This window comes from Vanessa atalanta, chromosome 5 (genome assembly GCF_905147765.1).
Source record: "Vanessa atalanta chromosome 5, ilVanAtal1.2, whole genome shotgun sequence".
NCBI classification, from domain to species: domain Eukaryota; kingdom Metazoa; phylum Arthropoda; class Insecta; order Lepidoptera; family Nymphalidae; genus Vanessa; species Vanessa atalanta.
The window spans coordinates 4,748,669-4,855,666 of record NC_061875.1 but is presented as its reverse complement, the minus strand read 5'-3'; the positions used below and the strand labels follow the sequence as shown (position 1 = coordinate 4,855,666).

Below are 106,998 nucleotides of genomic sequence, written 5' to 3'. Positions count from 1 at the left end.
GCCACAGTAACATTTCAAATGCTTCCACGTCCACTGTACGGAAGTTCCTTCAAACCATGGGCTTAAACTAGCGTGAAGGAAAAGTTGTTGTCTCAATACTTTCTCCTAATGTTTTAAATCAACATTTTTCCTCAATCACGCCTTTGTGCTCAGCTATTAAATTAACGACTATTTCTGAAATCAGGTCCATGTCCGTTGCTTCAAGTGATAACTTTGTCTTTTCTCCGATAACTGATGATGAAATTCGTAAAATTTTATTTACAATTAAGTCAAATTCAACTGGTTTTGATGGTATCAATCGTCTGATGATTACATCTATTGTGAATAAAGTCCTGCCCGCTATCACTCACATTGTTAACTTTTCCATGTCATCCGGGATGTTCCCTATAATGGGTAAATTGGTGATATGGAGAATAGAATGGTCACCATTTTAGTCTTAATCGACTTCTCTAATGTTTTTAACATGGTTGACTATGATATTGTCCTTGCTATACTCGAGCATCTCAAGTTTTCGCCATTAGTTTTGGAGTGGTTCTCATCATATCTTCGCGGCCACCAGCAAGCAGTTAGATTGGATCAATCGCTCTCCGATTGGTTTGACCTTCATACTGGCATAACACAAGGTGGCATTTTATCTCTTCTTATTTTCTCTCTGTTTATAAATCTCCTCACAACTTACATCAACTGTTCTTATCATTTTTACGCCGATGACTTGCAGCTCTACTGTCAAACCAAGTTGGACATAAATGATGCTGTTGCAACTATTAATAGTAACCTAGCTAGTGTAAATACTTGGTCTCAAAAATTCGGTATAAAGGTTAATCCATCAAAATGTCAGGCGATCGTTATTGGAAGCTCTTTCCTTATCACCAATCTGAACCTATCATCTTTACCGCCCGTTTTGTTCAATGACATCAATATTCCTTACCGCAATCATGTAAAAGAGCTTGGTCTACATATTGATTCCACATTCAGTTGGTCTGTACATATCTCTGATATTAGTCGCTCAGTTACAGCCACGTTAAGATGTCTGAATCGACTTCGAAGTTTCCTTCCCATCAAGACTAAGATTATACTTGTGCACGCTTTGGTATTTCCCATAATTGATTATGCAGACGTATGTTGTAACGATCTCAACGAAAATCAACTGGATAAACTTGATCGTCTCTTAAATAACTCTTTGCGTTTCATTTTCTGTCTTCGTAAGTTCGACCATATCTCTCAGTATCGTGATAAACTAAAATGGTTTACAATTCGACAACGTAGAGACTTCCGATTACTTTCATCTCTTTTCTCTATTCTCTTTGATCCTCTCTCTCCCGATTCAGAGGCAAATTCAAATTTCTTTGTGATAACCACAATCGTCAACTACGTTCTAAGGATTCTTACCTTCTTTCTGTCCCTACTCACACTTCCGGTTTCGTCTCTACTTCCTACTCCGTTCAAGGTGTTCCTTTTGTGGAACAAAGTACCCGAACATATTAGAAAAGCTACCTCAAAATAAACTTTTAAAACTCATCTACGTGAGCACATATTGTCAGAAAGCCCCTAGCTCCTTTGATTTCTGTTATGCACTATAGACAGTATATATCAATATTTATTTTGTAGATACTATATGGATATGTATGTATATGCTTTTTTATGTAGTTTTATATAAGTATGTGCATATATTGTTATACATTGTTAATTAATTTTTAATTACCGCCTTCATGGTTTTTCTGTTTACCCCAAAGGTTGACTGGCAGAGAATGCCTTCAGGCAATAAGTCCGCCTTTTGTCCCATTAGCTTTATGTTGGTCAATAAAGCATTTAAATAAATAAATAAAGATTACAAATAAGTAAGTTCAGAACCAGATGTTAAAAACGTGCTTGTTTACAGTAGGACCTTTTAAGATATTTCTTTAAGATGGTAATCAAGCAAATGAGCCATTTCAAGTAAAATGGTAAGTTTCACCCATAAACAATAGTATTGTACAAAAAACATTACTTCACTCCGAATGGTGTAAAGATTCTAACGATGCCCTGATCCTTAAGTAACAAAACTTGCTTAGTTTTAATTACATTTTTTTTTCTTTCTTCAATCCATTTTCTTTCTTAAATTGACATCAAATTATAGTAATAAAAATGTTTGAAATTTCATAATTTACTGTTTACCCTGATTTTTTTTTACAAGTTAAAGATATAAAAACCTATGCCGCCATTATATCATTATCTAGCGGGTCTGCTAGTGGCATTGATTCACATACACCACAATATCTCAAATATCTTGTAAGTGTCAGCCGGTGACACTGACAGGGCCCTATTGAGTGATATATTTATTTATTTATTTTTTATTTATTTAAAAACTTTATTGACCAACAACAAAAGTTGGAACAAAAGGCGGACTTAATGCCTGAAGGCATTCTCTACCAGTCAACCTTTAGGCCAAACAGAAAGTCATGAAGGCGGTAACAATAAATTTTACAATAAATACTATAATAATAATAATAATAACCCCCCCAGGGGATCACCTTGGCGCGGTGGGGGGGCTTACGGGTACATGGCACTAGTTATTTGGTTTTAACATCTTACCAACAAATTATTTACACCTACCTAAACTAACGATCCCAAACCCATCTTATGGAGAAAATAATGGAAAGTCGAAATAAGATATATAGTTTACGGCCGCTGCCCGGGGGTCGCCGGGGCACATCTGGAGCTAACGCTGGATGTCACAGCATGCGAACCGTTGGCGACGGGGGACTGAGCAGGCGGGTTCCCCTCGAAAAATTGACTACAGCCGAACGATCATCCTCACCATCATCTAATTCATCCTCAGAGCACTCACTCTTCTCTAACATACCATCTCCTTCTTCCACTCATAGCCTTTTCCGTTCACTGAATTCATCACCATCATCCTTATATTCATTAAGGTCAACAAGGTCAACAGCTGTTGTGCAGAAGGCACTCGCCATCAACCCTGTACCCACTGCTGACCTCCCACGTGTGCGAAAAAAATGGACTGATGATATGAACCGATTCATATGGCGCACATACCTTATAATAACTAAGTGTGAGACAACACATATGAATTCATATTTAGAGTCGCTACATAAAGAGTTCGATTGCAAATTCCCCGAAATGCAGGCCAGTCGACAACGATTAGGAGATCAAAGAAGGGCAATCTTAAGAAGAAAACTTCTATCACAAAGTACACTTGATGATATACGCGATGAAGTAAAACAACAAATACAGACAGATTCACATATCATTCACAATCATTCAGAAGCCCATCAAACAAACAGTCTTATGCATCTGACACCGACTTTAACGCAAAATAAACCCACAAATAGTAGAATGAAATGGTCAGACGCAATTAACGATGAAATTATTAGATGTTATTTTATAGTAACTGAGTTAGAAACAAATAAAACTGCATACCGGAAAAAATTGCATGAGCTATTTATAGAAAAACATCCACATTTGTCACATATTACAGAACAGAGAATTGCTGATCAAAGAAGACTATTATTCAATAATAAAATAAACATAAATAAGTTACATAGATTAAAAAGAGAAGTAGAACAAAAATTATCTGAATTAAATATACACCCTCAACTTCAGACTCCGGGAAAAGATATAACAATAGAAAATTTTGATAATAACAAGCCAAAAATTGCCACGGATACCTCAAACTCGCTTACACAAATACGACCACAAACACAAATTCAAACATTGATTACAGATATAGATCCCGAAAACCATCTACTACAGAAAATTGAAATAGAGTTTAGTAATGCGATAGCACAGTTTAGTGACACAAACCCAGAGACAAGACCATACATACCAAAACAAAAATCATCTCGTAAATTTTCTCAAATTGTCTATTACCTAAATAACACAGTAGTACCGAAACATTTAAATCACGACCAAAATTTCAACACACTCCATACAATAATCTATTCAGCAGCGTATACAGCAGCTGCCTGTAATGGCACTAGATTTTTTGCAGCAGAGTATGCGGTAAGAAATAGTCGCAATAGGAAACCTACATGGCAAAAGAGGATTGAGAATAAAATAGAAAAATATAGGCTAGAAATAGGTAGGCTTACACAATACATTGCAGGAAATAGAAGTCACAAAATACTAAAAACTGTTGATGAAATAAAAATAAAATACAAAACTCATTCACGGCATGAAGAACCTAATACAGAGCCCCAACACTTTCTTGACACACTGAAACAGAAGTTGAATGCAGCTTCGAATAGATTAAAAAGATATTTAAATTGCACAAAACGTAAACAACAGAATTTAACCTTTATAAATAACGAAAAACAGTTTTACAGAACTATGAATACTAACCATGAAGACAATACTACTCAGAACTCCAACACTCCATCACCTCAAGACCTACAGCAATTTTGGGCAAGTATATGGGAAAACCCAGTACAACATAACACTAATGCCGACTGGCTCCTAAAATCAGCAGACACAGGACACATTACCGCAATGGATTTTGAAAATATTTCCATAGACATCTTCATTCAAATTATAAAACGCACACACAATTGGAAAGCACCTGGGACTGATAACATTCACAATTATTGGTACAAAAAACTCACATGCGTACATCCATTCATTCACAGCCACATAAATCAATTTATTCATTCACCACACACTATGCCAAAATTCATATCTCACGGAATCACTTACATGCTCTCGAAAGGTGCAGATTCCAAAAATCCAGCTAATTACCGACCTATTACATGTCTTCAAACTATATACAAAATTATAACAGGATGTATCAGCCACTTAATTTATACACACATTGATCACCATAACATACTAGCAGAGCAACAAAAAGGATGCAGGAAAAATAGTCAAGGATGTAAGGAACAGTTAACAATAGACGCAATAGTAATGAAACAAGCACTCACAAAAAAATTAAACATTCACACTATGTACATAGATTACAAAAAAGCTTTCGATTCAGTCCCTCACAGTTGGTTACTTTACATACTGCAACGCTACAAAATTCACCCTAATTTAATAACATTTTTACGTGTTACCATGCTTCATTGGCAGACAAAGCTAAAATTAATACAAAATAATACATCACTTACTACTGAAACAATTAAAATCCAACGAGGTATCTTCCAGGGAGACTCGCTCAGTCCGTTATGGTTTTGTATTGCACTGAATCCTTTGTCAGAGTTACTTAATAAAACTGAAATGGGACTTCAACTAAAACATAACGACTCGCATCATACCCTTTCACATCTACTTTATATGGACGATATTAAAATATATGCAAAAAACAATGCCGAACTTACAAAACTAGCTGACATCACACAATCATTCTCGACAGACATCCAAATGCAGTTTGGGGTAAACAAATGCAAAATACACTCAATTATTAAGGGGAAATCACAAACAAATTCTTACGTACTTGACACTGGTGAACAAATAGAACACATGAATGAACACAACACTTATAAATATTTAGGATTTCACCAGTCAAAACAAATAGAGCAGAAACAAACTAAGTTAGATTTGATCAAGACATTTAAAATTCGGCTTAACCAGATTTTAAGGACCCAACTCAACTCACGTAATACTGTGAAAGCTATAAATACCTACGCAATCCCGGTCCTCACATACTCTTTTGGGATCATAACCTGGTCTCAAACAGATTTACTAAAACTACAGCGTATGATAAACACACACATGTCTAGTCATAGAAAACGTCATCCCAGGTCATGCATACAACGCTTAACACTACCTCGTCAGGATGGAGGACAGGGTTTAATTGATATAAAAAATCTACATAATACATTAACGAACAAACTGCGTAATTATTTCTATTCTAAGGCTGATCACTCACAACTCCACAAGCACGCAATCGAAATTGACAAAAAATTAACGCCTCTTAATCTAAGCAATAGAAGTATTCAAGCAAAATTAATTACTAGACAACAAAAAATAGATTTGTGGTCCCAAAAGTCTCTACACGGTAGGCATTTAGCCGATCTTGGCCAGTCACACGTCGACAAAGATGCGTCGAACGAATGGTTACGGAGAGGTGAGCTCTTTCCAGAAACAGAGGCTTTCATGATCGCCATTCAGGATCAAGTAATAGACACTCGCAATTACCAAAAGCACATCATCCGCTTACCTAACTTACCAACTGATTTATGTAGACGATGCCATAGTAGTTCTGAAACCATTCAACACATCACCGGGGCTTGCAAATCCATAGTCCAAACTGATTACAAACATAGACACGATCAAGTTGCAGCAATTATCCACCAGAACCTAGCTCATGCTTATTCATTACTAACCAAAAAGGTGGCCTATTACAAATATACACCTGACACAGTATTAGAAAACAGCACATTTAAATTATATTGGGACCGAACTATAATAACAGATAAGACAATACATTATAATAGACCGGACATTACAGTAATAGATAAAAATAAAAATATAGTATTTATTATAGACATAGCAGTATGCAACACACATAATCTTCTTAATACATGCACTGAAAAGATTTCAAAATACGTAGAACTGGCAACCGAAATAAAAAGGCAATGGCAAGTAGATAATGTAAAAATCTTGCCCATTGTAATATCTACAACGGGTGTTATCCCAAAAACCCTTTCGACTAACCTAAACGCACTGCAAATGCCCGCATCCACCATTACACTTATTCAGAAAGCAGTTATTCTCAACACTTGCCGTCTCACACGTAAATTCCTGTCATCATCATAGGCTTAACCCTACAAAGACTGATACACTTGGCTTAGGCTCGTGTATCTGTTTTATTACCTCTTCAAAAGGGAGAAAAAAAAAAGAGAAAGAAAAATATAATAATAATAATGAAACAGAAACATAGATAAAATATTATATATATGCATGAGAATACACATTTATAATTAACAGAGACATAATAGAAATTTTAAAAACAGAGCGTAGTGAGAGAAAGAAGGAGAAACTTAAGAGAGGTTTTTAATAAGATGATCCTGTAAACGACGCTTGAACAATGCCTTAGTGGAAGCCTTTCTAATTTCTACCGGAAGTTTATTCCATAATCTGACAGCTTGGACGGAGAAAGCGTTAGTTAGGAAACCAGAGAAGTGACTGGGAAAAGAGAGAAGGAGAGAATCAATAGAGCGTAGCTGTCGATCGTGATTGTCAGAAAGAAATTTGAATTTATCCTTTAAGTAATCAGGGGAAAGCGGGTCAAAAAGAATAGAAAAAAGAGAACACAGTAGCCGTAAATCTCTGCGTTGGCGGATAGGGAGCCATTTGAGTTCGGCTCGACAGTGGGAAATGTGGTCGAATTTTCGAAGGCAGAAGATGAAACGCAGGGAATTATTTATGAGGCGATCGAGTTTGTTTAAAAAAAATTCATTGAGATCGACATAACACACATCAGCGTAATCGATGATCGGATATATAAGGGCTTGCACTAGCAAAACTTTGGTTTTAATAGGGAGAAAATTTCTTAATCTATTGAGACACCTTAAGGTGGCGGTAACCGAGCGACTAACTTCATTAATATGCACCTTCCAGCTCAAAGTTGAATCAATGTGCAGTCCGAGATCTTTAACATTTTGAGAGTAAGGTATGATATTGTTATTAAACACGATATTTGGCAAAGAAGAAATATCGCACTTGGAAATGATACGCGAACTACCAACTATGATCGCCTGACACTTAGCTGGATTTACCATGATACCATATTTATTAGACCAGTTATATATGTAAGTAAGGTTTTGATTAATTTTATTTACAGCTGAATCGATATCCTCCAACTTAGTATGAATATAGAGTTGCAGATCATCGGCGTAGAAATGGTAAGAACAGTCGATGTTATAAGTAAGAAAATTTATAAAAATAGAAAAAATAATAGGAGAAAGGATGCCACCCTGCGGCACGCCAGCAGATAGGTCAAGCCACCCGGAAAGACATTGATCCAGCCTGACCGCTTGCTGGCGGCCGCGAAGATATGAGGAGAACCACTCCAGAGCTGATGAAGAAAAGTTTAAATGCTTAAAAATGGCAAGAACAATATCATGATCTACTAAGTTAAACGCGTTGGAAAAATCAATAAGGACCAGTATGGTGATCAATCTATTCTCCATACCAATCCGAATATCCTCAGTTACTTTGAGAAGAGCAGTAGCTGTACTATGGCCTGGTCGGAAACCTGACTGATATGAGCTGAGAATATTATTTTTATAAACAAAGGAAGAGACTTGTTGGTAAATACTTAATTCTAAGACTTTTGACAAGAAAGGAAGAATGGAAATGGGTCTGTAGTGATTTAACTGGGAGGGGTTGGAAACTTTAGGAAGAGGAATAACATAAGCTCTACGCCATAGTACAGGGAACTCTCCTGATGAAATAGAAAAATTTACAATGTGAGTTATAGCTGGCAGTAAATAGTCTAGAATAGATGTTATCATATATCGATTAATGCCATCAACACCAGTAGCATTCGATGTGATTGACAGTATAATTTTACGAATTTCTTCATCAGACACTGGAGAAAGAACGAAGTCGTTAAAAGAAGGAGAGGCCATGGATTCAATTTCTGAAATAGTACGTAATTTAATATTAGGACATAATAGAGTAGAAGAAGAAAAATGTGAGTTTAAACTATCAGGAGACAATGAAGGCACAGAAAATTTATTGTTACGCTTATTTATGCCTAATGTTTGTAGAAACTTCCATATTGAGGCCACAGACGAGTTACTTACGTTAATATGACAATAGTGGCGTTTGGCTGTTCTTACCATCAAGTTACACCGGTTGCGAGCAGCCTTATATAATTCCCAATTTTCTTTGCACCTGTCATGTTTATATTTGCGGAAAGCACGATCACGACGAGACATAGCCATACGCACCCCTTTAGTAATCCAAGGAGCGGGCGGTCTTCTTATCTTGACAGGACACATTGGTGCATGTTTATCAAAAAGTGATGAAATGGATGTATTGAAGTGAGAAACTTTATCATTAATTGTTGATGAATTATACACTAAAGACATGTCAAGCGATTCTGCATCATTTTTTAAGTTTTCTAAGTTAATTTTAGCAAGATTGCGCATCCACACTGTAGGAGGTTTAATTTTAGGAGGCTTAAGCTTGTAGGACACATATAAAAGATCGTGACGAGAGAATCCGGGAGCTGATAATTGACCATATTTAATGACATTATTTGTTGAGGAGACAATAATAACATCCAACCAAGTATCAGGCGAGTCAAAGTTATGATGTGTAGCTCCAGAAGGGAGAATGTTGAAATTAATAGAATTTAAGAGGCTAGAAAGTTTTAAAGAACGTGGAGTCATTTTTAACATATCTGTATTCAGATCGCCCATGATTACATGATGTGTGTAATCCGATGAAAGGGACTCAAGGACAGGTTCAAGTGAAGAGAAATAGTCAACAGCAGGAGGGCAGTAAATAACTCCAAGGACCACTTTCACACCCCTGAGACGGATTTCAATGAATAAAAATTCAGCAGAGAACGAGAATGAAGAAGGAGATGAAAAAATAATATTATAGGGAATCTCAGAGCGTAGGTAAATAGCCACACCTCCGCCACCTTTGCCTATACGGTCGTTCCGAATTAGCACAAAACCAGGAAGACTGTATAAGCAAGAACTAAGAGAAGGTTTTAACCAACTTTCGGATATTAAAATGGCGTCTGCAGGGGCATTGGAAAAGGCTTCAAGAAAATCAGGAAAATGAGAAGGTAAGCTTTGAGCGTTAATATGACATACATTAAAAAAGTGAGGAGAATTGAGAAAAGAACTACTAAGCAAGGACCCAAGCGTTTCAGGAACATGGAAAGAATCATCGTCTACGTCAGAGGAACAACTACTACTACATGCTGATAAAAATATATCATCTGTAGTGGACATAATTTTACAATTTTAATTGTACGGTTCGATAAATTGAATACAATATATAAAATATATATTTATATTATGAATAAAATAATCTGAATGATTTAATAAAAATAAGATAAATATGTATATACTCTTTCAATAAATATTAATACTATATCTATTAATCATAATTTCTGCACGTCCCGCCGGTTGACGGTTACATTAACACAATAACAAAATAATAAACACTAAATAAAAACAGGAAAAAAAAAAAAAAAAACAAGCAATGTGGATAAGAAAATACAAAAATTTAGAAAAATTTAAAAGGCCAAGGCAATAGGAACAAAGACATAGTAACATTAATTAATAACAACAAGTACAAGGGTATTCTTATTTTGTTATCAAAAACATCGTGTGAAAAAAGCAAAAATATTTAATGTTTATGCTGTTAGGCTGTACGGTATAATACCTTTGCTTTCCGACATGACCAAAGTCAACAAGTTGTTGTGTCAAATGTCAACGTCAACTCAATTATTGAAATACCGGAGTTCTTATTTGTAAACTACAAATTGAAAATTTGTCACCAAATAATAATTGAATTGAATTAAATTACAACATATTATCACGGAAAGCAACAATATAACTAGTCTATGCAATTTTATGCTATCTGGTAAGTTGATTTCATCCTTTTTACCACATCATTATTTTGCAAGACTCTGTACCTTTAATAAAAAAGACGGAAGTATCCGTCCAATCAGCAATCCAAGTTCAAATAGTCCAATCGGGACAACTTTTCGCCGTTTGGCATCAAAATTAGCCTGTAGGCACCTAGTTTCCACCCTAAAAACCGGATTTCAACAAATTCAACTCGGTTTTGAAAGTAGAGGTGGCTGGCCGCTGTGCTTTTGAAAGTTAATGTAAAGAATGCTTTTAAATTATAAAAAAGGCGTCCAGAAATCGCTATTCATACTCCTGAATATTAAATTGACGCAGTTTAGTGGTATCAGAAAGTGATATTATTGCATGATTCAGTGGTATTGAAATTAAATTACTTTACTGGAAACCTTAATCATGGAAAAAATATTCTTCAATGGAAGCGAGACCATACAGCACAGCTATTATCGAAAGAGTAGGTACCAATTCTTAAAATTGCTATTTAAGGGTCATTAACCCTAAAATCATCAAAAATTACTTTAGAACTTGACGTATGCAACCATGGAACCCTGACGTAGATAATATCTATTTTCTAGGATATCCAAGGAAAACAGACGTAGTCTTCAAATTCTTTCGGGAATATGCATACACAATCAAAAGCTAATGACTATACATGATTTTGATGACAACTTTCCCATAAAACAGCAAGCTAAATTTAGTACCAGATAATCTTAAGATCCGGCGCCGCTTCGGACTAAATGTTAATAATTCTTAAGTATATAGTCTTATTGACATTATTGCTCTTCCTAAGACGTCAAAACGAAACCTTAACTTCAAAACAAAGGCGACAAATAACTACGGAAAAGAAAATGGCAAAGGAACTTTAAGAAGAAGGTATCAAAAAGAGAAAATTAGAACAAACAAAACCAGAATATGCAGAAAAACAAAATATAGGAAATGGTAAAGGGGAAAGAAAAAGGAAGGCAGAAGACAGTTCATAAATTAAAAAGAAAATATTGTCAAAATGTTTAGGATTCAGCAGAATCTGAAATAAATAACAATTTTATACATGGAAACTATTATATGGTCTAAGTATTGTTAAGATTAACAAGTAAGGCGGGAAACAAAACAAAGTTAAACAGCAGCTAAATTTACAAAATTCTGGCAGACTCCGATTAGGATATTCTCAATTAGTTAAGGTAAACTCTGCTTTATATAAGTAGTACTATACTATACTAGTATTTTGGTCTAAAAGACCAGCTAATCAAAAAAGTTTTATAGAAATATATGTTAGAAAATTATTATTTTTATATTCTACACCTGTTTTATTACGAATGAATGAATTTGAAAAAAAAAATCATGAATTTGTAGACAAAGAGCTGTCAATATAATTAGTATAGCTCGTGGCAAACGGTACCAGTGGGAAAAATTATATTCTCTTTCTTTATTTAAGTAGTATTTACTTTATAATTGTAGTATTTTGTAGTGATTTTAGATATTTTATTTATAATAAGTAGTATAATTAAGATCGATACCATTTTTCAGGTTGATATGCATTATTGTAAGCTTACCAGTATTTTAACCAGATCATAGTGGTTTAATGGCATTGGCGAGATAGCTTTAAAATTCTTCTTTTTTCTTCTTCTTTCGGACATATAAAAACCCTCCCAGAGTACTTATATCATGGTGATTGAATTCCTGTCCACGCCATCTTTAAAAATTACTTTCAGAAAATATGTGCCTATTTTATTATTCTGATTTGCATTATTGTATGCAATATTCTAAATCATTTTATCGAAATATTTAAATCGTATTATGTAAGTTTTATGCACATAATTATACTAGTGTTTAATTACATTTAGCGGGTTACGGGTTAAGTCAATGCGTTCTGTTATAAAACAAAATAATATTAAATGTTATATGTGTATAGTGATAATTTTATTATTTTCTTTCAATATAATCTGTAATGTAAAAAGGAACACATTTGCTATTGAGGTATTTTATTTATATTGTTCCTTTTTCATTTTAACCTACTTTATCTTCGATGTCTGTATGATGGGATTGGGCGAAAATAACGTAAGATTAAATTGGTATAGTGACATTTATTTGTAATCCAGTTAGCATAGTACAGTAAGTTGATACAATTTAGAGTTAATATAATACGACCGAACAGAATGACAATATCGCGGCATAGACAGTTGCTCCAACTAGTGAGCTATTTAGACAACTACGACAATTTACATTGTTTGGTTTATACAAATTCTAACAGTGTACTACAGTTACTATATTGTCAGTTACTTTTTTTTTATGTTATAAGAGGTAAAGTAGCAGGAGGCTCACCTGATGGAAAGTGATTACCACCGCCTGTGGACATCTGCAACACCAGGAGGGTTGGAGGTGCGTTGCCGGCCTTTAAAAAAAATAATCGCGTTGTTGTACATTTTCGGACATCTAGGTGGTGCGGGTGAAATTTAGAATTTTGACTATATTTATAATCTTAGTCTTGCTTTGCTGAGCACACCGAGCTTTTTTGATGCCAATTTGGCTTTGCCTTCCAATTGACCGCGGAACTGAACGAGGCTATAAACATCGACGCCAAGTATTCCGATACTAGCATTGGCGGCTAACGGAATGTTCTCGAATCGTGGAGATACGATAAATGATGTTTTTTTAGCAGTTAACGCGCAAACTTGCGTCTTTTTGGGAAAGAAATGGACTAAGTAAGCCGGCCTCAGTTCGAGACTTTGTTTAACGAAGACTCGTTTTCAGACACAAGTTTGTTTCGGTTTTCTTCGACGTTTTCGCGAGAAATATTAGCACGGCCGGTGTATGAGGTGTCTACGGTACTGTCGTCTGCATAGCAGTGAATGTTACTGATTTGCAATAAGTCATTGATATGCAGAAGAAACAGAGTGGGTGATAGAACGCAGCCTTGTGGAACACCAGAATTGACGAATCTTTGGAGCATGCACCGTTGACAACGACCTTGCTCCGATCTCCCAAAAAGCATCCATTTGCATAATTTCCCGGGAATCCCATAGGAAGGAAGCTTCGAAAGAAGCGCTTTGTGCCACACGCAATCGAAGGCCGAAGCCAGACTGGCTGCAAATGCCTCCCCATTGCTCTCAACTGCTTTCGCCCATTTATGAGTAAGATAAACTAGAAGATCACCGGCTGAGCGACTCCGACGGAAACCGTACTGGCGGTCACTAATCAGCTGGTACTCCTCTAGATACCGCGGGAGCTGGCAGTTTACAATGGACTCCATTACGTAGGAGAACAAGGTGGTGATGACTATAGGCTTATAATTGGACGGGTCTGAGTGGTTATCCTTTTTAGGAATCGGATGCACCAAAGCAGTCTTCCAGGAGATCGGGACGACGCCTAATGCGTAGGATTGCCAGAAAAGACGCGTTAAGACCGGTGCCAACTCTGGAGCACATGTCCGTAGCACGATTGGAGGGCTGCCATCGGGTCCACTCGACTTATGAATGTCCAAGGAAAGAAGTGCTTTACGAACTTCACTTTGCCGGAATTTAATCTCGTGGTTAGCTTAGCATCGTGGTATCACATGGCGGGATTGTTGGTGGTGACTTTTCTTGGTCATCCAGAGCCGAAGTCGACGCGAAGAGAGAGCCTAAAAGATCAGCTTTCTGTTTCGCGGTATGGGCCAATGACTCATCGTCCTTGTACAGAGATGGAAAGGAAGGCTGACAGAAATAGAACAACCTTAGCGAGAGTCCAGAACGCACATGTGTGTTGAAGGGAGACGCACCAGTGTCTCGCCAATTCTGCAAATGTACTCCGTCTTCGCCTTAGCAATCACATTTTTGAGGGACCTAGAGGCAGAGTTATATTCCTTTCTGAATGCGCTGGTCTTTACATCACGAGACGCCGATGCGTTAGCCCAGTCATGGTAACGTTCCCATTACTTGAAAAAATTATAAACTTTCTATATGCAGACAGATTATATAAACAGTGGAATGATTTTTATTATTACAAGACTAGTGAATTAATCATGTAGACAAATGTATATAATAAATGAAACAGAAAATTACTATACAAATAGTTTCACATAATAAATATTCGAAGGAAATAAATATTTGATTTTTGAAAATCATAACGTTTGACTACTAGACATTCCACAACAACGATAGGTACGTATAAATATGCATATGCTTTAAATATTAATTAAACATTAATACATTATTGACTCAGCAATTTAAATATAATATATATACATTGTTTGAAGTCTTCACCGTCTACCGCATTTTACAGTAAAAAGTAAAATAACAAAGTATTTATTAACTTATCAAAAAACACGACAGTACATACTAATTGTCTTTAAAAAATAATTATGATTAATTAAAAAAATCACATTGAAATATATAATAGGCGCGAATCAATTTTAATGTTTTTAATGGCTCAAAAGCCTGATACATATTTTTGAGATAAACCACCAAAATAAATGGTAATTTATTAATCAAAATTTACACCTATAGCTTTGTATTAAGAATAACAATAATGTTTGATTCATATATGTATCAAAACTAAGTATGATAGTAAAGATATCTTTGCTTAGTTTTGATTGAAAAATCATTGAGTCAGTGTAACTATAAACACAAGTGCAAGTCATGTTCATGAACCCTATATAGACCGTGGCACTTGCTCTACTCATACACGAAACATTTACATAACCAAAAGATCAATAAAACTAAAACATGCAAATTTCAGAATTACATTTATTTGATTTATACGTTAACAAATTTTAAACAAATATGTATGCATGAATATGTATGATCTGCTTGCGTATTGTATTTGTATGATTCGTTCATAAATTTCGTTTTGGTTTCGTATGTTATATAAATATTCGCATATAATTATGTATACTCTGAGCTAATTCCAAACCACACATAATAAAAATCTGATTATTTTTTCATGCAATTTATTTTAAAACGGGCATCTACACCATGAATAGTGTAAGAAGGCATCAAATAAAAACTAAAAAGAACCTATGGAATTATTGATGTCACTTTTTATTTCAAAGACTTCATATTTTTTAATATTACCTTGATTGATTCCGTTGTCTCTTTGCCTAGTGAGACATATTTGAACTATTTTTATAGTTATATACCTTTTAGAAGCGGAAAGCTTTATTTTAAAATAAAAAATATAACTTATCCAATTAGGCTCTCACAAGCATTTTTGAATAGTCATTTTACAAGCTTAATTTTAATATCAAGCTACCACAGATTCCGAATGTTGATTTTACCGAAAAGACCAAGATTAAAACGCAGAACTATTTTTTCAATCAAAAATAATTTACATGAAATAATATTATAATTATAGTGTATGTATGTTTAACCATCGACAAATATTAATTGCAACCATTCAATTCTGTATAGTTCTGTATAGCTTATTTGTTATCTTTTGTTTTAAACTATCTGATGCCCACGACTTCGACCGCGTCAATTCCTGTTATTATGAATAAAATAATATAATAAGTAGAAGTTTTTAAAATAATATAATATTTTAAAGTATTTCTGCGTAAATTATATTTTTAGTTTTATTTTCTTGTTGCAGAAGAACATACTGATTTTCTCAGCAACCCGATCTCGACAACGCGACAAATGAAAAATAGTCGGCCGTGTGAACGTAAATCGATTCCTATATGTTTAAATGTTTGCCCCTGTGATTTATTAATTGTTACGGCAAAAGATAACTAAACAGGAAATTGAATTCTTTTGAAATTAAAAGGTAAATCATTTGGAATTATTGGGATGAAAGGTTTAAGCACTGTTTGACCAATCGCTGGACCAGTCAAAACTATTGCAACGATCACGTTATTGTGAAGAAATTTGACTTGTAGTCGGGTCCAGTTACATAAATTTGGTGGTTTGATATTTCTAAGTAACTTTTTTTAACTTGAGGGAATGTGGGGGGAGGCCACTCGGGCTTAAACAATTAAGAAACTTCTGTAGTGGGTAGTGGACCGCAACTTCTTGATCCATTAGATTATTTCTCCTGGAAGTTTAGTTAAAATTAAGTTGTTAATTTCGTCAACGCTACTATTTCTCACCGCCAATATTGCTCTGTGACACATCGATTGATAATAATCTTTATTTTCTATTTCGACGATATCGGGGTAAACTTTTGATATTAAATCCTCAATGCTAGTTACTCTTTCTTCTAAATCACGATCAATTTCAAATTTATTTTTAAAATGAGCTACTTTCTTGTCTCCTATTAAAAGTAACTTTGAAGAAAAATACCTCCCCCTAAATGTGCTCTCATATTCGTAGAGTTTTAAGGTATGAACAAACTTTTACAATGAGGAACTTTTAAGGCAAGACTTAATAATGTCTGCTCTAGTTCCCCTAACTATTACCGGTAAAGTTTGTTATTACCGAAAATCCCCAGCAAACATAACAGTAATAGTAACGTAATCCCATCCCACCCATGACTTTATTACAGTTTGATTTTCTTCTTCTCAGCATTTCGTTGACAATACTCGGCAGCGAGATGTGTCTGCAACACATTAACTCAGGGTGTGGTACGCCGTGGCCAATGGCACAACACACTCGGTTTCTAAAAGATCCATTATTGTTCTGGAATTATACAAAATCAAAAAAAGGTTCCAGAGGTACGCAAACAATTGTACTGAATGGAGTGTCGTTAACTTCACAATAATACGCTTTAGAATTTGCTAGCTGCTTTCATTCGGTCTATAACACCGAGCGAGCTAAGCTTAATGTAAACTTGGCGGTAGAAGCTGCAAGTAGAGAGAATGGAGCGGCACGAGTACACTTAGACTGACTAACATTGGACAAAGTCAGGTACGCTCTAAAACAGCTTAATCCGAAAAAAACTGTAGGGCCGGATGGTATACCACCCTATATATTTAGGGATTGTCGGTCAGCGTTACCAGAGCCTTTGCATTATGTTTATAATCTATGTCTCGAAACAGCTGGGTTTCCCGAGATGTGGAAACTAACTCAGATAGTCCCAGTACCAAAGGGGGGAGTGGGGACCCAATTAAATAATTATAGACCTATTCCAGTACTATCTTTGCCTGTAAAAATATTAGAGTCGATTATTTACAAAAGCATATATACTCAGGTGAGAGCTCAACTATCGGACGCTCAGCACGGGTTTTGGCCGGCGAGAAGCAATACCAGTAATCTATTGAATCATATGTCTCACATTCTGCCAGTGGGGGTGGACAAACTGATTGTGACTATTCCCTGCCTAGCTTAGATAAAATATAATTTTACGTTTAAATTTCTTATATTTAAATATCGGTTTGGCTCGTGATTTCGTCTAGTTAGTTAGGATCCATATAACGTTGACTTTGTGTAATAACCGTGTTCTTTTAGAGCGTCAGAGATTATAAATTCAATCGACTATAGAGGAGTCAAATAAAACCAGGTTTATCTTTTAAATGCGTTTTTAATATAAATATTTTGTTTAATTAATTTGAATAATAATAATCGAATGTATGAGATACCGGTCCCATTTCCTTTAACACCTCTTACGAGTAGCTGAAGGATGTCGCTCCTACCCATCTTTATATATTTAACTCTTTTGAAAAATATAAAAGGGGGAGGAGGTTGAAATGGCCCCGCGCCCGCCATCAACTGTAGATTCCAACCATAGATCGGTGAACCTTCCTCGAACATGGGGAGTGCGATTTTATAGTGTGCAAACACTTTGTTAAATAATATATGAACTAGAACTAAAGTCCAGCAGGTATCACAGCCGTAGCTGAGGTGTATAAAAGACTAATAGTCTTATAAATAAATCAAGACCGTAGTCTAGCGGATAGCATAGTAATAACTATGTTATTCAAATCGACGATTAGACTTAAAAATAAATCAACAAACTAGACCGTGGTCCAGTGGGTTTCACAGTCGTAACTGCGGTGTTTATAAAGTATCCAATGCTACAACAATAATAATAAAAATAAGGATCAAAGTCCCATAAATAGTCAATCAGTCATAGCTGAGGAAATATGTAGTCAATGGGTTTAACCCTGGATTATCATTGCATTAAATCACTGTTTCTCATACCAGTTCAAGTGCACGACCATCAGGCGGCCTAATGCAAGCACAACGTTATTCGTTGCTATATCCACTGTCGCAGAGTGTCGTTTTATCGTAAGATAATACGTATTAATTCCAAACATAGTGGAATAATATTCAATTAAACTCATAGATAACCGCGTAGGAATCATTTAAGTGGATTTAGCATAATTTGCTAAATTTTCTACCGTAGTAGGTTATAAAGTATGAATATATATATCATGTATCATAAACGTATAATCGTATTCTTTCTTATAACTAAGACTTATATCTAAGACTTATAACTAAGACTTAAAACTAAATCGAACGTTTTTTTAACTAGCTTATAAACCTTATAAACGCTTCGCGTATCACGTTTTACTTAAATCTATAACTATACAGTGGATATACTTAACTCTACAACAGGCACACACCCGACAATCGATTACTTAAACCAGCTTTGAACTCAGATCATTATTTGCATGTGATAATCAACTTCAAAGAGATATACGCAGTCTTATTACTAAACTAGGTGTCCTACTACAATATTTCTTATAATATCCTTAACACTGGGCTAAGGAGGCGTCCCTAAAAGGACGAACATTTTGCTACAAACGACACTTCTCGTATAAAGCGATTAGTGCGCCATATATGTATAGTGATGCCAGCCTGGATGAAATCCATTATTTGGGTCCTTCACTGCATGAACGTATCACTTCAGCATTATTACAGCCTCCGCAACGCCCTGCAACATTCGGTCGTGATTCTGGTACTACCGATTGATGAGAGACATCAATAACGACATCGTAACGTCAACCAGCCATAGCTCAGTACCACATAGCACATACACTACTCTAGTAACCCGGTAAGACAGAGTGAGGGACATTACCGTATCGCCAAAGATGTTATACAGTAACCTCAAACCCCGAAACTATCTCACGTAGGCAGCCTCATTGGTAACAGAAGGAGGGACACTACCGTATCGCCGAAGACGTTATACAGTAACATCACACCTCGCAACTGCATCACCTAAGCAAATTCAAGACGACATCGCCACGAGGGACACTAATGCAGCGACTCTCGGTCGAGCCACACAGCCTCAGACCACGCGTCGAATCATCAAGAATCCACCAGAGTATATTCAGTACAGTACTCGTGCGCGATCATTTTGCATGTGCATAGTACAAATATATTATAAAGGTTTTGTTATTTAACAATAAAAATCTTAAAACATCAACATCATTAGATCGTTGTCGTCGTGATCGTATCAAACAGTTATACCAAACTTGGATCTGTTTACTGATAATAATTGTGGAGTTTTAGAACGACCGGTTTACGAACTTACGTCCGTCGATCGACACAGTTTTACATGAAGAGTATTTATTTCGACCGCTATACGAACTTACATCCGTCGATCGTCACAGTTTTACATGAAGATTATTGATTTCGACCGCTATACGAACTTACATCCGTCGATCGTCACAGTTTTACAATATAATATCGCTACAACTTGCTCCGCTTACGGTTTACAAGAATCTGCAACATGGAAGACAAAGTTGACAAGCAATATGTTTAGTTATTTTACAAATTAATTATTATTGAAAGAAGTTCAATCATTATTTATAGCCTTATTGCTATTTGTTAATATACTTGATTTAAATTTCATAATTAATAGTCACCGAGGTAGCCCTCTACTATCAGTATGCATCGCCCAGTACATACTTTTTGTCAATTATTCCATGTATATGTATACATTTACTATGCAATCTCATGAATTTATTTGTATGTATGTTTTTATGTTTCTATATATGACATATAATTCTATATATGTATGTATGTATGCATGTATGTAAACTCTTCAAAACAATTTGACCAATTTTGATTAAATTTTAATATGTGCTTAACTGAGTCTACGGACGGCTTATATTGGACCCGGTAGGTGGAGCTGCGACCGATGTTATGTTTTATATAAAAAAAATGTATTAAAATAACAATAATTCATTCTCACGTATTTATGTAAATAGTATAGTACAGTCCGTTACATGATGTAGCATACTTTGATTTTAAGAAAGCGTTTGATTGTACATAAGTTGCATATTTTATACATTCTGCCAATATCAATATCATTTAGCTCAGCATAGTCAAGGGTACAATCATAAGAAAACGCAGAAATCAATAAATTACGTTGCCTGCGAGTTCTATTCCTTGCTGATCGTGAATTTTGCTGTGCTAATCGATGGGAATGTTCAGCGCTTGATTCTCGTTCGCAGTTTGTCAAATTCTGAGAGGCCAAACGTTTAGAACGTTCAGTGCTTGATTACTGTTTGTGGTTTGCCAAAGTTCGGGAAATTTGTGAGGCCAAGCATTGAAAACGTTCAGCACTTGATTCCTGTATTCGGTACACCGAACAAAAGCTTGTTAGGGATACATAGCACGCTTTTGTTCACTGATCGCTCGTTGAATAGCCTACTTATGGATATTTTCATCGACTGTTTCATTGCTGCGCAAAAATCGCAGCCGCTTTGCAATAGCAGTTTGCCGAGAAAGCTGAGTTCTTATTCTAGGCTTTATAGTGACGAATAAGATAAAAGAAAGAATGCAGGAAATTAAAACTTAACCAAACCGTATCTCGTAATTAAGAAAAAAAAATGTAAGGTGAATAAATAGGTACCTAATAATTTATACCTGCTTCTGATACGTGAATTGGATAAAATATATGTCAAAGGTATTACTTTAGAATGCCTTCAGAAAACGCAAAAAATACAAAATATTAAATAGATATATATAAAACATGTGAATAATTTCTATTAAAAAAAAAAAAAAAATTTAATCATTTCGATATTTAAACATAAAAAGGTAAAGTAACCGTATGTTTTAGTAAACAAAAACCTAACCTAATAAGAATAATTATGTAGGTGACACCCACTTATATAATCCAGCGGTCAGCAAACACCGCCTCCCCCTCTCCCGCCGGCAAGCGCAACGTCTTTTCTTGCGCATCATGTGCTCGTGTGAATTTTCTTGCGCAGTTTTTTTAAAATAGTTTTTCCCCGTTTTTTCCAAATTTTCAAAGTTCAAAGTAAATTTAAAATGTTCAGTGGATTTTTTTTGTATAATCGAATATCCTGTCCAAGAAGGAAGTACTAACTTTTTAAGGTCGAAAGCTCGGTCTTGCAAGATTATCTTTACTGCTCGTGTTTATACAATATTTGTCACTATTTATACCAAAACTATCTACATTGTTATGGGTATACATGGGTCTGTTGTAAATATATTGTAACGCTACCGTAAGTATTCCTATTTTATCCTAAACATCCCGAAGGTCCCTCAAACCATACGTCTTTGCAGAGTGACTATTATTTTTAAGTTAGAAGCATAACCCCAAAATAATACCATAAGACATGATTCTATGAAGACAACTGAAATGTACCAAATGAGCAGTATTAATGTCAGTAAGTTGTCTTACTTCCTCGAATATATCTTAATTCGTATGCTCCCGGCTCGCCTGCTTGGGTTTGTCTATAACAGATGATAAATGAGAATTCCATTGAAGCTATGAATCTCAAATGACGAAACAAATTATTAGTTGTGAACCAATTCTATTTTAGTGATAATAATTTTTTTACATTATCATAATAAGTGTTTTTTTCTGTCAAATTTAAAGAGTAATAATCGGCAAACAATACAAAGTCACAAATAATATCAACATAGAATGGGAGATCATTAATAATAAATAATAAATATTGGACAACATCACATACATTACTCTGATCCCAATGTAAGTAGCTAAAGCACTTGTGTTATGGAAAATCAGAAGAAGAGTTTAACATCATCTAGACACGCGGTAGCGTGTCAGCCAAGTACAAGTAACAGAACTGGCGAGCAGCACCGTGTCTAGACACGCGGTAGCGTGTCAGCCAAGTACAAATAACAGAACTGGCGAGCAGCACCGTGTGTAATTACACGAACTATTTGGAGCCACTTTTGACCTCCTCATAACTCAAAAACTATTTGACATAAACGTGTCAAATTCAGGCTCATATATTGAGACTCGTGAGATACATTTGTGTTCCAAATTTCATAAACGCATCTTAAATGGTTATTTAGATATTAACGTCTAAAAATCGACATTTTTATCATAACTGACCTATAGATCAAAACTATAACCTACTTCCAGGTGACCTAGAAACTATGGCATGCAGGTAGATAATTAGGCCAATACAAAGGAAAAAATCTGAAACTGATTTTTTTTTATCATTTTATTATAATTTTTCATTTTATTGGGTCTATTAAGAACACTTATATACTTAGTTCCTGTAATGTAATAGTAACTTTAAAAAAATATTTAAAAACCAGCAATTAAAACTTGTGACAGCCAATCTTAATGTGGATTTTTAAGGTCTTCACGTGAATATACAACGAGTTGAATATCATCCTTAATTTTTTTACATCCAAATATTTCCGTTTTAGTACTTACGAGAATAGTCGACTTTCGTATTTATTACGTTATTAACTGGCATTTCGCGCACATCAATGGTGCAAAATCATTATAGGTACATACTTTAAAAAAGAATAATAATAGGCATTTTGGTACACGGCGCGCGACGCGACGCCGGAACAGCGGGATAGGAGCGTTGCGATAAAACCGTGATGCAGACGTGTCCGAGCGAGTGACAACCGCGCTCAAAACAATTATTCCAATGCCTTCTGATGGAAGCTGCCTAGTCTATTTGATTGCATATTCTTTGTTTGAGTATACTAGTATACAACAAAAAATAGGTTTTGGTGAGACTGTAGTAGAGTATGTATATCGTAACTGGGATGATTTAAGTATGTACTCTAGCGCTCCATACGGAGATCCTTATTGCTTGGAGGAATAGTATCGAGCAAGCATGCTGATGTCAGCAAAGGACTGGTGAATGGGTCCAATGGAAAAATAGAGAAGGTACATTGGGACGTCGACAACAGCAATAGCGCACGTAAAATAACAATTCAATTTAAACATAATTTAATCTGCGAACTAGAAGTCAAAACCAAGTTTCAGAGATTAAGTAATGAATTTGCTCAAAGGAAACAATTCTCTGTTTGCCTAGCATATTCTACTACTATCCCCAAATGACAATGCTTTCGCCTTGATAGTGTTCTTCTCGACATAGGCTCCTCTATATTTAGTAAAGAGCAGGGTTACGTTGGCCTCTTCAGAGTTAAAACCTTAGATGGAGTACATCTTATCAATTTAGGTCCAAGTCAAATCAAGGCACAAGAGAGCTCTATTGTAGAGTACAACCGTCTGCGCACGTTATACGACCCCGACTTGACCAAATTAAGTATAAACAAAAAACGCGTAAAAAAAACCGGACACTGAATGGGCAATTCACTCGAACATTTCAGAGGTATAAGAAAATCTAGAACGTATTACAAAAAAGACCATTATACCCCGTAAACGTAGGAAAATAGAATACTTTAACAAAAACCATTTTGTATTAATTTTGTTATTAATAAGTACCTACTAATAATTTATATACATAAAGTAGTGATATCCCATCAAAAACATAAATGTAAAAATGATAGCCAAGTTCAATATTATGACATATACCTTGGTTGTTGACTTCAACGACAAAATAAGTGAGATCTAAATGGGTGCCAAGTATGGGTCTATCATAGCCTTGCTCAAAATTATGAATACAGATAATGTTGTTATCATCATTGTGTCAGTGTTATACGTACCGTGTTTCGGAAAGAACTGTAAATATGTACGTAAGCAACCTCCACTTTCAGAAACACAAACAGAACTAATACAGAACGTCAGAATTAATACAGAACGCTCAACCTTTTGCTCTATTAGTTGTGTTATGTGATAAAGTCAGATTAATTCATTGAGCAATCAACGTTTCAGAAAGTTGGAGGTAAGTATTGTAGAAATAATAATGTTGAGATATTGAACGCTCATTTTAAAAGCCACGTTTAACATTATCAACTGCTATTATCCAATGACGATTAAAATTCAATTTGTTAACCTGACTTTGATTGGTGTTACAGAAACTGTAGGTGAGGTGGTTTACATCGGAGCGTAAACTAGTTTAAAATTAAAAAAAATCTCTACTGTTGATAAATATTTTAATAAATATCATACATTTATTTAACTAGGTGGTATCAATAGCTTAATTGAACACTAATGCGTTTTATTTACAACTGATTTTTTTATTTTATTTGGTACATTTTTTACATCTTTATCATTTTTACTTTTAACGTAGTTATAATAGTAAAATTTTCCGAACATATTTAGGAATACTACTCCATAGAATATACAAAGTAATTTTAACACAAACGGGAAGGAACAAGGGTAGAATAAACTATTGACATTGTGAACTACAATGATCGTGAACTGTATCTGAAACAAATAAAAAATAATAAATATAGAATAATGTTTATTCTTATGAATAATTAATCAGGACATGCGACTTTACTTAGATATAATTCAATTTATTACGTAACTCCATGGACATTGTGTTATTTTAACGTTTACGTTATTTTGTAATAATAATGCATAAGAAACGTTAGTCTAGTATGGAGACTATTGTAATACAACGAGTAAAATCGATTATAGCACCTACTTCGGCTTTTCCAGCCTTTTTGCCTTAAACCAGTGCTGGCCTAGTGCCGTGGGCTATGGTCTATTTTTTTCAAAACTGCAAGCCTAGTATTGCTGATATATTTAATTTACTAAATATTCTTATAATTGTTTAAAGGTCTGTTATTAAAAATGAAATAAACATCATGTAAATAGGTTGACAAGAAACATAAAATCACGATATGTTATGAAAACTACAGAAAGTACTAACGCCTTTAAGAAATGTATTTTAAAAATATAGGAATGATAATAACTGTATCGATAACATTTCAGCTTATTACTTCGTTACGCATCACTATATTTAGTACATCGGAAGGATAAATCGCCAAAAATAAGTATTTAAATTGTTTAAAATAGATATACCAATTGAATTTCCTATTAACCGGTGCCTAAAATCGATACGATTTGTCCTCAAATTGATAGTGATTCTTGATTTTTGAAATCAAAACTATTTGGAGTTAATAATATTTTGCAATTGTATGTGACGTGAAGTACCCGCCAATCATAAGCTCAGTTTGAGCACATGTGGGGCAACACATTCCACATATTGAAGGCATATCTTCCGATATACATGCATACAACTTATACCAGAAGGTAATCGCGATTTGGAGGTTTTAGTATATAATATTTTTAAATAAGTATTAGCGCTTCGCAGTTTCATCGCTTTAAATTTTAATTATTGACATGATAATAAAATTGATTTACCAATTGCAGCATAGTTAAATATTTCTTCCACCAGAGATATTTCTTGTACTTATCTCCTAGACCGGCGAGTAGATAGTAAGTATACATAATAGCATGCACCAAAGCGTTGATATATCCTATAAGTACGCCTTGACCTCCTGTAAAGTCAAAAAAAAAAATTAAATCTAATTTTTTTTTTTTTTACTAAGTGACAATAGTGACGAAGAACTTTAAGCTATACTATAACTGAATACACACGTAATATCAATATTCTTCAAATACAAGCATAACTAGAATCATCCACAATAATCAGCAAAATTCTTGTCAACACAGTTCGTATCACAGAAATCAGAAATCAACAATTTCAATAAAATTTTCCAAAGACATTAAAGAAAATTCAAAAAATCTACAATAACAAAATCTCTTTGATTGTTTCATGCTATTGTAATAAATAATAAAAAAAAAAACAAAAATAGGAAACGTTGATAAACATAAAGTAGATGTAGGTGGATAAAAATTCCCAGGTATTTGGGAAGTAGAATGGAGTATTTGTTAAAACCTACTTAATTGCGTAGAACGTACAATATACATAAATAAATTAGTATAATATCATTAATATAATATTTTTTTACCTGGAAAGAATGTTAGAGCCACCCATGAAGCAATCGGCATCAATGTGTGATGATGGACGTGAAGTGACGTAATTTGTCTGTCTGATTTTCGAAGCACGAAAAATACCGTGTCCATAAGATCGATTATTTTCACAATGTAATATAACCAAATTGCTTTTGCTACCTGGAAGAATGTAAAACTGTGTTAATATACAATATATACTACAATACAAAAACAAACTCCATTTACGTCGACTATTGCTCAAGTCAATAAACTTTTAAGTAGTATAAAATAACGCATAAGAAAAATAGTCTGCATATACTTAATTCAATTAGGCCTGTACGAGTACATTTGAAAAATATTTTTAAATTTAAAGTTCATTCCTATTATATTGTCGCTATTTTCGTTGGTTTTTACACTTTAGTATAATCTGGATCTATGTATAAATCCAAATATGTAATGGAATGTAATTAAATTAAATTCGTGTATTATTCGTCAAATGTCTTTTAATTATTTTCACATTTTGTATGGATATAATGGAATAAGATTACTGTATCGTCTCATCAGAAAGATAATCCTTATTTATTTTGTGATAAATCGAATAAAATTTAAAAAAAATCACCCTTAATCTTGACGGTGAATCTACACCATCTACACCTTTGCAGTAAAAGTTGAAATCTGTGAAAAATATGTAAATTGTTCCCTGTAACAAGAAAAATAATTTAAAAGTACATTTTTTATGACGGCAAATTATTGTATATATATAAGTAGTAGTAAGTGGTTATGTAAGTTGTATAAATATTATATTATAATTGACTTCAGAAGAAAGAGAAAATGTTCATTAATATTTCTGGCTGAAAAATTCAGTAAACATTTTAAGTTTAAATAATTATTATATCTTTAGCTCAGCTTAGTTTTTTAATAAAATTTCAACACATGAAATAGAGTCTACATATATTTTGTAATTATTGTACTTTTACGTATACTTTTAGAGTATAAGTTGGTGGACGGGTAAATAGACCACATAATGGTTAGTGGTAACCAGCACACATACGCATAATAACCAGCCGTAAGAAATATTAGCCATTCCTTATATAGCCAACGCGCCACCAACCTTGGGATCTAAGATGTTATGGTCCTTGTACCTGTAAAATACGTGGTGATCCGTTGGCCCCAGACGGGTTACCACAAAACCCTAATACCAAATAATAGTACTCCATTTATCATTTAAATATTTATTTTATACTAATAAAAGCTGCCCTTTAGTTTGGAATTTTAGACCAATGACCTATAACGGTTTGCACTTAAATATGAAGTCAAGGTATTAAAATTCCACGATATAATGTCTATTAATTTCAGACAATTTTTGTTAGCAGGGTTGCACTCGTTTCTTTTTTGTTCACGGAACACGGGTAATAATAAAAATTAAAGTATACATCACCAAAAAAATTCTAATACTTTAAAAATCTTTTGCTTGTGAATACTGTTTCCAATGGCATACCTCAGCAGATACACGACTAGTAATAAATATATTTTAATAATATTTAATTGCCATCAACCTTAGTATTATATAAAGCATGTAAGTTCTACATAAATCCTTACCTCATAAAATAAATAGAGACTGACGAGAATTTGAAATATGTTGTATATTTTGATGACGTTCCTTAACTCATATGGTTTCCTATGTTTCATATACCAGGGGCCCAGACGTAAGCAGAAGAGCAGATAGCATGCTAGTAATATGATAACTTTCAACGGGTTACCAGCCATGAACCAATCTTTTGTTTCTGGAACTGAAAATTAAAAAGTATGTCAAATCAAATCAAAGAATGCTCTTTTTTGAGTACTTTTTCACCACCGATCGGAAAGTAGATTCTACCGAGAAACACCGGCAAGAAACTTATAGTTACTCCTTTCCGAAAATTAGTTACGTAGATTATTAAACACAATACTTAAATTATTGCTTATCTCTCATGGAAAACAATGAATATTAACTCCACACTTTTTATCATCTACAATTATAATCCTTTATCGAGTAATTTATACCTATATCGATATTATACATTACACTTTGAAATTAATAATTATCGAAAGATATTATGCAATTTAATGTTGAAACAAAAATATCTTGCAGAAAAATGAACACATTATACCTATAATGAAACAATAGCTCTCAAATATTCGCACAGACTTAGGGATATGCTCAAGTATATAAGGGAGAAAATTGCTGTCATGAATAATAATCAGTCACACACACAGTCAGTATTTGTATCTCCAAAAATGTATAACAATATTATTCGTCACGGAGGATAAAAAAAAAAACATTTTTTACAAAATTTTGTTATGTAATTTTTTGGTTAATGTTTTGGGTGAACTTTTATCACTAAATTCGCAAAAGTATATCCATGTTTTTGAATAGTATTTAGTTATTACATAAGTATATCTATCAGTAATTTATATTATTATATTGTTTATATTCTTCTTCAAAAACATTGAAACAATTAGAAATAAATATTCAAATTGCCCTCCGAATTGGTAATATTTACATACATTTAAATGTTAAGTAAAACTACTGAAAGAACCTTCAACCCTATTCTTGCAAGATATCTTTTTTATAATTTTAAGGATTTTTTTTCGTAATCTTTTCGTGAAAATGGGGATTAAACCTTAATAAATCAATGCCGGCTGTTGACGAAAAAGCGGCTGATTTTTAGATTAAAAGGCTTAGAAAGAAAGCGATTGAAATTCGCCATAAATATGTTGTGCCATCTGATCTACTTATATAACAGTACTCGTATATATTATTAAGCAATTTTGTTTTTCAGTTTTGCCCTCGATATCTCAATCTCAACTATCATGGGCAGGTTAAAAATGTATAGAACCTAAATTGCAGGGCGTAAATAAAGCAACAGCAAACGCACAGCTGAGTTATCGTAAAAAAAGAAAAACAACGCTTTTTTCAAGATGGCGGCGAACGCACATAGGAAATCGAGATCGCCTATTTCAAGTTAAGCTTTTCTTTTCTCTCTACAACATATTGAAAAATTAGCCTTCTCGGTTCATTTGCATTTCTCGGCCTGTTTTTTGTATATAATGACTAGGTAAAACCCGGATAGTTTAATATTCACGTCGGGTTATTATTATCATAAATTAAAAATAATAATTACATATTCACTTTGTTCCTTACCTTGACTGTTTTTGTATAAATTTTGTTAATAAAATGACCCAAAATAATAAATGTCAGAATGTCTATTATAATCAAATAGAATATTAATCAATTTACTTAATAAAATTTTATAATGACTGACTGATACAAGGAGTTAAACTAAGGCTGTGGGTCTATCAAGATGAAATTTGGCACAAGAATCTTTTAGACATAAATAGTCAGTAAGGAAAATTTAAAATTCATCACCATGGGGATGAAACTTTAGATAAAAAAAATAAGAACTATGGAAATCGTTGCTTATGTTTATTATGGGCAGAAGACAGCTGTTACAGCGTTTTGAGTAAAATTTGGGATGCAGATAATGTATGTCTTCGCCCATCACAATAAATGCTGCCGTGTTTGCAAGCGTATTTTCATTAATAGAGATATCAATTTTAAATTAATATGTTTAAACGAACCATGCTATGTCAATTATAAGCTAATTTTTGTCTTGAAGAGATTTCAATCAAATCTTTATACTGGTGTTATAGGCGCGTTGACTCAAACGCTCGCTAATAAAACTTAATAATTGTTAATTTTCTTTTACTTCGTATTAGTGTTATTGTGTTTAGAGACACAATAACATTTATATGGAGATAAATAAAAACTTTCGAAATAAACTCAAAGAAAAAAAACCATTTTTTCCTAATTCTTGAAAAAAATTGAGTTTTTTTCCAATAATTGACAAAATATTTCAAAAATATTAATTGTTTTGAATTTATTTGGACTGTATTCTTAATTTTTTAAGCTACTTACCGGTTGGGTTCTCGATATAATAATTTAGATTTTCGTACAAAAACATTGCCGCACTCGCCATTTTTAGTGTATAAAATATTGATTTATACACCCCGCTATTTTTATAACTATTAAATTAATCCATGCTTGATAGTCAACGGAAATTAGTTTGAATACGCATACTGGACCTTTTCGTTGATATACTTTTTCCTATTAGGAATCCGTCGACGAATGTGAAATCCTATTTTTTTATATATATATGTAATCCGAGAATAAAAATCTATAATTTCGTTAAAAAGAAAAATTATTTCTCATCAATATATCCCAAATTTTAACCCTCGTACCCCAACCACCCATCTTTTATTTTGCTTTTAGTATTTTTGTGTGTAAAATATCCAAATAATTTAACCGTCGTTCGTATTTCAAACAGAACGAGTTTATTTATGCCGTTGACTGATAGAAGGCGCTGCGTCCGCCTCATCGACTATGTATCACAACGCAGTTCCCGCAAAATTGTGTACGATTTATTTCAATTTCTAAGAATACGTGTATAAAAAGGTTGTTTAAATACTAAAATAACAATATATTCCAAAGCAAAACAATTTTGTCTGTTTTTTTATGTGCATTCCAGCAAGACGCGAGCATTGGGATGACGCCACCAACCTTGGGAACTAAGATGTTATCCCTTGTGCCTGTACGCTCAGTTACCCTTCAAAATGGAACACAACAATATTAGGTACTGTTGTTTGGCGGTAGGGCTTTGTGCAAGCCTACTCATTAGATAGTGGGCTTACATAGAGCCCAACCAAGAATAGATGAACATTTTCAATAAGATAATAAAAATGTGCGTGTGACCATGTCCAATGTTGCGTGCACCTCAATTACAAGAGGCACGAACTGAATGAAATATAAAAATATATGAATAACAAATACAATGAAGTTGTCACGGTTCGTATTTAACTGTAATGTGCTGGTGCTATGGACAAAGAATGTCCCCGCTGTCATGCACCTAAATTCAAACATGAGTAAGCCAGGATGTGTTGTACATCAGGGAAAGTGCAACTACAAAAAATTGAGACTTCACCAGAACCAATGAACGGCTTGCTCATCAGCATGGATCACAATTTAAATCTGTTCCTGAAATCACTTTGCACATTCAAATCATGCCTTTAAATGACTTCGTTTGCAGAAACAGAAATAGTTCACAATACTCTGGCTAATTCAACTCAATATTTAAAATCCAAGCGTACCACTAAGTAATCCCCTTGCTGCCAATACCAAACTAACCACATATATTTTTACAAATCTCCTTCACGGGCAGTGAGAACATCACTGCCCGTGAAGTAACTACAATCGTAAAGTATTCATTGTTGTACTATGTAATATTATTTATGTAATAAATTTTGTTTGTTTTTTATTCGGTTTCATTCAAAACTTGCAATTTCTATTGATATGCAACCTTTATAATTTCAAGACTGACATAAGCTATAAGTATAAGTAGCTTAATATTATTTTTAGATATACATAGATAAAATTAAATTACGATATAAAAATGCACCATGATCAGGTGAATGTTTAAATCTCATTGATAAAATATACCGATCATTTAGCCAACCTTTTTTTGTTTTTCTCGCTTGAAAAACGCATTACGCCTTTCCCCCACATGAGGTAGGGGAGTATGAGGGACAGGATCGCTTTCGCATGCTACTATAACGCCCTGACGGTGGGGCCGCCTGTGCGGGCCTCCAATTCCTAGTGTGAACTCCCGGGGTACTCAAAAGCCCCCTATTCCTTGTAGCCCCTATTGAGGCGGGAGGAGAAGGTTGGCATAACGTTGTTTCCTCCTCCGGGGAGGTCTTCTTCAACATGAAAGTTTTCGCAGAAGGAGCGCATTTCCGACCAGCAAGCCTCGCATAGCGTTGATGATGGTCAGCAGCGAGAGGTTTCCACCCCTAGTCGCCGCTAGGGAATGCCCCCATGCAGCACTCTCAGTCAGGGTGTGGTAGACCGTGTCCACTGGCGCACCACACTCGTGGCAGGAGGGTGACACCTCCCGCCGCGCTATCCGTGAGCGTGCCGCGTTTTCTCTTGACCCAGTGTCTCAAGTGGGGAGGTACTGCCTCCACTGTTGACAGGCCCACCGTGGGTGACCCCAGATCTTCCTCCCATTGGATGATATGGCCCAAACTATTCCGACCCTGGACGATGGCGACCGTTCCTCGCATCCACCCGGTACACCTTTGCAAGCACTTTAGCCTGGAGTTCCCAAGTTAGTTCGCCCGCGGGAAGTCTTAATACATTCAATTTTTTTTTTAATGTACGGAATCTATTTCCTCGTATAATTAATTTTATTTATTTAAAATGATGGAAAAAAGAGTCATTGTATGTCATCAAAATACACACAAGTGTAGGACAAAGACTCAATACATTTTAATTGTATAATGAATATGAATATTAAATATATTAAATAATAACTAAAAAGTATGAATGTCGGTGTTGTTGTTGTGAATTTATGTTCGGTAATGACTACTAATTGTTTTAATGAGTGGAATATTTATGTGTGTATATGTACTCAAAACAAAGTGTGTATTTTAAAATCAAAATTATGTAATTTCTAGTGACATGTTCATGCATCATTTATTGTAGAACGCACAAAATCATAAGATATTTTTTAATAATAATTTACTTACATAAATACTAACATAATTATATAAATGCATAATTATATAAATGGAGAAAGCTGCTACTAGCTGTTAGACCGATACCGGACACGGCTGTTCCGGTAAGCACCAGCGTCAGCAGTAATTTAAGCGTACCGCGACTCAAGTGGGGCGGATCGCCTCCACTGTCGCCATGACTGCTGAAAGATGCCTCAGATCCTCCTCATACCTACTTCATCAAAACTTGATGTGATACTGCTCTGACTTGCTCCACCTCCACTGAACTCCACCTGGAGTTCCCAGGGCGGATTAAAGGGTTGTCGTCGTTCCCAATATTGTACGGTAGTCTCATATCGTTTTCACCACATAACAAGGATTGTCTATTGTTCAACCTTTCAATAAGATTGTTGCAATCTTCTATTGACATTCCTTACCTTACTTTCATTGTCCTTCTAAATATACTTTCACCAACTATATTTTAAAGGGCCACATTAATCTATATTAAATTCACAATATATTTAAGGTACTTAATTAGATAAGAATTATTACTGTATTGCTTATAATTACTCGTAAAAAGTAATTATGGGTTATCCAATGCCTAAGAGATAGACATATACTATCATGGACTATTTTGTAGAACATTTTAAGTATGCGAGATAGAGCAAAATAATTTTCGATCTATCTCGTAGGGTTCAGCCAACGTTTGCAACGTAAGCGCAAAAATGTCTTTATCTACGACAAAACTTCAGAAACCTCTAAAATTGTTATTGTTTCTCCACGGTACTGTACATGTATTATACATATAAACCTTCCTCTTGAATCAATCTAACTATTAAAAGACACCGCATCAAAATCCGTTGTGTAATTTTAAAGAACTAAGCATACATAGGGACATATCTGTCACATCACATTGTTTAAGCTTTTTCAAAATTGACGGTAGAGTAGGGGAAAAATTCGTTAAATAACGAATTAAGGTCCAATGTGAAAACAGGTATTAATTAAAAAAAAAATCTACCACAAGCTAAAACCACTGTCAGCGATTTACATCTAGGCCCACTTGCAAAAACTCAGAAGTCCATAAGAAAGAAATTTCGATTAAAGTGCCTTGTGCAAGACCTGAATTGATTGGTTACTTTGGCATCATAGATTGCTTACTATAATAATTAAAAAAAAAAAGATTAATGTTGAATTAGTTAATCTGACTTCGATTAAAGTTTTAGAAACTGGAGGCAAGTGTCGTAGGATTAATATGAAAACGTCTCGCTATTTTGAAATAAAAATGCTCCAAAATATGTATTATTTATATTAAAACCATAGCTTAATTTCTTGTTAATGCGTTATTGTTAGCCTTGCTTATTCCAATTGATACATTTTTTATATCTTTATCGTTCTTGCTCTTTATATAGTTGTTATAGTAAAAATTTCCGAACATATTTAGGAACAGAATTGCATAAAATATAGTGAGTAATTTTAGAATAACGGGGTAGGAGCATGGGTAAAATAAACTATTGACACTGTGAATCCCAACGATTGTGAACTGTACCTGAAATAAATAAAAATGTCGATAAATAATATAATTTTTTCTTATGAATTGGAAAAAGCAATTAAACTCCTTGACATGTAAGCATTTTGTTTTATTGAGGAGTATGTTAAGAAAACTTTCTCCACCAGGTTAATCCATTGCGGTTTAAATAAGTACATAACTACTTTAATGTACTCAAATTGACAAATTAATATTATAATTGATTTACCAATTGTAGCATTGTTAAATATTTCTTCCACCAGAGAAATTTCTTGTACTCATCTCCTAGACCGGCGAGTAGGTAGTAAGTATACATAACAGCATGCACCAGAGAATTGATATATCCTATGATGACACCCTGGCCTCCTGTAAAGATAAAAAAATGAACAATTAATATTAACAATTAGGAATATTAAAAATAAGGAACCAAGACCAATACTAATTAAAATGAATTGGGACTATCTTGCTACAATAATAAGCTTAACTAAAAACATACCAAAAATAAATCATAAGCAACAATACGAGCAAGATAAATTTAAAGCGTTGAGCACAAGAACTAAACGAGTAACTGATGTTTTAAAACCTGCATTTGCATACATTCAATTTAAAAATATAACAAAAAGATACAAAAACGCATTTTAGTGTGCTACAATTTTATAGTACATAACAGGATAACAATCGTGTATAAATTTTTATAATTGTATAAATATATACCACGATTGTCTAGTGGCAAGCTTATATAATGTTTTTATGAGAAAATGTGATTCTCATAACGTTGGTACAAGGAACAAACACAATCTTGTTACTCCTGTTACTCGACTGCATAGAGTCAGTAACTCTTTTGTGGGGCAATGTATACGCTTCTACAACAGGATCCCAGAAAGCGTTCAAAATGCTTCTGTTGCGAAATTAAAAAAAATTGTTAAGGAACGCTTGTGTGCGAAAGGTTACTATACAATTAGTGAGTTTATATTTGGTTTACCTTGGGAATAAAACGATCGCCTCCTGGCTGTTTCTACTCATATACAATTATGTATATAATTAATTTGACGTAAAAAAAAAGTCCCGCTGAGTTTATTTCGCCGGTTCTTCTCAGGTCAGGGTGTTTTCTTTTTCCAAACCGGTGGTAGTGTTAAACTTGACAATCAATAAGAAAGTGTAATACTTCTATATTGAATAAAGGAATTTGAGTTTGAGTTTGAGTATAGTCTGCAGATTCTGAACTATGTGTTTGAGTAAGTTTTTTTTCCAAAGTAGGTATAACATAATTATAATGGTTGAATCGAAGAGGAAAATATAATTTAAAATGTCAAGAATTAATTTAAATATACATGGTACTGGTCCGGTATGATTTTTTGTACCGCCATAGAAGAATTCAATTAATCAGTTTTTCAGCATGTGATTTTAATTAATTAAATAGCATAACTAAACGTATTTGAGGAATTTTATTACCTTGCCCAAAGAAGGATAGATTCACTTTGCTGTGGCGTAAAATTAATGCTACAAGTTTTCCTCTACTTTTATACATCTATCCAATGTTTATCACTCTTTTTGGCAAAATATTATTAAGGATATACATAACATTTTTGTAAATAATATAAAATACAATATCACAAATACCTTTAACGTTAAAATGTAGGCCATTAATATATCATTTAAACAGAAGAGGACTTAAAATCGATCCCTGTGGAATGCATTTATAGATAAAGCAATAGAGCACAAGTTATTAAACATGTAGCTAACTATACAATAATTAAAGTAGTAGTATAATATACAAAATATAATATTTTTTACCTGGAACGAATGTTACACCGATCCAAGTAACAATCGGCATCAGTGTGTGATGATGCACGTGAAGTGACGTAATTTGTCTGTCTGATTTTCGAAGGACGAAAAATACCGTGTCCATGAGATCGATTATTTTCACAATGTAATATAACCACACAGCTTTTGCTATCTGTAATAATGTAATAATAATATATATATGGGTAATTAATATTCTAAATACATTTGAATATCTAATAGTCTATTGGAATATTTAACAGTTCTATTGGAAATTTTCTTAAACAACCGTACCGTAGTACTCTCTAAACGTCCAGTAACGTTTTTCCGAAATTAATGTTCATAAGGTTTTTGTTAATAGTTTTTTTTATGTTCAAATGTATTTAGAATATTAATTTTGGTGAGTGGACTTGCAGTTAACAATGAAATGAAATTAAAACAAAATGTGTCATTGGTTTAAAAATTCCTAAAACAAATTTTGAAGTTTCGCGGGTGACCCTCTAGTCTTATAGTAATTTTTCACCGTAACACTTCAAAGCTAAAATCAATCAATCAATCAAATAAGAAGAACCATATCATTAAAAAGTGTTATAATTATGTCTCTTTTTTGCGGCTATAGATTTCTTGAGCTTGACTCGTCTCTAGACTTAAAGTCTAGAGCCAAATTATTGTCATGGCTTTAGGCATAAAAACTCAGATCCATAAAACACAATCTTAAATCTAACATAAATTATTATAAATCTCATTCACAGTATATGTATCATAATTTTATTTAATATATGTATAATCAATTAAAAATTTTGAATAGTCACCCTTGATGTGGACGGTGAATTCAAATCACCTATACCTTGGCAGGTAAAGTTGAAATCTGTGAAAAATAAGTAAATCGTTCCCTGTAACAATAAAATTTGTATATATTAATGGAGATATATTATTTTAATAGGTAAATAAGACTACTGTTAGATGTAAAATAAAACTAATTTGGAGCGAAGTTTCTTTAAAATATCGCATACAAAATATAAAATTTTTTGCCCAGAAAAAAAATTACAATTTATTTTTTAATGTATTTGTACTTATTTTGAAGTAATTATTGTTATATAATATATTGGACAGTAATTGCAAAGGCTATAAGATAACAATGTTGTCCATAATAATTAAAATTACAGCTTAATGTTACTAAATTACCATTGACCTTAAATTGTTATATAAGTAAGTTCTACATAAATCTTTACCTCATAAAATAAATAGAGACTGACGAGAATTTGAAATATGTTGTATATTTTGATGACGTTCCTTAACTCATATGGTTTCCTTTCTTTCATATACCAGGGGCCCAGACGTAAGCAGAAGAACAGATAGCATGCTAGTAATATGATAAGTTTCTGCGGGCTACCAGTCATGAAATAGTCTTTGATTTCTGGAACTGAAATAAAAAAAAATACATATATTTAATTTTATGCGTACAAATGGACGAGATTGAGAATTGTAGTATTGAGCACAATATAATACAATGATGAAATTGAATCAATTAAAAAGGAAACATATCATTTATTGATAATAAAAAACAAAAACATTATAAAATTATGAAATATTTAAATAAATTATGATTAAGAATATAAATCTATATATATATTTATCGTCTTTTTATATATTTTTATATAGAGCGGTCAAATATACGCACAAATATATATACGATACATTAACGCATGAAAGAAACTTGACACACATAATAACTCACACATAAGTGTTTGAATATTCGGATACTCTCTTAATTACATATGTAACGAAGGTCAAAAGTCTAAAGCTCACAGCTTTTAAATTATCAGGTTCTATGATAATACCGTATTATAGAAAATAAAGGTTTTTTAAATAAAAATATGTGTACGGATAGGTTTTTCTTAAATTGAAGATTTAAAAAAAAAAATTATAATACGTTTTCTTAAATTGAAGTATTAGCTGTTATTATCGATGCCCTTTCCCCATATGAATGCTTCAGATACCCTGGGGACGAAAACTGATCCACTCTTTAAAGCGTTATCACCGTCGTGTAGGATTTGATTTTTTTCCCCGTAAACAGTTATCCAAATTAACTTGGATCAAGACCTGGTGTGTACTGTGGGTGGCTGAAGCTTTCAGTCGTAACTTCTGTTATTTTGCGATGATCCTTTTTGCAGAGTGCCACTGGACTTACGTTATCGTTTCGAAGAAGGGGAGTAGAGCAATTGAGAAGTCTCGGTTAATTGACAGCAATCGTTATGCCAGGTCTCAAGAAGCTGTATTGAAAAATGCCAGCACAGGTTCTCTATATTCTCATAAGAACCTTCTTGTTGCTTCTGACTCAATGGTTAAGTTGCCGAACTTATTAAGACTAAGTACGTTTTAGAATGTCTATAGGATCAATTATCCATTACAAGTGAGACCCGATTCAGAATAGTCGAAGCAAGCTTCAACGCGCAAGCGTCATGATTTTGTTGTTTTCGTTCAGTGAGATCATTTGGTACCCACTTTCCGAGCTTTTTCTCTTTTCAATTTGATGTAAGGGAATAGGTATTATCGTATCACTTACGGTGAAGGCTGCTGCTGATTCCAGCAAGGTTTGATTTCAATCTGTTTCCATTGTGTCAACTCAGACTACTTTCATCTTCACGGCCACGGAGTTCATGGAATGGAGACAATTAAAAAACGCACTGTGTAAATGTTTTTTACTTACACTGAGTTAATTTTTTTCTGTCATCTGAGATCCGTTGATCTCGTATTCGAAAATAATGTGCACTTTAATTGCTTATCATTTATTAGATATTGTTTCAGTTGTTTATATTTTGACTGATTCCAAAATAAAAATAATAGTTATAAAAAAAACGTACGTACTATTCAAATCTAGTTTACCGGCGCGTTCTATACATAATATATTATGAACAACAAGTGATTAGGGTCTTTAGTAAAAGACTACACAAATGTAAATTAATAATGGTGTATAAGGTTAATAAGATTCAACGACTTGAAAATTAACGAAAACTTAAAAAAATACCCGTGTGTTCCTAAAACACGATCCCTAAAAAATACAAATAATCAGGACGAAGAAATTGTACATTATTACTTTGGATAAGCGCTATAACTGTTTTTCTTTAGCGGGAACAGATTTTTTTCCATCTGATGAGAAGGGTTTTCCTACTTAATATAATAATATCGTCATAAAAAAAGAACATGATCCAAAATAGTCTAGTAATAAAAATAAATACGCAAGAAAATGACATTGGTATAGAATCTTAATAAATTAAATATTGCGTATTTACGTATCTCATCAAAACTTCCATTAAATGTGCTCTAATAATTGTATTTATTTATTAATTCGATTCAATTTCAATTTATTATGTTTTATTACTTCCCTAAAATCTGTGGCGGTAATTTTTTTTAATAGGAAGGAAGTGTGTAACAGGAAATCAAAAGCGCGCGTTATTTGATTTGACCAATGTGCATGCGTGGTACGAAGAAAGAGGTAAGAGTTGATCAAAGTCAAAGTCAAAGTCAAAAATCTTTATTCAATATAGAAGTGTTTACACTTGCTTATTGATTGTCAAAAATCTACCACCGGTTCGGAATTTAGCACCTCGGACCTGAGAAGAACCGGCGAAAGAAACTCAGCGAGATATATATATATATATATATTTTTTTTTAACCATTTTCCATGTACAATTTTAGTTATTTGAAACAGCCTGGAGGCGATCATTTCGTTCCCAAGGTGTGCAGTCAACTAAAAAGTCATTAGTGTTGTAATATCCTTTAGCACACAAACGCTCTTTAACGATTCTTTTGAATTTTATAATTGAATAATTTTGAACGTTTTCTGGGATCCTGTTGTAAAAACGTATACATTGCCCCAAAAAAGAGTTACTAACCCTGTGATCGTTTATGAACCAGCCCATTTTCCGAGAGGATATAATGCTAATGTTGCTTATTATTAAGGTTTAATGTCAAATGATACAAAAATTAAATGGGACTACCGGTAAGGCTCACTTATTTTTTAATTATATTTTGGTAATTCAATTCCATCGTTCGGTTCGGAAAAGTTCGGTTGTCGTTAATATTAATTTTATGGATTTTATAACGGCTTATGTCGTAGCTATGATTATATTTATTTTTTATTTTTATATCATATAGGCGACCAGTTAAATGAGCCAGCTGATGTTAAAATCAGTGCCCATAACCATTGGTGCCGTAAGAATTTTTAAGAATACCTTACTTTAGCAATGCACCACCAACCTTAGGTAGGTAGGTGAAATGTTTCTGTTGTGATTTACTCACTCTTCAAACCGGATCACAATAATATTTAGTATTGTAAAAGCGACTTCGATGAATGTGACTTGTTGATAGGGCTCTATGTAAATCCATCTGGGTACCACCCACTTCAGCTATTCTATCACCAAAAAGCAATACTTAAAACTACACGTAAAAGAGATAATATAACATCTTAGCTCCCAAGGTTGGTGAAACATTGGTAACGTAAGCAATTGTTTATATTTATTACAGTGCCAATGTATAAGGAAGATCACTCACCATTAGGTGGCTCATTTGTTTATTCGCCTAACTTTTTTGTAAAAAAATGTAATCCATCATCTCATCTTTTTAAATTGTTTGGTTTGAAGTAATGGAAGCCCTAAATCTCAGATAAAAAACAAAAGATTGATGAAGCGCGCAGATAATTAAAGTGAATCAACAAAAGCGAATACAAAATCAAAAGCAAATGCAAATTCCCGGTAGCGTCAACAAACTTGTTTTTTGTTAATTTACTCACATATTTCAAGTTTAATTCTATAAATAAATACTTTTAATTAACGTTTACTAAAATGAATGTACGTCAAGCAGCATATTTGATGATTTTTCGTTGGATATTTTTACTAAAGACAGCATTAACGTCACGATTATACTAATTTCAATGGTTTTTTAATTTTTAAGCACTTAAAATATTAGATTTTATAAAATTGACATAAAGATCTAAATCGAAAAATTTGTTTTTATCATAGTATACATAGCATATTAATTTTAAGGTTGGGACTCACTCTTCCATAACATAGTGTGTAATATATATTATAGAACATCCTATGTCACAAAGTGTGACAAAAATTGATAAAATATGTTAAGCTACTTACCGACTGGGTTTTCAATATAATGATATAAATTATCGTACAAAGATAAAGCTGTGCTCGCCATTTTGTAGCGTATAAAAATTTCACAGTTGATTTTAAAAATCTGTTATTTTTATTACAATAAAATTAATCCATGACTTAATAGTCAAGGGAAAATCGTTTGAATACGAAAACTGTACGTTTTCGTAGATATATATTTTTTACTAGGAATCCGCGGGTAAAACGAAAAATCCAAAGTGACGATCTTCTTTTTAATTTATAGTAATATTAAGATATTAAAATATTAAATATAGACTATTGAGCAACAATTATTTAAATTAAAAACTGCAGTAAATTAAACTACATATAATTTTTTTTTTCATTTATTTATAATAGGTCGCTTTTTAACATCTAAGGTAATTAGCGACCTAAGCTTTATAACAATTCTTATATTAAATTATAAAAATTAATTAATTAAAAAAAATAATGTTTCAGAAATCCTACTTTATTCAAACATTCTTTCAAAATTTTAGGTACATTACATATTCTTTTTTCATTAAAGCGACTAAAAGATGGAAAATGTCAGGTCAAGTCCACATTTACATTTATTTTTGTTGGTTTTTATTATTAAGTGGATGTGTGTCCAATGCGCAGTCTAGTCATTGTAACTTATTCCCTTCTACAGCTGAATAAAGTCAAAAATTGAATTTTTTATAATGCTTAATGTAGATGTATTGTCTAACTTCCAGTACTGATCCCATACTATTTTTATTTTATGTTTGATGTACATTTTAATTTCAACTGGAATTGATTTGATTGTACAAACATATTTTTCATTAGTTGCTTTTCTAGCTTCACTATCAGCTTTTTCATTACCAATTATTCCTTGATGACTTGGAATCCATATAATTTCGAATATTTAATTATGATACAGAAGATCAATCATTTTTTGTTTTATATGCATAATAAGCGGATTTTTATTATTTTTGTTTTGCAATGCCATTGTGATGATTTCGAGTTAGAATAAATTATAAATTTCTTAGAATTAGATTCGTTGTGAATTAATTATAATGCTTTACATATTGCTAGCTGTTTCTTCACAACTAAAAATCGAATAAAAATCCCAAAGTCGATATCGATAGAAAATATCACCAGAACTGCACATCCTGATCTGCCATTTAAAACTGACCCATCCGTATAGAAAACTTTACAGTCGGTATATCTATTGTTAATCTCATAATATAAGCTTAATGGGGAGTTCAAGTTTATCCCATGGGATAATCGTAAATAATTTCTTTGTTGAAATTGGAGGGGTCTCAAATTTTATTTCCTTTAAATATTTGGTTATTCTAATTCTTAGAGGTTGTGGTAATTTAGGTTGGAGTTCATATTTCACATCAGAAGTTGATAGAATATAGGATAGCGAGTTATTTTCTTCTAAAAGATAAAGGCATTTCTCCAGTTTCAGCTAATACACTTTTGATAGGGCTTGTCTTATTATAAATTAATTAAGGTGTTTAAAATGAATTTTAATATAGATTTCAACGTCTTACGGCAACATACTATAGTAAGATCATTAGCAAACAAAAACCCCTTAACTGGTTTTTCTATATGAAATAAGACATCGTTTATGGTAAGTTAAAGCAATATTATACTGAGTACCAAGCCTTGAGGAAGACCCTTTTCAGTTGGTACAGAATTTGATGTTGTATCATTGAATATTATTACTTAATTGCTCTTCCTGAAAGAAAGTTTTTGACGAACGCCAATCTATTTCCTTTGATATTAATGTCGTGTAATATTTTTAGGACTGTATGTTTCCAAATCATTTCATATTATATCATATTTATGTTTTACAAAGGTTATATGTTAGGGATATGGGTCTATAACTGGTTTTAAGGCTAGTTTTATTGATAGGCTTTAATATTGGGACAACTAAGGCTTCTTTCCAGCTATCTGGAAATATCTTCTTTTTCCACATATAGTTGTATAATTTAAGTAAATACTCAAGAGCATTGACAGGCAAGTGCCCGATTATATTATTAGAAATATTGTCTGGTCCTGGGCCGGAATTACCTACCCGAGACAACACTAATAACAGTTCATGCATTGATAATTCCTTATTAATTGGATTTGAATTATCGTAAATTTCAAAATTCGTTGCGACTTCCTGGACAATTTTATAACAATTAAAAGTGATCATCATAATTAGTCGAATTAAAATAGGTCGCAAAAGTTTTAGCTAATAAGCAGGAATATTTATATGGATCAGATGTGTACGAACCATCAGGTTTTGCAAGTATGATATTTCTAAATAGGCTACATTGGTTAGGGTTTTGTATTTTTTTTCCCCATATCCTCAATAGGAGTTTTATTGTTGATGGATGACACCCAATTTTCCCAGAACCTTTTTCTACTTTCTTTGATGAGTCTTCTATATAGTATGCTCTCTCTTTCTTATATTCAATTTTATATATTGAATTCGGGTCATTTCTAGCAATTTTTTAGGGCCTTTTTGGTTTCACTGGTTGCGGTTTTACACTCATTGTTCCACCATGGTAAATTGTTCTTGCTATAGGATCCAGAGGTTTTAGGTTTTGATTTGTTAGCAGCTTCAAGAATTAGTTTGGTGAGCTTTCCTATTATATAATTAATAAAGTAATCAGATTTAGAACTTAATGTAGGTAATCTGCGAATATTTTGATTAACTTCTTCACCAAACATTAACCAATTAGCTTAATCGTATTTCCATTTTTTTTTTGTAGTTTAATGTTGGTTTGTATATCTTGTGAAATAAAGGATTTAATTTAAATTAGAAAATGGTCACTGTCATAAAAATTATCTAAGGTATTCCATTCAAAATAAGAACTTTGAAATAAAACTAGTTTTTAACGGATTTAATCGCGTATATTAATTATTTTATTTTAACATCCCGACGTTTCGAGCACTTTGCAGTGTTCGTGGTCACGTGTCTGCCCGTGAGTTAGTTTTATTTCAATGTGTAATAATCGCGAAAATCTAAGACAAATAAGAACTTATAATTTGTGAAGCCAAAGTTAGACGTAGTAATGTGTAAGTTAACTATTCTTAAATAAAAATGTATCATTATTCTCGACAAGCCATTCAGCAATCATTCTACCTCTAGTATCACATTTATCAGAACCCCAGTAAAAGTGATGGCTGTTGAAGATACTCAAAACCATAAAGCGTTAGAAGTTGATCTATTAGTGAATTTAAATCGTTTATGTTAACTGGATAACTATTAGGAAGATAAACATTGCAAATGGTTATGGTGTAAGGTAATCTAATTTTTATGGATGCTAATTCTAAGGGATTATTCATTTGTATTTCTTCAGGTAACGTATGTGTTTTTATAAATGTCACTACTCCACCACTAGCTCTATTACATTTTTATAAGAATATATCTCAAAAGATATATTCTTATAAAAATGTTCGTATCATTTTAAAGAAGCACAATCATCAGAAATACAGTTGTAAACAAAGTCAATTTGGACTCAACTGACTATTTAGTAATTTGACATTTTCTAATCATCTAAAATAGCCATTAACATTCCATTGCAAAAAGTCCATACTAGAAAAATGTATTGTATTGATATTATCTGTATATGAATATACTAATTCTTTTATATTTGGCTTCCCTCTAGAATTATCCAATAAACTAATAAATTGGTCTTAATTAATAGGGAATGTTGAATCTTAGTTTAATTGTAACATACTATCTTCAAAGTCTTTCCAAACTTTCTCTTTAGTTCTAGTGTCTGTTTCTTCAAATTTTCCTCGTCTTTGTTTTTGCTTTTCCATTTTCAAATGAAACATTACTATTTGTTTCATCAATTTCAAGTTTTATTATATCAGAATCATTTCCTTTTGGTTTTATTACATAAATATTTAAAGAATCACTAATGATTGGTGAATAGATCCGTCTAATTCCTTTGGGATTTTTTTGTAGTAGTTGTGTAAGTTCTTCTTCTAGTCGGCCGTGATCTGCTCTTACGTCATAATTTCTATCAAATATTTGACTTCTATCTTCGGAGATTTGATTTCCAATATCTTGGTGAGAGGTTTTGGAGCTTAATAGATTTTGGGAGAAATTTTTAGCTAAGCGACCCATTGAGTTACAGGTAAAACATTTAAGCACATCAGTAGACACATATATCCAGTAGTTTTTGTCTTCACAGGTTAATTGGAATGATTTTGGGAGGCGTGAGTAATGGGCTGGGCTAATATATAATTGTCTTCTAAAACTTAATATATGAGAGAATCCTGGATCTGAAACACCTATTTTCATAAATGTTATGGGAGACATAAACTTAATTTTTAATTCTTTAAATTTTGTTCTATAATATAATTTGGTATGATGGGGTAAACGTTTGATAAAACTACTCTTTTGTTTAGTAATTAACAGTTTCATTTTCAGAATATTTTGATTAATAATGGTTTTTTTTTTCTTCGACAAGCTTATCAGCTGTTTTTTTATCTAGATATATGCATAATCGTGCATTCGATACGGATACGGGATATAAATCGTAAATATACCGCTGGTATAATAGCTGATAACGCAATAAGATACTCCCTGAGTGTTATTCTATAGATTGAATCTAATGTAATGGCTTGATCTTTCTTGGAGAAATATCAAATGGTCACATTCACATAAGTTGTAGTGTTCGGTGCCGGTAGTAGCTGCGTACGGTTTTTTGGGAAGTTGGGATAGAATTAATAATAATATAACGGGTCTCCTGTTGCCAGGAGTTTCCCTGTTTTTATTAATTCTATTGTTTAGTTTAGTTTATTATAATTACTTAACGCGTAAATAAAAACACGATAACCAGTCAAGTGGAGTGATTCACGCACGTCCATAATAACAACTCGGGCCGTACTGTAAACTACATATTTTTAGATATTTTATCATCTAAAATGTAGGAAATCTACAATCTCAGCATTTTTTTTTAAATTATTATCATAAAAAATAAACTAATTGTATTCTCAAATAAAATGCTTTGCAAGAATAACTTGAATTTTAGTCTCTTTTTTTTTTTTTTTTTTTTTATTGCCCGGGAGGGCAAATGACTCTGCTCCACCTGATGGTAAGTGGTAGCAGAGTCCAAACGCGACGACGGCTAGTGCAGTTGGGAAAGGTGATCTGCTCTAGCCGCCCCCGCCTTGCCGGCCCGCAAGATGCCTCTTCACGCCTCGCTTGAAGGAACCCAGGTCATAAGAGGAGGGGAATACGTGCGCTGGTAAAGAATTCCATGTTTTGGAAGTGCGACAAAGAAAAGAGTTGCCAAATTTCTTTGTACGCGATGGAATTGATGTCACAGTTAGGCGGTGACATCGAGAACCAGCACGCGTGGACTTGTGAAGGAAAGGGGAAGCAGGAATAAGGGAGAATAGTTCCTCTGAGCACTCGCCGTGACACATTCGATAGAAAGCGCTGAGTGCCGCTATCTCTCGACGCAATTGTAAAGGCTCGAGGGTGTTGGTGACCTTTACATCGCCAATAATGCGAACCGCACGTCGCTGCAACCGATCCAAGGCCTCCAGTAGGTACTTAGCGGAGCCATCCCAGAGGTGCGAGCAATATTCAACGCAGGACCGTACCTGTGTTTTATACAGCAGGAGCAGTTGAGCAGGCGTGAAAAAACGCCGCACCTTGTTCAGGACTCCGAGTTTACGTGAGGCTGTTTTTATAACAGCCTCGATGTGATCCCTTGGATTGAGGTCGCACCGAACGTCGATTCCCAGTATGGCGACTTTGCTATGTATCTCCAGCGTGGTGCCACAGAGGGAAGGAGGAGGGGAAAATGGTGACTTTTTCGCTGTGAGAGCGCACACCTGTGTTTTCTTGGCGTTAAACTCAACAAGATTGTCAGAGCCCCATTTAGCGATGAGTCCTAACGTCCTATCGAGCTCAACAACAAGATCCCTCCGTCTCTCCTCAGTTTCCGCCCGTCCAGCCGCTGCGCGTCCGTGGTATCCCCCGTGCACTGTACTGTCATCTGCATAGCAATGTATGTCTCGAATAAAATTAAATACTAAATAAAAATATGAATTCCTAGTGTATAACTGAAAACTGAACTGCGGTTTAGAAGCTGTTTTTTTCTACATATTTTGTGTATCTGTGTGCGTGTATGTATACGGGCTTATCCAAATTAAATGATCTCGATTCCAGATGCTTTGTAATCGAGACTCGAGCCTTCCTACGTGCTTGTCAACATCAATTCTACCACAATGATATTATTTGTTGAAGGTCATGAGTTTGATCCTCTCAGTTTTTAATTTTAATTTTCTATGATTAAGTCTTAGAAATTTTAATATGTACGGCCAAATCAAAAATGGATGGTTCATTTAAGAAAAAATAACAAAATTTTGTATATAAATGATAATGATAATATATTCGTTATCTATTTTTAAAACAAAATTAATACCTTTCAATAATGATTAGCTTTATTTAAATACTTTATTGTACACCACAAATTAAACAGATTAGCCTTATAGTAAGTATATATAAAGAAAAGATGGTACAACCGGCGGTCTTATCGCTTTAAAGCGATTTCTTCCAGACAACCGAGGTGATATGGAGTAGTAGCCAACAGAGAGATGGTAGGTGGTGTAAAATAGACTACACACATAGATACAAATAATATAATACATACATAAACTACTACATACATATAGCTAGGTACATAAATACATTTATACATATATATATATATATATATATATATATATATATATATTTACATAAAGTCATACATAAATACATACAAATATACAGATATATACAAATAACAAATAGTATCTAGTCGCCATTCAGTGTGAGAGTGTGAGGTAATAATTAGTAACTTTAGTTTTAAATAATGTTAAAGAGGTTGCAGATTTGATATTAAGCGGGAGGGCATTCCACAATCGAGTAGCCTCAGCCGTAAAAGATTTTTTGAAAAAAAATGTTTTCTGCACAGGTGGATTTAAAAATAAATTTTCAGATGAACGTAAGTTCATGTTGTGCCCGTCAATAACATTGCGAGAATTCAAAAATTTAAATTTTTCTTTCAGATAAATAGGTGAGTGCGGATTGAATAACACACAGTACAGAAGACAAACCATATGTAGATTCCGGCGAAAACGAATAGGTAACCACTTGAGCTGAGTACGAAATTCAGAGACATGGTCATATTTGCGTAAGCCAAATATGAACCGAATAGCTAGATTTTGAAGCCGCTCAAGTTTATTTAATTGGTCCTCATTTAAATCTAGATAGCTTGCGTCTGCATAATCGAGAATAGATAGAGGTAGAGAATGTGCTAACATAGTCTTGGTGGAAATAGAAAGAAAAGAACGGAGACGTCGTAGAGAGCCCATCGCCGCAAACATTTTCCTGCTGACTACATTTAACTGATGTGATCATGAAAGTGTAGAATCTACATATATACCGAGATTTTTGACCGTCGGACTATATGGTATAGTACAATTATCTAATATAATCGTAGGAATGTTTCTCCAGTCAACTCTTGAAATCATAGCGGTACTGCCAATAATAATAGCCTGTGATTTTGATGGATTGATCTTTAAACCATAACACTTGCTCCAATCACTGATTGTAACCAGGTCATCATTAATGGCAGTGATAGCGCTGGGCAAGTTATAATATAAAAATATAAAGTATAAGGTTGACTGGGTATAAAGCTGGAGATCATCTGCATACATGTGGTAGAGAGAAGAAATCTTTTGAGTAATAGAATTAATGAAAATTGTAAAGAGAATAGGAGACAACACGCCACCCTGAGGCACTCCAGCGCGTACTTCACACCAAGACGAAAATGTTTCGTCTACCTGAACACGTTGCCTTCTGCCTCTTAGATAACTCTGAAACCAGCCAATCACCGATGGAGATTGTTAAGAGAACGCAGCAAACTCAATATGATGTCAAAATTGACAGTACCGAAAGCATTGCTAAAATCTAACAATGTCAGCACTGTAAATTGTTTATTATCCATGACCAATCTAATGTCGTCGGTAATTTTCACGAGCGCTGTGACCGTGCTATGACCGGAGCGGAAGCCAGATTGGAGTGGATTAAGAAGGCTATGCCTATTTAGGAATGTTATTAATTGCTGGAGCACTAGTTTTTCTACAACTTTGGAAAGAAATGAAAGGATGGAGATAGGACGAAAATCAGAGTATTTCATAGAATTAGCCTTTTTGGGGAGTAGAATAATACGGGCTACTTTCCAGGCATCAGGGAACTTTGAGGAAGTGATGGATTTATTAAGGATATGAGTAATAACAGGAGCAATAGTTTCAAGGATAGGTATGATCATATTACGGCCAGCGCCGTCGTCGCCCACGGCATTAGAAGAGATGGACACTATGCTCTTCTTAACATCACATTCGGTGAAAGGAATGAAATTAAACGGTGGATAGTCAAAGGTTGGCAAACAAGAAAGAATATTTAACGTCCGCTCTTTTTCTGCGTTGTCAATAACGTCAGATGAAGAAAAATGCTTATTAAGACACTCTATGTCAATGTTACGGTGAAGAGAATTATGAGATAATTTGCCAATTCCAAACGATTCGAGGAATTTCCAAACTTTAGCTGGGTCGCCGTTTTCGACTGATATATGAATGTGGCGTCGTTGCGCATCTCTACACGATGTATTGCAACGATTCCGGATTTTATTATATTTAATGCGTTTTTGTCACATGCATCAGATTTTAATTTACTTTTAGCCATAGCTTTTTTTGCAATTAGACTTTTTAATTCCTCAGATAGCCAAGACGCTGGTAAGTGTTTAATTTTAATAGGTCTAACCGGAGCATGATTATCATAAAGACCAGTCAGACAAGAATTAAACATGTCAGCTTTCATCGGAAACAAAATTTTACTGTATTTTTTAATGATTTATAATTCCTTACTAATAATAATATGTCTTAATTGTACGGTCAAAATGAATTAGTAGTATCTAATAGCTTGCCATATTTCTATGTCAAATTAAAATACAATAATTTGACCTACTTGTGACTTGACCATACTTAAAACAACATAGACTTGGTCAGTACCTAAGAGTATAGCTCTTAGCTCTAGACTAAAATGATCTAGCTTAAATTGATAACGGTACGGACAGTGATGCCCCGCACTTTGAGTACCACAAAAGCCCTATATAACACAATTTGATACATTCATCGTGACTATATTCTTGGACTAAATAGTCTTGGTTATAGCAGTCATTAGAAGGGGCTATTATAATTGAATGTGTGTATATAATTTCGTGCCTGTACTACCGTTGAACAGTTCCCTCGTCAGAAGCTAACCCTAAGTGCAATAAATATTATAGCACTTAAGAGCACTGGAATTTGGACTATAATATAAACTAGACTAAATCACATTAGTTATACCAAACTTTGGAACTAAATGTCTCAATTATATACGTATTTGAAATTTCATTTTCTGCCGCTTAGAAGTTCTTTAATCGGGAGGCAATACTAAAAGCAGCAATCAAGTCATAAAAACATTTAAAACGGGCTATTATAATTAAATATGCATACAAAGTTTCTTATCGATACTTTTAACTAATGATTAGTACCTACATAACAACTTCATCATTTAAAAAATAACAGATTACAATATTCAAAAAGACTTCAGCGTTAATATTATACGACTCTATCTTTTATCTTTTATTAAAAACAAATGACATAAATTATAGTTTAATCTTAAACATTGAACCCATTCAATATTTAAATATATTTTTTTACATAAGAACTCTTTACATTGAGTCTTTAATCATATACAACTAAAAATTAAAAATTGGTACGGTACATATCATGACCGCGTGGAATGTTAGCAAGAATGCTCAGTATTTCTCCGTTTAATTCAAATTAACCAATTCTAAATCGACTAGTCCCTCCTTACCTCAATTTTTGATGCATTTATAAAAAAAAAATTATTTAATCACAACATGATTTAACGATGTTTTTATAGGTTGAGAAACTGTCGTCATTGTATGCGGTATAGGTACAGCTATTTCATTGGGTTGACAATATAAGCACTGAGATAACGTTTGTGTAAAAAAATAATTATAGTGTAAAAAAAAAATTATTATATTAAGATGGTAATGAAAACTCTTATGTTAATTCCTCTAATGGCTTATAATTGTTTTGGTGTGATTTATAAGCTAAACGGTAAGTTAATATAGCGTTTATTTTAAATGACACTACCCAATGACTGTGCTAAATGTATAACATCGCAGACTTCATATCACCTGCATTGCCAAGTTAGAAATTACTGGATCTAAGTGTGAACTTAGACGTTCAATTTTTTAAGCCTCCAGTTCGATAATTTTCTTTGCCCGTGTAAGCGTTTTATTTAGTATTATTTAAATAAACCTTGTAATAGTATAGCATAATGCTCCCCAAAAATAAACAACACGACCGAAAAACGTGTTCAAAGTTATCGTTCCCGTAATCATGAATTAAGCATATGACCCATATCATGGTAAGTCGTCATCACCAATGTGCTCATACATTTTTCTACAATCTTAATTAGAAACCATTACCATCTACATCTACACAAAAATTCACTACACTTGTAAATATTTTATATTATTTGATAATGACATAAAATTCTTTATGTCATCATCATTCCAGATTCAGATTATGCCAGGATGCCACAAGTATATCACCTAGATGACTATGATCATTGCTTGATAAATCCCGATGGCATTTATTGTACAGCTGATATTGACATTGTATCTAATGAACCTTCGAATGAACTTTTGACCATGATGCGAGTAAGTACGAACGTAAATATAATTAGAATATTTTACTTTAATTAATACGTAGAACAGTGTGGTAAAAAAACATACAATGATAAGCATAAATTTTATTTCCTTAAAATCACAAGGTTTGGATTTAAGCATAAAAACATTTGCTTTGTACTCAAATTCTCACATATTAATTAAAATCTATTGTGTTTTGAAATGTTTATCACTAATATAATTTCATTATGAAGGAACAAAATCAAATTCACAAAACATATTATGTCTTTTATTACAGAACTATTCAGATTACAAAAGGAAACATTTTAATTATACTCGACTGCATTACGGAATTTGTATGACCCAGACGTGTAAACGTTTCATGGGTGATAATAAAACGGAAGACCTAAAATTTATCATTGAGGGATGCTTCAACCAGAGTCTTTGGGAAAATTATCAGTTAAAATGCAGAATATCTGACCCTATAAATTGTAACTATAACAAAACAAATATTCAGATAGATACCGGTGATATAGTAATGGCAACATTTTTAATATCACTGATTGCCGTCAATTGTTTGTCGAGCATTTATGATATCGTTATTGTTAAAAGAATGCACTACCAAGGCAAGTATAGATGATTTTATTAAAAAATATTATCGATGTTTTTATTCGTAATATATTGAATTGTTTTAATTCGATTAAATATAAGGACGAATAACTCGAATCTTAATAATCCTCAAAAAAACTTTGCTTCCGTATTTAATACACGTAGTTTTTTTTAAGTTCCATCCATAATGTTACACCTACATACATATTCAAAACTTATAATTTACGTCCAAATTCTTTTTCACTTAGGTAATCAATCGTTTCGTGGTTTTTTGACGTATTATTATAGTTATTATTTTTTTAGGTAACAGATTTATCACGTCTTTCTCAATACCACATAATTACTCTAAGTTAATGTCATCGTACAAAAATTTTGATTCAAGAGAAGACCGATTAAAATCATTTCATGGTCTGAGGTAAATAATATAACTCTAATGATACAATAATTTAAAGGTTTTTACATTTTTTTTACATTAACAGCCTGTTAATTGTGCACTGCTGGGCTAAGGCCTCCTCTCCCTTTGAAAAGGTTATTGGAGCATACCCATATAGTGTTACATACGGGTTGGTGGAATACACATATGGCAGAATTTCTTTAAAATTAGACACATGCCGGTATCTTCACGATGTTTTCCTTCACCTTCGAGCACGACGATGAATTATGAACACAAATTAAGCACATGCAAATTTATTGGTGCTTGCCTGGGTTTGAACCCGAAATCACCGGTTAAGATGCAGGAGTTCTAACCACTGGGCCATCTCGGCTCCGTATAGGTTACACATTTTTATCATTTTATCATGAATGTAATCATTTTATTATATTTATTTATTTACAGAACAATAACAATAATCTGCGTTATCCTCTGTCATTCGTTTCTACCAGTAGCGGTTGGACCCGAAAATCCTCGTTTTATTGAAATGGTAATTCATTTGAACATTTTGGTTTTTGTGCATAAATTTTTGTTAATTTCAACGTGTAGTAAAAAGGGCCTACAAATGCCCTGCAATTGGGCTAAGGTCTACTTTCACGTTGATGGTGTCGAGATTTAGATTCACATTGATATACATATTAGCAGTGTTTATATGAGGGATGCAGCTTTTCTCAAGATGTTTTCTATCAGCGTCCATCACGAGATGTATTCTTATAAATTCAGATAAAATACGTGAAAACTTAGTAGTGCTTCGCATATGAGGAAATAATATGTTATCTATATATAAACTCATATTTAATTTGTACTTCTATCCACTACTATAAGTGCTATTTCATACACCACGTTCATATGAACGGTAAATAATTATAAATTATGATCGTAATGAAAAATAAAAAGTATTTTATATGACACGAGTTATAAATATAATTAATTACATATTAATAAATTAACAAAATAGGTAGAACCTGATTGAAGTTGATTAATAATATATTTAATGCCCACACGAGTTATTCTAATCAATTTGAATATAATATTTTATTTTGTATATTTTTTCTGAATTATTAGCAATATGAAAACATTTTTCATCTTTTCTTCATAAATGGGACGATTCTGGTTCAAACTTTCTTTGTAATGTCTGGCTGTTTGTTGGCTTATAAACTTGAGGTGTATGCTGAAAAACACGAAATGAGATGGACGTTGATCCCAAAAGTGATAACTGGTTTTTATATAAAGTAAGTAGTATTTTGACATTTAATTTAAAAAAAAAAACCAGAGAACTGCCTAAGAAGTAGTTCAGCCTTTTCTATACTCAATTTGTTTGTCGTTTCCTAATTATGTTTTCATGGCTGCCTTGTCAATACAGCTAAACAATAGACTTAGGCAGACTAAGAGGCTTAAAGATTTGGAATCCTACTAAAATTAAATCGAGAACGCTACAATCATTTAAAACGAACGCATTGTAAAACATATAAATTATACTTAAATAAACATTTAGAAAGGTATAGTACTCTTAAAGACTCACAAAACTCACCCACTGGCTCCAACATTGGCTTAAAGTCGAAACATACTTTATTCTACTAGGCTTTGACAAGCACTTTTGAATAGTCATTTTACAAAACTATATCAAGTGAATCACTGACTGAGAAATATAATAGTTTTGTTTATAATTATTTTCCAATTTTCAGACTCACGCCTTCTTACATAGTTGTCCTAGGTCTCACTGCGACTTGGTTAAGATACGCCGGCTCAGGGCCTTTTTGGGAAGTAAGTTTATAATGTTTTATTGAAGTTAAGTAATAAATTGTTAAGTGTTAGGTGCTCACGCCTACTCATAGGCGTGATTTTATAATAGTTTCTATTTATTCCTTATAATGCATGTGAAGACTCTATCATGGAATCATAATTCAAATCCGTTTCGTACTAATTTACTTTTTACGGCAATACTAATATCGTAGACACAAAATATGAGATTACATGACTGCGAGAAAAATGAATCGAGATATTATTTCATTTAATTCACAAGCATCAGCTATGTTTGACTAAGTAAACTTTTTATGAAGTTATGTATACCTTTCAACTTAGTGTTTAACTAAGAATTGTAACGGCAATCGTCCCTGGGACCACAATCAAACCTGCGACACGATCACGTGGTCTTTCTTCATTGAACCTATAACGTGAAAAATAATAATAAATTTAGAACCATAATTATTGTTTATTTCAGATAGCTGTTACTAAAGAGGTTCAGGATTGTCGAACTAATGGATGGGCGAACTTGTTATATGTTAATAATTATTTAGACAGCACACTGTGCATGGCACACACTTGGTAATAATAAGCTTGGCATATATAAATATCCTATTAATAATGCATAAAAATCGCGGCCCTGGTGATTAATAGTCTATTATAAAATACTTTGTAGGTAGTAGAGAATAAAAAAGCCAGCCAGCTTATATATATATATATAAGACTTATATACTGTCCCAGTCAAGTAGCTTTAGTTTAAGTATGATGCAATAAAAAATACTGCTGTTTATAGGTAAAATAATTAATGAAGTCTAATACTAAGTAGTCTAGACACCTAATTGTACAAAGTAGTAGTAGTGACACGTAGTTGTTTTAATTAACAGCGTAAAAATAAATGTAATTAGTATACAAGATGATTTTGCTTCTATAAAATTGCAGGCGCTTAAATAAGTAATATTGTAATAAATATGACGACCTCCTTGGTCTAGTTGTTTCTACACCGGTTTCCATGGGTACGCCAGTCATAAGTCCCGGGTTCAATTCCCGGCCAAGTCAATGTAGAAAAAGTTTATTAGTTTTCTATGTTGTCTTGGGTCTGGGTGTTTGTGGTACCGTCGTTGCTTCTGATTTTCCATAACACAAGTGCTTTAGCTACTTACATTAGGATCACAGTAATGTATGTGATGTTGTCTAATATTTATTTATAAATAGACTAAGAATACTAAAATCACCATAGTTTAAAAAAAATGCTATGAATAATATAAGATTTCCTTTTCATTTTTTTATATTACATATTTTCTAAGGTATCTGGGAGCTAATATGCAGATGTACGTGATCGGATCTATAGTGTGCATTTTGGCAAGAAGTAACAGAAGTAAGAAAATATTATTGATACTGCTGTTTATACTAGGGATTGTAACACCGGCGGCACAAACGTATTTTCAAGACCTGGATGCAATTTTTATAGTGACACCAGAGTAAGTTAACTCGTGACATCAAAACACATTATTGATGAAACGAATGAAATAACAATAAAAATAACCTCTATTTTTACATTAATCTACACTTACATTTTTTTTTCTTAATTAAATATTTGATAGTTAATTTCACATAAAAATGAATTGAAAATAATGTCTATAATTTTCTCAATTTGTTCATACTTTTTGTTACTTACATACTTTCAGGACTGTCAGAGCATTTGAAAACAATGTAACATTCAATAAGTTTTACAGAAGAGGTCACACGAATATGGTGAACTTTGTTTTGGGTCTCGCGTTGGGTATTTTTATATACCGATTACAAGTTAACCAGGTCGACATGGTAAAATTCAAGGTACCTAGGTATTTATTTATTTTATTTCAAAACTGAAAAATACGGTTTGTTGCTTTTTAACAACCTTATAAACTTATTTCAAAGCAAGAAACAAAATTTAAAAATCTATAAACAATAAAATCGTTATTATAATTTATAAAGATTAAAATATATCGTTTATATTATAGTATTAAAATCGTTAATTACACTTTTAAAAACTTTAATTTTTTTAAAAATATAATTAGCCTAAATAAATCCATCAAATAGTTCTCAGATTGACAAAAAACTCTAATTTAAATTAAATCGGATTAATCTTTCGGAACGTATATTTTTTTATCTTAATTTACACGGGAAATTATTTTGTATTATTGTTTAAAGCGATACGAATGACGTTCTCAAATTGATTACATCTATTTTCTGAAATCGTATACAATAACAAAATTTATGACTTTATTAAATATATAATCTATATACACATACAATACAACTCACTTATTAATCACGAAATCTCAAAAACAATAACACCTACAAACTTGAAATTTAGTTGGTAGGTTCCTTATTAGATATAGACATCCGATAAGAACGGATTTTAAGAAAAACCACCATCTAGGGTAAAACCGGGTATTGGAAGTTTGTTTTATAAATTTCGCGCGGGTAAAGCCGCGGGTTGAGCTAGTAATAATATAAATGTACCTGCATAAATATTTCTAAGATTTAGCGGAAACTTCGGTCACCTAATCTATGACCAAACATTAAACATACGATGGAAGTTATAAATCGATCTTTATGTCGGTAATACAGTTAATTTTATATTTCTTTTTACAGAAATATCGATACCTTTTTCTGCTTACGATACCAGCAGTTTTTGGTTTATTATTTTTAGGGAGTGTATTCTATAAGGACGAGTTTCAGGCATCTGTTGTTACAAAAGCCGTATACGCTGGTTTGATCAAACCTATTTTTGGAGTTATCTGCGCGTTGTTTATTATTGGATGTGTTTTTAAAATTGACAGTAAGTTCAAACTTTCATTAGATATTTTATCTATGGTAGGTTACCTATCGGAATAGTGGTAAGATTTTGCTGGAGAAAGTGTTAGAGTGACGATTGAGCTTTTCTGTTATATCAAGCATTTATATTGCTGTATTTCGGGACTCCAATGCCCATAGTCAATGCAATTATTGCCACAAGGCATTTATATCTTAGATTATGATTGGTGACGCATTGAGCCGAGATGGCCCAGTGGGAGCCGAGATGGCCCAGTGATTAGTGCGTGATGATTTCGGTTTCAAACCCAGGCAGGCACCACTGAATTTTCAACGAAATTCTACTACATCAGTATTCCACCAACCCGCATTGGAGCAGCGTGGTGGAATATGCTCCAAACCTTCTCCTCAAAGGGCGAGGAGGCCTTAGCCCAGCAGTGGAAAATTTACAGGCTGCTCATGTATGTAATGTAATGTATGTAATGCCGCATTGACAGCGTACAAAGGTTACTTATGCGTCTCTGGGCTTAGAAGACCACTTAATGATTATAAGGCAGAAAATAAACCGCGTGTATTATGCTGAAATAAATAACAAAAATTATAATGTATGTATTCTATTCATATTACCCGTCCTGTAATTACAGCTTACATTGAAAATAAAATACAGTTAAATTATTTTGCGTGGAGTTCAAATACCGTATATTTCGATGAATACTTCCTTTTTTGTTTAAATTTTAATTATAATATATAGTTCTAAGATCTTAAGACCATATTCTGTACATTATTCTAATACCTATTTATAAAACTTGATAAAATAAGCTTCAATAAATTGTCGTGAAATCAAATTATCAAGTTTAGTGAATAAGTCAATTCAAGATTTGTATCGACTAACGTCAAATAATGATAATACTAATCACAATAAATGAATCCGTTATAAAATTAACTACTTTTAGATGTATACCGAATAATTTTTGAATGGGATGGATGGAAGATTCCTTCAAAATTATCATATAGCGTATTTCTTCTACATTTTATGATAATACGAGCGATGACTGGAAGATGTACAACATTGACTCCACTGAATAACTTGTACATGGTAAGAATAACACATAGTCACAATAAAAAAAAATAGTTTTTGAATTCAAGACTTGATTCGGTGGTAGGGTTTTTTGTCAACCCGTCTGGGTAGGTACCCACTCATCAAATAGTCTACCGCCAAGCAACGATACTCAGTAATGTTGTGTTTCGGTTTGAAGGATGATCTACATATAATACACTGGGTATTTATACAAGTACATAACATACTTAGGTCCTAATGTTGGTGGCATTTTTTCGATGTAAGAATTGGTTAATATTTTTTACAGCGTTAATGTCTATGGGCGGTGGTGACCACTCAGCAGGTGGCCCATTAGCTCGTCCGCCTACCTATCTCATAAAAAGTCCAATCAATACTATTAAAGTTTTGGTCAGATTAGCTTACTTGGTGGACATTTATTAAATGATTAGGTCATGTCATACATAATTATAAAATTAAAATAGTTTAAAGAACGGGTTTAGAGCCACGTTAATGTTTCGTTATCATGTGCCACGGTACGGTAATGGTAATCTTAGAAGGACTTCTCATAATTTAGAAAAATATATATATGTAGTCTAGATAAAATAACATTTCACCATTTCATAAAATAACATTTCACCGATTTGATACATTTCAAAACTTCTTTATCATTTTAAGGATATAAGAAAATAAATTAAGAATGTCTCTCATTTCTTTGTCGATGAAATGTTTGACCATTTTCAATTCACAGATAGAAAAATCTCTAAACTACGTAATAATGTCTTATATAGCGGCAATACCGCTTTTTCTATTAGTTGATGCACCACTGACAGAATTTTTGAAAAATTGCTTGGAATTTACGATCTTCAAGACAAAAATTAAATCGATACAACCAGAACAAAACAATGGAATCTACTTAAACAAAGACGCAGACACGTTCATTGATGAAGAAGAAATTAAGGGAAGAATCGATTCTGTTCTTTAATTTAGATGTAATTAGAGAAGAAAATCCTAATAAGAAGATGAGCCCAGTAGTACAATATTTATGTGCTTGGAACTCAATATTATAAGATGTTATAATAGTTTAGGATGCTGATTGAATAAAATGAGTTAATTTTCAAAATATTTTATTTATTTTTTTACTTAAAAATAAAACAAGTCTTTAAAATGATATTGCTATGAAGATTCAGACGGCTTATATATTATAAAATGTCTTTGTTCCCAAAAACAAATATTTACTGTATTACAGCGTTTAAAATAATAATATAAATTACATCCAAGAAATTATTTGACGTAAGATGATAACATTAATTAAATAAAGATTCATTCAATGTCTCGTATATCGCGTATATTCGCGGATTTGCCTAGAAACACGACTATGTGCATACAACTCTCACTTTATGTTTCTCTGCTGAAAGTTTGCGCGTTTTAAAGCGTGCACAATTATATTTTCTCATGGTACTGCACGGATTTTGTTTTGCGCTTTAAAACGACGATCATTAAAATTTTTCGCATGTTTTATGAAGCAAAAGTTAAATCCTCAATGTGTGTAACTTGGTTATAAATATTTTCGATGATAATTTTGCATATTGTTTGAAATTTAATTTTTATGAAAATAAATAGTGTTTCTCTCATATTTTTATAAATAAAAATATATGAATAAATTCATTCGTAAAATCGTTTTAATCGAATTCGTAATAAATCTAATGTTATGACTGAACCTAAGCCAGAATTACTTGTGGTCGTCAGATGATTTATTTAATGATTTATTTATTTTTAATAATTTTATCTAACACGATCTAAGCCTTAAAACTATTTATTATTGTTTAAGATTGCACTTTATAGAACAATTTATATCAAAATCTTTAGAAAAACTAGATATTTTATGTGATATAGAAATATAATCAATTTTCACGCGCAAACTGCGAAATTATCCTTTAAAATATTTGTAACTTTAAAAACCATATAGATGAGTGGTGTTGTCTGTAACTAAAATGGCAGGATTACCTTAAACTAAAACAACCATTTATCATATTCTTGTAGCAAACTTACATTATCGGAGTCCTGAATCATACATTATTTTTATAACTTACATTTATATGATAAAATTTTTGTTCAGAAAATTTTGTTATTTTACGCTTATAACAAATATATGTCACTCATCTGAATGGTAACAAAAAAAAAAACAAACTTTAACACTTTAAAAAATATTGAAATCCATAATACTTAAAACTCAACAATTTCAATCAATGATGACGTAATAAAAAACATTTGGAATATTGCCAAGAACCTTTACCTATTTGATATGAATATCAGTCACCACGTCTGAATTGCTTAAATCTATTTAAAATATAATAACATAAAATCACATTAAAAAATAACATTAAATTATTTGAGCACGTTATTCGCTAACAATCCTTTGACTTATTTTCAACTATCCTAGTGGTACTTGAATCATCTATACACTTTTCTTGATTACTTCCTTTGACGTAGCTTCGGTAGTAAAAGTTACCGAACATGTATAGGAACAAGCCCGCGTTGAGAGACAGTAGGAAGTTGATGAACTTTGGATAATTACATTCATCGAACATAACGCTGAAGTTATGATAGAATATAATCATGAATTGAATCTGAAACGAGAAAATCACATAATTAACTCACTAGTTAACATTTAAAATGTAAAATAAATATCATCTTTGCAAAAAATTAAATAATATAAACTTTATATACGTATGAGTCTTCTGATCACATGATGACGTCGAATTCGAGAGAGTGAGAAGAGAATGTCTATAATTTATACTCTATAGGTGAAGATAAAACTTTGTATAAAAACATTTTAAATTTAAAAGATATGTCAAACTTGCTAACCAATATCGCATTTTATGACATTTACCTGTTTCTTTTTTTTATTTATTGTAATAAGGAAGTTTAGTAATGCTTTTTTTTTGTCTATTGTAATTTTTCAATGCTTTGTAAATTATTAAACAGAAAAAAAAATCACATAGTTGCAGATTATCTTCACAATATTTTCGAATTTTGAACCTAATTATGACAAGCAAAATGAAATATATAAATGTACTCCAGTTTCGAAATAGTTTATTAAAAGTCAATGTAACAATTTATCTTTAATCACAATGATGATTGATCATTGTTACCGTAGAAGACTACAACGATGGAGAGACGACCATCACGAAAGCCTAAAGTGTTAGCTTCTATGATTTTCAAAAACAAACAAGTATTTGTTTATATTTAAAAAAGGGTAGACATTAAATTTTGTGGCGAGTATTATGAATGTACCTTAATTATTAAACAAACTCATTCCGTTAATAGCTAACGCCACGTCATAAAAACAAACATCTTAGACAGTTCATACATATAGTTGTCGTTGATAATAATAGACCTCAGTCAATACGTTTTTTTTTTTAATTTTTTTGAAAATGTTCTGGATATATTTTACCAGCAAATTACTATATGGGCTGAATTATCGTTCTTAGATAATATGATAACGATGTAATAAATACAATTAATAAACACAAATAATTTGTTAAATAAAATTAACCTACCAGTTGCATGGTGGTGAGGTGCTTCTTCCACCAAATGTACTTCTGGTATTGAGGACCAAGACCCGATATAAGATAGTAAGTGTACATGATGATATGAATGAAGGAGTTGATTACACCAAGAAGGGTTCCGTGACCACCTAAAAAAAAAACAAAAAACAAACGTCAATAATTTAATTGAAATTCGGCCTATTGTGTAGTAGTTCTAGAATTTTCATTGAATATTGGTTTCATCAATGGTTATATAAATTAAATTTGCTTTGGTTTTTCTAAAGAGTAAATTTTATTATGTATACTTTACATAACTGACAATATAATGTAGAAAAAAGATGAGAGCACTTACTCTGGTTTAGTTTTGTATATATATATTTTTTATTTTCATAATACATTTTATCGAGCAATGGCTAGCTTCAATAAGATCTTGTAACAAAGATGGAAGAGGAAAAGAAATAAAAGAGGAAATCGTGAGAAAATCTACATATGTCGGATGAATTCCTGCCAAATGTTTAACTATCAACTCGCACTGGAGGAACATGGTGGAATAAGGACAGTAGCAGAGGGTACTGACCTTAAGACCTTTAATTAAGAGAATAGCCAGTTGCAGGGACATATTTACGAGCCTAAGTGAAATCAAATAAAAATTTGTACTAAAGGTATTGCTACATTGTATTTTACATGAATCCACAAAAACAATGAAACTCACCTTTTAATAATATAACTGGTAACGAGATACTATTAGTGGAGTTCATTAGTATACACGTGCTTGTTTTAATGTAATCTGATCTAATAAGGGCTTAATAAAGGATGTAACGTAATGCAAATAGCCTTGTCCCAACCATATTATGTTTAATTAAATATTTAATCTCACCTGGTAGGAATTTGACGCCGATCCAAGCGCAAATTGGCATCATTGTGTGATGGTAAAGGTGCAAAAATGATATCTGTTTATTCTTTTTTCTTAGTACGAAGAATATTGTATCCAGTAATTCAACTATCTTTGCAAAGAAGTACCACCAGACAGCTGCTGCCATCTTTAAGAAGAAAAATAATAATAGTAAACAATTATTAGTATAAGACCGCCTCGCTGTTATGTCCGTCTTATAAGGCTTCAGACAGAGAGGTCCTAGGAACCAAACCCGGACCAGGCAATTAAAGAAACATTGAGTACTTCCGTTGGCTTTTTACTAGCAGCTCGAAGTTTGAATGCTACACTGCCTTACCTCGGTTGGTGCGTAAAGGTGTTGGACTTATATCTGGACGTCTCCGGTTGTATAAGACTGCCGTCCCATCGAATAATAAGAACGAACAAAGAAAGAATGTGTTTATGTTTGCGCTTACACTTGTGCACGTATAATATATTTCCTGCACGGTAGCCGAGTCCTCAATCATATTGACCAACGTTATCTAATAAAATTGGTCAAAATACACAATCGTCATCGTTTTATAGAATTAACAATCACTGTGAGAAAAAGTAATATAATTTCTCTTTAAATGTGTGAAAATATACATACTCGTTGAGCTTTTGGGCTATCTGAATAATCCACTGGTTGACAGGAGTAGTTGTAGTCATTCCACCAACCGGAAGCTAAACCCTAGAAATATAAGGTAATTTACATATGTGAAATAGAAAAACATTTATAGTTTTTATCAGTGATAGTGGCGAGAAATATTGGTTTCGATGGTATATTCGACCTTAAAGACGTGAAAATTACAATGCTTGACAAATGACTCTAGGCTAATTTGCTAGTTGAGTCAGCGGTTTCTCACGTGATAACTTTCCCTTGACGTCAATCATTTAAAGAATTGAACTTGGTATTTAAATCGATATTCATTTGATATCCTCAATATTTATCTTAGAGGGAATATAAATTTTGAAGTACGTCTTTTTTACACTAGTAACATAATAGAAAATTAATGATTCAAATAAATACCTAGTTGTATATTTCAAACAATTTAGTAAAGATCTTAGAAAACCTTTTAAAACTTATAACAAAGTAATAACTAATGACGACCTCCGTGGTCGAGTAGTGTGTACACCGGTTTTCATGGGTACGCCACTCCGAGGTCCCGGGTTCGATTCCCGGCCAAGTCGATGTAGAAAAAATTCATTAGTTTTCTATGTTGTCTTGGGTCTGGGTGTTTGTGGTACCGTCGTTACTTCTGATTTCCATAACACAAGTGCTTTACATACTTACGTTGGGATCAGAGTAATGTATGTGAAGTTGTCCAATATTTATTATTTATTAACTGCAATGATTACATTAAATACGGTACAACAAAAACAGTTATTATGTTCACTATATTATATTTTTTTTTAGTAATTTAGTGACGCTTAAGTGTACTACCCTACTATTAAAAATGTTTTCCATCTCGCATTATTCATCGGTGATACTGGTTTATGTAAGAATAAATATCAAAGAGTGATATACAATTAAAAAACTGCTTTATAGAACTTACCTCATAGACCAAAAATATGCTTAACAATATTTGTGAAATGTTGTAAAAAACAATGGTATTCTTCAAGGAATAAGGCTTCCGATCCCTCATGTATCGAGGGCCAACTGAAGTACAGAAGTATAAGTATGTTGCGAGAAGTGTGATCAGGGGACCAGGGCCGGACATCAGCCACCAGTTTTCCGTTCGAGGATCTGAAATAAAAGAACGAGATCGTATGAAATAGATTATAACACAACGTGACCTACACCCTTGATAATGATTCTTGATATTTTGAAGGCACAATACATGAGATGAATGATTTATACAAATTCAATATGTATATTCAGTGGTATTTTTTCGGACTCGCAAACATCGCTTAAGTTTCACCTATTCTAACCACTGGGTTAATTCGGCTAAAAATATTTAAAATTTGAATAAACCGATGTTTACATATGACTTTCAGTTAAATTGATTGTATACATTTTTGACATTGATCACCGTTTATTACTGATTCGATGCATTTACATATAATTATTCTCATTTTGATAAATTTTATGCAAGCCGAAGCCTCACATCGTGCACTCGCAGCCCCATAAGCGCTTAATATCAGGATGTTATTCGTATAATAATATTGTATTTAAATAAAAAAATTAGGTAATTGTATTTATATTTTAACAAAAAATATAAAATTTAAGTATTATTATATTACGTCTTTTAACTTATGAGATTATTGTATTATTTGGCTTTACTTCATCCCCTTCGTTGATCTTCCGTGAATGAAGACCAACGAGTTCATCCATGGTTTTTATTATGGTATAGGTTGGCGGACGAGCAAATGGGCCTTATAGTAAGTGGTCACCACCGGGCATATACAATGGTGCCTTAAAAAATATTAACCATTTACATCGCCTCTGCGTCGCCAACCTTGCGAACTCAGATGTTATTTCTCTTGTGCCCGTAGTTATACTGGCTCACACACCCTTCAAAACGTAACACAAAAATACAGAGTAAGGCTGTTTGGTGGTAGAATATCTGATGAGTGGGTGGTACCTACCCAGATGGGCTTGCACAAAGCTCTACCACCAAGTAACCTGTAAAGTCTTTATCCACATGGGGCAACTAATCTCATCTTTTGCCTTTGTCTGCTCTTTGTCCTCTTCAGTATTTTCAGGCATTAGTAGAATAAAAGTTGATTCTTTACTAACTTATAAAGAAAACTTGAATGTGAATTATAATTTGTATCATATACACGTGTCGAGGCGTGATATTTGTATAATATATTCAGAGAAACCGACATCGATATCATAAAGCTATCAAATCGGACATCTTGTGAGTCACATCAATAACGATGATAAATAAAATTGCACTTATTCCGTAGTGTTTTTTATGTCAATGTCAACATTGTTTATTAGTTGGGTTATAATAAGGAAACATAAAAATATTTTACACCAATATATTATAGTACCGTAACATTTACGAAGTGCCGGCTCATTGAAAATAAATAAACTTTTAAAAATGTTTACAAATATTGATTCTGTAAGAATTGATTTCGTATCTCATTCGTGAAATGTTGACAACAGACTTATAAATAGTCAATGTTACATGTCACATTCTGATATTTCACTTTCGTGTTCTTCGGTGAGTTTCGACTTTCTCTTTACGGAAAACCTTTTAAAATATAATCTTACTATCTTACTAATATTATATATGCAAAGATGTGGGTGATCTCAATGAAATATATATTACAGTCTGGAATAGTATATAGGTAACTTTGTATTGTGATAAAATGTAATTTAATGTCAAATGTAAGTTGCAAAGAGCGAACAATAATGCGAATATAACTCTGAAAAATCAGAAATGCGTGGCGTGAGATCGATTATTTGTGTCGCAGTCCAATAGTCTCGACATTAGTAATATGTGTGTCGTAGATACATGATCGAGGGTTGGATAAAATTTAATTTTTAAATTTAGAATACAAAATCAAATTTCAAAACGATTAATTAATAGATGCAGAATCGTAAGTATTACGACAACGAAAATCAAACTGAAAAAAAAAAGTTTCGAAACGTCGTTCTCTAAACCTAAACGCGTATATTAGGATTATAGTCATTGTTTGAATGAGCTAAAAGAATTATTTGAATTTGATTCAATTGAATTAGTTTGGATGAACTCGATGATTGACTGTCAAATCTTTTCATAGTACGCTTCCATTTAATTCTAAAGAAAATGTTCTTGAAGTGTTTATTACGTATAGCTATTTTTTTAGATATACATACACTGTATATACATATAATATACCTAGGTTACAAAACATAAAGTAGACTTCTATAGAATATTCGCTCTGAACTTAATCGTAAGTTGTTCAACTGTTAATATTTTAGTTAACTTCGCGTTTATTCAACAGAATTTTTTTAAATTTCAAAACCCATGACTTCGTAAACTGACGACGTCTGTTCGCACGTTTTACATTTGTTTTATTTTTTTATTTTAACATAGCCATAGCGGCGCTTTCTAGCCGGCCAGTAACTTTTTTCCGCTCTCTAAAATTAATTCTTTGTTAAATTGCCATATACAATCCTCGTTATTTTGCTGCACATCTCCAGCTAGATTCCTTTGAAATAGGACCATAACCGAACTTCTACGAATAGCTATCGTCCCATAATTCCTGGGACAAAAATCGGCTTACGCTATTACCATATAAGATTACTTGTTCTTATAATAGTGCAGTATTTAAGTGGCTAGTTTACAATGCTGTAGATTCGAAATTTTCGTTTAAAGGTATCGGCTTAACTGTCAATAAATTCTCAGTAGTAGTGCGGACGTTGTTTCGTTTAATGTTAGGGCGTCAAACGTATCAGAATCAGATTGTGTTGGAACTTTGTCGTTCTTTGTCGTCTCCATAACATCATATTTAATTGGCTCAAACACTCCATATCAAACCCCTCATATATTTAACAGTTGAATCATGAATAATTCGTAAAATTATCACGTTCCTAGCAAATAGTACAAAGTGCTGTAGTTGTGAATACAAATCGTATCATTATATATTGACCATAAACAAATGTCATAATGATACCATACCACCGGCCAAGAAAATATTGAGTTAATTTATTTAGATATGATATTTATTTATTTAGATATGTATCTTGCTTATCTACAGCTTTTAAATTGACACTTTAATAAACCGGAAAATTATAAATAAGTTACTATTTATTCAATTTGTTCGTTCAAATATTTGATATATAGGTTATGAGCGGTTGACATGAAAACTAAATTTAGAATACAAATTCCGATTTACTACCGAGATAATGTATTCATTGAGTAAATTTTTTAAATACATTATTTTCATATTAATACCTATGCGTGCACCTTAACCGATGATTGCGGGTTCAAGCCAATTTCCATGTGATTATTTTGTGTTTATAATTCATCTCGTGCTCATGGGAAGGAAACCTGCATGTGTCTAATTTCAAAAATATTCTGCCGCATGTGTATTATTAGGAGTATGGACGCCTACGCAAAGTAAATAGCAAACATCTTTATCCACCAATCGTGTTGGAATATGCTCCAAAACGTCTCCTCAAAGGCACAGGAGGCCAATTAACAGGCAGTTTAATGTTAATATTACATATATTGTTATATAAATATATTGATTTATCTTTTATTTAATTATAAACTTTGAGATTTCGCAATAATAAGCCTTTTTGTGCGTTATAAGTCATGCAAGTCTGTTTTTTTAATGGGCCTTATTTTTATTACAAAATTGTTTTAATTACAAAATACGCTCATTGCGCCATACAGGTAAGTGGCGAACAGCATTTTAAATAAAATGTCAACGAAATTCGTGCATATTACTTCCAGAACACTATATGTAATCCTAGATGATTATTAGTCTAGATTTGTACCTATTTGTACATTCTCGCAAAAGGACGAGATCAAATAACGTACTACATATTATGTATTACTAATAATAAACAGCTTGATTTATTAATAACGGATACAATTATAATAACGGATGTAATTACAACTATATAAGTAAGAACAAGTTATATTATTGAATAATAACGACGAGAACTTACGAATGACGGGATAACATTGTTTATACGTTAAAAAAATATTTAAAATTTTACAAGTATCTTTCATCGACCGATATCCGCTTTAAGCAAGCGATCCGTTTTTAACGTCAGCCTCGTGCTATTTTAGTACTACTGGATATAGTATATACTAGAAGTTTACTAGAATTTCGAGACATCGAATTAAAAAAATCAGAATTGCGTCCATTTTTGCGTTGCAGTCCAAGTCTCAATATTAGTATTATATATTATGTAGGAACGTGATCGGAGGTTTGATATAATAACATTTTAAATTTAGAATACAAAAAACAAAATGTCATTTAAGTACTTATTTACAACAAGTGTAAACGGTTATTTTTATTTATAGCAACGTTATATATTGTTATGTTATTTTATTTGTGTGTTTTTAAAATTAATATGTTCATTGTTAAATTTGAGTAACGGTGTGTTACTGAACGTTCCTAATTGCGCGTTAATAATAATAATATAACTAAGAGGTTTGCCTGTTGCAGCGATATTGATAAAAATCATGTTATATTAATTTATATAACATGTTATATTCATCGTTTCAAATAAGGATTTGAAGCAATAAACTTTCTTTTGAAGCAATAAGACTTTCATAAAAAACTTTACTACTTTCGGATTGTGGCTCTGCCCCCTTATAAAGGCAAGTAGAACGGTTGTTGTGTGAACTATGCTAACATTTCATGATAACTGATTATGAGAGCCGAGATGGCCCAGTGGTTAGAACGCGTGCATCTTAACCGATGATTTCGGGTTCAAACCCAGGCAAGCACCACTGAATTTTCATGTGCTTAATTTGAGTTTATAATTCATCTCCTGCTCGGCGGTGAAGGAAGACATCGAGAGGAAATCTGCATGTGTCTAATTTCAAAGAAATTCTGCCACATGTGTATTCCACCAACCCGTATCGGAGCAGCATGGTGGAATATGCTCAAAACCTTCTCCTTAAAGGGAGAGGATGCTTTAGCCCAGCAGTGGGAGATTTACAGGCTGATAATGAAATTAAATTAAAAAATGATTATGTACAACGAACATACTTACTTCTTCTCATTTATAATATTAGTTAACATTTTACATTTAAAACATAAACTTTGTGTTACACATACACATACCGGAGGCATAAAATACTTTTTAAATTAAGCAATATTAAAGTATCCTTAATTAAAATAATTCACGAGCAAGTTAAATTGTAAAAGTTACTTTCGATGTTGCAAGCTAATTCGTTGTGGTAAAAATACAAGGGCAAAAAACGATTGTTACGATCATCTAGTAAATTAATATTCATTATATTAATATAATTAAATTAATTTTTGCGATTATAACATCACTATTAAAACTTTACTTTTAATTTTATTGTAGCAACATTTGTATCATTAGACAATGTCTGATTTGTTATAAAAAAATGGTTTGAACGTTTGACAATTCGATATATTATGCGAAATTTTATTCTACTTTCAAACGTATTCCACCTTTTTAATTATTTGCAGCTATTTTACCGGCAAAGGAACATATTTTTCATCCAAATATTTAATGGTGACAAATACAACATAATACAAATGTCCATTTTTAAAAGTATCAGATCACGATTCCACGTGTTCTGTGCATGTCTACGCGTATCTATATATCTTAGTGACTTTTTTATGTTCTTAAGTATATCTTGCGTTTCGCATATCTTCAGAAAAACTGTCATAGCAATTCCTCTCTTAATTTCATTTGACACGTATTAACACTTGCTTATCATTTGTCATAATGAAATTATTGATATTTAACTAGGATTTATTTAGCTTTAACAATTTTCATCGTCATCAGTACTATGAAATACTTCTTCACTGTCTGTCTTTTTTTATATATCTTTCATTGCTAGAAATATTATAAAATTTTATTTTCAATTTTGTTACTATATATTCAAATATTTTTTTCTTATTATTATTAGTAGTTACTTTTAACTCGTATTCCTGTTTAATTACGATTATATGAATAAAATATTGAAGTGTTGTAATCTCAATCAGATTTACGAAACATTCATTTTATTTATAGGACGCTATATTAGTTACAATCAATGTCGACCACAATTAACATATTATCACACAAGTTTTCATTATTTCACTTATTTATTCAATTAGTAGATACAGATGGATTGATAAAAGAAACTGTTTGAACGAATCATAAGAAATTTCTTCATCATAAGAAGTCACCACGATCAACGATTGGTTCATGAAATACAATCGAATCTCATCTGTGTTGGTGCAAAATTGTGTTTCAACGAGTTTTATTACAGAACTACATAAATATCTTTATGAACTAGATACATAAATATATTTTTCCGCCGACCGACCAATATCACCGCTAGTCATTCGCACTTACCATTCAAGTACTTTTTTTACAGGTATAAATAACGATGGCCAGTAATATATTTTGTACGTTTATATCATATTTCATTCACAATTAGCGGATATATATAAATTTACATATCGATCGACTAAATCACACGTCATTTCCGTAACAATGTATATGGAAATGAAATACTGCGAAATATGATAGAATCTCTACTCTTCTTTATCATTGTGTTTTAATCTGTGGCGTAGCTATCGTAGGGCCAGGTGGTGCAGTGCACCAGGGCCCCGGAGCTCAGGGGGCCCTCTAACCTAAGCTTTGAGATAGAGATGACATGGATTTTGCCTACTAATGTACGGCTCAATGTATGCTGTATCCTATTTTTATTCCTATCTATAATTTTGTAGCGCAATATAAGTTAAAGAGGGGTTGAGGGCCTGTTTCTTTTTCTATGCACCGGGGCCCTTGTCCACCTAGCTACGCCACTGGTTTTAATATACTTTGAAATAAACATTTCTATATAAATAGCTGTTAGCTTGCAGGACGATCGGTTTGAGATTTCATTTTAATATGACTTTCGATTTCGATGTCGCTTCCGAGTTAAAATTATTAAATGATTTTTACTTACCACTGTTTCTCTCCATGAACCGTTTGTACGAATCTACAATAGACATGTTGTAACTTGATGCGGGACCTGTAAAAGAACAAAAACAATTGAATTTAAATTGACTGACGAGTCTCTTATAAGATTCTTCCATATATACTAATAATTATGACTGAAAAAGGCTTGTTTGTATACAAAGTTCTGCTGTAGCAAGACATGAAAAAAATTAAAACCTAAACTCATAAAGGCAAAATTCTGAATATTTTTAAGCTTTATAAATGAAATTTTAATAATTAATAGAAAGGCGTATTACAAGTATGTTTTATAATTTAATGGATTAACACATACTGATGCACGCGGTCCAGTGTGGTGTGGCAACCAAAGCGAATTTGCATAAGCGTTTAATTTTGTATTCGCTTTTATTGACTTTCTTGATTATCAAATGGTTGTAGTGACTACATTTATCAACGACTAATAAATTGATCTCACGGTAATCTCATGATCATCATTTTGAAAGGAACATTGTTAACAAAAAAAAAATCGTATCGTAATCGTAACTGAATAATTAGTTTCAAATATTTAAAATCTGATGTTCGATATTTTCGTAATTTAAAAAAAAAAAAAAATGTCGATAATAAATAATGTAGTAGGTATTAAAAACATAAACAAAGTCACGTATCTTATAATAGTATAAATGTTATTGTTATAAATTTTGTCACCTACTAAAATACAATGTATTTTAAACGCTTTAATTTTACAACCGTTTTATATAGCAATTATAAAGCAATGACGAGTAAGTTACAGTCGTGAAATTTTGATGTAATCCCCTGTATGATGTAGCAAATAATTATGACAGTTATATTTTATTACTTGTTGCTCAGAGATAAATATAATACTCAAACAAATGTCAAATTGTATAATGTTTGATACATTGCAGAAACGAAACATTGCCTTATGGAAAAAAAATTTCTTCATTATGTTATAAAAAAATACTATATACCCAGTTTCGCTCGGGCAAATTAATGAAACTAATCAAATAAGATTTATCGTTTTTTCATAAACGTTGATCTATAATTTATCGTAGTTAAGTTTCCATTGAGTCTACCGCACTAATGCACGAAATTATTATTTAGAGCACACTTTCTGAACGCACCCGTAAATGTCAATAATGGCCGCCCGTTGAACTGTCATGTCATTGATTTTTTTTAGATTTAATAGCGAAATATCTCGTTTATACTAATTTTGCGGATGCTATAATTGTGGATAGGTTTCGATAGGGTCTGTCGTAGACCTAAACGAAATTATTAATATATATTATTTTAAGAAAGATAAATAATACAATCGTACACACAGCTTAAATTAATTACAGTATAGTATTTTGTTATATTAATTTATTTTATTAAATTTTTGCTAGTTTCCGACACATATTATTCGGAGGAAAAATAAAAAACGATCGTCATACTTACAAGTTCAAGTCTGAAGAAATCAGAGGCTCAATTCAAGGACGTAGACCTAATTTTTGAAGCGATCGTTCACAGAACAAGGTCGAACAGCAACTACTCTCACCGCCGATCGAAAATGACGATTTCAACTCAAATTAAATTAAATTAGTCGATTATGAAAATAGTAATTATACTTCAGATGCGTAATAAAATGAATGCTTGCGACTTTACGCAATGTAATTATAAGAATTGGCCATTTGACTAATTATGTTAATTATGACATAAATTTTTATACGCTATCCGTATTGGTTTCACACGGGCAGAAACCGCGTAACCTAGGAATGTATAGAGGCCACACATACAAACGTTAATTTTTAATTTTATAGGTGTCATGTCGAAAATTATTTCCAACAATTTCACACCACTCAAAATAATTTAAAATGTTTACGTAATTTTTTATATACCTATGTAGCCATCGTACTTATACAGGATGTAATGTACGTACATGTTACCTTCTTAAAGCATATGTTATAGTATTGTTTTATTCATCGTTAGTTATTGACATAAGTACCTAAAACCGCGATAATAATGATAAGAAAAAAAAAACAAAAATGTTTTGTTAACAAGTATTACAAATAATAAAATGCTTTAAAATCGCGAACATTTAAAAGATTTCACTAAAAATCCAAAATTATTCAAATAAATTTTAAACATAATTTACATCTCGTAGCTTTCATAAAAGCTATTGTGACAGAATTTTTAATAACATAGACAATATAAAACTAGGGTTAAGACCGACTTGTATGCTGTGACGTTCGAACAAACAAACAAACAAACAAACAAACAAACAAACAAACATGAAACTTACTTTTGCCCACCTTCTCCACCGCGCGTTTGCTTTACTTTATATACATTGTTGATACAAAGAAAAATATATTTAGTTTATTGACGTAACTCTTTGTTGTGCGAATTTTACTGTTAATTTATCGATTGGTTTTGAACAATCGTAAAATCTTTCAATAACCATTAATTTCAATATTTCACATCTATTTGGAGACCCGGAATCCTCAGGTGCACGTTTTTAGCTCAGAAAATATTCTTCTAAATGTCAAGATTATATATTCCATAAATTTAGAAGATAATAATAATTATGTCATCATCATGTTTTCTTGACTGATTTCATCCGAGACAGCTTTTATCAACATAGACTTTTATCCTTTAATAAAAGCCGCTTCTGAGCGAACTCCTTTGGTCATCATTTACTCACCACAAGTATTTGCAGGTTCAGTAGACCAGAGATTAAGCAAAAGCATTATGTGCTTCTCCAGGTCAAACAACTTTCAAACTCCTAGAGAGAGATCCTACAGAGAATTACTTGACAGAAAGAATGAAGTTTGTTGACTCAACCAGAAGTTTGTGCTAGAGACTTTGGGACCCGGAGGTACGTTCTTATAAGCGACTCCCTAGACGAGGAAATTAGAGAAGGAAAATAATAATGATGACTTTCATTTGTTCACCGTAGTAGAGAGCAGGCATATTTGTATTGAGGCTAGCTGTTATTTTACGAAATAAAGAACATCATTTCCATACGGTTGAAGTATAAAAAATAATCATAATGGGTTAAATGAAAATTTATGTTCCAATTGATGACAAGGTTATTTAAAGGTTAAACACCATTGCATCAAACTGAGATAAAGCAAGCACAACACGAACTCTCTTAAGGTGAAGCGACATAGTTGTGATCAAGAAATTATTTTATGTTTTCATTATATATTTTGTATATGTACGTGAAAGATGGTCAGCACTGTGAAAACGATTTGAGTTATTGACAACTTTAGGTTTTATTGGATAAAATCCTGCATAACTCTATTCTCTCCGAATGCAATGAATTTCGTAAATTACATTTGCGACAAAGAAAAAAAAGGAGCACTTGATAATCGCACCACAACTGGCTTCATACCACTGGCCAAATATGGTGACGTTCTCCCAGCTCACGGTGATAAATGTACAAAGCTAGTCATTTTCTGTATTTTTGTATTACGGGTCTCCAGACACCAGAAGCATAGTATTACTGAAATACTGAGAATATTAAAATAATTTACAGTTATATAACTTCTGCTTCGTTTACACGCTTCACGTGCTAAATTCTCATCATATTTAATGTATTAAATAAACGTTAGATTTGCGTGTCAATAAGATGATTAAATTAAACAGCTTCAATCCGTAAAGTTCAATGAATTTTAGTCTTTACACAAGACGCATAGAGTACAGAGTAATTTATTTATTTTAGTAATTCTGTTAAATTTGTAAGAAAAATCTTTATGTAATTTACTATTTATGGTACATGTGATATCGTTTTCGGTAGCATCCGCGACGTTTTGTTAATATTCGTCCAAACAAATTCAATGCCACGATTAAACAATACCATTAAACAATAACATGTACCATGTTTAACGTTTTGATATAACTTTTAACGTAATATATAAATATAATTTAATTGTATGTAAATATATATATTTTTTTTAACAGGAAACTTTGTTTTATGTAATTTAACGTATTTTTTTGAGCCATTTTTAAATATTTTCATGTGTGTGCAACCGGTCGTAATTTAATCGCTTTTACAAAATAATTATATCCGTAATTGCTTATTTATAGAACGAGACCGCCGATATGGCCCAGTGGTTAGAACGCGTGCATCTTAACCGATGATTTTGGGTTCAAACTCATCGTATATGTAGTCTATAATTCATCTCGTGCTCGGCGGTGAAGGAAAACATCGTGTGGAAACCTGCATGTGTCTAATTTCAACAAAATTCTGCCACATGCGTATTCCACCAACCCGCATTGGAGCAGCGAATATGCTCCTACATACTAAATCTTCTCCTCAAAGGGAGATGAGGCCTTAGTCCAGCAGTGGGAAATTTACAGGCTGCTAATGTAAAAATGTAAACAAAAACGAGACACTCTTAGTTATAAAGCAAAGGTATGTACATACATTTATATTTACATTGAGATAAATAATACATTGTATTGCATGCATGTAATTTAATTATTTTTAAAATTTTTGATTTAAAAACATGCAAAATCAATTTCGTCGACATTTACTACGTAGAAATAAATACAATTTTAAAGTTGTATCTTATTATGTGAAATGTATTTTGTTTTTTTTTTTTGTAATAGAGATACCTAAATAAATGGGCTGAATGTTCACCAGATAAAAAGTTACTACAACCACCCGTGGTTACATCACATTATGTAATACTAGATGGTTACATCAGGGGGCTTGCAGATGTATTATCGTCGTTTATGGATTGAGCATGTTCTTTCTTGAAGGTCAGGTTAAGTTAGTTAGTTAGTTAGGTTATATCGGTTTTTCCAAACCGACATGACCTGACGAGGCAGCTTTAAAAATCGCACAGTTGTGGATCACCATAGATGAAATAACACATATATTCGCTAGTATTTTTTCAGAAGCACAATTAAACCACGCCTGTATATGAACTCAATGTTATATAAAATAAAAATAGACATACTTAATTCAATTAACTCATTATTTTTCCTATATTTATATGCTTTATTTATTTTTTTAATATCTTTTCATACAAAAGAAGTGCTTCATGCACAGAGAGCAAAATAAATAGATACATTATAACTTTTCTTAATATAAAAGATCTATTCATTGCTTGTAGTTACTAAAGACTATTTAATGCAGGTACATATATCTTATAGAAAACTGTGGATTGCCATGGAAATTACTAGAACAATAGCTGTCAGCTATATGCAGTGATTAAGCATAAAAAATAATATATTGCATTACATAATGTTTTCTAGAATTTAAATAATTATCATTTATGTATTATAAACTCAACTTATAATACATAAGTCTTATAGTTACACTTTCGTTAACTGTTACACGTTCATTACGTTTGACATTAAAATGAATAACAAAATTACTTAAACAAGTTTTTGCAGTAATATTCGGTCGACCATTTTGGGATATAGACGTATACAAAAAAGTTATACTAATATTTTATTTACTACAAGCAGAGAAGTTAAACGTCATATTATGTAGTCTATAACATGTCTCAATAAATGGGCTATCAAACGTAAAAAGTTTTATCCAAATCAGTCTGGTGAATATTTAAATGTGCGCGTTCAAATGTACAGATTCTTCACATTTATAGATATAATAATATTATAAAAAAATGATAAGTTAGTTTGTGTTAGTATGTGTAACATGTGTTAAATTATCTTGAGAATGAGATATTCCATTTGTCAACTACGTCACTAACGTCACCACATTCTAAAAAATAATGTTAATAAAAGTTTCTTATTCAAATTAAAAAAAAAAAACTGAAAAAAATTAAACATAGTATTTTTTTAACAAATTAGCTGAATATTTAATAACGTTTATGTAAAATAAAAATAATTGTTAATAATTATTATATTAAAATACTTTATAAACAAAAACATTTAATTTTGAAAAAAAAAAATAACAAGATAAATGAAATTTAATAAACATGCATTGTTATAGTAATAAATCTATGTTGAGATTTACAGATAAATGAAGTTTTAGATAGATAGATAGATAGATAAAAACTTTATTGCACACAAACATAAACAGGAAAAAAAAAAACAGTAATAACAAATATAGGTAAAAGAAAGTGGTGTACAAGGGCGTAGCGCAACATAATAACGTTCCTATGAATAAAAAAACATTAAGGCTCTTTTTTGTTATATAATTTAAAAACTAAGATACTTTACCAATATATAACTTTTATTTTTTATAAAATAGCTATACGAACGACAATTGTTTTTGTAGCTTAATCCAAAACAGGTATTTCTCATTTTAAGTTACTTATTCGGCGTTTTAATAAAATATAATATTTTCATGGCTATATTTACTCTAGTCATCTCGCACACATTGAGACATCTTGTAAGCACGAACATGACTCACTCATACTAATGCACGCCGATATTAATTTAGCTTGGAAGGGCGCGCCTTTGGGCACGCGATGGATATCGTTTGAACGTATTACTACGATACTAAATGTATGCAAGGTGGGTTATCCCATTTTAAATATTTCAGGAACAAACAGAGTTTTTCGAATATTAGAGGTTACTTGATTGGTTTTTACCTCGATCTCGACAGGGAAATCATTCTTCGTCAAAAAAAAAATAATATCCTTTAAGAAACTACCTTTGTTATCCTTCAAAGACAAATAAGACTCCAAATTAGGTAAAATATTAGCATTGTCCATCATGGAAATTCTCGTCAAAATCGGTTCAGCCGTTTCGGAAATTACCCGGAACGAACAGATTGACCGACAAAAAAAATATGTGTTTTATGTTTTGAGTATCATGTAAAAATTTATGCGCATTTATTATCTTATATATAGATTTTATTTTGTTATTACCAACAGACATTTCAATTATTTATATATATACATAATTATGTTGTTTCGCAAATATATACATATATTATATGCGATACGTTGACCTTCCGTTTTAACATAATTAAATACATGATATAGAATTATGTATGCAGTATTGACTAATATTAAAATATTCCTTTAAAATAATTAATTTCAGCACCAGTGCATTTTTACATACTAGCTCCGTCTAGCAATTTTGCCCGATATAATTTTTTTAACTTTATTTAAGTTTTAAATTTCCTAATGTACTATTTTGATATGTTTGTCTGAATTAAAAACTAAATAAATTTATTTCATTTCATCAGGTATTCTACAGCCGAATGAAGAGCCGAAGAGCCGAGATGGCCCAGTGGTTAGAACGCAGGCATTTTAACCGATGATTGCGGGTTCAAACCCAGGCAGGCACCACTGAATTTTCATGTGCTTAACTTGTGTATATAATTCATCTCGTGCTTGGCGGTGAAGGAAAACATCGTGAGGAAACCTGCATGTGTCTAATTTCAACGAAATTCGGCCACATGTGTATTCCACCAACCCGCATTGAAGCAGCGTGGTGGAATATGCTAAACCTAATAACCTTCTCCTCAAAGGGAGAGGAGGCCTTAGCCCCCCCCCCCCCAGTGGGAAATTTACAGGCTGTTAATGTAAAAAATGCAGGTGCATTTAAATGCAGGTATTCTACCATCAAATAGCAATACTTAGTATTATTGTGTTCCGGTGTGAAGGATGAGTGAGCCATTGTAACTACAGGTACAAGAGACCTAGTTCCCAAGGTGGGTGGTGCAATGGCGATATAAGGAATGGTTTATATTTCTTTCAGTGTCAATGTCTATGGACACTGGTGACCACTTACCATTAGGTTGCCCATTTAGCCAGCCGCCTACATATATGATTTAAAAAAAAACAGATTGTTGTTGTATTATTAGTATTACTAAGATCGCGGGTTCGGTCTAGTCACAAGTTATATGATATTATCTACATCGTTTATGTTAATAAGACTTCTTTTCCTTTTATATATTTCATTGACAAATATTTTTAGCTAATTAATATCACATTACCGATCATTATAATTTCATTGCTATTGAATTATGTAATTAAAAGTTGAAAATTTCACAATTGTAATTCCAAGTACTTAATGATAACAATTAAAGTCATATTATGTTACAATTCAATTTATATTTAGTGCACGAAGTAAGAATAAAGTTATCTCGATATTTATTGATTACTAGTAATTATTATTACAACATGATACACTTAACGGCTCCACACAGTATTTAAAGCTATTACTCTGAATAGTTACTCTGTATTTGTATAGCTACTCTGTGCGCGGTACGCAAAATTATATTATACTAACTTTCGCCCACGTACGGCCGCAGGTTTTAGGTATAAAAAATCGAATGTCAAGGATTTCGGGTTCAAGCTTGCTTCATACCAAATTAAGTTCAGTGGTTTACTCATAAAAGTGTAAAAAACGGACAGCCAAATAAGAAAGGAATTTAGTAGTTAAAAATCGAACTCAAATAAGGCTGTGATGATCGCGGTAACAATTAACGAAGATGACTTAATTGATCATTACATCATCGATAAAAATACGAATATTTCGATTGGGATTCCATACAAAAAAAACAGTACAAATTCCTTACCCTTGGGAACTAAGATTCCTTTTGCCTGTAATTACACTGCCAAGCTACAAGTAAAAAACGAATTTTTGACGTTTGACGTCAAAAGGACTTGCACTAATTTCTCTACCACTATTTAAACGTAATAATTAAACTATTACAACAATAACTCAATCTCATTCGCACGATATTATTTTAACAGAATAATAATTAAGACGTTATACACATTAGTGTAGATTAATTTTAATAAAAGTAATTTAAAGTATCAAAAAATAAGGTTGATTTTTGAATGACAATATAAAAGTGAATTTTGCATTAAAAGACGAAATGTAGTAACATGGTATGAAAATGTGTCCATTGTTATTTGACGTAAAAATACAAACAATAACTGTATAATTGCTCGTTTTATTACATTGTAACGTAAGTAGGTAGAACTTTAAATTTTGTAATATGTAAATGTATATAAAAACTAACTATGCAAACAAACACACAAATAAAAAATAAAACACGTTTGCTCATTATTGTCATAATTTTGATCGTTAATACTGTTTACCCCTTTACTTATCTGTGACAATTATTTTTTCATTAAAAACCAAAAAAAAAAAGTTAAAGAAAATCATTAAAATATCATATATTAAAACTCTATTGAACTTGTTATCAAATAATGACTATATTTATTATATATTTTACTTAAACTTTCAAACTTCGAAATAATATTTTGATCGGAAAGCCGAAAAAATAAAAAAATAAAATATTGAAAACTCTTAATGAGAATATATTAATAGATACAAAATGCTTTACAACTAAGTTTTTAAATTATAAAAAATAACTGTTATTTGGAGGTTTATATTATCGACGTATTGTGTTAACGAATTTAACTCTACTAATAAAACATATAAGAAGATATTTTTTGTAATTCCTTACAAAAATCAGTTAACCAGTGAATATAAAACTTATACCTTCAATCGCAGCGTATTTCAGATTAGATTATCTATATATAGCTCATTCTACAATAATAAGATATACTTATTATTATAGAATCAATCGCTTCTTAGTTAGAATATTGACGTGACGAGCGTTTTCCATGTGTGTTTGATACTATAATAAGAAGAGGATTCGATATAAATATTGCAAAAAAAAATTAAGGAGGCGCTTGTGAATAGCAGTTTATTTATATAAACTTGTGTTTATGATCTGGACTGTAATTGAACAAAAATTTACATAATTTATATACAATAACAAATTGCACATCGTTATCTTTCGTAATTTATTAACAACACCGGTAATGTTATTTTGTAAGAACGAACTTGAAAAATCCGACTATTATAATATTAAAATGATACGTGATCAAAATGAGATATCAGACGAAATCGGTTTTTTAACATTTCACAAGTAAGAAACGAAGTGAGTTCTTACAAAATAGCCAATGCAGACTCTGAATATGCGTACAGTCTTCGTTCATTGATATACAGATATTGAATACGCTTGCTTTTATTTGATTGCTTTTTAAGGTGTAAAATTAAAAAAATGAAAAGGAATAATATTGTTCCAAATTCGAAAATTTAACAGATTATATTTTTTATAGAAATAAAAATCAAGTATAATTTGAAAATAGATTGTATTATTTACATCGTACTCGTTTTAAAAATGAATACGGCATATAAAAAAAAAAAAGGTAACATACAAATAATTATTAATTTGTTGTTGAAATGATCTTGACCTAAGTTTGGTTGCAAGAAATTCGCACTTACGTAACTTGCCCTGAGGTAGTAGCTGGTGACGTGACTCACAATAAAGAGGTTCTATGTATTCTCGTTATTGTATCTTTGGCCATTTATTTAAAAAGTAAATAACTTATTATGGAAGATTTTAAGGCCAACAAGAGGCACCAGTCACCACCCACGTCGTTACTGTAGAATATTATTCAATATGCCTTTTTGGCAGATCACGAGTCTATTGTTCCCAGTATAAACGTAATATCATCGATGCTGTGTTTTAACTCACTCCGGTCATTTCGGATTTTTCGTCCAAATAGAAAGCGTACACACTTGGGCAGTATAATAAGTCTCGCGCAGTTGCTGAGTGTCATCGAAAGATTGTTATTATGAGATCAGAATACCATACCATATTAATGTTACCAAGAAGTCTTATATTTATATATTAATGGATACATATATTGAATTCCTATAAATACCGTGAGAGAAAATGGAATATGTAATCGAAAATTATATTATTAATTAAATAATAATATTAAAATATTAATTAAGTCTATTCTACATACAATGGTGAAGAATAAAATTTTATCATTAAAGCCTTTAATTAAAACGTATGAAAGTATAGTAGAAGACTTGCAGTCAAAATAATTTTCATAATAATTATTTGTTGTCATTTGATGTCATCTATTGATTTAAATGAATGACGGAGTCGTGCGCCATCCATTAAGTAACAAGATTCATTTAATCATTACTAAGTATGTATACATTGTAAGTATTTAATGAAACGATTTTAGTGAAATAAACACAGTCTATGTAAGTACAGAAGGTTTTTATAAAACAAAACAAGTAATTAAACTAAACTTTAATATGCTCACCGTGTTTAATTGATTTGAATATATCGTTTTACATAATATTTTTTGAATTAAATTAACTTACGAATTAAATCTTATAATTGAGTAATATTTTAAAAATGCGGCGATCGTTTATGGCGATAATAGTTGTAATCCCGTGACTCGAAGTCAAAAGACTCGCATAGCCGTGTTACGCCTGAACTATTTTGTCGTGTTTTTGCCATCCCGTAGGCTGTAAGAGTGAAGGAACAGAAAATATATATGGGTAATTTTATAAAAAAAACCCTACTTATTTTCTGGTTTCAATGAATCCCAGTGTAGATATACATATTATAATATAAACTAGAGTATTTAAATTTAAACATTTTTCAAAGTAACTTCGTAAGGGAAAGCTAGTTTTTTTCCTATTTTTATATTTACTGTTAATGGACTTATTGCTTTTAACCCTGTACAGCATCACCGGGTTGGGGATCAGGCATAAAATAACCAGATATTGGGAGTCCTAAGGTCCTCATGCGAGGCCGAACCTCGGCTTCGGAAGCCGTCGACGCCGGGAGAGTTTATGTTCAAAACGTGTCAAAGACACATCGTTAATTAATTTCGCCTAAAGCGTAACCGATGGGTTTCATGCCTAGTTGGTCAATGGCCTCTATTTGCAACCTTAACATTCCCTTTACGATATACAAGATATTTAGTCCTTACGGCTATAGGCATAGGAGTTATAATTGCATTTATATAATAGCGTACGTGATAAATTATCTAACGTTTGTCAAGGTTGAAATAAAAAAAATATTTATAAATATGTCCAATATTTGACATTCCCTGCATCGGTTTTTTTTTCAATAATATAAGTGTTTAATACTATTATCATTTACAAAAAAAACTGTAATCATAGTCGTGTTGAAATCGAAAGCGATTATGACTGCATTAAAACGAAGTAAGTAGGTGACTGTTATCTGACATCTACAGTCTACCGTATTGGTATATTTTACGCTGTACATAATTGGTTTAAATTATTACAAAAAAATTGCTTTATATGTGCATTGCAAAACTACCTCGTTAGTCTAATGGTTAGCATGTACAGCTGCAGATCCTTAAACACCAGGTTCGTCTCCCGAGCGGGGTCGTGAAATGTTATTGGATTTTACTGTCAACAGATTATCCGTAGCTCTGGGCTAGGAAAGCTTTTAAAGCCTAAGTCTGATCTCTGAGATGAATTGTTTCAATTTAGCTTTGTAATTTCAAGAGGTCGCCAATTTTGACCAAAAATGCATCATTGTTATTATAACAAATCTCTCAGTAGTATGACCTTTATTGTGAAAATCGTTGACGCGTTTTAGGGATTATTTGTCAGCCGTTAAATTTAAAAAGTAGTCTATGTCCTTCCCTTTGTGTTAAAGCTTTAGTGCTTTGCTTTAGTGGTTTAGCCGCGAAAGGGTAAAAGACAGGCAGGTTAAATTCGCATTTATAAAATTAGTATACATGTTTATTCCTCTCAATTTAGCATTGCATGCAACTCAATCGTTTGTATTCTAAGATTATATACTTAGTTAACTATACATACATATGTATATACGACAAATAACAGAGTACGCTCACATTGTATTCACATTACATAACGCGGGTATATATGTATCTATTTACACTGGACTAATGTCATAACTCTCGTAATGTCATAAATCTTCAGTCACATCTGATATTAAATAAAGAAATTGCATTGGTTTTAATCTCTTTAGACAAATCCTTGAATACTTCATTAATACTCATTCTATCAAATTAAACTTATATTTAATTGTTACGATAAAACACCATTAATGTAACATTTTGATTTTATTATCAATCATTCCTATAATCGTAGTATTTGGACATTGAAGCGTGACTTTATTATTATTTTATACGTAAATCTAAAATTAAAGTAGCCAAGTAACTCCTTATTACATCAGTATTTTAGTGAAAGTCCCGTCAAAATCGGTCCAGCCGTTCCAGAGATTAGCCGGAACAAACAGACAGAAAGACGAAAAATGTAAAAAAAAATCGGTATATGTACCGTGAATACATACATACACATTAAAATAACCACTTCTTAATAATTTTTAATATTACAAACAGACACTCCAATTTTAATATATGTACCTATATAATTCCTGTACATTTTTTTCCAATTCCGCAATAGAAAAATCACGATGAAAATAAAATATATTTTACAACTAAAAGCAATTGCAATGGTCAAGACGTTAACATGTGACGTACAAATATTGAATAGACAAAGCTGTAACTAATTACGAATCCTGGAATGTAATTCATTTTGCAACGTAATTAATGCTTAACATATAAAATAAGTTCATCACATGCTTCTGTTTTCAGTGATTTAATCGAGGTAATTAAAAAAAAAAAAACTCAACATCAATAAGTTCATCGTAAAGAACCTACGGTTTTAAGAAAACCTAAAAAAATAATATCCAAAATAACGGTAAATTTTATTGTTATAAAGTATTAGTATAGCTACTCTGCTGTTTTTTTTATTTATTTTTTTATATTTTTATTCGAAAAACTATAGATTATTAAGACAAAAAAAAAAAACAATTCATTATATTGACGTATCATATAGAGCTGTCATAATGATTTTTTTTTTAATAAATATAAACGGTTAGTTAATTTATTAAAAAAAGGTTTTTTCTCGTGATAGAATTCTTTTATTGTCACGCACGCATGTATAGCGGTAATTGAAATAAATTTGTTTCTTAAAAAATCTGAATTAAACTGCGTTAGCAATATTAACGTGCACAATCGAATAAAGATAAAAAATCCTCGGAATAATTTGTGAATCTAATAAGAAAAAAGCATTTGAAACAAAAATACATTATTTCCACTTTATATTAAGACCAGTCAGACCGCGATTTCAAACAATATTCAATCACGATTTAAAATGCAATTTATGTAGGCGGGTCATAGAAGTTAATTGTAATTTATATACTTAAATTACATATAATTATATTATAATTTGGGTAAGACACCTGTGCGGTTATTTGCAACAGTAAACCACTCACACGGATGTAACAATTTTGATCCTTTTTGTCAAGGATCAAGGATGGCTGTTGGCTTTAAGTTCACCTTTTCTGGTATGCATTTGTATGGGGTTGATAAATTCATTTAAATAAACGTATTTGAAGCCTGCATAACTGGCAAATTTATGAGATATTTAAAACACCGAACGGAATCCTGTCGGTATCTCAAAAAAATATTTTATTAATTAATTATCATAAACCTGTCACCTGTCAAAACGAAAAAATAAATAAAATAACGAGTCGCTCAGTAACAATTTTAATTTTCATAATATGTACATACATTTCCTGTATGGAAATCAACGAATACTAACTCCACGAATTTTATTGTGTTGTGTAAGCATTATATTTTAATATATTATTTATTATAATAACGCTGTTTCTCATTAAAAAACTTAAACCTTGGTACCGACTCGTATCCCTCTTTTATATCGTCATGCAATCTCAGCGCCGCTACTACTGGTATTGGCGTGTACGTGGCGCGTAAACTATACATCGTCGTTATATACTAATTAATTAATTAAATTATGAATGCGAAAGTAACTCTCTTTCACGGCCAAATCACAAAACCGATTTTGATGAAACTCGGTATGAAGCAATATTCAACCCCAAGGGAGGACATTGACTCACATTACCACCTACAACTGCACCTTTAACACGCGGACGAATATTATAAATAAATATTAATAAATCAATAAGAAAAAAATATTTAGTAAAGAAACTCTTGTCATTTTTACTGAATATCTAATTATTGGTTTTCTTTTTTATATACTGGGTGCTATGCTTATCAGCATATATCTAAATTTCTTTATATACATACATGTTCAATGCTTTTTTGTCATTAGACATAGCCGCTATCCGCCGTCCCTGTGTTTTAAATCTGTAATGTTTTCGAAAATATTCATTTAAATTACATGCTGTAAGGGGGCCATATTGATCTATATTAAATGCACTGCAATCGTATGTAAGGTACTTAATTGGAAAAACATTAATGCTGTATTATTGCTTAAAATCCCTCAAAAATAAACCATTATTTCTCGTAAAAAGTAAGGGATAAAAAATGGTTATTATGGGTTATTCCTAAGAGATTTTTGTAGAACTTTTCAAGGTGCACAATACTGCAGTACATTATTTTGATCTATCTCGTATGGTTCAGTCAGCTTTTGCAATGTCAGCGCAAAATTTTTCGTTTATACACGACATCACATTAGAAACCTCTAAAATTATCAGTTTCTCCACTTTGCATGTATTATACATATAAATCCTCTTGAATCGTTCTATCTATTTAAAAAAAAAAAAACATTTTTACATCGGTAAGCGTCTATTTTATTCTGTGTAATGATACTACCAATTTGGATGTTTCATATGTGCTGAGCCTCCAATTAAGGCTACACATTCTATACATCTATGTGCTACGTGTTATGCAATCGTGTATGCATTATTTTATCGCACGACCAATTAATATATCTGCGAAGATATCGTGTATCACAAATTCATATAACATGAATGTTTTTAAAAGTTGAACACAAGGACGTTCCGTTCATGTTACGAAACATCCAACGTGCTTTTACGAGGGAGTCAAGTGTCGACCGGCCGTAGACAGCATTCCGTTATTTTTAAGAGGTATAAAACCGCAGAACTTCCATCGAATGTAATATCTGTCAAGTTGATAAGACGTAATCAATGACGTTCCTATTTACGAATTGTTAATACTAATGAGCATCTTTACATAATTCGCGTTATTATAAAAAAAAATGGTCCGGTCGATTTAATACTGCCTATAAAAACTCCTTTTTAATTATCTTAAACGAATTATATATCGCCATTTGATGTCCAGCTCAAAACGTAGAAACTTATCCTTTAGTATTGTAAAGCTACTTTAGTATTCATAGAAAATACAAGCTCTTTTTTTTATCAGCATCATAATATAATTTTATTTTATTGTGTAGATTAAAAGATGATTTTATATTTCAAGTATTGATGTTCCGAAATGTAGAACCATCTGAAACATCTAAAATGCATTCGACAAGGATCCAATAGAAACATATCCGGTATGACAACTTGTGAGTGTCTAAATAAAATAAAATATTTAAGTCACCCCAATATTACTATAAAATAAACACAACGCTAGCGCGATTTAGGGTATGACTTGTCGTTCATTAAAGGTTAAGTTTAATAAATGAATATTTATTAAAGAAATTTTATGTTTAAAAAAAAGAAAAATTTTGGATCAGCACTGCATTTGCAATCATTTCCATTTTATTTATTTTAGTTTATTTATTTCGAATGTGATTTTTGTCGTTGAAACGTAGATATTTACAATTTTTATATTTTGTAATAGTAATAATAACAGTACGTAAAATAAAAATAACAGGACGTGTTTATTATTCGAGAATATATAACTCGTCCGATATAGATCGAAAACTATAAATTATGAACGCAACAATGTTCGTCCTCTATAAGAAAGAGGTTTATATGTTTCCTTGGAATGTGTAGTCTAGTGGAAATTTTAATGGAAATTTTATATTTTGAAACATGCATCCCTAATGACATGTTAATGGATTATGAAATTACGTTTCTCATTTAAATTCTTCTTCAAATTATGTTAAGACAGTTCGTATTAAATAAATCTAAAGTTTGAGTAACGTGGCAGTGTGTAAATATATGCCTGCTTAAGTAAACCCTCTTCTCCCTTATGAGAACTATTCCGCCATAATGTTTCAATGGGTGGATACACATGTAATGGTTACGTAAGTCTTCCAACATAGTTCCTAAGTTTTCTCATGATGTTTTTCTACGTCGCCAAACATCGGATATATAATTATAAACACAAAGTTTTAAAGGGTAGTTACCTTTATGTAAGCTGCACGCGAATTAAACATCCAACAACAGCTCGTATAATAAAACCAGTGAACATGCAACCTTATCGATTTTGTAAATATGTCTAATTGTGTAATGTGAGTCAGTTTTAATTTATATAAATGTAGGACTTATATCTTATGGGACATGTATTTATAATGACATTGCCATTTTTAAAATAGAAAAATTATACGTTATATTTACTTGGGGGTAGAGCTTTGTGCTAGCCCGTCTGGGTAGGTAACACCCACTCATCAAATATTCTACCGCCGAACAGTAGTATCCAGTATTGTTCCGGTTTGAAGGGTGAGTGAGCTAGTGTGACTACAGGCGCAAGAGATAACATCTTAGTTCCCAAGGTTGGTGGCACATTGGCGATGTAAGGAATGGTTAATAAATTGCCAGTCTATTAGCGGTGGTGACCACTTACCATCAGCTGACCCATGTGCTCATCCGCCTATCTATATGACTAAGCTTAAAAGTTGGTTAATATTAATTATGTTAAAAAAATTGGTTTAAACATTATTCAAGTAGTCTCTTAGAAATTTGCTTTTCATCGTAAATTTCGTATTTTAAATTAATATAAAGCAAACGACGATGAGACGTGCTACACGTCGAAGTTGCTTACTGCTATTCAAAATAGTATAGACGTCCAATCGAAACATTAGTGACTATAGAAACTTACAGACTATAATCATAATTTTCTCAAGCATTTTTGAAACCGAAAACACAATTATATAAAGGTTCCGTAACCTTTATTCAGTTATACATTTTGAGACTACAGTTAATTGATGGTTGCTTAAAAAATACGATTAGTCAATAAAACAATCAACGCACCGTGCGAGTTGGACGACCTTGGTTAAGTTCTTTGAGCATAAGTTGCGTTTGAATTAAATACAATTGTAACACAATAAACATTAAGGTCATTGACCTCTCACTGTTCTATTGTTTATTGGTGCGTATAAAAAAGTTTCAATATTGTAACTTGACAGGAAAATAAAATAAGAATGTTATTTGTACATTTTCTAGAACCATTGTTTTATACAGATCCATAAAGTGAAAAGAATTTTTTTGCTATTAAAATATATATATATATATCTTCAATGTTCAGTGTTTCTGCTGAATAAACTATTTTCCAATCTGATCTATGTATTTTTACAAACTTCTATTTAACTTGCAATATATGTTTGTTTAGGTCGAACATTGCTAACTGAATTCGAAACATTTCCTTATATCTTACGGAGTTCATTTCTACAAGTCGGTTGAGTTTTGATGATAATGTATTTTTATTATAAGCATGACTAGCTTCTACACCCTGAATTGACTCCAGGCGAACTCCTCAACAGTCAACAGCATAGACACGAAATTCGGTATACTATAATAGCTTGTTTTTTCATACGGATATTTACTATTAATTAATTTCCATTAATCTATCTTTTGCAAGGAACGGACTATAAATATCTCACTGTTGGGCTTAAGCCTCATCTCAAAACAAATTACGCACGTGAAAATTTAGTGGTGATTGATTTGAACTCGCAATCATCAGTTATGATACACGCGTTCTAGTCAGAGGGCCATCGCTTATCTTAAAAAAAAAAATTTTGTTAATCAAATGGCTATATAAAATTCAACGTCTTCAATACAATTTTTCCTTAAAAAAAACAAATTTTATAAATCAGTTGATAGTTTGAAATGTTGATGTTTCTAGCGCGTGTTACGTCAAGTTTACTCATCGCATGCCAGCTGACATAATGATAGCAATGTCATTACCGCTGTCGTAACTCTCACTAGCAGTGTTGCTATTGTATGGTGACAGTTTTGATGAGGTCAAGTTTGTTTTAATTCTGCCGTGGATTTTATATTAAAGAAAAACTTAATAAATAAAGAAATTACACACGTTCGAATTTAAAAAAAAATCTAAATTCGATTAGTCGATTATTTCGAAAATGTGCGCAAATATCGAACTCAAAGATACTACTTTTAATCCAACAACCCACATTGGAGCAGCGTGGTGGAATATGCTCCAAGCCGTCTCCCCAAAGGGAGAGGAGCCCTTAGCCCAGCATTGGGATATGTACAGGCTGTTAAAGCTGTAAACACAGACAGCATGTCTCTTGAACAGTTATTTTCATATCGTTAATCATTCATATTTAAAAATATTATAAATTAAAATGATTCCGTTTTGAGTATATTATGGTTTTTAGAAAACGATAAGCGTAGTGATTAAGATGTTGCAAAACTGCCCCGGCTCCTTGGGCTAATGTACTTAGAGGAGAAATTAGGAGTTTCTAGAAAACAGATATTAAATAGCTTGACATTTTGAAATATTGTGCGCATCAGGAATCATAAAAGTTATTTACATCTATCTATCTTGCGTTTTTAAAGGATAGGAATGTCCCATTTTAAGAAATTACAAATATTCCTATTTACCCCTCCACGCGTAACGCTTGTGCTAGGACTAAGGACGACAATAGCCCAAGAGATCGGAACCGAACATAGGACTTTTTAAATCGATAGACATTAAACTACTGCGTTACCGATGCTCAAGTATAAGCCAAAGATATAGTATAGATAGAAGTAAGAGATAAAATATATGTTTTAAAAACATTTGTTCACGTTTCGGTCGCTGCGTATCAATTAAAATACTATTACGTATAATAGGAGGTATACCGGATACAAGACTTGGTCTAGGATGCAGCTCTGAATTCTTTTTTTAAATACATTTTTGGAATGTTTTTTTTTCGCCGCTCACAATAGATTGAACAGACAGAAACCGTCACGTAAGTAAAAGCGTTATGCTTTTTACAAACAAAGAGCGTTATGCTCTTTGTTTGAACTTATTTTGTGTTATTGTTTTATTTCATATGGGATTTTTAGTAATAATTTTATTTCCCATTGATTCATTCTCAAACATTATTATTTATTTATTCAAAGCAAAAAGCATTTTTGTTCCAATCAGCTGACCCTATTCCTTTTTTTAAATGTCAGTTTGTCAAATTTTGTAAGATTATTAAAACCACTCGTTCTGATACTATGAAGTTGAAATTTACACATTAATTCAGTTTCGATGCGATGACAATGACTTTTATTAGTTAGTAGTTAGACATTTTATTACAACCTGGATTGGCTCAAGACAAACGACTCTTCAAGAACCGTCAGCAACGACGGAAATTTTATATATTAAAGCTTGTTTTTGGAAACGTTTTTTTAATTTGAATTTATTACTTTATATTTCATTGTAATAAGATAAATTCGTCTACAAAATAATTAAAGTTTGAAAATATTATATTAGATCAAAACAAAAAAAACCCCTGGAAAATGTTCTAGAAGTAAAATGAAAAAAACTTTAAAATACGTATTAATTATGAGGTTAAATAATTTAGATTTATGTAATTATCATGAAAAAAATAAATTAAATGAATATTATAACTATTTAATAAAATTTAAAATCTAGTTTGCAGGTAATAAACTTACATAAACTTGAGCTAAAGACTTCAAATGGTAAAAACTACGTTGAAAACATAAGTAATTAAAATATTCGAGGAACTGAACAAACTATGGTTGCTACAAGTCATCTTACTTAGTGCAAGCATCGTCGAGGGCTATCACGGTTGCAGTACAAAACCGAACGTGTATTAATTTATACATAATATCTACATGAATATCTAATGTTATTATTATTAATAAGATAACTCATAAAGCCACGGAGCCAAAAGTTTAGGAAAAAAGAAGTTAAATGCATAATAAATCTCTCCATAGTATAAAAGATAGTCGCTTGCCGCCGTCTGTACGCTTAGATCTCTTAAACTATACAATGGATTTTAATGCGGGTTTCAAATAAACAGAGTAATTCTACAGGAAGATTTGTATAATAAACGCATATCATAGCAGAGAAAAGCCGAGAATTTCGAATCAAAATATCAATTTAAATATTTACTTTATGTAACTTTACTTTCCGGAAAAAAACAAAAATTTTTATTTTTATGTTTTTTTTTCTTCAATCGCCTAGTTAATGTCTTTAATTATGTACCCATGTGAGGCCGGGAAGAATAGCTAGGATATATTTATAAACATAATTTTATATAATTTGTTTGTTATTATTTTAAAATTAATTTAATTTTAAATATATTTTATTATTAGCTAACATACGCAATTTTGTAATATCATATTGTACAGTATATTTCTTAAATACATTTACGTTATGATTTGAGCTGTTCTTTAATAATTATAGTATGCATTAACATGTTATAATATAAAAAAAGCAACAAAAAAGATTATATCTATAATTAAGTTTTAATTGTTGCGTTGAGTTATTTTGCAAAAAAATATATTCTTTGGATTTATTGAACTTTTATTATTAGGATATTCTAATTTTATAGTTTTGACAGAAAAAAAATTCTTTTCAAAGCGCTTGCCTTTTTTTGCGTCAATTTTTAAACTATTATTAAAAGTTTCTTCGTCATACACTTTTTTTTTTCTTGACTGACTGTACTGTGACTGTACGTACATCCAAAACAATTGATTCTAAAGAGCTGAATTTTTTAACATAAGCTTATGTTACAATATATACTTTCGGTAAGTTAGGATTTTATGAAACTTTAAGGGAGTAATTCGTATGTATTATATTCGTATGAAGTGGGGACATTTTTAACTTCAAGGAGTGTGATATGTATATGCCATATAAGGTCAACAATTAAAAAGTGTCCTCGCCCTTCAAAGGTTCAGGAAACAGAATTGATACAATTTGACATTTAACTCTTAACTTTCTCCAAGTTCCTTATTGTCCAGGGTCGACTGGTCTGAATTTTATCATTCGAAATTGCGTGTAAAAAAGTGAGGTCGGTTACGAAAGCGATTTAATAAAATAAATATGCGAATAGTTTAAAATATTAAATTTATGTGTGGAAGATTCACATCAACGGCTCAACCGAGGAAGATTTATGCTTTTAAAATAGCTTTTATTTAACGCGTATAATTAATCGCGAATAGTTTGTATATCTTATATGTGACAATAAACGTTGCTATTTTTTATCTGTTTGAAATTTATAAACTTCAACCTTGACCGTTTATGATGAAACTATTGTCCACTTTGTTATTCTATGTTATTCGTTAAATGACACTCCAGCAGATGAAATTCTATATTGGGCAGCGTTATGAAAGTTAATAGTATATTCCAGTCGAAGTAGATTAAAGATAAGCAAGCCTTAGATTTACGTATACAACTCGATTTGCTAATAACTTGGCTATATTGTGAACTACTTCAGTTCTTGACTAATATGTCATTATTATACAACACTAATTACTTATTATTCACTTTTATTTTACTCAGTATTAATAAGCATACAAAAAATTGCCTATAAAAATATTAAGACCAATGAAAATAAATAATATTTTCCGATTGCCGAAGTAGATTAATTAAAAAATTAAAACATAAATTATCGATTAAAAAAAAAACCACAATAGAATTGTAATGACTTAAGTTAATTATATATTATACACGAGAACCTCATCTAAGTACCTAGAGTTCAGTTCACAGAAGGTTATGGGAATCAAATTGCGTTAAAAAACAGAAACAGAACAGAACAGTTTGCAAAAAAACAGAACCGTTGCGCTTGCTTATTGATAGTCAAAAATTTAGCATCGGTTCGGAAATAAGCACCTCGGACCTGAAAAGACCCGGCGAGGGATTATTTTTTTATTTTATTTATTTATTTTCGGTAAACAAACAGTACAATAGAATACTAATATGAAAAGACAATAAAATAATACACACACATCTAATACAAAATAACAGCAGGAAGTAATACGGACTGAATATTTAATTTAATATAAAAATTACACGAAAAAATCATTAATTAACCATATAAAAACATCAATTAACGTCATATTTTTCAATTATTGTTTTCGTATAATAAAAAATATATTTTCGTTATTTGAAACAGCCTGGAGTCGATCATTTCATTCCCAAAGAGTATAATCAACTGAGGAGTACCTAATTAGTTTTATATCCTTTAGCACGCAGTCTTTAACGATTCCTTTAAATTTTACAATTGAACATTTTTCAACGTCTTCTGGGATCCTTTTGTAAAAACGCATACATTGTCCCAGAAAAGTGTAACAAAGTCTGTGTATTCGGGTAATTGAAGTAAAATTAAATAAACAAGAATATCCGGCGTTTATTCATTTTATCATTTCATAATACTCTAATGGAACTGGAACACTATACCAAAGTGGCGTTTGACATTGACAATCTCTTTTTTTTCAATCACCCTTCAAATCGTAACAAAACAGTACTAAGTATTGCTCTTTGTAAAGTGATGAGCGGACCTATAATAGTAGAATAGCCCTTAAACTAATTAAAAATTAAATTAATTTTAAAGATTTTAGTATTTATAAATGTTTATGATATTATTTACTTGCATAATTAATTTTAATAATGATAATTCGTTCTCGACCTTTAACATGTTTTATTCAACAATCCAGTCGTAACTTCATGACCTTTTGAAGAAGAAAATATAATTTTTTCTACTTAATAAAATATTTAATGCTTCTGATACGTATTAAAATTGTACATTTATAATTATAATTTTTATAATTGACATATTTAAATTTTAAATTTGATTTATATAATTAAGTATGTATTTAAATTATTATATATACCTATAATAATATAAAAAATAAACTTTGTATAAGCTCATATTATTATTTTCACATAAAACCAAAATTACTGCTATAAAACAGATTCAAAAAACGTTTATAATTTAACCGTCATTGTATTAATAACCTGTATATTTCCCACCGCTGGGCTAAGCATCTATTAAATGAGAAATTCATTTTCATTTATTTGAAGATATTATTACTTTATATGGCATAGAGCGTTAACCTCAGTTCTGTAATTATACTATTATTATGTTATCGCGTGGTTAAAATCAAAATCTTTTCCAAAAGTTTATTGGCATAATTAAGTCTAGTTTATACGGCCCGTAAATTCCTATAATTATTTTTAAAATACAAAAAAAAGAATTCCGATTTTAAGATAAATATCTTTAGGCTTAAGTTTTACGAGCACTTCTGTCATCTATCTGTATTTATTTAATTAAATCAGTTTAATTTTTCACGAAACGATTGTGTTATATTTCTTTATTTGCACAATTCGTGGTTTCCACGCAGTGCAAAAAATAGGCCGGTGCTAGCGGTGCCCAGGCAATGGCGCTGCCCCTAGAGATGCACAGAAACTACCAGACCGAGACTACAATTTATATATTATAATTATTAAAAATTCTAACAAAGAATTTTCTGCGCAATTATAAAAGCTTGCACCGACGTATAAAAGCCTGTTACGGCAATGATTCCACACATACTTTTAAATCGACTATCTTGCAATTTGATATGATTTTTTAAATAAGCGTATTATATATAAACATATATTACGTTTATTTAAATAGATAAAAAACGCGTTTATTCATTATTATATCTCTCAACTACGTTGTAGAAACTACAACGTAGTTGAGAGATATAATTAATTAACGATATACTCAATATTTGTTCTGTACGCTTTTAAGACGAGTGTTTGTTTCGAGTACGACAAAAAGATTAAAGTGCATTCACACACATTATAGAAAAACCTCATTGCGTCATATATTTTTCACTGAAACGTTGCATACATTTGGAATTTTTGGTCATAAGTCGGAACACATCGGTCATAAAGTTTTGGATAAGTGATTTTTTTCAGTTAACACCTCCATGAGCCCGTAATCGAAAAGCATGATACACACCGACTTTAGAAGAGGCATTGCCTTAGTCAATCAACAGGAAAGTTGCTTTAGATTTTGATATGATAATGCTCTGCATAAAACCTTTATATCAACGGATAACTCTATTATAATGACACGGGCAACAGTGAAGTATTCAGTAGTCATGATCGCCGAAGTCGTCAACAATCGTAGTCAGTAATATTTTAGCTATTTTACACTAATATTTTATGACCTACACCTGAACCTTCTTCATAAATCACTCCTTATATTGACGACTTCTAAATATCCAGCAGTTTTTAGTGATTTTTACAGACGTACAGACAGTGATGTACGAGTATATTTGTGATTTCAAATCGTAAGTATTAAATACAAGACTACAGTACTGGAAGGGTGAATTCGACTACAATTTGGCATTCTGGCGTTTTTAAATTACAACGAGCGATACTTAAACTGTCCAATGACAAGTCATTCAGTCCTATTTTTGGTTGAGTGGTACTTAAAAAGTTTGACTACCACTTTGCGAAAGGTCAAAAATTGCGTAAAGGTAACCAGTCGAATGTTTTTTAATAAATCTTTATCTTAAAGCGAATGCGATGTCCGTTACGGTGCTGATATTTTTTGTATTTACATATCTCAACGTCTATCTAATGCGTTTTAATTAAAATATAAGTTTGTTAATTTAATTCTATAGGCTATAACAGTAGGAATTTTCGTGGCGAAACGTACTTTATAGACGTACTGAAATCTGTTTTTTTTTTTTTTAAATAAGAACGCTGGCGGGCGAATGGGTAGTCTGATAAGTGGTAACCACAGCCTGATGAATGTATGCCATCATAAGTTTTAAGTTTTGTGTCTCTTGTACCTGTTATTACATTGGCTCACACACAGAATAATTGGTGAGTGACAACAACATTCAAGAAAAACCCAATATGTTTCGTCATTTGTCTTGCAACACTTTTAGTAAAATAATAAATAAACACAATGATCATTTCGAAATACGAATTATTAAGACAGTCATTTAAAAAAAGAATGTAATAAATTTTAAAGACAATCTTTAACCGTTAGAAGTTAGAGACCGTCATTATTCGTCATAATAATTATAGCTATTCTGTAATAAGATACGCGAAACTCACCGCGAAACACGAGTTTGAAATGTCAGAATATGACATACGACTTTGACTAAAATAATTATAAAATTTATAGGATACAATTATCAAAATGGTGTATCACACGTAAGTCTGTTGTCAAAATATCACGAGAGAGATAAAAAGTGATTTCTTACAGAATCGCACTTAATTTATTCCGTGTCATCATCGTTTCGGACGTTAAGAAAGTCCATAGGCCGATGGTCTCATTTTGTTCAAGGTCGAATTCCAATATTTTGATAGATATTTAAAATTAATGTCAATGTCACTACATGTGGTTAAAAACACTTTCAAAACATCGAAATTTTTCATGAATTGGTGACGATTTAATGACTCATATAAGTGAGAGTGGTACTTGTAATGTTAATATTGAACTTCTTCATATAAAAAAAGAATATATAAATATAAATGATTCATCGAAACTAATCAAAACGATTATCTTTATTTATAGAAATAATCGTTTCATAATTATTATTTTTAAATTATACCAATTTAGTAGATATTAAAAAAGGACGCGTTAAGGCACGTGGTCTTGGAAAAACCTAGGAGGTACGTTGGCTTAAATCATACCTGGATTTCTCACTTTACGAATATTTGTAGGATTATATTAGTGTTTTTGGTCTTCTGTATTTATTACTCTATATATTACATTAAAAAATAGGCATATTAATTATATTTAGTTTTTTTTTTTTCAAACTATTTTATTTTATTTTTCGATTCCAAATTTATCGATTTTTATCTTTCGCTACGTAAATTGTTACTGATACCCTGCGAATCTCTAGGTCTTAGTCGATGATACGATGTAGCCAAACATATTTAACATATATAAACAAGGTTGTATTGTAAGTTTTTATAAATATATTGTTATACGTTAACAAGTTATGAAAGGTTTCGGTAATCCGCAACCAATAACACTGACCATTCAGAACCGGTTATTAAATTGGGTATTCGGAGATTTTGTCCCCACTAAAAACCATTTCGAAGGTTAATCTATATTTGACACAGAATTTCTTAAAGAAATTATATGTTTTTTTTTGTATAAGTTACGCGAGTAAACGCGTTTTTTATAACTATCTATCCAACGGTTTTGCAAGGGTAGAATAATTGCGTATATATAATGTTTATAGTGATGAAATATACAAAGAAAAAGGTCTTATATTTTGACCCAGAAACCTTTGCAGGCGCACGCAGCACAACTCTACGATGTTTCATTCACGACCGAATGAATGGTTTAGCAACGTATAGACTACAAACAAAAATATGATATATAATAAGAAAATTGTGTAGGTAGGAGTTTAACTATTTTTTTTCATTTGTGTAATAGAGAATTGTTGGTGATTTTTTTTTTTACAATAAGCGTATTTATTTAAACCGATTAATTTAGAACACTATCTTTTTCGCTTTTCGTGTCTGACCGTTTGTTCGCTATATTGATGTTGACTTAAGTTACACGATTGACTTTGCTTTTAACCACAGTTTAATTTTGAAAGGTTTTAGTGTGTTTCCGATTTATTTAAAAAAATACTGAATCGAAGGTAGCTATTTAAAAGCTAAATAAATAAGTAACCATTTTAAAAGTATTTTTGAGAGATTGAGAACTTTACTTTAATTTCTCACACGTTATAAATCATTTTAATAAATTAAAAATTTGTATAGGTATATTTTTGTAACATATTTATAAATCCAAATTCAAAACTTCAAAATCTCGGTAGAATCTGCATTCTGAACCGGTGGTAAGTGCTTGTGAAAGCGTACTTGAATATAATATATTTTGATTTTAATTTTCAAACACGGACGTAAAACGGAGATACTATTAATACCCTACTGCTGGTCATCCTCTTCCGTCGCCGCCAGATGAAACAGATTTGACCAGCAACCTTCCATTCACGTGTAACCATATAAGACATGTATTTTTTTAAGTAAAGTATATAAAACCTTATTATGCAACAAAATTGATTTAGCATGGCTGTATGGCAATCCCATTCAAAACGTACACGACTACTAAAACACGTGTTAATAGTTCGCAGTTTCCGTATGCGCTTGCATTGTTTGTTTTAGTAATTACATACTTATAGCCTTTTTGTATTATCTTCGTAAATTAATATTGCAAGGCTCGTTATACGTGTTTTTTTTTATATTTCATTCTAAAATGAATTATAAGTCTGTTTGTAATATTGAAATAACCCATTTTTACTAAATGCTTATGTATGTATACACGGTACATATACCAAAATAACAAAAAAAAAATTATATACAATTTTTGTCTGTCTGTCTGTTTGTTCCGGCTAATCTCTGGAACGGCTGAACCGATATCGACAGGACTTTATCGGCAGATAGCGGATGTAATAAGGAGTAACTGATGCTACTTTTATTTTAGAATTACATATAGAATAAAAATAAAATCACGTTACAATATCCAAATAACTTAAATTCAAACAACGCGCACGAAGTCGCGGGCACAGCTAGTACATTTAGTTACAATACAATAACTGCACACAAGGTACATAACAGGTTAGTTCCCAAGGTTGGTGGCGCATTGGTTACGAAATAAATGGTTAAAATTTCATACGGTACCAATGTCTATGGGCTCTGGCTACGATTAAACGTCAGGTGGATCATTTGCCAGTCTGTCTACATCGGTAGACATAAAAAAAGAAAAATCTTTATTTTTCATAAACAACTATCTATATATATAAATATAAATTTATATATATTTATATATATAAATATAATATATATTTATATATATAAATGTAGAGAAAAATAAGGAAAATTGCGGTCTAATTGCTAAAAGGTTATTTCTGACCTTCAGATAATTTTTGGGTAGACGATGTGATAATACAAAAAAATTTGCCGGTTGGACATAATTAACGGGTAAAACAATTAATGAAATTACACATTAACTATAAATATACTTTGTATACTTATTGTTTTGTACATTTTATTTCGTTTCTTACAACCCCTGAATGACAATTTTCTTTATTTTAATTTTCCAGAAGTTAAAAACAAGTTTTCCTTTTTAGTATCGACTAAAAAATTAAGGGAAAGGCACATCTATCATTCATAGACATGGACAAAAAATCAAATGACGTATTTCTACTACACGCGATTCTAGTATTATATTTAATGCATTTTTTTCTGAACATGATGCAATTTGGAATGCAATGAATTGGTGTTTAGGACTTTACATAGACTAGCTCGCTTAGGACGTTAAGCGTATTTATATAAATATCTGTATAACTTATTGAAATTCGTACGATTTGGGAAAAATTACATCTTCATTTCATCAAGAAAACATTACATCTTTATCGAGAAAAAAAATTAGCGATGTTTTAAACATATGTCATAGAAATTTAAATCATAGTTAAAAAATAAATCATTTGAATAATTTTTCCGTTCTTAATATTCAATCTCGTTAAAGTTTTATTATTTTCGTATTTGTTTACATTTTCATAAATGTGTTAACGATACATTCAATTAAATAGATATTCTAGCATAATTACATGTTGCGTCATAATAACATGCACAATTATAATGACGCATTATGGAAAATAAAGGCCCTTTACATCCTTTCAACCGCACTAAGATCGCTATAGGAAAATAACAAGATTTCGCTTAAGAAAATAACCATAAGTAAAAAAAACAGTTTCTATAAGATACATCAATGCAATTGTTCAAATGTCAAGCCCGGTTTGTATATTTCTATTTCGATTCGAAATTTTTATATAATTGGGTTCGAAATTTGAATACTATAAATACGAATATTAAAAAAAAAATGCTCCTACTCTTCTTACAAATTTGAACGTATTTCTTTCGTTAATATTAATAGTAAGTAAAGTTTATTTATATTTTAAACGACGCATCATTACTATAAATACCGCGACTCTTAGAATGACCAATTAACTTCATATACAGAAGGATTCTTATATGATATTTAGATAAAAAGTATCGTATATTATTACGCAAAATCAAAGATATTACACATTTATTAATAAATGTGTAGTTTTAGGAGTGCAATGATACGTAATATAATATATGGTATACCTTAATTAAGCGCGTTTTTTAATTAACTAGGTAAACTAAAATGTAATTATTATGTTTACAATTTTGAAGTCGCACTTTTTTTACCTATTACGTATTGGGTAATTTTTTTTTTAATTTCGTATTGTATTATGACAGCTACAATTGCCTATACATTGACCATTTGCGATAGCGTCACATGAACTACGTGTTTACAACTACAACAGTGAACTACCTTCTTTTACGATTTGTTTTTTTTTCTTCTAGTAAAATTTGTAAAACTGTTTTATCATATTATTATTATAAATTTTTATTTTTTTAATTATTTTTAGAGGATAATTAATTATGGAATTCGATTTTCAGAAAAAATATCATTCATTTTATTTTATTTTGTGCTTATTTTGATAAACTTAATGATGATATGGCTGAGTTGGTCTCGTTATGATCAGTTGTTTAACCGAAAATAAAAAATAACTCAATTTCTTATTTTAAAATAATAATAATTATTTTCTAGTCCTTTGATAATTAAGTCAAGGCTTAAAGAAACATTATCTAACTTTTTGCCTTTTTAAAATTCAAATGCTTTTCATCTTTAATTACTGATAATAGCCTATAATAATTCATAAGGCAAATACTTACCATTCATTTTCAAATAATTCCACAAAAAGTTCTTACACTAAACACAATTATAAAATTAAAAAAAAAATGAACACAACGCAATTATATCAAGCCACTGATGTACTATATGTGCGTACGAAAATTTAAATTTGGAACCTCATTCAAAAGGACTCCTGGTTGGTGGCTGCGAGCCAGGCGCGCACCGCGTTCTCCAATACGAAATGAGCCGCAAATGCGCGCGCGCGGCTATAATAAACAACCTACACGCGATAAAGGCTTAAAGATCTCGATTGCGAGTGATTCTCACGTACAGTGATCGTAAATGTAATTATAGTTTCGTAATCATTGCCGATACGACAATGTTATCAATGCTAGATTCTGAGATTGAAAACCTTTAAATATTGGGCAAACATTTTTGTTTCCTTGTGAATTTGAACTGTTAGACCTTGGTAAGTATTCAAAATTAGTTTTTGACTGCGTTAGTTTAGAGGCTTGCTTATAAGGGCGCAGATTTCACTGTCGGGCCGATAAAATGTAAGTTTGTTTTCAGTCGAAGAATTCTCGTTAAATATCTACATTACTTTGCTTTGGGGACTTGTTGGTCCTATAATGTTCTCGGTCATGGATTTTATGTTTGCACATACTTGTGCGTTAAAATAAGTCTTGCGCAGTTGGCTAGACGCCCTTGAGAATGGCCGCTTTGGGCTTGGGCCTGGAGGACATCATTATAATCGTTTAAACGCATAATCATATTTTTATGTAAGGCTTTATATCTGATTATTTAGTAACGAAGAGATAAATTTGATAAAGTTTTTACATAGTTTTCGTAACTTATTATATTATTGTTGTAACTCGAAACTGTTTCGTAATATCCGAATTATCATATTTTATGTACTCAATGTGAACGTGTCTGAATAATTTTATTAATTAATAATTAACAAAACACAAAACATTTTGAATTTTATTATTAATAATTACAAAAAAATATGTAATGTGTAAAGTATATGCACAGGTTTTTTTTTTATTTATTCCTGTATAATCTGGTCGTTCATTGTAATTATTTTTTTTTTAATATGAATAATTATTTTTTAACTATAATTCTCGACGTCTGTATGTAATTAGTATTTTTATTTATGTTCCGCTAAAACTTTGCTATTTAACAAACGATTTTTATTCTTTTTACGATAGGTTCAATAGGTATACCGTGTCCTAATCTTGATTTGATTGGTTTTGGAGTTAATAATTTACCTTTAATTAGTGTAAATTCGAACAAATATGAAAAGACGGTTTTAATTATATTTAGTACTTTATGATTATTAATTAAAACAACGAATGAAAATAATTTTCACCTTTAATTAATTAATTTATTAAAGGTAGTCCCAATGATCGCATTGAAAGCACCATTAAAACAAAGTCTCAAAGCTTTTACCATGCTGAGTCTGCAAGGATGAGAACACCTTCATACTTATGGTACTGCAATACTTTTATTCTCATAAATTAATAACAGTTTGGTCTGTATGATATGTTCCCTGAGAACAAAATATTCCACATAATATTTGATTGTGAACGAATTGCAACCGTTTCTAAATAATTAAATAATAGCTCTATACGAATCTACTCTACACATCATAAACAATTTATATAAGAATATTGTTCACGATGGCTTATAGCCATTATAAGATTCTCAATTATTTTTTAAGCAGCTGATAATCAAGCGGCCTTAAACCGAAACTGTAAATAAAAACATTACTAGTTATCGCCTGCACGTACGCGCTAATTTTGGAGATTAGTCGTCGGGTAGTCATAAAAGAGAAGTAGCTTATGTCCTTCCTTGTTCAAGCTTGCCTAATATTAAATTTCATCGAGTTAAGTGGTTTGGCCGTGAAAGAACAACAGGCAGAAAAATATACAGGCATGATGAAACCGTATTTTTTTTTTTTTATATATGCAGTTAATTTCAAATTTGTATACATTCATCAAGTTAGAATTGGAGTTTGTAGTTTGTAGATAACAATTTACTTTAATTATATTTACCATGGTGTTAGTGTGGTACCGTCGTTACTTTTGATGAGGAAGTAACTAAAGTAAACAATGCTAGCCCTATATCCACTTCAGTCAACAATCTAATTTTCTTACCCGTGAATGCTCAGTCTCAGTCGCCAGGCCCGACGTGGGTGATCCCAGCTCTTCCTCCCATCGGACGATTAGGTCTCCGGAACCATTCACCTCCGCGAGCACCTCCACCTGGAGCTCCCAAGGCGGATCACCTACGAGAAGTGTCACCGCAGTCCACGACACCGTATGGTACCCTCTGATGTCTTTCACCGCTACGACCCTCTGCGGCTTTCGCAGGAGGGCCCGATTGTTAGCAGTAAGGGCGTCCACCCAGATTGGGGCACCGTACAGCGTCATCGGCCTAACTACGTCGGCGTAGAGGCGCCGGCACAACGACCCAGGCTCTCCCACGTTCGGTTGAAGGCGAACTTAGATCATCCTACGATATAGGTACGAAAACAAAAAAAAAAACAGTTTTTGGATAAGACACCATCATAATTCAGCCATTTTGTGCAAAATATTTACTATATTATATATGTCTATATATAAAAAAAAAATTAATTTTAAAAACCGTAGAGTGTTTTAAAAGATAAAGCGGAGTTGCAGATAGAGGCAAAAAGCGACTTTATTCTATACAATTTATAGATGAAATATAATGAAAACTCGAATCTCTTTCATCACCTGTATAATCTGGCTTAGAATAATATATATAAATACATAAATAATAATAATATTATTAAATACTTTTCTCAATTAGATTATATGAGGATGAACCAGCAAATAACTCTGTACATATTATCTTTTACGTCAATTAATTCGAAAGGATCTATAGATTTATTACTTGAGGTGATGTACTCCACATATTATGTATTTTTGACATTTAGAACAAAATAATTTATAGTAGTCAATAATTATTTATATAGGAATAACGGATAAAAGTAATGAAGTATTATTACCAACAAACAATGAAATATCAGAATCACCTTAGACATATACTAAAAATAGAAATGGACCTAAAATTGATCCTCCTGAAACACTCATTTTCGTATCGATCTTGAAAACGTCATTCATTAAAGGACTCTTGTTTTACTATTTGATTTAAGCATAAGGATAAATAAAAACAAGAACCAACACCATTTACTTTGTAAAAAGCGTTAAAAGCTAATTGAATTTTTAACATAATTTTGCTTTCTCTCAAATTTCAATTTAAATGCTTGTCTGACTGGACTAATGTCTCTTCATTGTTTTCCGAAAAAAAAATTCACGCTCAATAATTATGTAGTTATGTTTAAATTCGTAACGAATAACATGGAATATTAAAAATAATAACACGTTTGACTCTGCCGTCAAAGGTAAATTTCCATTTTTCGAAACAGAATGAGGTTACTATGTATGTTTTGTTTTTTGTATTGTAAATATTTTCTTTGAAGAAACCGACACACTAAAATCGTAAAAAATATTGGTTACATTTTAATCAAGTCGTAATCTTAATAATTTGGAAACATCATAAATAATGTTGCCCTCCTGAATTTTAATGAAGTTTAAAAGTCCCAATATTTTCTAATGGTGTATTCCCACATGCCCGGTGGCACCACCAGTCTACAAATGATGACATTAGTTCGTTGGCACCTTTATCAATTATTTTAACTACAATTAAAACAGTACTGAAACTAAAATGGCGACAGAATCCAGGTAAGCCTCCGGTGAAGCATGTGTGTATGTGCCGTGAGAACTTGCACAGTTTGGTTACGTATGATTACAACATTGCTCATACTAAAAAAATAAATATTTTGAACAATTCTTAAACTTGGCACGAAACTTTGGCATTATTGCTAAATTAAATAATAAATATATTTTTTTAGTATCATCATTTCGTTTTTATTCACTCAGGGAAATAAATTCGACGTAAGGAAGCTTCAGCGTCACAATTTTTTCATATAAATTCAAAATTTAAATAAACATTTAACAACATTATTTGCATTTTTTTAAACGCATATATCCATATTAAATTACAAAATAAGTCTAGCTTTAATATTAATAACAATTAAAACTACAGACAATGATGTACAGATAAAACAATGATAGGCGATTCTATCACGAATTATTTGGGAAAATAATATGTTAATCATATACACATATTTTCTCATAGTATCATTTTAATGTAATAATTGTTATGTAAGCCTATTTCTTAAAGATTGCATGAAAAGTAAAGCAACCTTTTTTTTTTCTTTTCTTAAAAAATGAAAATTAAGTAATTAAATCCCTGATGCCTGTCATTACACCGGGTCACTTAACTTTCACGGCAACAGATGTTTATTATTAATGTGGCGCTGTTTTAAGTTTAGGGAAGTATTCTCTAAAATTCACTCTTAAAGTGAAATTTTGAGATTTCTTTTTAAATTTATGGTACCAAACAGTCGATTGTCCCAAACTCTTTCT

The 106,998-nt window shown here is 31.8% G+C and overlaps 4 protein-coding genes and 2 long non-coding RNA genes across 7 annotated transcripts; 2 read left to right on the top strand and 4 right to left on the bottom strand.

Moving 5' to 3' along the window:
* Positions 1–10,248: 10,248 nt before the first annotated feature.
* On the top strand, positions 10,249–11,836 carry LOC125064394. Its single transcript, XR_007119585.1, has 2 exons — positions 10,249–10,551; positions 11,132–11,836. It is a non-coding gene; the product is annotated as an uncharacterized LOC125064394 (long non-coding RNA).
* Positions 11,837–16,049: 4,213 nt separating this feature from the next.
* Positions 16,050–32,504, bottom strand: LOC125064395. The gene is made up of 3 exons (XR_007119586.1): positions 32,493–32,504; positions 20,349–20,353; positions 16,050–16,449 (listed from the first exon to the last, which is right to left on the bottom strand). It is a non-coding gene; the product is annotated as an uncharacterized LOC125064395 (long non-coding RNA).
* LOC125064392 (elongation of very long chain fatty acids protein 7-like) lies at positions 24,696–30,627 on the bottom strand. Its single transcript, XM_047671384.1, has 6 exons — positions 30,484–30,627; positions 28,125–28,315; positions 27,145–27,225; positions 26,543–26,705; positions 25,932–26,068; positions 24,696–24,986 (listed from the first exon to the last, which is right to left on the bottom strand). The coding sequence occupies exons 1-6, from the start codon at positions 30,542–30,544 to the stop codon at positions 24,768–24,770; spliced, it is 852 nt and encodes a 283-aa protein (XP_047527340.1). The 5' UTR covers positions 30,545–30,627; the 3' UTR covers positions 24,696–24,767.
* A 1,936-nt stretch (positions 32,505–34,440) lies between the features above and the next one.
* LOC125064308 (elongation of very long chain fatty acids protein 7-like) lies at positions 34,441–41,710 on the bottom strand. Its single transcript, XM_047671273.1, has 6 exons — positions 41,574–41,710; positions 37,659–37,849; positions 37,239–37,319; positions 36,439–36,601; positions 34,874–35,010; positions 34,441–34,665 (listed from the first exon to the last, which is right to left on the bottom strand). Exons 1-6 carry the CDS (start codon positions 41,632–41,634, stop codon positions 34,441–34,443), a joined length of 858 nt encoding a protein of 285 aa, XP_047527229.1. The 5' UTR covers positions 41,635–41,710.
* Positions 36,743–60,078, top strand: LOC125064388 (nose resistant to fluoxetine protein 6-like). 2 transcript variants are annotated; one of them, XM_047671380.1, is made up of 13 exons: positions 36,743–36,826; positions 52,212–52,354; positions 52,620–52,947; positions 53,234–53,345; positions 53,766–53,850; positions 54,426–54,592; positions 55,046–55,124; positions 55,582–55,685; positions 56,408–56,581; positions 56,789–56,936; positions 57,741–57,927; positions 58,853–58,995; positions 59,705–60,078. In XM_047671380.1, exons 2-13 carry the CDS (start codon positions 52,229–52,231, stop codon positions 59,936–59,938), a joined length of 1,887 nt encoding a protein of 628 aa, XP_047527336.1. In that variant the 5' UTR covers positions 36,743–36,826; positions 52,212–52,228; the 3' UTR covers positions 59,939–60,078. The 2 variants fall into 2 exon arrangements, with proteins under 2 accessions (XP_047527336.1, XP_047527335.1); XM_047671379.1 differs by lacking the exon at positions 36,743–36,826 and adding an exon at positions 51,266–51,746.
* Positions 60,079–60,230: 152 nt separating this feature from the next.
* Positions 60,231–102,745, bottom strand: LOC125064391 (elongation of very long chain fatty acids protein AAEL008004-like). Its single transcript, XM_047671383.1, has 7 exons — positions 102,526–102,745; positions 72,009–72,074; positions 64,971–65,161; positions 64,025–64,105; positions 63,382–63,544; positions 62,517–62,653; positions 60,231–61,583 (listed from the first exon to the last, which is right to left on the bottom strand). The coding sequence occupies exons 1-7, from the start codon at positions 102,530–102,532 to the stop codon at positions 61,362–61,364; spliced, it is 867 nt and encodes a 288-aa protein (XP_047527339.1). The 5' UTR covers positions 102,533–102,745; the 3' UTR covers positions 60,231–61,361.
* Positions 102,746–106,998: the final 4,253 nt, after the last annotated feature.

Bases quoted from the DNA above. Each gene is read 5' to 3' on its own strand.
- LOC125064392 (XM_047671384.1), bottom strand. From the start codon at position 30,544: ATGGCGAGTGCGGCAATGTTTTTGTACGAAAATCTAAATTATTATATC. The intron at 26,069-26,542 runs GTAAAAAAATAT...TTGACTTTACAG, and splicing joins GGCTCTAACATTCTTTCCAG to GAGGTCAAGGCGTACTTATA. The intron at 24,987-25,931 runs GTAAATCAATTT...TATTTGTTTCAG, and splicing joins ATTTAACTATGCTGCAATTG to ATACAGTTCACGATCATTGT.
- LOC125064308 (XM_047671273.1), bottom strand. From the start codon at position 41,634: ATGGCGAGCACAGCTTTATCTTTGTACGATAATTTATATCATTATATT. The intron at 37,850-41,573 runs GTAAGTAGCTTA...TTTTTATTTCAG, and splicing joins TTATATTGAAAACCCAGTCG to TTCCAGAAATCAAAGACTAT. The intron at 34,666-34,873 runs GTAAATCAATTA...TATTTATTTCAG, and splicing joins ATTTAACAATGCTACAATTG to GTACAGTTCACAATCGTTGG.
- LOC125064388 (XM_047671379.1), top strand. From the start codon at position 51,674: ATGGTAATGAAAACTCTTATGTTAATTCCTCTAATGGCTTATAATTGT. The intron at 51,747-52,211 runs GTAAGTTAATAT...TCATCATTCCAG, and splicing joins TGTGATTTATAAGCTAAACG to ATTCAGATTATGCCAGGATG. The intron at 58,996-59,704 runs GTAAGAATAACA...TTCAATTCACAG, and splicing joins CACTGAATAACTTGTACATG to ATAGAAAAATCTCTAAACTA.
- LOC125064391 (XM_047671383.1), bottom strand. The intron at 65,162-72,008 runs GTAAGTAAAAAT...CTTTTATTTCAG, and splicing joins GTTCATGGAGAGAAACAGTG to ATCCTCGAACGGAAAACTGG. The intron at 62,654-63,381 runs GTGAGATTAAAT...TTTTTTTTTTAG, and splicing joins CGGCGTCAAATTCCTACCAG to GTGGTCACGGAACCCTTCTT.